This window comes from Phoenix dactylifera, chromosome 16 (assembly GCF_009389715.1).
Source record: "Phoenix dactylifera cultivar Barhee BC4 chromosome 16, palm_55x_up_171113_PBpolish2nd_filt_p, whole genome shotgun sequence".
Taxonomy (NCBI): Eukaryota; Viridiplantae; Streptophyta; class Magnoliopsida; order Arecales; family Arecaceae; genus Phoenix; species Phoenix dactylifera.
This window is the reverse complement of record NC_052407.1, coordinates 8623344-8762434: the sequence shown is the minus strand read 5'-3', so window position 1 is coordinate 8762434 and position 139091 is coordinate 8623344. Positions and strand designations below refer to the sequence as shown.

The 139091-nt window shown below is 41.1% G+C and overlaps 10 protein-coding genes, 2 long non-coding RNA genes and 1 pseudogene across 16 annotated transcripts; 6 read left to right on the top strand and 7 right to left on the bottom strand.

Moving 5' to 3' along the window:
* Positions 1-2893: 2893 nt before the first annotated feature.
* LOC103700914 (cytochrome P450 81Q32-like) lies at positions 2894-3742 on the bottom strand. The gene has a single exon (XM_039114638.1). It carries the CDS (start codon positions 3652-3654, stop codon positions 3088-3090), a length of 567 nt encoding a protein of 188 aa, XP_038970566.1. The 5' UTR covers positions 3655-3742; the 3' UTR covers positions 2894-3087.
* Positions 3743-14176: 10434 nt separating this feature from the next.
* Positions 14177-16111, top strand: LOC120104109. Its single transcript, XR_005506590.1, has 2 exons — positions 14177-14348; positions 15860-16111. It is a non-coding gene; the product is annotated as an uncharacterized LOC120104109 (long non-coding RNA).
* Positions 16112-25345: 9234 nt separating this feature from the next.
* Positions 25346-27544, bottom strand: LOC103700849 (cytochrome P450 81Q32-like). The gene is made up of 2 exons (XM_008782729.4): positions 26572-27544; positions 25346-26272 (listed from the first exon to the last, which is right to left on the bottom strand). The coding sequence occupies exons 1-2, from the start codon at positions 27472-27474 to the stop codon at positions 25658-25660; spliced, it is 1518 nt and encodes a 505-aa protein (XP_008780951.3). The 5' UTR covers positions 27475-27544; the 3' UTR covers positions 25346-25657.
* Positions 27545-33692: 6148 nt separating this feature from the next.
* LOC103700920 (isoflavone 3'-hydroxylase-like) lies at positions 33693-34478 on the bottom strand. Its single transcript, XM_039114672.1, has 2 exons — positions 34080-34478; positions 33693-33899 (listed from the first exon to the last, which is right to left on the bottom strand). Exons 1-2 carry the CDS (start codon positions 34476-34478, stop codon positions 33693-33695), a joined length of 606 nt encoding a protein of 201 aa, XP_038970600.1.
* Positions 34479-35668: 1190 nt separating this feature from the next.
* On the bottom strand, positions 35669-37682 carry LOC103700850 (cytochrome P450 81Q32-like). The gene is made up of 2 exons (XM_008782730.4): positions 36635-37682; positions 35669-36390 (listed from the first exon to the last, which is right to left on the bottom strand). Exons 1-2 carry the CDS (start codon positions 37550-37552, stop codon positions 35776-35778), a joined length of 1533 nt encoding a protein of 510 aa, XP_008780952.2. The 5' UTR covers positions 37553-37682; the 3' UTR covers positions 35669-35775.
* A 2456-nt stretch (positions 37683-40138) lies between these two features.
* Positions 40139-41737, top strand: LOC120104059. Its single transcript, XR_005506506.1, has 2 exons — positions 40139-40519; positions 41509-41737. It is a non-coding gene; the product is annotated as an uncharacterized LOC120104059 (long non-coding RNA).
* A 5444-nt stretch (positions 41738-47181) lies between these two features.
* Positions 47182-49187, bottom strand: LOC103699173 (transcription factor bHLH153-like). Of its 3 annotated transcripts, none has more exons than XM_017841036.2 (6): positions 48664-49187; positions 48441-48569; positions 48258-48323; positions 48011-48076; positions 47849-47899; positions 47182-47777 (listed from the first exon to the last, which is right to left on the bottom strand). In XM_017841036.2, exons 1-6 carry the CDS (start codon positions 48967-48969, stop codon positions 47619-47621), a joined length of 777 nt encoding a protein of 258 aa, XP_017696525.2. In that variant the 5' UTR covers positions 48970-49187; the 3' UTR covers positions 47182-47618. The 3 variants fall into 3 exon arrangements, with proteins under 3 accessions (XP_017696525.2, XP_017696524.2, XP_008779448.2); XM_017841035.2 differs by having other exon boundaries at positions 47182-47728; positions 48664-49186; XM_008781226.2 differs by having other exon boundaries at positions 47182-47731; positions 48664-49185.
* Positions 49188-59043: 9856 nt separating this feature from the next.
* Positions 59044-60603, top strand: LOC113462325. The gene is made up of 2 exons (XM_039114437.1): positions 59044-59635; positions 60271-60603. The coding sequence occupies exons 1-2, from the start codon at positions 59216-59218 to the stop codon at positions 60385-60387; spliced, it is 537 nt and encodes a 178-aa protein (XP_038970365.1). The 5' UTR covers positions 59044-59215; the 3' UTR covers positions 60388-60603.
* A 7551-nt stretch (positions 60604-68154) lies between these two features.
* LOC103700851 (CSC1-like protein HYP1) lies at positions 68155-95121 on the top strand. Of its 2 annotated transcripts, XM_008782731.4 has the most exons (10): positions 68155-68623; positions 69383-69538; positions 72217-72280; positions 72631-72840; positions 74595-74777; positions 79986-80284; positions 80447-80723; positions 82714-82986; positions 86243-86476; positions 94544-95121. In XM_008782731.4, exons 1-10 carry the CDS (start codon positions 68343-68345, stop codon positions 94706-94708), a joined length of 2142 nt encoding a protein of 713 aa, XP_008780953.1. In that variant the 5' UTR covers positions 68155-68342; the 3' UTR covers positions 94709-95121. The 2 variants fall into 2 exon arrangements, with proteins under 2 accessions (XP_008780953.1, XP_026657944.1); XM_026802143.2 differs by lacking the exon at positions 94544-95121 and having other exon boundaries at positions 86173-86284.
* Positions 95122-98714: 3593 nt separating this feature from the next.
* Positions 98715-100438, top strand: LOC103700921 (ethylene-responsive transcription factor ERN1-like). Its single transcript, XM_008782820.2, has one exon. It carries the CDS (start codon positions 98877-98879, stop codon positions 100119-100121), a length of 1245 nt encoding a protein of 414 aa, XP_008781042.2. The 5' UTR covers positions 98715-98876; the 3' UTR covers positions 100122-100438.
* Positions 100439-102889: 2451 nt separating this feature from the next.
* On the bottom strand, positions 102890-111307 carry LOC103700852 (T-complex protein 1 subunit eta). Of its 2 annotated transcripts, none has more exons than XM_039114436.1 (15): positions 111139-111307; positions 110773-111033; positions 109298-109423; positions 109010-109213; positions 107953-108122; positions 107744-107879; positions 107413-107529; positions 107104-107223; positions 106895-106993; positions 106729-106818; positions 105589-105670; positions 105424-105512; positions 105264-105338; positions 103438-103560; positions 102890-103264 (listed from the first exon to the last, which is right to left on the bottom strand). In XM_039114436.1, exons 1-14 carry the CDS (start codon positions 111151-111153, stop codon positions 103456-103458), a joined length of 1689 nt encoding a protein of 562 aa, XP_038970364.1. In that variant the 5' UTR covers positions 111154-111307; the 3' UTR covers positions 102890-103264; positions 103438-103455. The 2 variants fall into 2 exon arrangements, with proteins under 2 accessions (XP_038970364.1, XP_008780955.2); XM_008782733.3 differs by having other exon boundaries at positions 102906-103264; positions 103423-103560.
* A 1858-nt stretch (positions 111308-113165) lies between these two features.
* LOC103700853 lies at positions 113166-118471 on the bottom strand (annotated as a pseudogene).
* Positions 118472-126658: 8187 nt separating this feature from the next.
* Positions 126659-127609, top strand: LOC103700923. Its single transcript, XM_008782821.1, has one exon. It carries the CDS (start codon positions 126659-126661, stop codon positions 127607-127609), a length of 951 nt encoding a protein of 316 aa, XP_008781043.1.
* The last annotated feature ends 11482 nt before the right edge of the window (positions 127610-139091 follow it).

The following is a 139091-nucleotide window of genomic DNA, read 5'->3' as shown; positions in this document are numbered from 1 at the left end:
GGTCGTGGGGATTCGACCCTAGGTGGGGGCAGGCCCGGCTCAAGACTGCCAACAAGCTCCCAAAATTGTTCGAGAACGAGCAGAAGATCCTCGACGCTCTTTACGGCCTCGAGAAAAATATTCTTCTGAATGACCTCGTAAGCGAGGATGCTCTAGTCAACGTAGGCTTGAGCTCGGCGCGCCCTCAGGATAAGGGTGGTGGTTGTCTTGCTCTTCTTTTGTCTTTTTCTCTGACATTCTAACTTTTCCCTTTCTTGCCTTTACAGATGTTCTGAAGATGGTGACCGAGAACGCAGCCCTCTACGCTCGCTTTCGAAAAAGGGCGGCCGAGATTGGTGGAGCCCCGCCCGAGCCGAGGAAGAAAGCCAGGTCTTCATCTGGTGCGGGTGCTGGGGCGAGCGTAGCCCAAGGTGGGGCTTCCAGGTCTGCTCGGGAGGTCTCGAGCATCGACCGTAGGGGCTCGGGTTCGGCGGGAGCTTCTGCGATGCTGGCTTGCCCGGCTCCCCTTTCTCAGCGCCCAGATCGACGTCCTGTCGAGCAGCGTCGCTCGGATCCCGAGTAGCGGCGCTCGGATACCGAGCCAGGGAGTAGTCAGGGGGCTCCAAGGTCGCCCCCACCCCCACCGAGCACCGCGAGGCTCAGTCTCCCTAGTCCCCCGGAAGTCGATCCCCGACCAGAGAGGAGGCCTTACCTCCCCTCGTGGGAGGTTTTTGAGGGTGACTCGGCCCTCGACGATCCTGCAGTAGCGCGGCAGGTTTTCCGAGTCGCGCTGCTCCCGGCCGACCAGGTCAGGATCCGGTCCATGAGCTACAACAGCTTCTTGGACGGGATCTATTGCTCCGCGGTCCGGGTAAGTTTACCTTTAAACTCTCGTTTTCATCTTTTAATTTTTAGCCTTGACTCATTCTTCCATTCGTTGTTAACAGCATCTCCACGAGGTCGAGACTCTGATGCATATAGCGTCCGACTATCGGGAGCGGGCCCGAAGATGCCAGCGTGGGCAGGAGGAGGCCGAGAGGAAGCTCTGCCAGGCCGAGGTGAAGCTCGGCGAGGTCGAACTTCTGCTGAAGGAGCCGCTCGCAAAAGTAGAGGCCGGCAAAGGCGAGCTCTGGTCGCTGACCGCGGAGCTTGAGGAAGAGAAGGCCGCGCACGCTCTAGCCAGATCGGAGCTGCGCGGCGCCGAGGCTTGCCTGGCTGAGGCTCGATCTCTGGCCGTCGTCCTCCATAACGAGGCGAGAGCTGCTCAGCTCAAGGTCGAGCAGCTCGAGGCTCGGGAGAAGAAGGCCGAGGAACGAGCCGAACAGGCGGTACAACTCTTCCGGGAATCGGAAGAGTTCCGCGAGCTGATGGAGGAGGAAGCCGTGGACGGACTTATCCGCGGCTTTGAAGATTTCCGAAATCAGTTGAAGCGGCTCTGCCCCGAGTTCGATCTCAATCTGCTTCAGCCGGGAGCGGGGATTGAGGAGGGTGAAGATGGGTGCGAAGGCCTGACTGAGGCCGAGGTTGAAGTGGCCGGGGAGGCCACTTTGGAGACTTCCGCCCAGGGGGCTCCCGAAGGAGCTCCTGATGCCGCTCCTGAAGCTGTCGGCGACATCCCAGCTGATGCCTCCACGACCATGGCCGGGTCGGCAGAAGAACCTGGGGAGGCTCCAACTGAGAGCGCCGAGGCGGCCGTCACGGACGACCTCGGAGCCACGCCCGCTCCTTAGGGTTTTGTTTTGGCCTTTTTCTGTGTTTTGTTTTGTAGGCAAGGTCGGCCCCCAAAATTGTATGGTCGAACCTCAGTTGTACTCAGCCTTCGGGCTTTTATTAATAAAGAGTTTCTTTTTCCTAAATTTGCACTCGTCTCTTTCTTCTGCATGATAGATAAACTTTTTGATTGTTTAACTAAAATTTCCTTCGGCCTCGTTCGGCAAATTCCGCGAACTCGGCCTCGTTCGTAGATTCAGGGTCTGTAGACTTAGGTGCTGATCGTGTTCGCTAAGCTGTCAAGCTTAGGTCCGATAGGGTAGGTTCTGAGCTCGGACGTCAGAGAAATTCACCGAGTCCTTGAGCTCGGCTCTTGAGCCCTTCGAGCTTAGATTCGAATCTCGCCGAGCCCTTGAGCTTGGATTCGAATCGTCCAGTCGCCGCTGCAGGCCGGCACTTTGAATAACATCACGACTCCATGTGGTGTTTCGGATTATTTTTTCCAACCCGCCAAGATGGACAAAGCTACATAAGACAAGCTCCACTTGGAGGAAAAAAAAACTTAATTTGTCTTGTCATGACTTCATCGCCTACGTAATTAGATTTGTAGCTGTCACCATTGCAAACTTGGATAGAGATTAAATTGTCCCATTGCTTTAAATCTTTTCCTTGCTTATAGTCCTACATCACGAGCCATCTCCAAGGGCTATGGCTATGCCTCTTCTCGGAAGAAGGTAAATGATTTGAATACTAAACCTCCTCGATTCCACTCTGCCGTGATGCCCTTCACGGCTTCACCTTGCAAAGCCAACCTAGTTAATTCCTCAAAACTCCAATCTCCAAAGGATATCCTTCAATAACTTGATATTGATGTTTCTAGGAAGCGGTTTTTGATTGATTTTGTATTTGCTAAACCGGAAAGGTTATAGCAGTATCCCTCTAATCTATTTAAGTTTATTAATTAACCTTAAATAATTCAACTTTCAACGCACAAGACTCTTTCTCATTGAGAATTTAAAATTTTTAAGTTTCCATACGAGACATTAGTAAGCTTGGTGGTATGCTTTTTTTTATTATTATTTCTATAGTTCTTTGACATTTCAATTGGTTTTTGCTCAGTAGATTGACATCGGACAACTAGCTGCAACTTGTGCTGCTTGCTGAAGTCAACACACTATATTTCTTTCCAAAGGGAATAAGATTATCTGTCAATAGTAAATGATTCGCGTGATAGCCTACGGGGCTGACCATATATCCAAAGAAGAAATCTGACAAAGTAGATCTGCATGCGGCTAAACCGAACACTAGTTATTGAAGGAGCTACACACAGAGTCGAACTACTACTAAACGGATCTTACTAGATCCTCTTGGATTACGTACAAAGCGTGCAGAAACGACTCAGAGTTTCTCGAGAGTATCCAGCATGATTTGGCGTGGCCGATACATGGCCTCTAGAGGAATAGCCTTGGGCATAGATAGACCCGAGCCTTCTGCCATGTCCACCTCCTCCTTTCCAGTTCTTTCCCACTCAAAGCACTGGATCAAGGCTCCCAATGCTAGGCCAACCACCCTCATTGCAAGGCCTTCACCCGGGCACCTTCTCCTTCCCATCCCAAAGGGGATCATCAACTTCCCTTCCCCTTTCGCACCCTCAAATCTTTCCGGCATGAACCTTGCAGGCTCCTCCCATACCTTGGGGTCCCTGTTAACTGAGTATGCATTGACCAGCAGCATCGTTCCGCGTGAAATATGAAAACCTCCCACGTTGCACTCTTGGGATGATTCATGAGGCAGCATGAGTGGGACTACTGGGTACAACCGAAGAGTTTCGGTGATGACGTACTGGAGGTAAGGAAGATTGGAGAGATCTGATTCCTCCAGCAGGCGGACATGATTTGCTACTTGAGCGTCAATCTCGTCCCTCACCTTCTTCAACGCTTCTGGATTGTTGAGGAGGAGAGTCATCGCCCACTCATTTGTGTCAGTTGAAGTACCTGTGCCTGCTGCTAATAAACCCTGTTATAGAAAAAATGCTGCATGGATGAGCTTGAGTGATGCTTGGGAATCATGCTAGCTTGGCTTGCAGATTTTTTTTTTTTTTTTCTTTTTTGCATCATTGAATTGAATTTAGGTCTGCAAGTGGCTGCAACAGTAACTATCCACTGTGGTGCAGAGAAATCAGAAAAGCCCCAATGTGGATGTGAGAATTTCTCTCGTTGAAGTGAATGACATTAAACTCTAGGTGGATTACTTGTTTTTGGTGTGAGGGATGCTCTATTTTGGAGCTCATTTTTGGATGTTCAAGGCTAGCTCTTTGGTTAGGTATTGGAGCAACATTACCTATTGATAAATCCCTAATTGCTCATGATGCACGAAGTGGTACTAGAATGACACAGGATCTCAGTATAAAAAAAAAAGAGTCAAAACTAGTTGGTTTGTAGTTTTTTCATTTGAGAAATTTTTTTGGAATAGCTCACTGATAGCACATTTTGTCCCCCAGCAAAAAAATTCTGATCAGATAAAGTTGATATTTAACATTTTGATTGATTTATTCACTATTGAACTGTGTGGTTGATGTAAGATACAGCTGCAAGTTGACGAAGAACTGTTATATCGAGCAGGTTAACATTTTAGTGTGTGATTCATATGTAAAACTCCCATAAAAGAGATGAAGAGTTGATGCATAGCTGTCGTACTTTTTTTTCCTGCACATTAATTGTACAAAGTTTGACAAAGCCTAGACTAATATGATTTCCTTTTTAACGAGAAAAAAATATAAGAAGTTAAACATCACCCATTAACTTTGTTGAACATCATTGCTCATCTTTATGCTATTAGAAATTTCTTCAACAGATCTAGTTATTTTGGATTTTTGGAGTGAGGTTAGAGCATGAGACGAGGTGGACGCCATATCCCCTGTATCTTGAAGAACTATATTATTTCATTTTTTTTTTGGCTACAGTATAAGTTAGTGTGGAATAAAGGCTATAGAGAACCTTTTTTTATCTACTGTTTTGATCTACAAATATATGCTTTAGAGTTTGAACTAAACTGAATACATCAAGGACTTTTGTCATGTTTTTGGTACTTAGAGAAGATTTTTTTTTCTTTTTTTGGCTTGAGTCTTTCCCCTGCTTCAATCTTTTTTATTTTATGTGAGAAGGTAAGGACAAGCCATTTTACACATGGCAGTGTATGTGGATTTTGTTGGACAGTTGGACTAGTTACAGGCTCTTGTTTAAAATAAAAAAGGGAAAATAATTTTTTTTTTTTTAAAAAACTCATGCTACTAAGCACTGGAAACCATGACGATGGATGTTTGTATCGACGAAGTTTTGGGAACCCACGAGACTTACTGCAGTGACGCCTAACCGGAGGCGGTACATAAAACACAAATATAGAAAAGAGCAAAAAAATAATCGGCGGCGATTTTGAGGAGAGAGAGGGTTTAATAGCGTTATTTTGAATGGTTCGCTGCCGCAATTCCTGCGGCGATTTGGTGTAATCGGCGGCCGTGGGGCAGACGCAAAACAGCTGCAGGATGTTCGCAGCGCCTTTACGTCCGGAGAAGCTGGAGAGGCTGCGGCTACACCGCAGCGCCTTTACGTCCGGAGAAGCTGGAGAGGCTGCGGCTACACCGCAGCGCCTTTACGTCCGGAGAAGCTGGAGAGGCTGCGGCTACACCGCAGCGCCTTTACGTCCGGAGAAGCTGGAGGGGCTTTGGCCCCTTCCAAAAAGGGAATGGGGCTGAAGTCGGCCCCGTATCTCACAGCACCACCAAGCTTGCTCGAGCAAGGTCTAGATATATGCAAGGGCGTGCCACAGGCGTTAAACTAGTAAGAAAGATGTTGATCAAAAAAATATATAGAGTAGCATAGGTCCCAGTGACCTTCAATGACTTACACCATCGTCAAACCATTGTTTGAAGGAGATAAATTTGGATAGGGGTATAGCGCTAAACTATGGTAAAAGATTGTATCTCCGGGTTTAGAATTAAAATGCAGCACTAGACTACTATAAGGGTGTAGTTCTAGGCTACAGTAGAACATCTAAGTTATACCTACTTGTAGGATAAATTATAAAGATAAAAATAAAATATGAAGTAATACTATTGGATTGATTGTCGAGGGATTCACATATAATGTATAATTCTTCTATTTATACAAGTACATAATAATTGTTCCTAAAATAAAATAATTACCCACTCCGATGGTTGCTATCTATATTTGGCCTCCATCTTCGATGGTTCTGGAATCTAATGGTGGCTGTCTTTAACATTGCATGCCATTTGGGCTACTATTACCGAGAGCCGTAGGCAGCACAACCACTCCACTTATTTTCTCTATAGTGGTAAGATGAGTGCAATTAATTAGTTCTGCAGGGTAGCTAGTGTTATCCCTCCTCTTACATCATGGATGGTGAAAAGATGGGTACCATTAGTTATTACCACTACAGTAAAATTAGAAAAGGCCGACCCTTTTTTGCCAACGCTAGGAAAAAGCGTCGGCAAAATTTTCTGCCGTGCCAAATTTTGCCCACGCTTTTTAAGAGCGTCGGCGTTTTGAAGAATAAACGACCCTTAAAAGCGTCGTCATAGTCGTCTAGCGAAAGCGTTGCTGGGAAGCGTGGGAGCTGGACCTAGGACGACGCTTTTAAGCGTCATTATTGTCCCCGGCCTAAGACGACGCTTATAAGCGTCGAGTAAATACGACGCGTATAAGCGTCGATCAAAGACGACGCTTCTAAGCGTCGTCTAAGGCTAGAAACCCTTAAAACCCAGTGCCCGACTCCGATCGATCCCTCCCTCATTCTGCCCTATTTCTCCTCTCCGGCTTCCGTCTTCCTCCTCTCCGGCACTGCCCTAGCTTCCATCTTCCTCCTCTCTGGCGCTGCCTTTGCCACCCGTCTTCCTCCTCTCCGGTGCCGAGCGTTCGACTCCAACCTCCTCTCCTCCTTCCTCCTCTCCGGCGCCGACCGACCAACCCCGACCTCCACCTGAGGTATTTTTCTCCTCCTCCCTTTTCTCCCTCCTTCTCGTCTCGCTTGTTCTCCTCCTTCTCCGCCTCTTCTTGTTCGTGTGTTCGTGGGTGTTTTTTTTTTTTTTTACTGATACTCTAGCTTTGCCTCCGCCCGAGGATCTCCTCCTCCTCCCTTCTCTCCGGCGCCGTCCGAGCAGACCTCAAACCTCGATCGAGCGGCAACCCTGATAAGTATGATCGTTGATGCACATTGAACAATTATTATTTTTTATTATTTTGTTGCTATTTGGCTAAGTTAAAAAATTAAGTATCAAATCAGTTCTCCTAAGAGCCTATTTAGATAATCTATCAAGATTTGGACTGAATTTTCTACTGGATTTATAGGCTTGTAAGCCCATTTGAGTACCGTTTTTATCAACCCAACACTCTCCAGCCTGAATCATGTGGGACTTTTTTCCTCCTTGGAGATTAATAGGCCTAGGATCAGTTAACAAATCCAACCCCCCAGCTTCCCCAAGAACCTTTAATCAAAGGAAGGAAACATGAGTATTATGAACCATAGAAATCTTGATCAAGAAGCCCAGTCCCAATTCAGATTCACAGTCATTTGTGCAAATCACTAGATCATGATTCATATTGGAGGGAAAAGAGAAAAGCATAATTAGGGTTTAGATAATACTACCTTGAGATCCAACTGGTTCACCATTTGACCAAACGACCACAGCCACATAAAAACAACATAAATTTGTGTTAGTATGTCAATTAAGTGAGATTCATTTTTTGCAACTTCAGACCAAGCAATGAAGCACAATCCAATGCTTGTAAATTGGTTATGAAACTTTGCTAACACAAAAGGGGGAAGTGGTAACATTCATTTTTTGCAACTTCAGACCAAGCAATGAAGCACAATCCAATGCTTGTAAATTGGTTATGAAACTTTGCTTTTGGAAATGACATAGGTGATGATGATGAGTGGCTGCAATTTGAATTTTGTTATTTCTCTGATGGAGTTTTTTGTTGTATTTGATTGGTCGACAATGTTTGAAGTAGATAAATATGGCAATGCATTGTGTATTAGGATTATGTAATCGTAGTATCTACATTTATAATTTACAAGAAGTTGAAAGTGCACAAGAAAGGGAAACCCTTAACAACTAATGAACTAAACACAAGTGTTCCAATCACACTCATATTTTCAAAGGGAAAGGTGGCAATGCTTATCTCCATTCAGGAGTAGATAGAGGCAAGGAGTGAACTCAAATGGAAACAAAGGACTCTTTAAAATCCTTCATGAGCAATGTACTAAAAAGTGGATTGCAGGAACATAGTAGCCGGGGGGTTTCATGGCGAAGAGCAGATGGCAGGTGCTATAGTGGGCACCATGTACTCAAAATGGGTTGTTGAAACATATCAATATATTTTTATGAAGTATCAAAAATCATTATTTTATATCAACTTCATGCAACAAATAAGGAAAAAAGATCAAGGCCAAAGCAATGAAAATATCAACCACATGTAATGTCTACAATCACATAATATCTATATAATGGCCACTATAGCTGCTGTAGTAGCTGTTTTTAAAACAATGTTCATAAGAATTCCGCATGTAATGTTCATAAGAATTCCGCATGTCTACAATCACACATTGTAAGTTCTTGGACTAATGAGAAAAGATCACATTCAAACTCTTCTCCTAGTTCTCTGTCTTCTCAATATTTTACTGTATTAGAATAGTTTCAGTGCCGTGCCAGTAGATTCAAGGGATGTGCCAGCTACAGTAGATTCAACACATCTTCTTCAAACTTCTTCAATGAACAGGATAAATGAGGATATCAAATCTCTCACTTCGCTTCCGGACCTTGCAAGTAATTCTTTCCTCCTAACTATAATAGAACAGATTCTTTGAGCAGCATCTAAGCTATTATCTTGATGCTATCTTGAGCAGCATCTAAGCTATTATCTTGATGGCATTGATTCCTTTCTGACTTGTAGGAATTTGGAGGTAGTTATTATTACTCTAAGAACCTTCAGGGCATACACTAGTGTTTGCCCACCAACTTTGCTTTCATGGGTGGGAAAACACTTGTTGGAATCTTTTGTCATAGAACAATTTTCCTTCTCGACATTCAAATTCTGATGGGTTATAGAAAGTTGCCGCATACTACAGTGGATATGACTGTTTTGGTCTCAGGACTTCACATCATTACACACATGCCTACAAACTTTGGGCAGTTATCTGATAGGAACTTTCAGTCATGAACGTTTTGATGAGAACTGTTTAGGCAAAATAGATTTCTCACCCCTTATCTTTTTGTAGCTTTATTCATTAGCTTGCTGATTTTGGGGCTGGCCATGTCTCATTTAATTTCTGGTATTGGTGAGATTTTTCACATGCACTTGTATCTTTTATTGTACACTCTCAAATAAGGGAGAGAGGTTAATAATTAAATTGCCATAAGCATTGAGGACTTTGGAATAAAAAACTTTACTTTGTTATCATCAATTTCTTTTGGGAACAGAAAAATTGTTGAATCTGTGGGGTTTGGCATTTAGAATATACCTAAGGGCTCAGTAATTTGATTGTGCTAAAAGCATTGCTTCTATTCACAGTCCTTTCTCGCTGGCTATTTAGACCCAATTATTAGGAGGATCTTGAATGAGCTTTCTTCTTGTAAGTGGCTTTCTCTCTTCTTACTAGGGGAAAAGGGGGAAGTGGCTATCATAAATCAAATTCCCCACTTTTTTTCCAAGCCTTCTTAACATCCTTTTTCTAGATGCTAACACAAATTGGTAACATTCATTTTTTGCAACTTCAGACCAAGCAATGAAGCACAATCCAATGCTTGTAAATTGGTTATGAAACTTTGCTTTTGCAAGTGAGATACCTAATTATCGATTGCATTGCAGCATGCAGTATGGTGGGGAACTCACTAAACTAAAATAAGAGCAAAAGATGGTGGGGAACTCACTAAACTAAAATAAGAGCAAAAGATGGTGGGGAACTTTATTTAGTATAAATTTATCATTTAACCAAATATTGATTCTTTTTTATGCATACCAGGTAACAATATGCCCCGGGGGAGACGATTTAGAGATGTGGAGTTCCAGCATTCTCAGGTGGGATCTACTTCTGATCAGTCCCTACAGTCCCAGCAGCCATGTGAGCACCAGCAGCACGAGTCAGGATCTCAGCACGAGCCTCCTGCTGATTGCCCGGAGGATGAGCTCCGGATCCAGGGTAATTCGATTTAAAGTTCATATTTTATGTTCATATTTGTCTTCAACTTTTTAAGACATATTTTATTTAATTTTAATAGATGGACAAGGGACGGTGAGGACGAGACGGGGACCCACTCAAGCAAAGGATGTGTGGAAGCTTCCTCCGGGTGAGAAGATCATCATCCGATGCAACGAATTGGGGCAGCCCATCAATAGAGCTGGAAGTCTTCTATCAAGCTTTTTAGGATCGGTTGCACGCAAGGGTCAGCTGTGTCCGCTCAACTATACGAAGTGGAATGACATGCTTCCTTCGTATAAGGTTGAGCTTCTTAAACTTATAGAGGTAATGAATTGAATTTATTCTTTTTAATTCGACACCTTCTGTATGTTAATTTGCTTTGTACCATAATTTTATTTTAGAGGTTTAATATTATTATAACATTCTGTACCTTGTTGTAGGGTAAGTTTGTACTCCCTCCAGAGAGCCATGATTGGGTGCTAAAGTCCCTCAACCGCAAATGGAAAGAATATAAAGCAAAATTGAAGACGGACTTCAAGCGCGAGGGTATGACAGAGGAGGAGGTTGCTCGTATGACTCCTCCTGATGTATATCCTCAGTAGTGGAGGGAGCTTGTTCACTACTGGTTTTCTGAAAGAGGACAGGTCATGTATATTGTTTCAATATCTTCTATTATCTTTATTACTAATATAGATTGCAAATATATACATTGAATCATATTATACTGTGTGCTTTTATTTTGGCAGATATATTCTAATATTGGTAGAGCTGCACGAGCATCTCAAGCAGTTCCTCATACTTCAGGCTCGAAGAGTTATAGTCGAGCCATTCCTCCGCTCGCCGAGCTCCTCGCTATAAGGCGAATCGAATCCATTTATCACAATCATGCTCGTCAAACCTTATGTCGTTACAACTTCGTCCGGCGGAACCACTTGCGCTTATTGCGGGAGATCCAGGAAGCTACCTAAATGGAGAGCCCACGCCTGCAGGGTGGTTGGTTCGCCTCGTTAGGGAAGAAAGATGCGCATGAAGAAGCGGCTCTTTGATAAAGCAGATGCTTAGTCCTGACTTGCCCTTATTACGAAAGCGAAAGCCTACGCTAGCTTAAGATAGGTCTGCGCTTCTTGCTTTAGTGGATAGAGAAAGCGCTTCGCCATAAGGAAAGGAAAGAAATGGACTAATTATAGTAACGTTAGGAGAACACCCCTGCTCATCTAATTTTGCATTTCATTTTGTTAGTTATGGAAGGAAAGAGGGGAGTTGGCCAATACGTACAGGAAATCTTTTATTCAATCTTATTGCAAGGCGTAGAAATGAATTCGTAAGTTCTTTTGAAACTATTTGAAACTCTACTAACATATAGCACGTATCATGATATATAGTTTACCAATATACTTTCCGTATGTGTAGATAGTAGAGCATGGAAGAGAGCCTGGTGAGGTAGAGTTTTATAAGATGACCCACACTCATCGAGATGGCAGCTTTGTCCGGGACGAGTCGAGAGATATAGTTGTATGTATTCATTTTTTATTTGATCATAATTTTTTTATTAATTTTACTTCTTTTAAATTATTAATGTGACTGTTTATTTTTTTGAGAGAGATATAGAAAAGAGCTACAAATCTTATTTCAGAGCGCGTCGGAGAGTCATCATCATCCGACGCGGCCAGTCGCGTCGAGGCTCAGGTCTATGCCGAATTGATGGGCTCAGAACGTTATGGTCGCGTGAGGGGTTACGGTGTCGGAGTTACCCCCACTCAGCTGTCTGCAGTGAGCCGATATACCCAAGATGCCAGACAAGGTACTAGCACTGCAGAGGTTTGTAGTTTGAAGACAGAGATGGCACAGATAAAGCAGTCATATGAGACAAGGATAGAGGAGATGAGGCAGAGTCATATGACTGATATGGCGGAGTTGAAGCAGAGCTAAGAGTTGAAGATACAATCTTTGCAGGATCAGCTTGACCATATTTTATCCTTTTTGCAGAGATTTGCTCCTCCGGTACATAACTAAATATATTTGAATATTTTATATAATTATAATGTATTCTTGTATGAGCGTGATGACTTTCGTATTTTTAGTTTCTAAAGTATTTTTTTTCTTGTAGGTTGCTGATACTTCATCTATTCGTAGAGATGATGATGCCGTCGACTCTTGATACATCGTAGATTGTGTACTTAGGAATTTGAGATGGATGTTTTTAGAATATTTTTGAAGTATAATGTAATCAAATATAACAATATGAATATTTTGAATGAAAAGTTCTTGTTTGTGATGTGTATTTTATTATCTATGTGATTTAGTGTATGTGTTTTGTTAGGAATTAATGTATACAGAGTATTAAAAATTGCTTTTATAAAAAAAATTTTTAACAAAAATGCTATTGCCGACGCTATATAGCGTCGGAAATACCAAGCAATGTTGAACGCCTTTAACGACGCTTTATAGCGTCGGTCAGGGAGCATGAGCCGGCGCTTTTAAGCGTCGGCATAGTCCAATAGAAACATCCGTGTGAAGCGTCGGTCGAAGTACGCCGACGCTTTTAAGCGTCGGGTATCTCGAAACGGAACGACGCTTAAAAGCGTCGGCATAGAGCGACGACGGTTTTTTGACGCGTCGGCCTAAACCGGACCCACGCTCACCTGCCCGACGTCGGACCCACGCTTTGGGGAGCGTGGGTGGGAAATTCTCCGACGCTTAAAAGCGTCGGTATAGACGAAACATAGCGCCGGGAGATATCAATTCTTTTGTAGTGTACGGATGCTTGTCCGTGCTACATAGGCTAGTAATTGCCATGCAAGACAGATAGTTCGACCACTTCTTCCTTGCATGGTAGTGGTACCTAATAGCCAACCACCATCCTTAGACATCGTTCTCCTAAGGCCTCGTCCTAGGCCAACAACTCTCCCTTTTCAGTTTATGTCACACGGCTTGCATCCTTGGTATTTTTGTCAGCACTTCTAGTGATTTGGCCAGAATTCTTGGCATTTCAGCATGCACTCTCCTTGGTATTTCAGTCAGAATCCTTGGTGTTTCAATCAAAAATATTGATATTTCAACTACAAACCATAATATTTAGCAAGAAACCATATTGTTTTAGCCAGTTTACTTGGTATTTCGGCTTGAAGCTTGGTATTTTACCCAAAAACCTTGATATGTCGGTCTGCAACCTTCTTGGTGTATCGGTCAAAATTCTCGGTATGTATATCTCGGTGTTTTGACCTGATTCATTGGAGTTTTGGCCTGAAAACTTGGTATTTCATCTAGAAATATTGATGTTTCGGCATGAAACCTACTTGGTATATCGCTCAAAAACCTTGGTATTATGGCTAGAAATTATAGTGTTTGGGCCTGAAACTTTGGAATTTCGACATGAAACCTTAGTGTTTCGACCTAGTTTGATACTTGGTAGGAAGCAACTTGACTTGGTGGCCAAGAACTTCAACTAATTAGCCAAGTGCTTCGTCCCATAATGTTCAGTTTGCACCTGGGTACTTGAAAGTTGATATCTTTTTAAAATCTTCGATTCGGTTTGCCCAAATTTTTCTTTCACATACTTGCTAGTGCTTGATACATACTGAATGACCTTTTTAGATCTACTGTGGACTGGTCCTTAAGTCATAGATATTAGTTTGGATGTGGTGTAAATAGCCACGAAACATCCCAAAAGTAGCCAAGAAGAAATCTTATTAGGATAAGTTTGAAAAATGGACTTACTCTGATACTTCTTATGAGGGCCAACTTTTTAACCTGGCCCTATTGCCAAGCAAGGCCTAAAGGCCTGCTTTACCTTTCCAAATAGGGTAGAGGCCACCAAGGTGGTAGCCTAGTAGTACTGGGCGGGGATTCTAACCTCATGGTCCCAAGTTCGAGTCGCTGCGGCGACGATTAAAATGTGGCTTCGGCCACTGCTTGGACATGAGATATAGGCCGCTCTTGGATCGCTAGTAGCCGGGGTGGTGCCAGGTGTAACGTACTCACACTTGGGACTCGAGCTAGAGCCCAGAGGGGTCGCTGAGCCGGGTTCATGGGTGGGGAAGACATGAGTAAAACCGGTCGGGGTGCCTAAAGCACGGCCATTTCTGCCCGCATCGAATATTCTCCTGACGGGGCGGGGGCCCAGTGGGGGCTGCTACGCGGGGGTGGGCTTGTCCCTTCCTCCCCTCTACCCCTTTTCTTTAGCAAAAAAAAATAAAAATAAAAATAAAAATAGGGTAGAGCCTTACTGAAACACAGATGAAGGAGGAAGAATCCTCCACCTCCTTAGACTTTACCAGAGGTGAGGAAACCCTAGCCTCCACTCAATTTATGAGACCCCAAACCCAGTTCTTCCCCATCACCGAACCACCACCAGAAATCATTCCTAATATCCCCCTTCTCCTCTCAAAATCCATTTATTGTGCTAGTCGAAGATCACAGTCGTGCCCTCGCCGGAACATTAGGTAAGTCCTCCTAACCTCTTTTCCTTTTTTATTCTTGTATAAAGCCCTCATCGTCGACTGAGATTTCACCAGAATAATCTTAATACAAACATCCCCATTTTAACCCCGCTTTCAGGTTTGATTATCAGGCTATTCTTTCTTTTTTTGGCCATCCCTATTGCTGGCTATTGTCAGTGGAGTTCTCAGCCGGTTGCCTATGTCAATGCAGGGTTATCGTTGGAGCCCCAGCCACATGCGAGTGGGCTGGAGCTTGAAATCAACCTCTCCTATTTTACCAACCTCTTTTGTGCTTTCTTCATTGTTTCCTGCCCGATCGTCGGCCGCCATCATGTTGGCCCGCTATCGTCCATCCTCCTGTTGTTGATGATCACCATCCTAGCCAGCATGTTGCGGTTCTTCTTCTTCTTTCTTCTTTTCACCTCTTCTTCTCCTTTCTTTTTCTTTCGTTCTCTCTCCCTTTCTCTCTTGCAACTCATATTGTCCTCGGTAAATGGGTCATGACCCTTGGCCGCCGGCAATGTGCCGGCCTCCATCCTAGTTCTTGATGGATACATTTAGATTTGGTTATCCTCGATCTCTATTGAGCTACTTGTGCCCAGCCTAGTGTTTGAACATATGACATTACCCTGATCGTCGGCTATCAGGCTTCGCCACTTTGCTAGACTATCCTTGATCTACCCATATTTGAGCCTGAATCCACATGCTTGTTGTACCCCGAGTTAGGTTATTTCGCCTAATCTTGCCCTAGTTGGGCTCTTTGGAATTTTCTATTTTGTTGGATTTTTAAGATGTTAATAATAAAATTAATTAAATTTGAATAGTTGAAGCTGGCTCTTCTAACTGACGTAGGGTCTTGAAACAAGAGGAGGTAATCAACTTAATACTTCATAGCATATTTTCTAAGGGTTTTTAGAAAATTATAGTTTATATTATTTGGTAAAATATTTTTTGACCTTTTGTTTTGCTCTTGGATATTAAATGGTCAAGCATTTTATATTTTGTATTTCAAATAAAAATAAGAATAATATATACATTTTTATGTTCTTGAAAAGGAATTATTTTGATCACACTGCTTATTCCAAAAATTTGTTGGGCAACTTGTGAAAATATTTTTATATTCATATTTTCAGCATAGCTATCTGTGCCAATGGAAATTATACATTAGTTCTCTCAACTTGTAAACTAAGAAACTAGTTTGGACGTTGCACCACTGGTAATTAGAATAGGAGTTATTAGGCATCTGTTATCTGTTAACTGTTATCTATTATCCATTGTTCGATCAATGCTATTGGGTTACGTAGCGATAGCCAAATATTGGATTTAGTGTGAGTTTGTGTAAAGTATACTTTTGAAAAGAAAAAAAATATTATTTCTAAAATTAAATAAAAAATAAAATTTTACTTGGTTAATGATAAGTTATAAATTGTATTTGATTTAGAATTTGTTGACGTGCTTTGACCCACTCTGAAGTGTTTTGTTTCTTCCTGGCATTCTTTTCTTCCTATTTTCAGATTCTGTTCTATGGTTGGTTGTGGGACTTGAAGGACCGCTCTAGGTTGCTTGGAGTATTTAGTAGATCTTAGCTATCTTGGTCATTTGTGTTATTTGGTTTTCTTATTTATTTTGCTTTGATTTAGAGTCTTTCATCTAGAATAAATATTAGTAATATTTTGGAACTTTGGGACTCATACTATCTTGGGTTATTTGTTGATGATGATGACTTATGGAATTTTTATGATGTTAATTTTTGAGGATTGAGCTTATCTTGTTATTGATTTAAAATTTATTATAAAATAATTAAATTTGTTGTTTAGATAGTCTTGCATGTCTGTGTTGTTCATCTTGTAGGCATGTGGCGTCTGTTACACCCTTGGTTTGGTCCATGAGACTTTTGTTGTACCAAATTGATTGAATAGAATAATCCCACAAAAGGAAAAAATTATTCACTCCAACTATGATTCGGCCCCCTCCACTCTCTAATAAGCACATCAAGAATTGGCAAGGCAATTTTATTCTTCACATAAAGTCCAAATCATCCCAAAAACCGATGCCATGGATTAGACCCTCCAAAAGTTAACCCCTCTACCTCAAACAATCCAAAAGTTTAGAAGGATATTCTCGTGCTAGTTCCGTTTGGCCATTGATGTTGTGAATCCTCAAAGTAGACCATTCACCCTCCTATGGCCCGAGGATGAGTGACCACCATAAGTGCATCATCTTTCACTTGCACCTTAAAAATATTAGTTGAAAGAATTTTGTTCATGTTTTTATCCATTTTAACCTGATAAAGCCATTGGATCCTGTTGCTGGAAATTGGACCCGGGGGCGATCTTCGGTCGGAGAGAGGGAGCGGGAGGTCCTCGCAAGGGAGCGGCGATCCGTCGGCGGGCGGCGTCCTCCGTCTGGGTGCCTGCACACGAACCGGTGGCCGGGTTTTCCGGCGCCGGCCCTCCGACGCTCAAGTCAGAAGGGGGGCAAAGTGTGTAAAGAGGAGATAAATAGTGTTTGTAGAGCACGGAATTTCCCCACCAAAAAACCCCCTTCCTGAGAAGCCAAGGTTCCCTTTTATAGGTGGGGGTCGGTTTACCTGTGATGTAACGGGGCGAGGCCATAGTACGGCTCGGCATGTGGTTCAGGTCGGCGCACGATCAGGCGAATCGTTGCGCTGATGTCGGCGGTGAGGGCGTCGTACGACCCGAACTAGCACGCTACCAGGCGAATTATTGCACTGGTGTCGGAGGTAAGGCCGAGATCAGAGACTTATCATGGTCGATTGGACTCTACTGGGCTAACTTGCCGTGGAGAGCTGAGAGTCCGTAGATGACAGGAGCCACGCGCATTAATTGTGGAGTAAGCCGGAGATCCTCATTAATTGTGGAGTGAACCGGAGATCCTCATTAATTGTTGAGTGAACTGGAGGTTTACAGTGGCCATGCGCAATAAATGCCGGGGGAGCGGCAGAGTATGGTCCTCGGCCGGACCTCAGAGGGGTATGGCCGTAGTAGGTGGCTGACAAGGGTAGACCTTGAGCGTCAGGGTTTCCCCAGGTCGGAGGTTCCGAGGTCGGATGTCTTGAGGTTGGACGTTCCGAGGTCGGATGTCTTGAGGTCGGACGTTCCGAGGTCGGCGATTGTGCGACTTCTTAGGGGCATTTGTGTCACTGGGGGAAAAATCTTATTCCCCCAACACTACCCCCGACTTCCGAGTTCGAGCGGTCTGCAGGCTCGGACGTGGGAAGTAAAAACTATCGTTAAAGTTGGGGGAGAATCTCGTCCGCGCCCTTGCGCTTCTCGGCGCCTTTATGACGGGACCCGCGCCCTTGGGCGCTTCGAGGTTGCTTTATTCAGCGAACTAATGATGGGGCTTGTATCCTTACGTTTTCCGAAGCAGCTGTAGCGGGGGTGGCGCCTCTCGGATCTCCGAGATCACTTCGTGCGGCGGACCCATGATGAGGGTCCTCGAGCTCGACGAGGCGGCGCCTCGATCTTGTGGTCGAGGCTCCCCGCTCATTAATGAGCATGCCGTTTCGCGCTTCAAAACGGACACGCGGCATGACCTGAGGTCGGACGTTTCCGGTCTCGTGTTAGTGGATCATAGATCTAGTGAGGTGGAGGCTATATCGGGGCTCCACGTGTCCCAGAGCCTTATTAAATGAGGGGAGCGAGGGTGATGTCCGCTCGTTCTCCGAGGCGATTTGATCCTGCGGACCCATGATGAGGCCCCGAGATCCGATGGGACGGCGTTTCGATTTCGTACCCGATTTATTGATCCGGAGTGAATGCGGTGCCTCGGCCTCCGAGGTCGACACGTGGCGCAATCCAGTCGGGGGATGGAAACCGACCCTGTCGATCGGGGCCGTCAGGGGGGTCTATATAAACCCCACGAGTCTGCCCTAAGAGTTCCATTTGGTTGCTTTGCATTTTCCATTTTCGCCGTCTCCCACCTTGCTCTACCCCCTGACCAAATCTTGCCGTCGGTGCCCGGAGCGATTTCCGGCGATGTCCCGTAGGTTCCTACCCTGTAACTGCTAGGGTTCCTCTTCCTTTTCCCTCCTCAGTTTTCAATCTAGTTTCATTCTTCTGTAAAATGGGTCTCGGTCCTGAGGAGGTGGGATCAAGTCTGTCGGGGGAGGAGTTGGAGTTAATCCGCTCCCGGTTTTTCTTCCAGCCCGGGTTTCGCCTCGAAACTGCGGGGCCGGAAGATAGGGTGACGCGGCCGCCCCCAAGTCGGATTGCGGTTCACCGCGAGACCCTCTGGGCTGGCCTTCGGTTCCCTGTTCACGAGTTCGTGAACAACTTGCTGGCCGAGTACCAACTCGTCCCAGCACAGCTTGCTCCGAACTCGTGGAGAACTATCGTCGGGTTCCTCTCCCTGTGTCTCGGGCATGGGATCTCGACCACCGTGAGCGTCTTCCGTCGGTGTTTCTTATTAAAGAAGAACCCGGCGGACGCAGAGTGGCTATACTTCGCCTTTCGGGGCGGTATGTCACTCTTTCATGGGGCCCCTTCCTCTATTCATGAGTGGAAGGGAAAGTTTTTCTTCCTCGCGTCCGAGGCGCCGTGGGGGTTCAACCCGAGGTGGGGTCACCCTCGGTTGAAGACCCTCAACAAGCTATCCGAGCCCTCGGGGAGGGAGCTGAGGGTCCTAGACTCTCTGCGGGCTCTCGGAAAGAGGTACGACCTGACCGAGCTCCTACGGGAGGACGCCCTGGTGAGCGTGGGTCTGAGCTCGGCGCGCCCCGAGGGTAAGAGCAGTTGCATTACCTTCTTGTCTGCCTTTTCTTTTCGCTTACATTGGTCTAACACTTGGAAAATTTTTGATTTCAGATATCCCTCATATGCCGACCAGCAACGTGTCCCTCTTCTCCCGCCTGAAGAGGCGAGAGGCCGAGGCCGGGGGAGCTATTCCCCAGCCTCGGAAGAAGGCAAGGTCGGCCGGTGCTTCCACATCGGCCGGGACGAGTGGCCCCGAGGCGGGAGCCTCCACAGCCGACCCGAGGCGGACGCGGGCCGCCAGCGACGCGGGCCCAGCGGCCCCCCTTTGTCCTGCTCCCATCGCCCAGCGGGAGGGGCCGTCCGTGGTCCAGCTACGGCGCCCGGGGCCCGAGCCGACCCGAGGCCCTGAAGCGAGTGGTTCCGGGACCTCGGGCTCGGGTGTGCCGGGCTTTTCCTGGGCCTTCCGAGAGGAGTCGGCCGAGCCGGACTCCCCTATTCTCGAGGGGAGCTCAGCCATCCATGACGCCGAGGTCGCACGCGCTGTATTTCGGCGTGCGATGCTTCCTGCAGACCGGGCCGAGTTCCGGAACCTGCCATTGGAGGAAGTTGTTGACGGTACTTACCGCAACACCGCCCGGGTAAGTTCTCTTCTTAATTTCCTTAAAGTTATTAGTGAACTTACGTGCTTTTCAACTCACGACCATCTTTGTTACTTTCTTTGCAGCATATCCATGAACTTGACACCTTGGTGTTTATCGCCCAAGGGTGTCAAGAGGAGGCCCGACGGCTCGGCCGGCAGTTGGAGCCGGCCAAGAAAAGAATCGCCGAGCTGGAGGCAGCGTTGGCCGAGGCCGAGGCTCGGAGGGAGGCCACCGAGGCCGGGCGCCTCGCTATGGCGGAGGTGCTCGAGGAGGAAAAGGCCGCCCATGCCTTGACCAAGTCGGCTCTGCGCGCTTCAGAGGCGCGCCTGGGGGAGGCCCAATCCGAGGTCGCGGGCCTCAAGTACGAGGGCGGGGTCCTCCGCCTCAAGATCGAGCAGCTCGAGACCCGGGAAAAAAGGGCGCTCGAGCGAGCCGAGCATGCCGTGGAACTCTTCGAGGAGTCGGAAGAGTTCCGCGACATGTTAGAGGAGGAGACGGTGGACGGGTTTCTCCGGGGTTTTGACAACTTCCGGAAGCAGATGGCTCGGATCTGTCCCCAATTCGATCTTTCCACAGTTCGTCCGAGGATGAACCTGGGCTACGGGTCAGATACGGACGACATCCCCGCCATCTTGACGTCCGAGGCGGGGTTGTATGAATGTGCCCCCGCCGAGCCTGCGACGGGGGTGGCCGAGACGGACGACGTCCCGGAGGCAACACCCGAGGCCCCCGCCACCGACCCCGAGCCCGTGCCGGCTGAGGGCCCCCAGGTCATCACCGTGGACGACCCTGAGGGTGACGCGGATGTTGCTGCCGCCCCTTAAGACTTGGCGTATTTTTTCTTTTTTATTGTATCCGAGGTCGGCTTTTGAATGGCTGACCTCCAATTTTGTAATTGGCCTTCCGGCCCTTTATCAATGAAAGGTCCCTTTTATTACTTCGTTCTTCTTCCTTTTCTCTTGTCGTGAATGAGGCCGGGGCCTTAATCTATCGTTCCTCCGACTTCTAACTTTGTATCTTAGTTTTCGAGCTGCTTAACGAAGTCACCCTTTTTCCTGGGCTATATCTTGGCCTTCTCGGATTCCAGTCATTCCGACCAAAGGGAGCTCCGAGCTTAGGTTTTTAGAAAATTTCTCTAAGTCCTATAACTCGGATCTTAGAATCGCAGAAGTTGCCATGCCTGGCCTTTAGGTTCCTAAGGCATCAGGGTCGGGCCTTAGCCCTTCAAGTAAGACCGGGCTAGGTCTGTACGTGCCGCTATTCGGGGAGTCTAGTCGGGTTTCCGAACTCGACTCCCGGATCCTTCGTAGGGAGCGCGGGCTAATAGTCGAATTATCGCCGAAGGTTTTCATAGTTATCGTTCTCGGACTCTGCCGAGATTTCGGTGAGCAGGGCCGGAACTTTCAAAGATTGCCTCGGCATCTTTGTGTTCGACTGGTACGCCCGCGGTCGGGATCATTTTCTCAGTTAGACATCGGAGTCTACGTATGGGGGCCGAGTTGGGCCCTAATTTATGAAGACTTGTACGAGTTGTGGAGATTTGACAAGCGGAGCATGCATAATGTTGTTAGGAGATCGGTCTTAAGCCGACTCATTGGAGTAGCCCAACTTTGGGCGAAATAAGGCTCCAATTTTGACTGAGATTCCGCCAGCAGAACGTAGATAAAACTTGACAAGGAGGGCGTCGAGTTAAATGTACCTTTTGTATTCCCAGAATTGTGTTCCACACGGCAGAGTGGATTGTTCCCCTTGTCGACTTTCGGGGTCGCTTTGACTTGTTAGGGGGGCTCGAGCCTCTTATGGACCCGATGACGCCCGCCGAAGTCGAGAGGATCGGGGAAGGCTTTACTGATCTGTAGCTTTTTCCGAGGCCGAGGGAGTTTGAGACCCTACAGTCGGACCTCGGGGTGCCTCGACCTTGGTCGAGGAGTCTTGTGTCAGGTCGGCGGGTCTGAGGATGCTTTGCTGACCTGCAGTGCATCCCGAGGTCGAGGGAGTTTGGGACTCTACGGTCGACCCTCGGGGCATCCCGACCTTAGTCGAGGGATCGTTCGTCAGGTCGATGGGTCTGGGCACGCTCTATCGACCTGCGACGCTTCCCGAGGTCAAGGGAGTTTGGGACTCTACGGTCGACCCTCGGGGCATCCCGACCTTAGTCGAGGGATCGTTCGTCAGGTCGATGGGTCTGGGCACGCTCTATCGACCTGCGACGCTTCCCGAGGTCGAGGGAGTTTGGAACTCTACGGTCGACCCTCGGGGCATCCCGACCTTAGTCGAGGGATCGTTCGTCAGGTCGATGGGTCTGGGCACGCTCTATCGACCTGCGACGCTTTCCGAGGTCGAGGGAGTTTGGGACTCTACGGTCGACCCTCGGGGCATCCCGACCTTAGTCGAGGGATCGTTCGTCAGGTCGATGGGTCTGGGCACGCTCTATCGACCTGCGACGCTTTCCGAGGTCGAGGGAGTTTGGGACTCTACGGTCGACCCTCGGGGCATCCCGACCTTAGTCGAGGGATCGTTCGTCAGGTCGATGGGTCTGGGCACGCTCTATCGACCTGCGACGCTTCCCGAGGTCGAGGGAGTTTGGGACTCTACGGTCGACCCTCGGGGCATCCCGACCTTAGTCGAGGGATCGTTCGTCAGGTTGATGGGTCTGGGCACGCTCTATCGACCTGCGACGCTTCCCGAGGTCGAGGGAGTTTGGGACTCTACGGTCGAACCTCGAGGCATCCCGACCTTAGTCGAGGGATCGTTCGTCAGGTTGATGGGTCTGGGCACGCTCTATCGACCTGCGACGCTTTCCGAGGTCGAGAAAGTTTGGGACTCTACGGTCGAACCTCGAGGCATCCCAATTTTAGTCGGGGAATCTGAGGATCACAGACGACCCAACATTAGAAGAGAATTATAATCATTAAGACGGGAGAAGTATTTGCAGAAAAGAGGTTGAGTCCATTGTGCTGATTGTCTCGAACCCCTAGGAGTTTCATTGGTAGTACATCCGTAGATTCTCGGAGTTCCAGCTTCGCGGAATTAGGGTCCCCTCTAGGGACTTCAATTTGTATGCTCCGGGTCGCTGTACTCGGGCGATTTGATACGGCCCTTCCCATGTGGCGGCAGTAAAGCGATCCAGGTACTCCTTGAGGGATTCCCCCTCCTTCTGTTTGATGTCTAAGAGGGAATCTGACGTCCGTCGTTGGCGTCAGCTAGCAGCAAAATTGGTGGCGAACTGCCTGCCGAGTTGCTCGAAGGAGGATACCGTGTTCGGCTTCAGCCCAGAGAACAAAAGTCGAGCGGTCCCTCGGAGGGTTGCTGGGAAGGCCTTGCAAAGTATGGCCTCCGAGGACCCTTGTAGGGCCTTGAGGGCCCGATAACTCTCTAAGTGGTCGAGGGGGTCGGTGATTCCACTGTAGGGTTCCACCTGAGGCATTTTGAACCTTGTGGGAACCGGCTCATCCTCGATCTGGCAAGAAAAGGGGGACTTGGTAATAAACTCAAAGTCTCCCTCTTGTCTTGCCTTCTTGCTGTGGAGCGCTGCAACTTGACGCTCCAGATGCTCGAGTTTCCTGTCGAGCTCCCCCGCCCGTGGGATTGTCGCCGTGGTCTGCGCCGGCTCACGGCGGTCTGGGGCTGACTCGGCCTCAGAAGGCTGGGATCTTCTGCTGAAATCTTCCCCCGGTAGCTCTCTCCAGGGGGAAGTCCGCTCTTCATTGTTGGCTCTGGAGGAGCCATGCAAATTCTGGCCGGGGAGAACCGGGCCGTTGGGAGGAAATTTCGGCAGGACCTGGGCCTGCGGGGGAAGCGTCGGTAAAGCCTCCTAGCGCCGCAGGCCTTGGACGGCGGCGGTCAGGGCCTGGACTTGTTGCACCAAGGCATTAAACTGTTCCGGCTGGACCTGAGGAATCGGGTCAGCCGGAGTAGGCGGATTCTGGATGGAATGTCCAGGACTCTGTGGGGGACGCCGGGAGATGTTGGAGGCTCCCTTGCTTCTCAACTTCATGATCGCTACTCGGACCCTTCCTCTAGCGCCAACTGTTGCTGGAAATTGGACCCGGGGGCGATCTTCGGTCGGAGAGAGGGAGCGGGAGGTCCTCGCAGGGGAGCGGCAATCCGTCGGCGGGCGGCGTCCTCCGTCTGGGTGCCTGCACACGAACCGGTGGCCGGGTTTTCCGGCGCCGGCCCTCCGACGCTCAAGTCAGAAGGGGGGCAAAGTGTGTAAAGAGGAGATAAATAGTGTTTGTAGAGCACGGAATTTCCCCACCAAAAAACTCCCTTCCTGAGAAGCCAAGGTTCCCTTTTATAGGCGGGGGTCAGTTTACCTGTGATGTAACGGGGCGAGGCCATAGTACGGCTCGGCATGTGGTTCAGGTCGGCGCACGATCAAGCGAATCGTTGCGCTGATGTCGGCGGTGAGGGCGTCGTACGACCCGAACTAGCACGCTACCAGGCGAATTATTGCACTGGTGTCGGAGGTAAGGCCGAGATCAGAGACTTATCATGGTCGATTGGACTCTACTGGGCTAACTTGCCGTGGAGAGCTGAGAGTCCGTAGATGACAGGAGCCACGCGCATTAATTATGGAGTAAGCCGGAGATCCTCATTAATTGTGGAGTGAACCGGAGATCCTCATTAATTGTTGAGTGAACTGGAGGTTTACAGTGGCCATGCGCAATAAATGCCGGGGGAGCGGCAGAGTATGGTCCTCGGCCGGACCTCAGAGGGGTATGGCCGTAGTAGGTGGCTGACAAGGATAGACCTTGAGCGTCAGGGTTTCCCCAGGTCGGAGATTCCGAGGTCGGATGTCTTGAGGTTGGACGTTCCGAGGTCGGACGTTCCGAGGTCGGCGATTGTGCGACTTCTTAGGGGCATTTGTGCCACTGGGGGAAAAATCTTATTCCCCCAACAGATCCATTTATGGCCACCAAATAGTTTCAATGCCGCCAAAAAGAAATAAATACCAAAAAAAAGTGGCTTTCAACTTCTTTCAAGTTCCAAATATTTCTCTCCGCAATATCATATGTCAAAAAAAGTTGTTTGACTGAATATGACTGAATAATAAACTTCAAATTTATTCACCAACCGAAAGGAACCTTACTTTCATTTATCAGCTCAATCGTACATGTGATTGAAGCTTGTGGAAAGATAATTCATGGTGGTCTGGGATCTCATCTATAATACTGTTCATCATTATAAGAACTGTCGTGTGAAAGAACATGCCAATTTTATTTATCAGAAAAATGAAGAATTTTTAATTTTTATTTATTGTTCTTCCTCTTTTGCGGGATCAGAAGAGGGAGTCATTAAAATCTATAAGGACCCATGCGGGCATGTGTTTAGTCCCACATCGGTTATTTGCTGGATAGATCTTGAGTACTTATACATGATCAAGGAACCCAAATAATACCTTCCGGCTAGCCATTTTGGATGGATTCCTAGGTTGTTACAAATGGTATCAGAGCGGACCTGTCCCATAACCTATGTGGACTAGGAGACACTGCTGCACGGATCAATTGGGACGGATCACAGACCGATCGTGGTGTTTATGATTAGATTTGAATGAATTTAAACCCTTAGCCTGACAAAAACGTCGGACTTGAACGGGAGAGTATGTAAGGACCCGTGCGGGCGCGTATTTAGTCCCACATCGGTTATTTACTGAGTAAATATTGGGTACTTATACATGATTAAAAAACTCAAATAATACTTTCCGACTACCTATTTTGGGTGAAGTCTTGAGTTGTTATAAAATCTTACAGAAAATAACGGTGCTCCGGATACTTTTAATATTTCCCTCGACCATATAGCTTGGAATTAAGCACAACCCAGAGGGAGTGGTACCATCAAACATAAAATAGATCTACTACGCAAGACCATATACGTATCACTTGGCTACAAATTGAAAATCCCGTCCACTTGGCTACTGATTCAATGCCGCATAGATGCATATCCCAGCGACTCAAAGTCCTGAAAGAGCACGAACCATGGCACGGCGTGGACGATACATTCCTTCCAGTGGAACAGCCTTGGGCATGGTCAGCCCGGAGCCTTCAGTCATGTCCACCTGTTCTTCTCCCACCCTCTTCCAGTCAAAGCATTGGATCAAGGTCCCAAGTGTTAGGCCGACCTCTTTCATGGCCAGGCCTTCCCCTGGGCACCTCCTCCTTCCCATCCCAAATGGGATCATCAGCTTCCCTTCATCTTTCCCATCCTCAAATCTCTCAGGCTTGAACTTTGTAGGTTCCTCCCATATCTTAGGGTCCCTGTGAATGTAGTGAGCATTAACCAGTAGCATGGTTCCGCGTGGAACATTGAAGCCCCCCACGATGCACTCATTTGTGGATTCATGAGGCACGAGGAGTGGGACACCGGGGCATATTCGAAGTGTTTCCCTGATGATACACTGGAGGTATGGAAGATTAGGAAGATCCGATTCTTGCAGCAGGCGCTCGTTTCCGACACGCGCATCAATCTCAGCCTGAGCCTTCTTCAATGTCTCTGGATTGTTGAGTAGGAGTGACATTGCCCATTCAGTAGTGTTTGATGATGTATCCGTTCCCGCTTGTAATAAACTCTGGAGGCAGAAATGCAATAAGTCGCCACAACAGTTTTATAAACTATTATAAAGCAAACTCAGAAAGCGAACCCTCACTTCCTATGGATAGATATACCCTTCATTAGGTGTCCCCTTTAGAGAGCTTTCTTGTAAAGATGGATTTGCAAATTTATTTAAAACAATTATAAATTTCATTTTGTCTTTCCTCCTGGATTAATAATACCTACGCGAGATGGTCTTGATCACCATCCACAAACAGACAGACGCAAAGGCACGCACACAGAGGAAGAGAGATTTATTTTCTTATGCGTTCTTACCGTGATAAGCCCTTTGATTGCCTGGTCGGTATAGTTCTCGGGATCCGTCTTTTGCAACGATAACAGATGAGCAATCATAGTTGTCTTTTTCTGTGTTTCTCCTCCTTCCTCCTCGCACTCCTTTCTTTCCCCATCCATCAGTCTCTGCATGAACTCACTCCTCGCCCTCTCCAACCTCACCAACTTCTTCTTCATTTGGTAATCGAACCACCTTAACACGAACAAGAAATCCCGTAATTTCGTTGCACCATCAAGCATTAAGGTTTCCTCCACCGTCTCCCTAAACTGCCTCGCCTCCTGCGAGACCTCCCCCTCCTCAACGTAGTACCTCTTCCCAGCAATCATCATCATCATCACGTTCAGCGCCAACTCGAAAAGCCTCGACTTCAACTCCACCTTCGCAAACCCCTCCGCTCCGGCCTCACACTTTCGGAAGAGTTGGCGGGCCAGGAGTCGCACCTCCGCAGCCCTTACATCGGAGGAGGAGAGAAGGCGGTGGTTGGAGAGGACGTCGACGGTGGCGATGCGGCGGAGATTGCGCCAATAGGGCCCGTAGCCAGAAGAACCAAGAGTAGTGTTGCTATTGTTGATGTGCTTTGACGAGGGGAGGTGGGGGCGGTTCGCAAAAGTGATGTCGTTGGTCTTGAAGCACTCCTGGGCGACGGAGGGCGAGGAGACGACGAGGACCGGGCGGGAGCCAAAATGGAGGAGGACGACGGAGCCATAACGATCGGCAACGCGAGCGAGGGCGCGATGGAGGGGATTCTTGAATAGATAAAGGTGACCTATGAAGGGGAGCGATGGAGGGCTTGGAGGGAAGTTTTTCCTATTCCTGGGGAACAATAAAAGTTTGATGAAGAGGAGGAGAGCAAGGGTGAGGGAGATGTAGGACAGCGTTTCCATGGCCACGACCCACGATTAAGCGGGACCAGAAGAGTAAATGATTTTCTCGAACGAAAACGAAAGGAATTGTATTGGGATGATTTGAGTGGCGTGTGCGCCTGATGATCATATGATCCCATATATATAGCGGTATGCTTGTGAGAAAATTCGTAGGGGCCGGTCCTGTGACGTTGCGAAAATTGCGTCACTCTACATAACGTCAGCACGTACGCAGCCCTGCAGTAACCAGCGTGATTCAAGTGGACGCAATAGAGTTTGGAGGGTCTTTTTCTTCATTCTACTCATCCACGCCAAGAGTACCGTAAGCAACCATTGCACTAATAAAAAGAAGAAAATAGAGTTTGCAGGGATGCGCTCACAAGGGAGCAGTTGCCGGGTCCAAATGCTATTTTCCCTGTGCAAACGTCAGCAGGTACGTATACTTTTCTTTCATATACTTTCTCTCTCGAAACGGAAGTACTGGATATAACTAAAAAAATCAAAAAGCAAAATATTCCGAAGCGCGCTAGACAACTCCGGCTCTCCCACTCATAGATGGTCTCCTGAATAGTTGGCAACAAAAAAGCCACCCAATCCGCAGCTCCATTGGTCTCTCTGAACATATGCTTCGTCTGGATGACCAACCCATCACGGCCCATGGCCCTAATATCCCTCAACAAAGGGTGGTAATCGTCGATCCCTCCTGAAGCCTGCAGGATCAACTCAATAACCTTCGCAGAGTCATTCTCCAGAAGGACCTCACTTCCCTGCAAGGAAGAAGCGAAGTGGATTCTCCTGATTGATAATTTTGAGAAGGTAGATAAATTGGAGCTTGTTGTGCAAGACATTGAAGGACAGTGTAACTCAGAATGCAGGACTATTGAGCTTGCTTATCAAGAGGTAAAAACTTGCATTTGTTATGACCAGTGATTGAAATTATTATTCTGTGGAATTCCAGGTAAAAAGTGTGTATGTTTACCCTTTTTTATCTTTATGCACTATATCTCTAGTGCCAGAGTTACTTTGAAGAAGTAATTGCATATAAAGTAAACTTCACGTTCCAGTTTTTGTGTAAATTCTTCCGTATTATGGAAAGAAACGACATATCAGATGGATGAGGACTGGTACGTGTACTTTTCGTGGACATGCCAATGTGCTTAATTCGGACTGACGAGATTGGCTTTATGTGACGCAATCTCTTATGCATGCAGCTGGATCTAGGCCAGAGTTTACCTTGGCTGCCTGTCGGCCAGAAAAACATCTAATGATAGAATTGAACCTGGGCTTTAAACCACAAACACCAATTTAGAAGTACCATTCCAAGCTTGACCCAGGTCTGGAGAGGACAAAGAGTTTTTCTCTTTGACAAGCTATAACGCTCGAGGATCTTAAGATCAGTGCATGAGGATGGTTGTTAAGTAGATGAAGTATCTCTTCCAGCATGCAATAAACTACGTAACAAAAAAAGCAAAAAAAAAACTCGAGAACTTACAAATAAAAAACTTAAAAACAAATGGAATGATTAATTGTTAACTGAGGATGCGATTTTGTGTTGTTCTAAGTGCGAGGCAACTATCAGCACTTACCTATCAAATATGTTACGGAATTATATAAATGTAAATCAAACTCCTAACACTTCCCACCTACAGTAGGCGTGTAAAAGTGGCCCCTTGGTCAGGCATTTTTGCGGATATATTTTTTATAATTGAATTTGCTTCATTTTTGTATATTTATTTAGGAAAGAAAGAAAAGTAATTGTAACAATATAAAGTGGGAATGCAACTATTTCCAACGTATCTTCTATGAATTTAAAATTTAATAGCAAAAATTAGCAGTTACGCGTTCTACTAAAACGTAAGCAATGACGCATAGTCGCATGCCGAGAACGGATGATGGAAGGAGATCAAGACGGCAAGAGCCGTCCAGGACTAGGAATGGGTCGCCTTCAGTGCCATTGTGCGAGATATCAGCGGCTGTGTTGATGGGCCTCGGTTGCTCTCTAAGCCATTACTGAACCCACGGGTTAAACCTCCAACATGAATCAGACCGCTTGTTAGATATTGCCGTGAGGCGCCAGTCTTGAGTCCTTATCACTAGCCGAAAATTATTTTTGAGTTTCTTAGTTCTATATAAGTACCTAAGATCTTCTCGGTGAATAATCGATGTAGGACTGAGCACACGTCCGCACGAATCCTCACATGCTCTTCCTGTTTAAGCACTGACGTACTCGTCGGGCTAAAGGTTAAAATCCATTCAAATCTAATCACAAGCACTATGATCGGCCCGTAGTCATCTTTCATGAAATCGTGCTGTAGTGTCCCCTAGTCTACATAAGCTATGGGCTTAGTTCGCTCTGATATTTTTTATCATAATTCAGGAAATTATCTAAAATAGCTAGTCAGAATGTATTATTTTTGAGTTTCTTAGTCCTATATAAATACTCAAGATATTCTCGGCGAATAACCGATGTGGAACTAAACGCATGCCTATAGGGGTCCTCATAGTTCTCTTCTTGGAATTCTCAAGGCGAATGCACAAGGTTCCTCTTTTTTAGTAGGAGATGATTGAAAGATTTTTAAGATCCATGTATGATAGATTATCACTCCTGCATGAATCCCTTCCAAGCAGCTTGCTTGCATCATTTAGGGATTCTGTTTGTTTGTTGGCCCATTTAAAGCTCAAATATGAAACGGAGAATGCATAGTTAGACATAGCAGCGTTAGCATGCAAAACATAAGGATTTTTCTAGCAGGTAGTAGAAACTTGTTGATCTAACTTAGCAAATCTTGCCGATAATAATAGTTGGATTCCAAATTAAATAATTGTTGCATCACCAACTTCTGAGCCAACAATCTTGCTAGCAAACTCATTTATCTAAAGCTCAAATTTAGCCATTATCCCCTTCCCCATGCTCCTGCAAAAAAAAAGAAGAAAGAAAGTGCCTGAACTTATGCATGCTATTGATTGAACTGATGATCAAACTCCGCTATGTATCCCCTAAAATTGTGTTTTATATTTGTATTACTTGCATATTATATGATTTTATGTTATAATAGTATTATTAATTTCTTTGTGTATACAAATTTTGTTACTCAATATTGATGTTTAGTCATATTGTGCCTAAGTCTGACATTTTCTATTAGTTATACCTTTATCGAAAATGCCTTCTTTTATTGCTGACAAGGGGCTAATTGGGTCTTGTTCCAATAGTCATATCCCTTTGTTTAGCAATAAGAGGTTATTAATTTGAGTCTTAGATGATACATTCTCAAGTATTTGGATCTAGATGTTACTGCAGATCAGTCTCCTTTTTCTTCTTAAAAATAAAAGAAAAAAAATGCTGCCAAGAGTAATTTTTTTTGGAGGTTAGGATATGTTGTCCGTATTGTCGCTCTCAATTCACCATGTTCTGATGGAGAGAGCGACCACCATGCATGAGCCCAAGACATTGTGGACCAATAATATATTTTATTAACGGATATGCAAGGATAAAAACAAAACAAGTAGTACATCTCGGGGAACGCGATATCGCATCCTTTGAGGTGCTAATTGTCCTCCTTTGATATCTATGCTTGCAGGCCCACTTTGAAAATCTATTTTCTGGATGTATTTACCAGCAACAAAACTCAGAATCCCACAAATATATTTGTCATGCTCCAAACCCAGGCCAACATCCAGATCCGGTGCACGAGACGGCCTTAGACTCCCTGGGACTAGAAAATATGCAATGCCTAAAAATATATTATAACCTTAGTATCATTGAATAATAATGATCTTAATTCATATCAAACAACAAAGTTAGTCCAATTACAAAATTTGATCATCCAACCAGTATCAGTGATGCTCTATCTAATCATTCCCTTCACTTGTGATCTCATAACTCTACAGATAATCAATTAATCCAAATAATAAATCCATCATATCCAAATAATTAATTGGTTCGGTTACAAAATCTTCAGAGATTCATTGGTATCAAAGACAAATAAACTAACGAACTAGTTGATAACCCTGATACCCATTGGAAACCATGCATCCTGCGGCTATGAAAAAAAAGAGGAAGGGGTTGTAAGTTTTACAACCCAATAAGAATTCCCACACATCCATACAAACACAATAATATAATTTCAAAAATAACAAGAAATCGTCCCACATATCATAAAATCATAAACCGACTATCAATAATACTCAAATAAATAATATACAAATGTACATTAAATATCAATAGGAATCTAGCCACTCAAGAGTGATATTTCATACGATATTTCATAAATCTTTATTAGTATTTTTAATACTTTTCATTTCGTTCCTTTTTAACTTGATCTGAATTATTTATCTTTCTGATTGTAATTTAAGACTATCCTCGAGTTCCTTTAACCAAAATTTTCTCGGATCAACCTAGAGAGAGAAAGTACTAAGAAAAAAAAAGTAAGAGAGAGAAACTAAAGTATAAGACCTCGTTGGGCTTCTTCTTGCCCGAATAACTGTAGCCTCATACAAAATTAGGGCTGATTGTAAAAATATATTCATATAGAAAGATATACAAGGCCAGCTAGATAACAACGTTCGATTGTTTAAATCAATTAGCACAATATAATCCAATTCATCTGGTCAAGAACCATATATCAAATCAAAAAAATAGATCAAAGTTTATCAATTATGGGTCCAATAGTGGCTGACAATAGTCGGGTGCAGAACGAACAAGGTTGACTAGGTAGCACTGTCCGATAATTCGAGGCGATCCACTTTGGCTAGTCCAACCAATCAAATCATTAAAAAAGAATCAGACTACGGTATAAGTAACATAATAGAGATTCATGATAATAAAGTCTGCTGGTACTCAGCGATGGTCGGGATAAGGCTAACGCAACGGGTGGCTGGTCCATAGCCCTCTATTGGGATCAACCTGAGTCAACAATGAGAACACTGGGATCCTCTTGCTAGGTCCATAGAACCATGCAAAAAGAGAAAAACCAGAGAGAGTAAGGAGAGAGGAGAGTAGAGAGAGGAGAGTAGAGCCTCCTTCCTCTTCTCAAAATAGGGGAGACTCTCTCTCTCTCCCTCTCCTTCTCAAATCGAGCCATGGAAGAGCTGATGGACGGCGGCCTACTGCAGCCTCCAGCAATGGCAACAGCGATGGCCCGAGAAAGATGCCACTACCGGTGGTGGCTGACAAACCAAGGAAGAAGAAAAGCGGAAGAAAGCCAAGTGCAAGGGATGATCAATCTCGGCCTAATTATGGCTATTTTCCTAACCCACCACTATATGATCTCAGGGGTCCTAGGGGCGTCAAGGCTCAGCCATTTTTCGACCGCCGGTGGCGATGAGCATGGGAGGAAATGACGTCGAAACAAGGCACCCTTATTTGAGATGGATTTCGGCGACTTGCCTGCTTAATTCAAAGAAAAACACGGCTAGATGATCAGAAGAAGAAGAGAGGAGTAGCTTGGGTCTAACCTTAGTCCGGCAAGGTTTCCGACGAAGAATTAAAGAGGAGACTCGAAAAGAAAGACTTGGAATTGGCGGTCATTATTCTTGGGTCTTCATCGATGTAGTTAGGAGGAGGAGGAAGGTGCCTTACTCGAAACTTGTCGGAGTCGGAAGAGGAAAAACACTCCCAATCGAAGTTTTTTCCTCCATCGCGTGCAACAGGCACGCCTTTAGGCTAATCGGCCATGGCCTCTTCGGGCCAGCCCATAGGCCCACAAGCTGGGCTGGGCACGTGGGATTGGACTGGCCCTGGCCACTCTGGGCCTGCCTACGCGACTCAAAATTTTTTGGGTTATTACAATATTGCAGAAATTTTCAACTCTAAAAAGAAAGTATGATTACGAATTTTGTGGAAAATGTGTTCTCCCCTCCTCCTCGTAGCTATCAATCCGAAGTCACGAAAGTTCGCATCCTGATGATTCAAAGTCCTGAGAGGACACCAGTAGTCGTGGCCCGGCGAGGACGGTACATGGGCTCCAGAGGAACGGCCCTCGCCAACCTTCGGTCATGTCTGCCTCTTCCTCCCCAACCCTCTCCCACTCAAAAGCATTGGATCAAGGTCCCAAGTGTGAGCCCATCCTCTCTCATTGCAAGGCCCTCACCTGGGCGTTTCCTCCTTCCCACCCCGAAAGGAATCATAAACTTCCCTTTCTCTCTCCCATCCTCGAATCTCTTGGGCTTGAACTTCTAGGCTCCTCCCACAACGCACTCATTTGCTGATTCATGAGGCACAAGGAGCGGGCCAACAGGAGTCAGCCGAAGAGTTTCTTTGATGACGCACTGGTGGTATACTGGTATAGAACAACAGAAAGATCTTTTTCACCTAGCAATCGCCCATTTCCCACGCGCTCATCAATCTCAGCCTGGGCTTTCTTCAATGATTCTGGATTATTTAGTAGGCGTGACATTGCCCACACGATAGCACCTGATGAAGGATCTGTTCCTGGAATTAGTAAGCTCTTCAACAAGAAAAGCAACCAGTCATGACAAGTATTACGTATAGGGAGGCTATACAAATTAATTAGATCGGCAGGACGTCAAACTTAGCATGTTGATCATTTGCTGCAACATAATAATGCTCGTATATTCATGAATTAAGAAACTAAAAGAATTGAAATCTACATTCGACATTAGCTTACCTGGCAAAGTGCTTTTATCATCTGGTCGTCGTAATATTTTGAATCCGTCTTCTGCAGTGATTGCAAATCACCAATCATAGTCTTCTTCTCCTCCTCCTCTTTAATCTCATTGTTCTTCCTCCTGTGCTCATCTATCAGTCTCTGCAAGAACTTCTCCCTCCTATTCTGCAAGCTTATGGACCTCCTTGTAACTCCCTGGAAATCGACCCATCTCAGCAGGGGCAAGAAATCCCAAGCTTGGTCGCTCCATCCAAAGAGAGGCCCTCCTTTGATATATATCTCCCTAAACCGCCTCGCCTCCTCCGAGACCCCCGATTCTTCTCCATAGTATCTCTTCCTGGCAATCATCCTCGTTATGATGTTCAATGCCAGCTCGAACAACGCCGGCTTCAACTCCATCTTCACTAGCTGGACTTGGTGTGTATTTGGTTCGACGTCGGTTATTTATATAGGAGATATTAGATACTTGTATAAGACTAAAAAATTCTAAAAAAATATCATTCGATTAGTCTTTTTAGATGAAATTCTAGATTGTTACAAATGGTATCATAGTGGATCCAGAAAATCGGCCGTATGGACAATAGAACACTAGGCTAATCGTGGTACTTGTGATCAAATTTGAATGGATTTGGATCTTTAGAATGTCAGGGCTTAAATGTTTTTGGAGAAGAGGGGATTGATGACGGGGAGAAGAGGAAGGGTACGGGAGACATAAGAGAGTGTTTCGTAAAGGCATGGATAAATGGCTTATAGCTAGTGAGATGGAAGTAATAGACCACAATCCTTTGTTGCTTGGGCTTTATAACTTTTCTAATTAATTGTTTAGAGTAGGAGATTCATTAAAAGCTAAATCTATGGTGGAAAAAAGATTTTTTCATTTTTCTTGTAACATGAACATATCGACAAATGTGGGAGTAATCTTCCATACATCCGATATTAGAAAAACTGATGGAAAAAATTTCGTTCGGGGGTGATTAGGTGTTTGGAGGTTATAACTAATTATAGCCTCTAATAAGGCGTCATATAATTGAGTTTGCGACGTATTGTTGATACAAATAACCAGGATTCAACTCTCATCTTTACTAAATTTATAATCTTAATAGATTATAAACAGTATAGCATTTTTTTTGAAAAATTTTATATTCTTTTTACTTCTAATTAGAAAAAAGAAATGCAATAGTCTCTCCCTTATCAGATTTTGATGGGCTGACCTACTTGCACTGACGTGGCACTATGAATAGTATTGTACAACTAAAAACTAATTCACATTACATAGAAAAATCTGACATCCAACTAACATGATGCTTGAAATATCCTTTCAAAAATACTTTCGCATTTATGTCATTTTTTTTTTCTTTTTATGTGGTTAGGAGAGCCCAAGCCCCATTTTTTCTATCCTACATTCATCTCAATCATTGAGGGTTGTCTTTAAAACTGCACATCTTGGACATAGTAGTGGGCCTACTCCACTTAACCATTGTCCTCACTTTCTTCAGGCCCACCAAAATGTCATCATTAAAATTTACAACCTCCAAAACAGAGACACTATCCTACCAAAACCTATATTTTGCAGCTTGACACGCAACCAGCCCAAAGATTAATCTTGTATGCTTGTAATATAAACATAAGTACATATAAATATATAAAAAGTAAAAGTACATAATATGAAAATTATAAACATATTATATAAAGCGATTCAAAGTCCTGCAAGAATGTTGATCATAGCTTGGCGTGGAGAATACATGGCCTCTAAGGGAACGGCCTTAGGTAAGGTCAATCCGGGGCCTTCACTCATGTCCACCTCTTCTTCGCCAACTCTCTTCCACTCAAAGCATTGGATCAATGTCCCAAGTGCTAGCCCAACCTCTCTCATTGCAAGCCCTTCCCCTGGGCACCTCCTCCTCCCCATTCCAAATGGGATCATCCACTTCCCTTCCCCTTTTCCATTCTCAAATCTTTCTGGCTTGAATTTTGCAGGCTCCTCCCACGTCTTGGCGTCTCTATGGATGTAGTACGCGTTCACCAGCAACATTGTTCCTTGTGGAATACTGTAACCTTCCACAGCACATTCGCTGGTTGATTTATGGGGCAAAAGAAGCGGGCCGGCAGGGTACAAACGAAGTGTTTCAGCGATGACACACTGCAAGTATGGAAGATTAGAAAGATCTGCTTCCTCCACCAAGCGCTCGTTACCCACACGCGCATCGATCTCTTCCCTGACCTTCGTCAATGCCTCTCCATTGTTAAGAAGAAGGGACATAGCCCACTCAATCGTATTAGATGAAGTATCTGTTCCAGCTTGTAATAAACTCTGCAGGAGAGAAGAAATCAACTACAGAAGTTTATCTCATGTACAAATGTTCGAGTGTACGTACTACCATACCATACCACAAGTCAGGTGATCAAGGCAAGAGTTAATATGGTTGCAGAAAGGGCATAAAGTTGGACGCCCCTATCCACAGCGTAGGTGGGCTATTTCTCGGTTGGTTGCACGTCAACCATCGGCGACCTAATCTGCATCTACCTACAGAAGAAAGAAACGGACAATAACTTACGAAGCAAAGAGCTTTGATGGTCTGGTCGGTGTAGTACTCCGGATCAGTCTTCTGCAGCAATAACAAATCACCAATCATATTCTTCTTCTTCTTCTTCTCCGCCTCCTCCTCTTGTTTTATCTCCAAACTAGCGTTCCTGTATTCATCTATCAGTCGCTGCATGAACTCATCCCTTCTCTTCTGCAGACTCACCAACCTCTTCCTGACTCCCTGGAAATCCACCCACCTTAGCATCGGCAAGAAGTCTCCGAGGTTCGATGTCCCACCCAATGAGAAGGCGGCCTCCACTATCTCCCTAAATTGTCTCGCCTCCTCGGACACCCCAGCGTCGTTGCCGTAGTACCTCTTCCCTGCAATCATCCGCATCATAATGTTAAGCGCCAACTCGAACAACCACGACTTGAGCTCCACCTTGACGAAGCCCTCGGACGTCCCTCCCTTCGAATTGAGGAAGAGACGGCGGGCCAGCTCATGAACCTCTTCGGCTCGGACGTCGGTGGAGGAGAGGAGGCGGGGGGAGGAGAGGAGCTCGATGGTGGCGATGCGGCGGAGGTTGCGCCAGTGGGGCCCGTAGTTGGAGGTGCCGAGGGTGGTGTAGTTGTTCGACAAGTGCTTCCCGGAAGGAAGGTTGGGGCGGTTGGCGAAGGTGACGTCATTTGTCGTGAAGCACTCCTCGGCGGCGGAAGAGGAGGAGACGACGAGGACGGGGACGGAGCCAAAACGGAGGAGGAGGACCGGGCCATGGCGGTCGGCAAGGCGGACGAGTGCGTGGTGGAGTGGCTTCTTGAATAGATAGAGATGGCCGATGAAAGGAAGGGCAGGAGGGCATGGTGGGAGCCTCCTCTTCTTGGATGAGAGGAGGAATCTGATGAAGAGGAGGAGAGCGAGGGCGAAGGAGATCGATGATAATGAAACCATCGGGGAGAAGGCTAACTCAAAAACTAATGGATGGAGTGCGCTACGGTGACGAGCAGTTATGAATCCTATGGTGCCGACAAGGTCAACATAGACGACAAAAGTCTCGGCACCATCCTCATCTCAATCTTGTGGCCTGCAATTAGCCATGGTTAAGATGAAAGGACGCCGCCAACAAGATTTTCTTAAAATTTTTAGCAGGATCTAAGTCCACCGCTGCACCAATCCAAACATGAACCAAGTCCACTGCTGAATATATATATATATATATATATATATATATATATATATATATTATTTTTAAAAAAATAATATTCAATATGGCGTGGCTTATATGGTTGTACATACGGTGATATAGTGCATGCGGTATAGAATATAATTTTTTATTTATTATCCATCTTTATATGTATTGGCTCATCGTTGGATTGATTGAGTCCGTGGATTTGATCCTGCTAAAAATTTTTCTACGGATTTCCACATTTTTTTCTTCCCACGTGCCGTGCGAGCAAGGCATTCGAGTACACGAGAGGAGCTGGTAAACGCTCTCATCTTCGAATTGCTAGAATACTTTGTTGAACTGGAACATGGGGAGTGAATGATGCTTCAGTAACGTACAACTAAGAAGTCAGTCAGCTGCCCTACGTGTCTTATTTCGATTGCTCTTTTTTTTTTTTTTTTATGAAAACAGCAATTCATATAGCTCTAACTTGAGTACATCCAGCATATCAAAATAAAGTAAAGAGTGCAAGGTGGGAGGAATATCTCCTAATGATGTCCAAATGACCTTTCCGGAGTGCCGAGCGGCAAATGAGGCGACCCAGTCTGCTGCACTGTTCGCCTCCCGAAAAACATGTGAAGCCTGGAAAACGCTCGGCTCCTGAGCCAATCTCCGAATCTCACGGATGAGAAGATGATCGTCTCTATATCTATCCACTCCCCGAATCCACTCTATCACCACAGAGGAGTCTCCCTCAAGGCATATGTGCTCAGCACGGAGTACCCGCCTCGCATAGGATATCCCCTCCCAGACTGCCCGCAGCTCCGCACCGACTACAGTAAATCCCGGCGCACGGCAACCACCGGCTGCTATCAAACTGCCGAGATGGTCCCTGATAATAAAGCCAACTCCTCCTGACACCCCGTCCGCCGACATACTACCATCAAAGTTCACTTTGAGATGACCAAGGGGTGGAGGTACCCAAGAGACTAGGGCAAACCTGGGCGCTGTGACAGCAGAAAGAGTACCCCAGGTGTCCCTGGCCATCTCATAAGAGAAAGTAATGGCAGTAGTAGAAACCACCCTGGCAAGATGCATGGCTCTGTCCACCACCATCCGCGGGGGTAACCGCCTGCCCTCAAATATACCCGCATTCCTGTCCAGCCAGATAGAATGAGCCAAATATGCCCACCGAATCCCGGCCTCGACAGTGCTAGGCCGCCGCATGGCCACTCTCAACCAATGAATCAAATCCTGTGTCAACTCAACTGAATGGGGCAGCAATGTGGACGATCGGCTCCAAATGCCCCTAGCTCTGGGGCACTGCAGAAGAACATGATCTATCGTCTCCTCAATCTCCGTACACTCATCACAACACTGAGTGATCCTCACCCCTCACCGTGCTAGTAAGCTCCTTGTTAGTAGGCAACCCCACGCTACCTTCCAGATGAAGAGCGCCACACGCAGGTGAATCCGTATCCTCCAAATCCATCCTCCCTCTATCTGTCGGGCTGGCTCTCGGCTCAACAACAAGTGAATGTCCCTGGCTCGCACCTACGATCGCCATGTCGGCATCCAGACTAATCTATCCGCCCCTCCCTAGGCAAAAACAGGTAGGGTCAGGATCCTCTCCACCAACTGCTCCCCGAAAGCCTCCCTAATCAGCTTTCGGATGGACATCCTGGGCTGCTTCACATAAACACGAGAACATCAATAATTAATTTGGCCGGGAGATCACGACGACGACAGCCTGGGAAGAAAGCAACTACTCTATTAGAGACGTGTTAAATACGTTTCTCATTTAATATTATTTTTTATTTTCAGTAAAAAATATAATATTTTTTATTAAAAATTAGGGATGTCAATTTAAGTTCTGATCCGTAAATTCAAATTGTGGACAAAGTAAATTTGGATATGATATAAATAAATTTAAATTATAAATAAGTCAAGCCGTTTAAACTTATTTATTAAATAAGTCGAATTCAATTTTAAATTTTTGACCTGTTAAATTCATTGATCCTTTTAATAATTGAGTCGGGTTATGATCCAATTGGTTTAATCTGTTTAATTTGTTTGAAACTTGCATAATCTGTTTCTAACCTATTTAACCCAACCCGCTTAACTTACTTAAATCTATTTAACTCATTAAAAATCTGTCTAATCCATTTAACTTATTTAATAAATAGATTATGTGGGTCAGATCAGATTGCTTGTTTAATAAACAAATCAGATTAAGATTTGAAACTTTGAATGTTTAATAAGCAGGTTGGATTTGGGTTAATAAATTTTTTACCCGGCCTGCATCTTATCCAACTAACATCTGATCCAACCTGACCCGATTGCTATCCCTACATGCAGGCCGTCCAGGTCAAACCAAATCATCCGATTCATGCCGAGCCAAGATGGGATCCGTCTGGATTTACTGGTGATTGAAACAAATCGCACCAAAAGGAAGCGAGCCGCTGCAGAATCCAGCAGTTCATGTCGAACCGTGGGTAGATCCATTAAAACTAGTTGGTTTGAACCGTGTGGAGGAGTTCGAGAGACGGATCAAGCAACTGCAGCTTCACTGGGCAAAAGTAGACGGCGAGGTAGAGAAAGATTGCAGCGGAAATTGAAAAGGTGCAGGTGCTCGGCGTCGGAGATCGAGGGTGAGAGAGAAACGATTTTGATCCAATTGATCCCATGAGAATACATCATGGAGGTGAGAAGAGGATATCATGATCAATTTCTAGTGGAAAATCTTGATTAAGGTACCCCACTCATAACTTTTGATTCTGATTAAATAAAGCAAGTTTTAGTGCATGTCCTGATACTTGAGAGTGAAGAGACGATTTACTGCACTCTGAGAATCTATAACAAAGTTATTATCTTTTAGAAAATGAAACTATAAAAGTATATTTTCTAGAATGGTTGCTTGCAGACACTGCATTATTTTAGGAATTTCAAAGTAAATTATGTTTTAAATGTCTGTAAATTAATTTTCTGATCGCATCCACACTCAGGTTTCAATTTTCTGATTATTGTATTTATGATATTATATGTTTATAACTGACTTTCTGCAAAACAGAAACTTCTGCGCTCTAGCATTATAGAAATAAATTTCTAAATATCAAATTATATATGCTATATTCTGCTATCCAAATTCTTCAGATTAAAATTATAGGAGCATGTTTTCACTTATCGTCCTTGTTAATCTCTTATGTGTGTATGAAAAGTTTGGTAAATTCTTGAATTAACTCATTGCTATTTGAAGTATGCTTTTAGAGAATGGAGGACTTTTGGATATTTAATGAATTATCTATAAATTTCTTATGCATACACATAAATTGGATCCAGCATGAAAAATAAATGAATCTAAAAACTCTAAAATATATTTTGGAGAAAAGAGAGATTTGTAAGGATTTTGTGAAAGGAAATATATTTGCATGTCTGACCTATAATTTACAGTGGGGATTTAACTTGATTAAAGACCCCAAAGTTGTGGCTTGCATCCAGTTTTGAAGCTACGTGCAACACTATTATCTAATCTGAGAGTTATTCGAAAAGGAATTTAAGACAGGCCATTCGAGTTGCATAAGTCGATGCCTCTTATTTCAGGAAAAACTAGGTATATATGACATGGTTCAAGTCTAACAACAGTACTATAAGCTTGGTCATCTATCACTGAAACAAAGATTCATTCTTCTTGAGTTGTTTCTCATGAGTATGCTCATAAATTATATATTTGATAAGATATCAGGTGGCCATGGTCCTAAAATGTGGGAAGTAGTCTGGATATCAGAACTTGCAAAATGAGAGCTAGAAGGCAAAATGTGGATACAAGATCTGATGTACTTTGAATTTCCCAGGATATTAAGATGCCATGTTACCACACAGTTGAGTTGCAGAACCGGTGCTTTCTTTGACAAAGTTTTAGTTGACCTACGCTATACTTAAAATGTTTGATGAATCCAACAAATTTCATGTTATTTTGAGTTTTTCTTTTGGAACAAGTGGTTTAAGCTGAAACACATTTACTAACCTAATTGCATTTAATTTGTACGACAATTTTCAAACATCTTATATACTATATATTGTCGCTGAATTCCGAACCGAGGATGGAGCACTGCTTGGCTTACTTTGAGGTCAGTAAGAACCAAACTGAATAAGACGACCGAGGTGTAAAAGAACTGATCTCCTCCGGAGTTGATCTAAAAGAAATCCGCTTGCTGGAAAGATTTCGGCAGGAGACGCTCCGATGCCTAAGTCAGAATGTAAGGCAACATGGTAGAAGAAAAAAATTTTATAGAGTAAAATCTCTGAATGAGCTTACATGAGGAACTCCGAGCCACTCCTTTATTTAGGATAGTATACCAATTCGTTACCTAATTTGGCATCTCGTGCATTAATTGCAAAGTAATGGTTAGCTGCATATTTACAATATAAAACCGTCCCATGTGAGCAGCACACGGCGATAATTATGCAATCGTGCATTGACTATGGTGTTGCCGTAACTACTGACCTTAGCACATGCAGAGTGGCTCTTTAGTTTTTAGTGAAGTTGTTCATCTCGATGGCCAAAAAAAAAAAAAAAAGTCTGATTGAAATATCCAATATCTTTTTTATTATTAAAAATTAAAGAATTTATAGTAATTTTTTATTTTAAGATTAAAAGCCAGTTCTCGAGCTCCTCGCCAAAAGAAAAAACTTTTCCTTTTGATTTCTTTGTATTAATTAATGTGTCAATGCCTCCGAGGGTTATAACTATTGGCATTGAAGCTTGCATTTGTTATCTATGAGTTCATGAAAGGGATAGATGTTTTCGGTTAAGATTGATGTGATGCCTGTCAGGTAAACTTATGCTGACAAAAGGTAGGCGCCTCAATATAAAAGTTTGGGACGAGGCGGCAACTTATGGTACTCATTTAATCTCAAAGAAGGAAAGAAAAAAAAAAACATATTTAGTTAATTATGAAAAAGTTGGACATTTCAAAGTCACTAATGCTTAATTGTGTATCTAATTTTCTTACGATATAAATTTATTATTTTTGGTACATCGGCAACACACACCGAGTGTGAGTGTAGCCAATGAAGTCAGAAAAAAGTAAAAAGTGCAAACGAGACAGAATAGAATCGTATCTATCACAAATAATACCTTTAGAATAATAAGCCATATAGGAAGCCATCCAGTCCACAGCACAGTTGGCCTCCTTGTACACAGGAGACGAGCATGATCCTAGATGCTACAAGAGCAGAGTGAGAGCCCCAAATTTTCTTAGCCAACCCAAGGGATGACAACGCAATGATGTCAAGGACCTCCACCGCATAAAATAAGACCCTATCTATTACCACTCTCGGGTGCACACCTCTATCCTCAAAGACTTGGTCGTTCTTATCCAGCCAGCAGTGGTAAGCCAGATAAGCCGCCCTAATCCCCTCCTCCAACCAGTCGGACCGCCAAAAGGACTCCGCTAGGAAGACCAAAAAAATTTTGATCGACGCCCACCCCCGGCACAAATCAGAAGAATATGAGGGGCACTCCTAAATCAGAGCAGCTCGCTGGCACCCGAACAGAACATGGAAGATAGACTCCTCCGCCTCCTGACAAACTCTGCAACCTGGGGCGAGACTCATACCCCTCCGAGCCAGCACTTCCCTGGCGGGCAGACAACCCCAGGCCACCTTCAAAACAAACAAAGCTACTCAAGAGTGTATACACAGCCGCCAGATCCACCCCCCCCCCCTCCCTCAATCTATCGTGCCGCAGACTTTCTGACCAGCCCAAGAAGATCTCGGATCCGCACCACTGACCTGCTAGTTTGGCCCCACAACCGCCGATCCTCCATCGCACCTGTCGGGAGCGACACTGCGAACACCGACTCAGCCAACTACTAGACAAACACCCGTCGCACAAGGTCCATATCCCATCCTCACTCACTTGGGACCAGTAGATCACAGACCATGTGCCCCCTCCAACCCTCCAAGGTTGAAGTAGGTGGGCCACCTGCTCAACGGTACGCCAGCCAGCCAGCAATCCCACAAAACATCCACTACACGCCCATCGTCAATCTCCAACTGAATCTCCAGTATCACCAAAGGAGCGCGGGAGCATATATCTCGCCATAAAAAGGAGCTGCATCGACCCACGTAGAAGACAGATGGATTCGTTGGGTCACCATAGTTGGCCCTCATCAAGGAGCTCCAAGGGCTCGCGGGCTCCAGAATAAACCGAGCTGCCAATTTGGTCGCAAAGACCTCCCACCGCTCAATCAAGGAGTAGATCCTCAATCCCCTGTATCTGGTCGGCTGGCAGATCGTGTCCCATGCAAGTAAATGGACGCTACTGCTGCCCCTGCCTCCACTAAATGAAGTTCCTAAATCGACGCTCTAGACATCATAGTGTTGCAATGGGCACTAAGATGTTGGATAAAAGATAGATAGGGATCGAGCTAAGAACTAACCATACCAGCATGATCCTGCCCATCATAGACATAATGCCCGCCTGCCAGCCCTCAAGCCTCCTCCTGATGCTTTGCTTCAAGGAAGTGCACTCTCCCTTGCGTAAGCGTCGGCCCGTGATCGGGACCTCCAAATAGCTCAAGGTGCCCTCCTGCTTCCCAATCTCCAAGATCCCCATATGGCCACCTTCACTCCAGCCTAGGTCTTCGGACTGAAATATATAGCGGATTTGGCCAAGTTGACCCGATTTGAAGAATTTGGGGATTGTGATCATAAGTTGATGAGATCCTCAATTTTTTCAAACTCCCCAACTCATTTCTTTCGTCCAACATGGTGTAACCAAATAGTCTTGTTTACAAGGTTTTTTGGATCTAAATTTTTCATCATACTTTCTCATGCCTCCGGTAATCATTCCAAAGTGCCGAGCCTGTTCACTAAATTAACCATTTAGAAACAAAAATTAAGAGCCTATTTGGATGATTGAGCTGAAAATTCTATTGAATTCAAGGTAAATCCTTTTTTTCCCTCTTTATGAGATTCGGCCGACCCACCCTATAGCTATACTAGGTATTTATGAATATAGGCCTATCCCAGGTTGTAATCCTAATGAATTTTGCTGGTCGTACTAGTCTAATTCACGAATCGAGTAGAATTTTCAGTCCAATCAATCAAATAAGCCCTAATTGTTGCCATGGAACCTAACCTTACAACTACCACAGGGCGGATGTGCCGAGAAAAAAAAAAAAAAAAAAATATATATATATATATATATATATATATATATATATATATATAGAGAGAGAGAGAGAGAGAGAGAGAGAGAGAGAGAGAGAGAGAGAGAGAGAGAGAGCGGGGGGGATAGTGAAGAGTGGAGGATAGCTGAGAAGGATCTTTCGTCATCCACAAGCCCTTCAAATATGATATCCAGCACACATTGCTTAGCAAAAGGTTAATTTATTTATTAGTGGTATTCTTAATTCAGGGCCTAAATGAGTCACTTATTTGATACAATGAAAATTTCCAGTTTTCCTTCCTGTATAAAGTTTTTCAGTTCTAGTTTAGTTTTGTGCTTTGGTTGTTTTATATTGTGTTAGTTGTACAAAACCATTATAAAGGCTCAACTTGGGTTCAAAGCGAAGTTGCTTTCTAACAAGTAACCTGTCCTCAGGTCAATTTTTAAATTCCAATTATGCTGGCATTGCAATTGGATCAAGATTTGATTTCTGTGGTTATGGTTACCACAATTCTACAATCGGGGTTGCTTCAAATGCCTTGTGTACATACATACGTACATGCGCGCATGAAAAAAAACAGAGATAGATGCCGTATAGAAGCATAAACACTTACTTTTAAAACTGTGATGGTTCTATTATGAATGTTTTGGTATTAAACATTGAAATCAGGATGTACCAACGTAGATAGTTCAATTATCGTTTTGTTGTGTCAAATATTGAAATCAGAATATGTCGAAATAGGGGTCCAATTGTTACTAAAGGCTACTAATGTGTTCAAAAACTTTTTGTGTGCTAAAACAACAATCTGTTCTTTAGGTGACAAGAATTTTTTGAGTTGCTTCTACAGAGAACATCACCTTGCATGATTTACCAGACTGTGTAGATTGATGTTTTATTTGTGCTCAAGAGTATTGCAAAGTGAAATATGGACCACCAGCCTAATCCTTCTTCAATTTAGGCAAAACCTATGGACATTCTTTGATTGCATGCTAATTAGTTACATATACCATCTTTTCTAGCAAGACAACATGTACATATCATAAGTGTTTATTTTATCTGCTATCTTAATGCGTGACAAGTCTTGAAGGCCGTTGATGTCTTTATTAAGTGTTTATATTAATATTATTGACCCATGTTGACGTGTGTCCGGGATCCACAAGCAGTCACCCTCTCCTTTTCTTATTCGTTGGGAGAGTCGGCTTTGTTTGGTGGGATGTCTCCTCTAAGGAGCAGCGTCCCCGAACTCCTCAGACGTCCATGCCATTTCCCCTGCTTCTGAAAGCGAGGCAAGGCAATGTTTCATGGACCCAGTCCCCTTTGGGGTGCATGCATGGATTGCCCCATAGAATTCTGTATCAAACTTCATGGCCTTTATCAGAAAGATGGACCGCAAGTGATGACAGCCATCGAGTACGATACAGTACACTGCAGCTCATTGCATGCACCATAGAGAATCCATGCTCTTTTTCATGAGAAGGATTGTGTTCGATCCCACTATACCATTAGGTACTCTGTTGATGTTATGGAAGACTCGTTTACGCCTGGTGAAGATCCAAATCAAGAAGCCCATTAATATCCATTGTAAACTCTCTGATGATCATGCAGATTCACTAGCTATGATTTTTTTTCTCTTTGGCGGAACAAGGAAGGGGTTTTCACAAAGGTGTAGGTGGTCCTGCAGGGCTGATAGCTTCAAGCTGTGTCCAAAAATGGAGACAGTCCGTATATCAAATCCCGCATGGCATCCCTCAAAACTCCCCTCCGTGCGACAACACATGGAACACAATCCAACGACATAATCTAGCTACATGACCCTGGCCAAATTTTTGCCTTCAAAGCCTCGCTAAGTTTTGGAAGACCGAGATTCCAACTCACTGTTAGTATTGCTGTAACTTATAGCTCAAACTTCTTGGTTGATGCAACCACTCATTTGTGTTCATCAAATGCGGACGAAGGCAATCTTATTTACTTTCATTAGCACTATACTCAGCCCCTGGTTAATTGATGATAAAAATATTCCCCAAGTCTCCTCATAATGCAAGGATTTTATCCAGGACAAGGGTGCATCCAAGAGTCTCCGAGTCATACAACCTTCCATGGTACGGCGCCTTTATTCATCAACCAGGAGTCAAACACCATAAGTTGATAAGCTTAAGGGAGTTTCTTTCTTTAACTTTGATAACGAGTGACAAACCAATGCATGTGGCTGTCGTAATCCAAATCCATGTAACTCCTAAGCATTCATTAAATATATATATATATATATCCCATAGCAGAGGAAATCCCACAAAAACAACAATGCTTCACTTCTTCCTAGCGTTAATATGTTCTATGCTACAGAGGCATAATATATATATATATATATTGTTAAAGGATTGTCCTTTCCTTTCAACCTTTTCTTCTGAAGTTCCAGCCCCACCCCTATTTTTTCCCCTCTATTCCTCTGTAAACTTTCTTTTCTTCTGTGACTGTTCCCTTAACCCAAAAAAAACGAGGAAGCAGTAGCAGCCCAAGGCCCGGGGTTGAACCCAAAAGGGCAACATAAAAAGCAAAAGAAAAAACACAAGCAACGAGACGCCGAACCCAAGAAGAAACGCTTGGAAGAGAGGAAAGGATGGCCTAGTGCTTCGTCGAGGAAGAGGAAGAGTTGGTGCTTCCCATCGCTGGGGACCAGAGATCAGCACCGTTGCTGCTTGCCACGTGTTCTGTGCAGGACACTGGGACGAGGCACAGCCCTCGGCTCCTTAGATCGTTCGTTCTCGTCTCCAGCTCTCTCCCCTCCTCCTCCTCCTCCATTGGAATTAAGTTCGAAAAAGAAAAGAAGATAATATAGAGACTGTTGATCAGTGAAAAAAAGAAAATAGACTAAGAGAGAGAGGGGGGAGAGAGAGAGGGACTTGGCCTTACATGCAGGTGACCAGAGGATGGCAGGCGTTGCAGGTACGGAGAGCTCAGAACCTGAGACAAAAGAACAGAAGGAAGAAAGAGAAGCATGTGAGAGGAATGGTAATTGATTGAGAGAGAGAAAGAGAGAGAGAGAGAGAGAGGGTGTGATGAACACATACGCACCTGGACTTGGTCGTGGAGGAACCGGATGTAACCAAGGGCTTCGTGAAGAACCGAGGCCGTATCCGACTGCGTTCCCAACGGTCAAAGTCAATCAGACCAGAAAATTTTGTACCAACTAGTTCTCACCTAGCTAGCTACCACCAGTATTCTAGTTATAATAAGAAATTACCATCTCTTGCATTCAATTTGAACTAAGAGGAAGAGAGAGGGATTCTACTAAGGATAATAGATTGACGATAGCATTCACCTTGCCAAATGGTGAAACCAATTGCTGCAATGCTATAATTCTCTCTCCTAGCTTCTCCTTCCTTACCTGATCACCTCTCACCACCATGAACATTTTATTAGTTAAAACAGATTTCACTATAGAATGAAACCCAAAAATCGTTAACAAAAAAAATCCACAGATAAAAAAAATTAAAGAGCAGACCTTGATCGAACCATGGCTAGAGGAACCCTCGGTCTTAGGCTTCTTACTCGTAACAGAAGCGTGGGTAGTAGTGTTATTAGCTGTGGTTGTCCTCCTTCCCGCTCCACCTCTACCAGCCTCAACTTTTTTCTGACAGATAAAGAGTTATTTGCCCACCATCAGCTATTCTTCACACTTCCAAAGCTAAAAAAACTAACAACCAAGGCAAAGAAGCAAAGCATACCTTTGATGACTTGGAGCTGGTGACGGTACCAGTGGTAGTGGTAGAAGGAGGAGAAGAGGAGAGCGAGGACAAAGAGGAATCACTCGATTTCTGGGCAATCCTATGAAGGGGAACGGCTTCCTCCTCATGCCCACCAAAATAGAGCATATAGGCCGTCGTAGAAGAAGAATAACAAGAAGAAGAAGACGATAGAGAAGAGGGTGGACCAAAAAGGTATCCCTCTTCCTCTCCTGAGCCCAACATCTCAATCAAGCTCCCCTCCTCCATCTCCTCCCCCCCGATCTCTTCCCCCTTGATCTCTTCCATCAACTCTAGAAGAAAAAAGACCTCTAAAATATAAAAACAAAGGAACCGTATGTTCTTTTAGCTCCCCCTCTCTCTCTCTCTCTCTCACACACACACACACACACACACACACAAACACACGCACAGAGAGACTTTTGCAGCACTGTGGACTCTGGAACAAACCGCTTTGGCCCCGGAAAGGGGGTGGGAGTTGGAAAGAGGAAAGGGAGGTGAGCTTTTTCCTTATCAATTCCTTCTTAATGCTTTGCTTGGCTCGTTGCTAGACTTCTTGGTCCTCGCATCGCCGCAGGTGGACGAAATGGACGGTGGGGATACGTTGCATGGCAATGGGCGGTTTGGAAGTTTTGTTGGCTAGTTGGTGAATTTATTATATAACAAAGCTTTGGGACCCAACTCGAGTACCAAAACGACTGGTCGCTCAAACGCTCCCTTTTGTTGAACCAATGGCATGGAGCTCTTCTTTGGGCCCCATAGTAATGCTTGGTTTTACTCCGGGTTTAGCTTTGGATGCTTCAGGAGTGGCGTTGGGGTTGGTGTTCCTCCTTCCCCCAAGTCAAAACCGCCACCCCAGTCCTATAGAATTAGAAACCGTGCCCCAGTGTCTCATCTAACTACATGCTCATAGATTTATTTCTTATTTATTTCCAACCTTGTCTCGTTGTGGGTGGGGAAGCAGGAGACTGGTCTTTGTCACCGTGGGTGAGTGATTCAGCTCCATCACCTCCTTAATCAAATCATTCCTTCCCGGCCCGGGATTTGACGATAGGGGGCTAATGACCCATTAATTCACCGGATTATCAGCAACCATGATGATTAAGCATCATAATTGTAGGCCCCGATATCTGATTTAGTACTTGTATATTATTCGATCCTCATCCATTCCATGGTCTTTTAAAAACCTAATGTGGACGAGACATAATTGGATTAGTCTCCAAATAGCATATATTATACTCTAATAGATTTGATCAGATATGGTTATCTCCAATTAATTATAGTTATCCCGTGACTTCCTACACAAATCACGGAGTTGCTTGTCCCAATCTTAGTGTTGCTTATCACAACCATTAATTCATTTATTTGTAGTTTTAAAAATAAATATTACAAGAGAATATATTGTGAGATGCATACTCTTAGTATGTTTCCAGTCATCCGCTTCATTAATATACATTCCTGGGTGTATTGATGAATGTCAATTTGTAATGCTAATAAAATATGATAAATGCGCCTCTTGGAACCAATGCATTATCTTGTTTTCTTATTGGAGATGTTGAATGATAGAAGTTTATTTATTTAAACAAGTGTTTATATATAAAATTGTGGGTAGCAAATATTATAGGGCACATGAGAAGTGTGTAACATGCAGAAGCTTCAAATCCAACAAGCAAAATTACTGATAAAATGCAATTAGATGGTGCCGTAGAATTGGTGCACATATTAGTTGTATTCCACTAGGATGGGGTGCATGCATAATAAATGAATAAAAATCGATGTAGGCTTGAGAGAAGATACACACCCTATATAATTGTATTTATTTTTAATTTTTAAGTACTTGTTTGGTTCATAGAAAGAATTTTTTCTTAACGAAATATTTTTTTCTAAAAAAATAATTTCTGAAAATATGATACCTGAAAAAATAGTTTTGGTATATTTAGTCGATCATGAGAAAGTGGCATATTTTAGAGTGACTTATATTTTATTAAACATTTACTTTCTACAAAAATAAGTACCTATTATAAATAAAAAAATCTTACCAATAGATTTTAATGGCTTAAAGTGCTTTTGGAAAAAAAAAGAGACCCTAATTTCTAACCGGAAGGAAAGTGGTTTTCCAATGTCCTTCATAAGTTTTTCTTTCTCATGAGACATAGGATTTTTATTCTCAGAATGCTATTTTTTCATCTTTCGCGTGAGACATAGGATTTTCATCTTTATTTTTTTGTTGATCACAGTTACTTAGATTTTTTTGCGCAAACCAAATAGAGTTCTAAGTTTTTTTTTTTTTTGAAAATTCAGAGGGACTAATCCTCACATTCTATCATCTACCCTATTTGTCCCTCAAGAGATGATATCGGCAAAAATCGAACCCTTACCTCTATATCCAGGTGGTAAGGGATGGTGCCATCATGCAAGCACTAGTGGTAATTTTTAAATATATGATTATTTATATATAAAAAATACTAAAGGCTGCAAAAGGCAATAAAGTACTCGACTTCTAGGTTTTACTGTCATATATAATGGCAAGTAATCTTTAGCATATGCATCACATGCTAGATAGATTTTAATTGATAAAATTGAGCTATTGGGGATAGATAAATAGTGATTTTTAATCTTTTTTAAGGCACAAAGCGGGACATTGCCATTGCCAGAGCTAGCTTATAAAATATTAAACACCATTCTAAAGTTTTTGTGATATATACTTCGAATTATTGACCTATCTTCAGAATGATTTGAAATCCCTCTAATTCATGACGCCTTATAGCTTTACATTTTTTTTGGTAAATACATATGGCATGAAGTGATTCATTCACCATCATATTTGAGTGAAATAGGAGGCTAGTCTATTATGTATACTTAATTTGTATTAATGTATCTAATGAATGGTTTTCTCCTATTAATGAAAAACAATACTCATTACCACTATATTACAAGAAGTTATTGACCCTCTTGTAATCATATGTAGAGGGACAGCCGAGTCATAAACAAATAGAAATTTAATAACAAATAATATTGAGTAATTAATTCCAACTACTCTTCACTAAAGTTGAGTAATTAATTAATCAATAATTATATATTTGGAATTTGGTTTGAGAATATTCACACGGCAGGCATTTACGATCGTGCGGCAACTTCGGCACGTGTGAGTGGGTGGATAGTTGGATACTCTGTGAATAACTTTCTCCTGATACCGCGGCCATGACAACTGGCATTTATTGTTGGAAAGCGGATGTCCAATCACGTAGTGCCGCGTGGAATGCCATCAAAGGAAATAGTCTCGCGTCTTCATTAAGGCTACGAACGCTGGAAAGGCCTTGGCCTGCTCAAATTCTTCGCTTTCTCGGCAATCGCGAGCGGTAGCGGACAAAGGGAATTTATTCTTCCTTCGGCTCGGCATAAGACCGAGAAGAAAGGAAGGAGGGAACGGTCGAAGCGGACCCACGTGCCCCGGTCGCGGTGAAAACGACGGCGGGCAGCTCCGGCGCTGCCCGGCACCGGAACCCGTTCCGCCCCCGGGGAAAAAAGTGCTCTAAACGAAAGAAGAAAAAAAAAGAAGGGAAAGTCGCCGATTCCTCGTGTGGCAGTGCGTGTCGCGGCCGCATGCGGGCGGTGCTGCGTCGCCGAACGCTCCGTTTCGACACTTGTGTCAGGCCCTGTCCCTCTCGTGCGGCCCAAGGAGCCTCTGGGAGTGGGCCCCAGTTTGAATCTCAACTATGGTGTATGGGGCCCACGTTTTCTGGCCATTAGTGGAGACTGGGGACTGTACCCTGTTTGAGATGTGATAGCTGAGGAGGAACGCGTGGTGCGACCACCCTGCGTACCTCCACCGTCACGGGAGGGGGGTTAGGTGGTTCGTACGCGTCTGCATTCTTTCTCCTCTTCGCCCTTCAAGAAAATAAGGGCAGCGTGGGCACAGTTTGCATGCTGCCGGCATGGCACCGAGAGATGCTGTTATCCCACGATTAGGTGTGCCACTACTGGCTAGCATTTATTTTGGTTAGATCGTAAGTTGTTAGAAACTTTAGAGCGAATTTGAGACGTTACAGCGCGAATTTATTTATATCGATTGATGGGAGGCAAAATGGATCGTCCTGCCTGGAGCCACCTAATTTCTACGAGCAGATCTAGGGCCGAACAACCTCCGGGCAAGTAATGACGTCCGAAGCCGGGCTCGAGACGCCCTACAGGATCGACCAAATATCTAAGAGGCTTCGTCGATCGTAGGTATCCATAATAACGCCCCGGCCCAAGCTTGGGGCGCCCTATCGAGCTGATCTTCGAATCGAGGAGGCTGGGCTAACCTCAGAGTCCGCCAAGCCGACCTCACCGAATATATGTCGCGGCCTCTAAGTCGGCCCGACCTCAGTGCTCACCAAGCTAACTTCGCCAAGTAAATGCTGCGACCTCCAAGCGAGCCCGACCTCGCCCACGGCCACTTCCACGCGCGCGCCTACGCCCGCAACGTAGCCGTATATTACGACATCACCGCGTCATGCTTTACTTGTTAGCCACTCAACAACATGTCAACCAGGGGCCATACCCTGCCAACGTCATGCCGTTCACAAGAACGGCCTACACCGTGTGCCTCAAGCAAGCCCTGAATGCATACCACCTGGCCAAATGCTATCTTCTCTCATAATAAGGACGGGCCATACCTCCACCATCTGGGTATTTCTGCAGGGACTATAAATAGCCTACATCAAATAACGCTTGGAGACTTTTGGACCAACTAAAATCCACTCTAACTTAATTATCGGAGGGTCCTCACCGGAACCACCGGTGAGGCCTTGTGCTGAGTCCCCAGAGCGCAGGAGGTGCCATCCTTTCTCCGTCCTGGCCGGCGGCTCTCCCGACTTCTCCGGCATGGTCACCCTCAAGCCAGATTTCAACCACAGCATCGATCATAAGTTAACCATGATATTTATAATTATATTTAAATAAATTTGGATAGGAAATGAAAAAAAAAAATAAATAAAGATTCGTATAGATAAGTGTTGCGTCATATAGATTATTCACCAAAAAAATTGAGTACTTACATAAAATTAAAAAATTTAAATAATACTTTTTCTAGCTGGCCATAGCCATTTTGGATAAGGTTCGAAATTGTTGTAGGTAACTAGCACTTGCAGCCATGGCGAAGAATGAAATAACTCTCTAGTTTCATTCGAAACTTGCAATGCATTTGAAGAAACGTGGAGATGATTGTAGTAATATGCAACGAGGCATTCTTGTTTGACAACTATAATCCAACTTTTGAATTGGTGTGCTTCTATTGTTCTGAATCTTTAGCAAAAAATTTGAACTATATTTGAATTAATAAATAAATCTAGCATTCATGGACAGACAAAAGGAATATTTGGATCTTATATAGATGACGGCTTGATACATTTCAAGATAAGGTATCTACTATGCCCTTGACCATGTAGATCAATATGCCTTTTGCTTCCCATCACAGTGAGCTTCAATGTAGTACAATGATGGCTTGATATTGCTGAAAATGTTCTTTCTAGGTGTGTTAGGTATACTTCTTAGGACCCGGTTGCTTAAATAAATTATAAAGTGGTAGGTTTAAGTGTATTTCTCTGTTTCTTTTTCTTTATTATATTACCTTGGCTCCTATCGATTAGTTTTTGTTATCCTAATGTTTGTTTTCGAGGTAATGGCTATTAAATTAACAACAAAGGAAATTATGCAGCGTCAAGTGTGATATGTTTTACTTCACAATTCACAATGCTAAGTTAATCCCAATCAATTAGATTTGTTGATTCATTTGAAATTTGGGTTATGTAATAAATATTGTGTGTCTTCTGATGCTGAAATATCAATCACTGGCTGATTTGCCAAAGTACCATTACTTGCTCTTTCATTTTTTTTTTGAAGTATGCTCAACAAGAAGGGCAGTCAATATAATTGGCACCACTTATCATTCACTGCTACATCGAAACACAGTAGTTTGTAAATCCTGTCTTTGCTAATATCAATATGTTGTTCTCCATTCTGGTTATCAAATTGCTTCTTTCCAAAGAAATGCAATTATTGTGCAAGCAAATTATGAATTTATCTTATCCTGGGGGAAATTATTGTACTTCAGTGGGCGAAATAGATAATTAGGAACTAATCTATCCTTTCTATCCTGATCACAGATTTTTCTGAAGGTGTAAACAAATGGAGTAACAACTAGAGAAGTAGGGATGAAGAGGAAATTATGGGCACTTTGTCAAACATGCACTTCAGCATCCTTTCTTTGACCCATCAACCTAGACCTGATGATTCTCTTCATTGGCCCCACTGGAGCCTACAGTCAATTTCCAACCCAGCATTTTCATCCGTAGAATGTTCATGTTATGTTCACAGAACCACTTTTTTGACCAAGGCTTTCATTTATATAAATTTTCTGGACTGGGGCTCCTATTGCAACACTATATTGTAAGTTCTGAGAAGACAAGAACCATTGCAACACTATATTCTGCAGAGATCTAGCAGAAAAGTAAATTTTTCAGCATGAGTCTAGCTATCTTGGAGCTCAAATCTTGCAGGCATTTTTGTTATTGTGTGCCAGATTGCCATCAAACAGTAAAATGATTATTTACAAATGCACACTAAGCAGATTGTCTATAATGATCATTTAATTTTAAAAGGAAAAGATTTTTAACTTAAAAACTGTTGAGTTTGTGACCTAATACACAGTGGGTTGTCTTTTCTATTGCTTATATGCAAGAAACTGATGATTGGTATTATCACTCCTTTTATCCACCTCTTGATGTTCCAGAAACTAAACTTGTCTATTTAAATACAAACTTTTAGCAAGCACATGCCATATGATGTGTTGCTTCACCAAAATTTCTAGAGGGATAAGGCCTGAACCTTGAAATGGCATGAAGAAAATGTCTGAAGACTATATTCATTTTATCCTTTCAAGATTGAAAGACCAAAATTTGTTCTATTCTTTTCTCAAAGTAATTTAAAGGGAACTTGAAAAAATTTGGAAGAATTATCTGTATATTTACCATCTTTTTTAAATGTGTTAGATCAAATCCAAAGTTCTTAAAGTTCTACTTCTATATGTTGTTGAATATAATGATCATTGTAGAATGCAGATAGTTCTAACAGCATTAATTTTGATATTTATATTAATATGATTCTAGGCTGCTCTTTGGAGCCAATCTCTTATTTATCTGCTACATCCATTTAAGAGGTTTATCTTCAACGATGTTTGGGCTTCATTAAGCTACAATTTTTCCCGATGTTTTTTCACTTGAGAGTAGATTGGATTGTGAATCAATATGACCTCATTAAGCTACGTGTTTGGCATAGATTGGAATTGGAATGAAAATTAGGATGGAGTTTGACTATTAGAAAAGAGTTGGGATGATGTTTTGGAGGATTGGGGTATTTCAATTCCTTCCTATAATTGGAATGAAAATGTGACTCCTCTCAACCAAATAGTTGGAATGAAAATTACTCATTCCTGTTTTTATTGCAAAATCCAAGTCTCTTCAACCAAACATGCATTTATTTGTTTGTATATGATCAAACCGATGTTGATCAATGTCTCTTCGGATAAAAGATTGCACAAAGAGGGAATCTTGTATTTGAGGAGAGTCTCCAAGGACTCTTGATCATCATCGGATAACATCGGAGGTTGGTTCAAAGACCTCTGAAGTGTTCTCCATAGGTTTTCATACTACCATGACTGCTCGAACAAGAAAAAAAAAGATTCTTCCCTTCCATTCATGAATAGAAGAGAGAGTATCTCGGATCAATTGGCAGCCTTTTTGAAGAGAAAAGTACCACCATTTTTTTTTCGAGAATGCCTCTTTAAAGTGAAGCATCTTTGAAAAAGAGAAACCAAAGCTCGGAGGTTGTGAAGGAGGCAAAGAACAAAAAAACCTATAATGACCCATTGGGACTTTGGAAGTAGATGGGTCAGGATAAGGTTGTAAACCCTTATCAGCTAGACTATGAAGGAATGAAGAGAAAATCTCAGCCCATCGAGAGTCTCATTATATTGGCCGAGCCGAGAAGGAGGATTCATAATCAGTCATCAGGTCTGGCCAGCTCTAGATGGAACTCCAGAGTAACAAAGTATTAAGCTCGGATCGCATCCAAATCTACTTGGATAAGGACAAATTTTTCATTCTCCAGGCCAAAGTAAACTTCAACCCAGCCTCACTTGGAGAGGGAAAACATCAAGCTCGAGGAGTCTAGTCGGTCGACAAGCTCCCAACCGAGACCTCGACCTCAGTTCTACTCATGATGGAAAACGATGAAAAAGGGCAAAAAGGCAAGAGAGAAAAGTTCCTAAATTTGAAGGAAAAGGGAAAAAGAAATTGAGCAGCCGCAGGCAGAGAACCAACTAGAGAACATCGCTGGAGAAGATACTAAAGGCAACGCCTTGACCACCATTGGTGAAGGAGCCGAAAGGACTTCCGGAGAGGGGGGCTGCGCCAGAGAAGATGACAGACTCCAAGAACGCTCTGATCACTGCTAGAGAAGTGTTGGAAGAAGAACTTTGGTCGCCAGAGAGATTTGTGAAAGAGTTTCAGAAGCAAGAAGTAAGAAAGAAAGGGGGCAACCTTATATAAGTACATGGACAACTCTAATTGGGGTGACGGTTCAGTTGCCTAAAATGATTCAGCCATGTGGCGGTTCAAGATACAGCATGAGCAGCTCATCCAAATCGCCACATTAAAGGGCCTCGAAACAACCCCAAAGCAGTGACGCTTCGAGAAAACCAATTGATGCATTAATACCTCCTTTAGATGTTTTGTCCTTGGTCAAGATGATGATACAACTTCCATCGCTTGAGTTAAACTTAAGTTCAAACTTGGAAGTGAGAGGCGAATGATGAGGAAAATATTGATCATCCTGACCTCGGGTAGAGCTGACCTCCTTGACCTCGATATTGATCGAGGTGAATAACTTCGGTATATACAGATATAGTGTTCTGGTCAGTACAATATCGAAGTAACACCAGGAACTGATGGTTACACTTGTACGATAGTAAATGCATGATCGACGCTAATATCGCTGCATACTAATCGTGTAGGGTCTTTACCATGCTGTTAATGCACAATAAATCGTTATCGTGCAGTCATGGCATGTTCCGATTAATCAAGTAACGGACACTAATATTATCCCATATAAAGGATGACTGGAAGACCCTCAAGGGGATTCTAAAGTTCTCATTCTCTCTCTTTCTCATTGTTGCTCTAGATTTTCACTAACTTAACCATCGGAGGATCTTCCGCCGAAAATCCTCTAGCAAATAGACTTTCTTGCAGGTCACGCTGCCGTGCCAAGCCTCCAGAGTCCTATTAGCGGACATTCCTCACTTCGGCTCCCTCCAACTTCGGCGCACCTCCGGTGGCAATCGATCTCAGGTCTTACCTTGGTTCCCCCCAACCTCCGTGCACCTTGAGCTACCGCCTCCCAGATTCTAGCAGCAGCAAGAACTATACACAATCATAGTCATGGAGCCAACGAATGAAAAACACAGATGGTGACCTTAAATAATAATTGCTGCGTTTTTCTGCCCATTTTTTATACATGTTCCCATTATCTATAGCATAATAAGGAGCACATGTAATTGTTACCACGGCCTTATATTAAAGTGTGAGCAACAGTAAGGAGGATAATGCCAAGGGTTGTCACACCGGGGGAGGGGAGAGAGAGAGAGAGAGCGAGCGAGAAATGGGATTGGTCCCCATGTCCTGTTTACATCAAGAAAGAGTAGGTTGGGTGGCCAATCCCTTTCTATATTAATGGCTTGAGTGAAGAATCTTTCATTTTTCCCCAAAGTGGTTGGATAAATTGAGCTAGAATCCGAGCCTACAAGCTCAGGCCGGTTTCATATATATATGGGCTCGTTTGGTTCGCGGAAAGCATTTTCCTTCCTAGGAATATGATTCCTGGGAAACAAATTCCTAGGAAGAGGATGCCTAGGAAAGTATTTTTGGCATGTTTGGTTGACCATGGGAAAGTGACAAATTTCCAAGGTGCTTATGTTTGGTTGGCCATCCACTTTCCTAGGAAAATTATATATAATTCCTATTATGCCCTTAATAAAAATTAGGTTTTTAATGCCTCTTTAATGCTTCTTTAATGCTGAAGGGACTTTTTGGAAAAAAGTAAAAATGGAGTGATTCCCGCCTCATGGGAAAGTAACTTTCCCATGTTTCTCATGGGAAAGACTTTCCCATGAAATGTGGGAATCACATTCCCATGGGAATACAACTTTCCCTTCTCTCTTCTTTGAAAACTCCAACCAAACAAGAGGCATCTCATTACTTTCCCGTTGACCACACTTTCCCCCCTTCTTTTCCCGCGAACCAAACGAGCCCTATATGTTACCCTTTGTGGATCAAAATAGCAAGGAGAGAGAGAGAGAGAATCAAAATCCTCCCTGAGTTGTTGGAGGCAGCAAGGTCAGGGGACGCTTGCTCGCCTTCAACGAATAGCTGGGGGGAACAAAACCTTCCTCATCGCTGTCACGGCGGAGGGGAACGCTGTGCTCCACATAGCAGCCAAGATGGGACATGCGGAGCTCGCAAAGGCCATCTGCAGCCTGGTGCCCATGCTGTTAACCAGACAGAACTCCAAAGGAGACACTCCGCGGCCAGGGCCGGCCGGGTATCATGACATCGTCACCTCCTTCGTCTCCACTCGAATAGCTGATGAGGAACTTGGAGAGGATCATGGCCGCCTTCGTAAGGCGAGGAATCGCGTCGGAAACACGGCACCTTCACGAGGCGGCCCAGAACGGCCACCTGGAGGAGGCCAAAGCGATCATGTCCATGGATCCAGACTTGGCGCCTCCGGTGAACCCGGCCGGCGTGTCTCCGCTCGACATGGCCGCGGAAAGGTGGTCATCGAAACTCGTGCAGTTGTTGCAGCGGTCCCCAGCTTTCTCCTACCAGCGAACTGCATGCGGCTGTGCTCGGGACCCACGGTACGCTGCTCTAAAACTAGGTTTTAAATAATAATATTATAATAAGTATTAATTCATGTAGTTGGTAAAGTTGTTGGATATACTAATTATTATCTTGCCTCATTTTTTTCCCCCGAAAAAAGTCATCCCTCTAATGCTAAAATGTTATGATAGGTTATTTTGCTGTTCGAACGGTTTCAACCACGGCTGGAAAAAGTAATAGTCGTTATTTATAACAGTTTTGGCCAGCTCCTGATAAAGCGACAATAACGGATGGAAAAGATAATGATCATAATAGTGATATAATAATTAATGATCATAATGCATGAACAACACTGCCAAAAATATCATTAATTGCTTTCAGGAAAATTAGAAACATCAATCTTGCACTTGATGTGTCTTCTTTTTGCGAAAACATCATCCTTCTTGCAAATATTTGCTATGAAAAGCTTGAAGATGAAGCTAATTAACTACTAATTAACTTCGAAAGGGATGATGGATGTGCAATACTGCAAGGTATTGCAGTAACATCACATGCATGCATAAATTTGTGCACAACAATATTTACCTCCGAGATTCTCCTCTTTATTCGGAAAAAAACACTAAATCAAATATTAATATGCAACAAAATTCTCTTGATGGTGCACTTGGAATAGGATGTAAATTGCATTAAAGAGGGCAGAGGCAGTGGCCTGCAGTGCAGCATTTGGAGTGATGAGCAACTTCAAGTTCATTGGTATATCCGGTTGGCTGTGGCCTCCCAGCCATATTAGAAGAGCACCTGAATATTTTGCCACATGAAGATATGGGCAATGAATGAATAAGTGGAAGTTCTAGTATTTTTAGGAGAAACCAAGAAGGTGATGAAGAGCAATGGTTTAGTGCTTACCATGAATGTAATACCTGAGGGAAATCCAGCAATAACCAAGTCGACTTTATTGAAGATATATAATCGCAACATTATGACTCCATGATCACTATTTCAAAAACTAGCTCAAAAATTTAGTACTAACATCACCTAGACCAGCTTTCAAGACTGTCCAGGGCTAGTCATTTTTCCTTTTGGTGTCCTTGAAATGATTGGTTTAACATGATTAGAAGGCTTGTTGATGTGAATGGCAACTAAAACTTGAAAGGATTCAAGTGGCTAACTTGCATTAATACCATATCTACACACAAAAGAACACAAAAAGAATTGCAGAAGGCTTCAATAGTAGTATAAGCCAAGATGCAAAATGTCAAGGAAACTTTGCAGAAATAGCCCATTTTATTTTTATTTTTCTTGTAGAAGTGGTACAACTGTGATTATTTTTTTTTTGACGTTTTCCCCCTTAGACCCAAAGATAGAATACATGCTTGCAAAACTCAACAAATATGTCCATTTATCTTAAAAATATGTTCATTTGTATAAAAGGTGATTAGACTTAGCCTCCTCTTCACTTTAAAGAAAAAAATTCAATTACCATTTAAAGCAAATCTAGCTAAATTTGTGCCTAAAATGTAAAGTGACAATCCATGTCTTATATGTACGTGAGTCATGCATTAGAATTGTATCCAAAGATTCAAAGATAAATATTGTGGCAAGATCCATTAGAAACTGCCATGTAGATCCCTCGTGATGTTTCAAGCAATTGTCATTGATACCTTTAATCAACTTTAGTAAATCTTGATATTATCACATACTTAAATTAATTAAAAGAAAAGAACTCAGAAGAAAGTGACAAGTTTTGATAAAGACTTGTCATCGAGCAGATTGATATGAACTACAAAAAAAACTTAGTTGCACTTATGCTTCAAGTCGGGGTGGCAACGTATGAAAGTGAAATATATTCAAATTAAAGAAATAATAAATGCGATTGACCAAAATAAATATAATCTATTGATGGTTATGATTCTTCAACCCATACTTGTGAATCGCATGAATTAATTTGACTTTGCATAGTTATAATGTAAATATAATCCACATGACCCAATCAATTCAACCTATCAGATCTTACATAGCTTTTACACATTTGATGCAATCACACATTATCAACAGAAATGCTAGGTCTCTATCTACACATGATGCATGCCAGGTGCTAGCAATTTGTAATTAGCTCAAAAATTCTTAGTTTGACATCATTAACTGTTTTGAGACTAACTATTATTCTTTAAAAATAGAGACTAAGCATTCTTACAAGTATTAAGCATGTATTTTTAAATTAAACTAAACATGCATATATTTTTGAAATTATAATAAACCCACATTTATTGATAACACAACCCACCCTAGCTTTGACTATTTTTGTAAGTTGAAACTTGATTTGGATCTTTTTATCTGTAGCCTTCAATTGTTAGACACCAATAATATGGTTGCCCCTTAATCCTTTTAAGATAATGCTTTGCAAAAAAATATTTATACAAGCCAACAACTCTTAAAATGGAATTTATGATTTTTATTTTTTAAAATATTTTGCTCATCACTATAAACATTTCCATTAAGTTTTTCAAATATGTATATATTTACCAAATTTATAAAGCCAAATCACCTTTTGTATTACATCTTTCATAACTATGGTAAAGACCATAAAAGGGGTTCAGTAGTTAGAGTTCTTGAATTATAATTAAGTTAGATTGGTACGTATTCTGGGCAATATTGAATGCATCAGATTGAATCCTTATATTAGTAAGATCTAAAGTTTGATTTTTGCCATGATTTTTTTATATATTTGATCAAGATATAGAGTCATTAATCTAGAAAGTACAAAGATTTAATTATCTTTAAGGGATTATTTATATTTATTTGGTGTAGCTTTAGAATACCTAAAGGAAGAAAGATGAATCAGGGAACTTATTTTACCCAAATAAAATATAAAATTTTGAACCCAGTTTTGTATTGATTAAAGTATATAAATGTTTCATATATATATATATATATATATATATATATATATATATATATATATATATATATATATATATATATTTGTACATATTTATAACCTTTTACAAATTTACCGAGTCCTTTTCCTTGTGACATCCCCGGATATGATTAATGCATGGAAACTAATTAAGCTTCTTCGGCCCAAGGTGCAATCATTTGGACTTCATCCGAATATGGGAGTTTTACTTTTATACGGCTTGGCTCTGAAAAATTTTCTTAGGCAAAAAAATATAAATAAAAAAGAAAAAAGCTTCTTGTTTTCAAGTGGAACTCGAATCAAAAAAAGAACTAATATTAATTTGCTTCTCAGTAAGTTGTAACTTTTTATTAGCCATTGCATATCCAGTTTTTTGTAGACTACGAAAATATGGGATCGTGGATTTCTCATTGATGGTGATGAAAAAAGAAAGCAGCAAAATATTTTTAGTCAACTAATGAATAGAAAAATAATACTCTTTGGCACGACATTATAAAATGCAAAAAGAATTCATTTGGTAATATTTATTTACTACATCAATTTCCACCAATATCTTGATTTTATTTTTAATATTACATGCAAATTATTTTGAAAATAAATAAATCTTGTTGAGAAACATCTTTAGAATTATTATTTATAGGATGAAAACTTTATTAGAAGAATCAACCTTCACAAATTTTACGCTTTAAGTTCTTGTCATGTAGGTAATGATCTATATTTCACACATAATTTACTACTTTTCAAAGATTCACACAAACTTCATGTTTTATTTGTATCAGTTTTGGGCTATCATATTTTATTCATTGTCATTGTTATATTTAATTCAACCCAAATTAGCTTAACTTTATGATTTAAGATATTTTGAGCCAATCTAACTTAACATCAAGCCAAATAGTTACATAGGTTGACAAACCTTTTGACTGGGTTCCACTCATACTTTAGACCAACTCAAGCTCAACTAACTATATCCAATCTAGTGATAAATATCATGTGAACGTCACCACAAAGCACTCACTGGAATGATGTCGCCCATTTGGCCATTTGCCAAGGGTGGAGAGGATTTGATTCCGATTGGAGTCAGGCCTTAAGAGTTAAGAGTGGGGTGGGTAGAAAAGGTAGGGATTAGTGTATCCCAATCTAAAAAAAAAAAAAGCTAGAGATCTAAGAAGTTGATTCAATTGATTTAACAACTCGCATTCATTTTGTGGAATAATGCATGAACACATGATCCACGAAAACTATATAGGCAATAAATTAGCTTAGGCCTTGCCATCATATTTTTTAGGTCTTTCATGCTTGATATTTGCAATTCATCCAAAAAAATAGCCACTCAACAAATCAGGACCATTTATTTCCCATCTTAATATATACTAGTTGCTCATAGATGGTTTTTTCAAACAATACTACTTAGAAGACTTCTAATTGCACAACTAGTTATAATTTAATTGATTCAACTTGCGATCAACATGTGTCGAGATGGACTATTTTGCAAGCAAAAGCTCTCGACAATGCTCCGATCTTTGCTTGTAGTAATAGAGTAGATTGAAATAAATGTTGAAAGAAATATATAATATTTCTAAATAATATTTCTTATCCCCATGAGCATCTAAACACAAGATGAGCATACCTAAACCATTGCTTGCCATAAGTCCATAACACCATGTCTTCCATAGTATACCATAAGGTTGTACCATCCCAGGTATAAATTAATGTTTCTACCTATAAAACTGGTATAAATTAGAACCTCTAGTCTAACTTTTTATTCTTATCCCTGAAGAACCCATACCCGATCCAAAAAAACCCTTAAGCTCGAGACAGAGAAGCTTTTTTTCCATGTGAAAGTTGATTTGGATGGGTGGCAACTAGAGTTGATCATGGGCTTGATCTTAGCCCTAAACTCGATTCATTTTTATTTAGGCATCGGACTGGGCCTATATAAAATTTGTATTTTCTGTGCCCAAGCCCGACCCATGACTAGTTCTAGCAGCAACCCAATGGCTTGAAACCAAACTACTTGTGGGAGTCATTTAGGCCACGATGCATCCATCATAATGTGTCTCAAATTGGTAATATTCTTCAAAATTATTTCAATATATATGATATATTAAATTTGTATATAATAGCAAATATGAATATTCTCCAAATAGACCTTAAGTGAAATGCTTCCCGTCTTTTGTCTCATGTTATCCTACCTTCTTCCCGGCATTGCGAATCTAAAAATTGTAATAACTATCGAGAAGGACCAAACTGCTTCCCTGGAGAAATGCAGAACTTTAAGAAGTTTAGTTTGTGGAAAGAATTTTTTTTTACTGAAGTATTTTTTAGATGTTTGGTTGACTATGTAGATTCTGCTTTTTTTTGGCCCGCGTATGCTTCTTTTGACGCTCCTGTTATCTTTTTTGGGTGGCCCACAAACCTATATAAAAAACTCTACGAATCATTTCAAATATACGAAAAATTCCTCTTCTACCTCCTATTCTTATTCACTTCTCCTCATAATTTTAATTATTTTTCTGAGTTTCTTTTGAGCTATCTCCAATCGTGAACGTGCTCTTCTTTCTTCCCTGAAAGTGCACTGATGGGGAAGACGTGATTCTGTATTAGATCGTCGTATCTTTAGGAGATCTGTACCAACAGACCCGTACGTGAGTGGCATAAACTTTTCTAGGACAATGCGTTAGCGTGCTTCGATCCACATACCATCTTCTTTCATTTTTTTATTTTATTATTTTATTGTCAAGTAAATAATTTGCTAGTTTATTCTTCTTATTTACTATTTATAAATATTAAATTATTAATTTATTAATTATATTTGTGTATCTATGCTAACAACAAGATCTATGGCTCTGCACTAACTTGTCTCAACCTCAATGTTTAAACAATTCAATCAGCTAAAACTTCTCTCTGCAAGTACTGATATCCTCAAGTATTTGGATACGCCGGATTCTATCCCTGAATTACATTTCATGGCAGACACGTGTGAACACCTTGCGGCATTGGAAGAAAAGATATCAACGGCTAGCTCACAGCATAGAAGATCGGACAACAAGGCCCCCCCACGTCCACCAATAGGACAACGCCAAACTTTATAATAGCAGGCACCACGGAAAGGTCAGACCCCTTATCTTTAGACCGTTTGACTCCATCCAGCCACCCGTAAGTCTTCTCCATCGAAATCCGACACGTATGAGCCCATGCATGATGACGTGTCATGTGCCTATTTGTCCAATCAGCTTATGTGTGTTCTATACAAAACAGAGATAATACCAAGTTCTTGTCCCACAACCTCATTATAAACTCTTGGAGGAACAAAATTCTTACGGGCATGCACTACAGTACATTGCACAAGATGAGACTTTCTTTTTTTTTTTTTTTTTCATATTTTCGCTTACAATTTGAGCGAAAACTCAAAAGTTAAATAAGAATAAAATTTTTTCTACTAACAAAATTCATTAATTTTATAACTTAAAAAAAAGTGTTAATAAAAACCATACACAAAAAAAAGATCGTTATATTCTCTTTTTTCCTCACCAAGTGATACACATTTATCGACTTTCTGATACATATTGTAAACTTTTTTGATATACACCTAGTAGCAACCCAATACATACTTTCAGATAAATCGATATACAGTTTTCAGAATATAATGCTTACTAGTATATAGTATATGACTAGTTGATATACACTTAGCAATATCGTTATCCAATATCTCAAATGATGATTCACTAGTCACACTACATAATCAAGTAATACTTCATCGTCGGTTTTTTGATACATACTGTAAACTTTTCTGACATACTTTTAGCAGCAACTCAATACATACCTTCATATAAATCGGTGCATAGCTTCTAGAATATAGTATTCATTAGTATATACTATACGGTGAGATGACATACACCTAGCAAAAAAGTCATATAATATTCCAATACATATCTTTAGATAAATCGATGCACAATTTTTAAAAAAAATTGGAGAGGAGAAGAAAGATCTTAGAGATGGAAGAGACAACTAGATGAGGAAGAGGATAGAAGGAGGGGTTTGACGAAGAAGAAAAAGGATGCGGATGGTCTTTCTTCATACATAATCTCTTTTCGCATGTGCAATTTTCTTTTCCTTTTATTTTTTTAAGTTAGAAAATTGATAGATTCCATTAGTAGAAATTTTCTTATCTCCATTTGATTTTTAGATTTTCTTTTTAAGATAAATATAAGAGAGAATATGTCAAAAAAAAAAAGAGAAGAAGAGTTTGGTGACTTTGGTCTCATATTTTCTTCTATGGTGCTCAGCCCATATTAATTTTGTTCCCCATGGAGCTCCCTTCGAGCGATTTTCCTCTTCCCACCATCAATCGCCTGAGTTAATGCATCTTGAAGTGGGTTAACAAGGTCGGAGGTCCTCTCACTGTGCTTGGCGCTCAAATACCCATCGCCAGGATTTCTTCTACGGAGCAGCAACTGATTTGAGTACCCGAAGGCCTTGTTTCAACTGTCTTGAACCCATGCTGCCCTGCGAGGCCGAATGCAGGGTTTCACACGCTGCCATCCTTTTCCTCTCACAGATATCTGTTTTCATAATATCTTTCAGGATACCTACATAAAGCCTTGGTCGAGGATTCCGGCGAAAGTCCTCCGATGACTAAGTTAGCCAGACCTTTTGAGAGGAGAGCTTTTTAAGTGTCTTTGATGGCCTTTTGTAGCTCAAAATAGGTTGTAATAGCTTGTAGAAGCTTATAATAGTTTGTACAAGTTTACCAATAGCCTTTTCCTACCCTTTTTATAGCGTGAGAGTTTCAGCCGTTACTTGAAATTTCGGTTCGATTCGTGATCAGCTGGCCATCAATTGGAGGCGGCGGATAGCACGGAGATCAATCCTGCGAGCGGAGAATTCGAGAGATATCTTTCCGGATTTGTTCTGAGGATTCGCCACGTCATTCCAAACGGAAGTGGTCGAGGGAGCTCTTTAATGCGTTGTGTACGCACTTACTCCGAGGCATTACCTGGTGGTATGCGAGGGGTCAATCATTAATGCCTCGCCCCCGAGGCAGCCATTATGATGACCGGCCTTTAACACCGTGATGTAGGAAGATCTGCCGAGGGAGCTTCTGGGTCTGCCACGTGGCACGATCTGGCCGCTACGCCGCCTAGGCATGAGATTCGCGGGATCTTCAACGGGATCAAGGTTGATAGGGCCGAAGTCGGCTCGGCCTTCAGCAGGCTGAGGTCGGCTTGGCCTGTGGTTGAGATCGGCTCGGCCATCGGCAGGGCCGAGGTCTGCTTGGCTTTTGACGGGATTAAGGTCTGTCTAATTCTTGGCAAGGCCGAAATTGGATGACTCCATATCGGAACATGACGATGCATTTTGCCTCCCATCAATTGGCATCCAAGACTACATCACACGTGCCACTACAACATCACCGCGGCATCCAAGATCAGGTATCATACGCCGTAGGGAGAGCAAAATTCGTCCCCTTTTCCCAATCCCTCTTTCCCCTGCTTTCCATCGCGCTCATGTGCCACGCCATCACCCACGTGGCTTTCTTCGGAAGCGATTGAATTGTAAACGGGCCCCACAGGTCCCACCTATCTCGGATCCCGTACCCCACAGCAGCAGGCATCCTTTTCCTTCCTTTTTTTTTTTTGTTTTTTGTACCACCCTAAACCGACTCGCCCTCGCTTCCCCTTCTTGCTCCCTCTCCACCCAAGCGATCCCTTAACCCGTTATTCTCACTATTCTCTTCAGGATATTCTAGCTGTCTCCAGTTCCCAACCCCAAACCCTCCTTCTATTCCTTGCGGAATAAAGGGATTCGTCCCGTTCTTTCTTGGAGTGATGATCGTCTCGGCTCTGCTGACCTCGGTGGGGATAAACCTCGGCCTCTGCGTGCTATTCTTCGTCCTTTACTCCATCCTCCGGAAGCAGCCGGGGAACATCAAGTTCTACGCCCCGCGCCTCGTCGCCGAGGGGCGAGCCCGCCAGCGGAGCGAATTCAACATCGAGAGCCTCCTGCCCTCGCCCGGATGGGTCCGCAAGGCACTGGAGCCCTCCGAGGAGGACCTCCTCGCTTCTTGCGGCCTCGATGCCGTCGTCTTCATGAGAATCTTAATTTTCAGGTACATCTATGGTTTTTTTTTTCTCACGATTTTTTCTCCTTAAAAGGGCCTTTCTGGGAGTTCCTTGTTTCAACAATCGAAGCTTTGCCTTGATGTTGGTTCTTTTCTTAATTCTGGTTTTTGGAAACTAAGGGATATAATTTTATTTTTCCAGAACTAATGTTTTAACTAATCATACTGCACTGCACATCTTTTTCTGATTAACGGATGCTTCTTGGAGCTAATTCGATGAAAAATGTTGAAACGTTATTTCGATGCTGGATTCCTTTCTTGATACTGATTTCAAGAAATCGTGGAAAAGTTTTTCTTTTAATTTTTTTTGAGCCCTAAATTTTCTTAAGCGCACTATGCTTCTGTTATTCTATCAGATATTTGTTGAGTGTTATTCTTTTCTAAATTAAATCTCTTTGTTATGCATGATTTAAGAATATTCTTTTGCTCCTTGTAAAATTGATTTTCCCCGTCTTCTTGTCTGCTCTCTTATTGTTGATGATTATCAGGAAAACATGGAAAAGGAAATTTTGCACCTCATGTTTGCTAAAAATTAGCCTAAACTCTGCCTCTGCTATGCATTATATGCGATCTTGTTTCTCATGTATCCAGTCTTTATCTCTGGATTTTGCACTCATGTTTAGAATTGGAAGATTTATTTATTTATTTATTGCATTATGCAGTCTTTATCTCTGGATTGATATCTTGTTTGCCTTTTTTTAAGGAGATTTATTCTTGCTGAGCTTTCGTTCTTAATCTTCGATGCAGTTTGAGAGTGTTTTCCGTTGCTGCGGTTGTAGGGATATGTATTCTTCTTCCCGTAAATTATTTGGGGGATCAGCTTCGTGATATTGACTTTTCGGATCTTCCAAACAAGTCCTTGGATTTATTCAGCATTTCGAATGTAAAGGATGGCTCGAATAGGTATCCTGCTTGTATAGTTTTTACGGCTATTTCTTACTCAATGGACTAATAAAGCATATTATTGGAAAATTTATAAGATGAGCCATTCTTTTTAGCCTAATAAAGAACTGGCTAAGGTATCAATTGGATGTAGAACTGACCATGACCCTTAAATTCATACACGACTTATATTAATGTTTCTAAATACAACATGTTGCAGTCTTGGGCCTGAACTCAGAACTTGAGATATTTTTACCACTATAATTTTCATTTGATACATGCAAATCTAAAAGCATGCTGCTAATGGTAATCTGTCTATATGCATATAAAGTATAGACTTTAGAATTATGTCAAAATTGAGAAATCAAAAGCAAGAGCACGTTACTTTCTTGACTGATGGAGGACAGCTTAAAGTGAATGGAGATTTGAAAGAAAGTAATTTGTACTATTGCATAATTTTACAAAATTCACTGGATTATTGAAGTATTCCTTATACTGCAAATTTTAATCGTGATAATTGTTGAAAAGGACAAAAAAGGAAATAAGGTTACCTAAGAGAGCAACTGCAGAAGATTGTTGATCTCTTCTGATCATACACCTTGTAATTATATTACGATGTATCAAATTTGGACAAGTGCTTGACAAAGTTGCTCATATGCAACATAGATATCTGATGTTAATAAAACATGGTACCCTAATTTCAAATTTTAGGATCCATGGAAATTAATGGAAATTCAAATTGGAAATATGATTAGAAATAATAATGAAAAAGAGGAAAACTAAGAGATTATAAGTAGGTAAGAACAAAAGGAAAAAATATTTATTGCTTAGTTTAAAGTTTTGGCTGAAACGAAAGAACATTTTATTTTTCAGACAATTAAGTGGGTATGTACCCATTTCATCTCGCTTCTAAGGAAGTCTCTTTGATTCACCTGAAACATAAAAAAAGGTAATGAAGTCAAGAAGTTCTTTTTTAGTTATTTTTCATAATTCCTTGTCTTTTCATATTTAAAGCATCCAAGTTATAAAACTTCATAAATATGACCTAACAGTCATTCTCAATTACTTAAAATAATTCTGTATCTATATACTTATAGTAACAAAATTTTGGTATCAATTTGACAAGCGATGCATGAATTTTCAACAATTTTACTTATATCCTTCATTTATATTGATAATACCAATTGATATAGTAAATAAATTGATATAGTAAATATCATAACTTTGATGGTTAACACGTCAATGATGCCTCATTCTAACATCACTTCATTAACTTTGCCATAATTGTGATGCTTGATTTCATGATTTTCTTTTTTAATTTATTAAACCTTGAGTTATTATTTTTCATGTTTTTTCATCCTTTGGTCCTAAATAATTTGAAGCAAAATAAAATGCTGAGGTGAGATTGGGACTTTGATTAGTGGATTATCTAGGTTGTGCAAATTAGGCTAAACTTTAATTCGAGGTTGAGCCTGGCTTTGTTCGAGCTTAAATGAGGGCATGTTTGGTATTGCGTATGCTTCGTGAGAAAGGAGAAGTCAAAAGCTACGTTTTCTAGCTTCTCCAAAATGCGCTTTTCTGACTTTTCTTCTTGTAGAAGCACTTTTTAGACAATATTACCAGATACTTGTTTTAAGTGTTTCTTGCTTTAAAAGTTACTAAAGAAGTTTTTTTTTTATTTTTTGAAAGTAGTGCCAAATACACCTTGAGCTTGGATGAACATTGATATAAGCTTAATTGATTTTGACTTAATTTTAAGGTTATGAAGCTGATTGAATAGGCTTGTGGTTGGCTTTATTTGAAATTATGCTTGATCAAGCTCAACAAATAACAAATGAACCAAGCTTGATCAAATCCAGGCTTGATCATGCTCAGCACAATTACAACCCTTGAAGCAACCCTGATGTACCTCATTCAGTTTAGAGAACCTTGAGAACAGTTTTTGCCTTACATTTTTCATTTGTTGTTGATCGAAAGTTACACCTAAAGTTTCCTTTCCTATCTTAATGCCATATTTGGTTAGAGCAAGATAAAAAACCATGTACTCTGAGTAACTTATTATGCAACCAAACACAGCCTACTTTATCCTCTAAAATATTGTCCTGCATACACATCTAACTGAAGTTTTGACCCTAACAACTTCAAGATTTGAAGTGCCACTGTGTGCAGGGATGTGCCCTCATCGGGCAAGCATGTGTGCTGCAGTGCCCTACATTTTGTAGGGTATCAACTTGTGTTGGCTCATATCAACCTGTGGCCAGTTCAACATGGATTGCTATGGCTCAAGAACACTTGTCTTTTTTTTTTTTGTGGTGCGGTGTCAGCATATGTTGTGCCATGCTGTGACAGCCATTGTCTGGCAGGTCCCATGTCTGCGGTGCCTAAATCCTTGGATGACAACAGAAAAACTACCTCTTATTTTAATGGCAGAATGAGCACTATGTTAGCCTTTAGCTAATGTTGGGGAGAATACTCAATAGCTTCTATCTTTAGGTTTTATTGGAAATATTCACCTATCAATAAAGTGCTGTTTGATATGGTTTACTTGCATATTGTCTCAGATAAGTTTGTGATAAATTGCATTTTTTTTTAATTGTCGTAGTTGATATTAACTCATTTGTTAACATGTTGATGTATTTATAACAGCTGATCTAGAGGAAACTGTAGTCATAATTAAAAAATTAATCATTTATTGACAGGTTGTGGTTTCACTTTTCTGCTGCATATCTCATCACTGGAGTTGTATGCTTCCTGCTATATTTTGTAAGTTGATTTTGCTTTTTGTTGTTCATTGTTCCTTCATTTTGATTTTATAGTAGTTGAGCTAGCTGCGTCATCAGCAATGGGATTTGCTTTCTGGTACTTACACATCAAGCTTTATTAGGTGCCTTTTATCAGCACTTTCTACCAAGTTTGATCACCATTTCCTGAGGTTGGCTGTAACATGGATATTCTTTGATCATAGTCCATATGACATGCTTGTGTTGGTTGATCCGTATTTGAACTTATACTGTTTTGACAATGAACATTGGTTCTTATTTTGTCTACGTAATATTTAGCCATTTATTAGCAAAAAAGGGAAAAAGATGAATGCTTATTGTTTCTTTTTGCAGGAGTATAAAAATATCTCTGAGAAGAGGCTAGCCTACTTTAATGCATCCAAACCACAAGCACATCACTTTACTGTTCTTGTTCGCGATATCCCTAAACATGAAGGGGGTTCCCTCAGTGATACTGTTGAGAGATTTTTCATGGAGTATTATCCATCAACCTACTTGTCTCATGTTGTGGTTCATCGAACAAACAAGCTACGAGGTCTTATTGTAAGAATAATTTGTAATTTTACTGCATTTATTTGTTCTGCACAAGTTAACCTATTATTGTACTTTTTTGAACTAAATACTACCGAATTCAAGCATAGTCATTCGTGTGAGGATGGGTATGGTCATGTAACACAATTTAATAGATATTCTTATTTTTTTAGCATTAAATAGGAAACCTCAGAACAATTTCTGCGTATAGTATGGAACCAGATCTTTTATTCCCTTGTATGAGGATCATCTGTTTTATTGACAGGAAATCAAAAGATAAAGAGGTAAAAATAATTACAGGAGTATTCAGAGTTTTAGACTATTGCTTTTGGGTGTAAACTTTAATCCAATCAAATTGATGGTCACTCTTTTTCCTAATTAGGCATTAATATTATAAGTGGAGGATAAATATTTTAGATATAGATATAGAAGAGAATAAGTATATCCAAAAGGAGGAAGGTGGTAAGCAAGGTTGGCTGTACTAGTACTGAACTTATATTGGTTGGCCGGTGGTACGGTACAATATAGTACCGTGCCGTGCCGTTGTGGCGTGTATTGACAAAGAAAAATCAAAGAGGGATGGGGAGAGGGAGAAGGAGAGAGAGGGAGAGGGAGGGAGGAAGAGAGAGGGAGAAGGTGGGTGGGTGGGGGGGAGGCTGAGAGAGGTGGAGGGAAGGTCAGAAGCCCTTGGTTCCCTTGTTTCAAATGAAACAAGGTTCGGGGCCCCTTTTTTTAGTTTGCCGATTCAAAATGAAGTATAAAAAAGGGGCCTCCGGCAAATCGGCAAAATATGAAAAAGGGGCCTTGACCCCTGTTTTGTTCAAAATAGGGGAACGGAGGGCTTCCAGCCCTTCCTCCACCCCTCTCAGCCTCTCTCTCCCTCACTTCCTCACTCTCCCTTTCTCTCCTTCCCCCCTCCCCCTCTCTCTCTCTTCATCTCTCTCCCCTTCTCCCTCTCCCCTTCCCTCACTGGATTTTTTGAATTGAGGGGCGGAATCGTGGCGGTCCATCCTCGGTATGGTTTAGCATACCCGGAGTCGGGCGATTCGAGATGGTACTGCCTTTCTCGGTGGTAAGCTTTGTGGAATTTATAGGCTCTTTGGTCTTGCTTGTTGATGCTTGTGCAAGTTCCAGTGTGGTTGTTTATGCCTCCCCTCCTATAAAGAATGAAGGGCCTAATTAGTTTGTGGCCTCATGAAACAAAGTATAGAGGGGGATGTAGTAAGGGTAACAACCCATGCTTGTGTAGAATGGTGAGGAAAAAGGAGAAAATTTAGGAAAGTTGGATAAAGATTTTGAAAAAAGTCTTAGAAAACCTTGTATTGGGGGTTGTGGGTTATGTTGGCTATTTGCTTGGGAATTTTTTAGAGTCTGCTAGATGGCAACAATACCTTTTTTTTTGCTTGGGAATTTTTTAGAGTCTGCTAGATGGCAACAGTACCTTTTTTTAAGACTCTTGTTTATTGTATTATTTGGGAGTCATACAATAGATGCATCAAAATGGTTAGACATTAGCATCTTAAGAATTCTTTTCAATATTTAACCAAGTTACCAATCACGAGCATGCCTCTGTACCTTTATGAGTTGCAACATGTGAGGAATTCGCTATATGTGATATGTCATGAAAGACATATTAATGATTTTCTTCTTTTTTTTTCCTCCATATGTGCATGATGTACGATATTTTCATCTCATTCATTTAGATATACTATTTGTCCTTACTTTCAACATATAAAATAATGACAGTTTTTTAAATTCCTGTCCAGACTGATGCCGAGAATCTGTATAGGAGACTCGCCCACCTAAAGTCAAGACCAGCTACTTCACAAAATAATTGTTGTGGTAGCTTCCTAGGATTGTTTCAGAAAAAAGTTGATCTTGCAGGTCATTATGCAAAGAAATTGGAGGATCTAGAAGAGAATGTGAGAACAGAGCAGTTGGCAAGAGAGGTACATGCCTTTTTCTTCCCATTACAGTGAGCTTTAATGTAGTACAATGATGGCTTGATATTGCTGAAAATGTTCTTTCTAGGTGCGCTAGGTATACTTCTTAGGACCCTGTTGCTTAAATAAATTATAGAGGGGTAGGTTTAAGTGTATTTCTCTGTTTCTTTTCTTTATTATATTACCTTGTCTCCTATCGGTTAGTTTTTGTTATCCTAATGTTTGTTTTCAAGGTAATGGCTATTAAATTAACAATAAAGGAATTTATGCAGTGTCAAGTGTGATATGTTTTACTTGACAAAACTAAGTTAATTCCAATCAATCAGAGTTATTGATTCATTTGATATTTGGATTATGTAATAAATATTGTGTGTCTTCTGATGCTGAAATATCAATCACTGGCTGATTTGTCAAAGTATTATTGCTTGTTCTTTCATTTTTTTTAGACTAAGATCAAGTGCTCAACAAGAAGGGCAGTCAATGTAAATTGCACCACTTATCATTCACTGCTATATTGAACCTCTATTTAGTGTTAGGCCGGACACAGTAGTTTGTAAATCCTATCTTATCTTTACTAATATCATCAAATTGCATTTCCTGGCTATATGCTGCTCTCCATTCTGTTTGTCAAATTGCTTCTTTGTAAAGAAATGCAATTATTGAGGAAGCAAATTATGAATTTATCTTATCCTAGGGAAAATTATTGTACTTCTGTGAGCGAAATAGATAATTAAGAACTAATCTATCCTTTCTATACTGATCAGAGATTTTTCTGAAGGAGTGTAAAGCAATGGAGTAACAACTAGAGATGAAGAAATTATGATCACTTTGTCGACAAACATGCACTTCAGCATCCTTTCTTTGACCCATCAATCTAGACCTGATGATGCTTCTTATTGGCCCATTGGAGCCTACAGTAAATAGATCCAAACCATCTTTAAATGTTTTTTGCTCACTGCCCTTTATCAGTGCTACTGTCATCTCAAAAACTCAGCTGCATGTCCAGCTCAGCATTTTCATCTGTAGAATGTTCATGTTATCTTCACAGGACCTCTTGTTTTGACCAAGACTTGAATTTATATAATAAAGAGGATCTTATTAAATTGTCTGGTCTTACCATGGACGGTGGCATATTATTCTGGAGGTGCATCTGCATTTTACAATACCTAATTTTTTATCCTACCATGGACATTAATTTCCTTTTTAATTATTTTGTGTAAATAGCACTGATCTATACTCCTGCAGAAGTTGCAGCTTTGCACTCTGGGTTTTTGGCAAAAACATTCTTGTACTAATCCACCTCCTGCTATTTTTTCTAATTCATTGTAAACTACACAGAAAAATTCAAGATTCTGTGCGTTTTATAAAAATGTTAATCACATAGTAATGGATTGGGGCTCCTATTGGAAACACTCTGCAAATTTTGTATACCTTAATGTGAGATAGAACTTTGATATTTCTAGAAATGTGTTGTCATTATGGAAATCTTGTCCTCTATTTAGTTTGTCGACGAACATTTCGCAATAATGGCTCACAATTTTGTCCAGAAATTCCAGAACCAAAACATTGCATCTAGAGCCAACCTGAAAATGGGGTAAGTTTTAGATTTTGTCCAAAACTGACCTGTGGAACTAAATTTGTTCTACATATGACTGCTTATGCTATTTTTTGCTATTTCCTCAGACATTTAAATTTCGAGATGCATTTCCACTAGATTAAACCTAGATGTTGTAAGTTTTGAGAGGACAAGAACCATTGCAACACTGTATTCTGCAGAAATCTAGAAGAAAAGTAAATTTTTCAGCATATGTCTAGCTGTCTTGGAGCTCAAATCTTGTGGACATATTTGTTATTGTATGCCAGATTGCCATCTAACAGTAAAATGATTATTTACAAACGCACACTAAGCATGATATTCGAACACTTTATTTTTTGTTAAAAAACAGTTTAAGTGCAAAACCATTGAAGCAATACATCCAAAGTACCTAAGAAACATTTTATTACTTTTAGATAATGTCTGATTAATTTTTTTTGACTTATTTGATTTTTCTTTATTGCCTCATTTTACCTAATTTTTGTTGATGGGTTTTGGATTTCTTTGTAATTTTCAATCAGAGTTGCTGAAGCTAGAGTTGGAACTACGGAAGTTGCAGAAATCATCAAAACCAAAATTTGTTAGGACCAGACAAAACCTAGATTGAGTTTTCCAGCATCTAGGTTTGCATGAAATGCTGGGATCAAGTCCAACTTATACATTTATTTTTTCTTCTTTTTTTTTAAAAAAAGAAGTTTAAACTCTTTATCTGAAACAAAAGAAAGCACAATCTTCATTATGAACATTAGAGGTGAAACCACCATCAAATACATTCTCACTATGGGTTTTCTAAAGCAATTTAATTTTAAATGGAACACATTTTTGAATTTTGTGACCTAATACAGAGTCTATTGTCTTTTCTATTGCTTATGTGCAAGAAATTGAACATTGGTATTATCACTCCTTTTATCCATTTCTTGGTGTTCCAAAAACTAAACTTATCTATTCAAATACAAACTTTTAGCAAGCATATGCCATATGATGGATGGCTTCACCAAATTTTCTAGAGTGACAAGGCCTCAACCTTGAAATGACATGAAGACTATGTTTATTTTATCCTTTCAAGATTGAAAGACCAAAATTTGTTCTTTTCTTTTTTCCAAGTAATTTAAAGGAAACCTGAAAAAATTTGAAACAATTATCTGTATATTTAATATCTTCTTTAAATATGTTAGATCAAATCCAAAGTTCTTAAAGTTCCACTCCTACATGTTATTGAATATAACAATCATTGTAGAATGTGGATAGTTCTAGATAGCATTTTGATATTTATATTAATATGATTCTAGGCTGTTCTTAGGATCCAATTTCCTATTTATCTGCTACTATCCATTTAAAAGGTTTATCTTCAAAGATGTTTGAGCTTCATTAAGCTATTATTTTCCCTATGTTTGTCTCTCGAGAGAAGTATGTTTTTCACTAGTGGCTAGTGGCTACTTTGCCTTCAACTTCTATCATGTAGGACTGCTTTTTGTTGCATTTTGCTTCTTCATTTGCAAAGACAGTGATATCTCGTAAGTTTGACCAGATATTTGCTGCCTACTTTTTTTTCTTTGGAAAAAAAGGCGAAGCTTTTAGTTGACATAAACTACTAATCTTCTTAAGATTTGTGTGCAAAACCAGCACCGAAACTTTTTGCTTTTACTAGAAATTAATTGATTTGGAATATAGGTTATTTGATAGCAATGTTTTAAGCCTCAATATCAGGCCCCTATCGGTACGTTTCTAGTATGGTATTGCATGGTGCTTTATGCCCTTCTACTGACACATGGTACATTATTGGAGTCGGCAACAAATCGATACATGTGTTTTTTATGCGGAGCCTTGGTATCAATATCGATACTGCATTGATTGCGTAGTGCCTGTACAGTTCAGTATTTTATTAGAAATTGACCAGTAGGGCAATGTTACATGTATAAATAGGCATCTTTTGTTTTTATTAGGTTGTTTATTTGTACATTTTAAATTTGAAAGTCACAAGAGAGATTTTCCCCAAACTTTGTGAGACTTAGGAGGAAAAGGAGCAGGAATTTTTGCAGTAACCTGGGCCTCCTGAAAAATGTATCTAAGACATCTTGATTTGTGAGATTTGTTTGGAATCTTCTCAAAAGGGTCCAAAATCCAAGACATTCTAGGTTTGTTTCCTCTCCACCAGGATATTCCGAACCGGTACCGGGAGGCGTACCGGTGGTCTATCGGACCGGTTCATTGTTCTCGGTACCGTTTCAGTACCGCGCCCGTACCGAGAGCCGGAGCCGAAGAAGACGAGGTAAAAGAGAGTGAGCGGGGAGAGGCCTCTGCTGCCGGCGGAGGCCGTGCAGTGGGGGGGGTGGCAGAGGCCGAGACCGCTGCCGCGTCTCCTGTTTCTTTCGAAACAGGGGACACGGCTGTGGAAAAAAAAATTGGAATTTTTTAAGTGAAGTTGGTGGCTTGCTTGTCGACTTCACTTAAAAAATCTCCAAATTAAAAAAAAACAGGGGACGCGACCGCGACCTCGGCCTCCACCGGCCCCTCGAGGCTCTTTGATGGCGGTAGAGGCCTCTCCTTCTCCCTTCCTTCCCCGCTTGCTCTCTCCTCTTCTTCTTCTCCGGCTCCGGCTGGGTTCTGTCAATACGAGCTGCATACCGTTTTCCACGGCTGAACCGTACCGGTCAGGGCTTGGACCGGTACGGTACGTGCTGAACTTGCCGGTATGGGCCAGTTCAGCATATCTTGCTCTCCACTAGATTATGGAAATCAATCATCCCTTGGTTTTAATCTGGTGGATATGCCTTTTGAAACTTTAAAATTCTAAGAGAAAGCCCTGCTATATTTATTGATTTCATTAATTTTTGTTGTTTGTTTATACTATCATGTTTCATAAAAGAATTGAGTGCTAAATTACACTTAAAATGATTTGCAGCTTATGTTTTACTTTTTTTTATTTTAATTTATTGATAGTCTCATCCTGCAACAATGACTGTAACACCCGCACATCCCAAATAACACAATATGTTAAAAGTGAAGTCAATTATATTTTTCTGAATTGTTTACTTTTGCAACCAATATAATATTTTATTTTTATATTTTGATTTTTTGTACACTTTTTTTTGGTTTTGTTCAAAGCAAAACTGCCAAAACTACTAAAAACAAAAATCAGTTGTCCTAATTAAAATCGAAATGAAAACTGAGTTTTGGAACCTTGGGGTTGCTTCAATGGCTTGCATAGAAGATTCTAACTGAAAAGTCATTAGTCTTCACATTCAGGTCATCGGATCTGGATAGTTGTTTGTAGTTTGAATATACTATCGAACAAACATTTGTACTTTTTGTTTACTTTGATGTAGTATTTCGTTCATTCCTCCTACTGCCAGTTTCATTAAGGAGAGAATAATATGTCTGGCACGCACTATATGCTTATGAATTTGCATGGTGTTAGATTTTTCTACCAGTACTTGTTACCTGCTAGCAGAGGCCTTTCCTGGGGCCTTTTTTCCTTTGTGTCCTCCTAATTTTCATTTGCCATGGCTTCACTCTTTTCCTCCTAATTCAGTAGTTGCTTGCTCGTGAGATGTTTTTTTGAAATTGTGCTTAATGCATGGCATTTTCATTCTAAGATCTTTTTGTTGTCAATACTTTAGGAAGTCCCTGCTGCTTTTGTATGCTTCAAATCTCGGTATGGTGCTGCAACAGCTCTCCACATCCGACAATCACTCAAACCTACAGAGTGGGTAACAGAGGAAGCTCCTGAACCTCAAGATGTATACTGGCCTTTCTTCTCTACATCATTCATGCAGAGATGGATGTCTAAGGTGGTGGTCCTTGTAGCATCTGTTCTCCTGATAGTTGTCTTCCTCATTATCGTTGCTTTTGTTCAAGGATTGACATATTTGGATCAGTTAGAGATATGGTTGCCTTTCCTGAAGAAAGTACTGACAATGTAAGTAGTTGAAGGTTGAAGCAAGCAATTATGTTCTCAAGATGATTCTGTTATTTTTCTATCTTACAAGGTTCACTTGGTTGGCCTAGTCTAGTTTATGTGTTGTTTCTGTGTTTTTGCTGCATCAAATCAGTCATCCATGTGAATTACTTGCATTTGCAGAACTGTCGTAAGCCAAGTAATTACTGGATATCTTCCCAGTCTTATTCTTCATTTTGTTTCATCTTATGTGCCTTCCATCATGAAGCTTTTCTCCACCATGCAAGGATACATTGCCCACAGTGAGATTGAGAAAAGTGCATGTTATAAAATGCTTTTGTTTACCATATGGATCCTCTTCTTTGCAAATGTGCTTACTGGTTCAGTTACAAGTCAACTCCAGATAATACTTGATCCAAAGAATATTCCTTCGAGGCTAGCTGTCGTTGTACCAGCTCAGGCAAGTTTGTATGTCTCTTTTATTTTCTGATTGAGAGGTGTTTATTATTCTATACTATAGTTGTGTCTTTGGGAATGAGGGTGAGCCTTGGTGCAATGCTAAGGTTGCTCCATCATGATGTGGAGATCACGGGTCTGAAACATAGAAACAGCCTTTCTGCATATGTGGTTAAGGCTGCATTAATTTAACCCTCCCTAGACCTCGCAATGGTGAGAGCCTCGTGCATTAGGCTGCCTTTAGTTGTGTCCTTGGGAAGGCATATTCTTTTTTGATGTGTGCGGATTGCATGTGTATTATGTATAAGTACATATGCAGTAGGCTGCCCTTAGTTATGTATAATTACATGTCCCTAGCTACTACATGGTTCTGATGTTTTGTGCAATTGATTACAAAGAGTGGTGCATGTATATGCATATTTACTTATTGTGAGTTCTAAAAGATTGGAGGCATAGCAGCACAGACAGGGATCCGCCTAATACCTAGGTGCTAGGCACGTTCCAATAGGTCAAGGTACCCCGCTCCCCCCCCCCCCCCCCCCCCCAAAAAAAAAAAGATTTGAAAAATTTAAAAACATAAGAAGAAACTTTAAGAAAATCTATAATTAACTTTTTTTTAAAAAAGAAATGTAACATCCAAGTAAGATATACTCGTAACTGGGCAAAATATTAAAATATTAAAGTGGGGATGTAGGTGGCTCTTTCATGGTATCGCAATTTACTGGTTATAATGGGTTTCCTATAATGTTTGCGACTATCTTACTGATTCTGTATTACAAATGCTGATAGACACAGACTCTATTGAAGACATGCAATATTGTGTTACTATGGTATTCAAATTTATATCTTAGAATCAAGTATAGTTGCAAGAAATTTAGTTCTTGCACTTAAAATTAGGCAACTTAAAACAAACCCTAAATTCCAGCCCAAGAACAATATTACTAAAAAGAAGATGCAATAATAATCTGTTAGTCAAACTCTGACTCAAGTGCAGAAAGTTTCTGAGAAGTTATACAGGAAAATACCTGGGGCTGGCGGGCTTAGATTTAACAACTAAGTGACATGTGCACAGTAGAAACTTGGCACATCATGATTGCAAATAGGGCATGGTGGGGATAGATGAGCTCAAAAAGGGAGACCCAAAGTTGCGAGGCAAAGGCGACGAAGGAGAGGAAGGAGCAGGGTTGGGAGGTAGTATGGAATAAAAAGGGCCTTGGTTTCTCCCTTGCTATATTGAAGATTAAGCGGCTTAACCACATTAGCAATTCCATACACAGCCATCCAACTAAATTGCTGAAAGCACACCTGCAGTTTTCTTTTCTTTTTTTTTTTAATGGATCTTTGGAAGTGTGATGGAAGGGTGCCCATTTCTGCAGAAATTTAACAAGAAAATATGAAGGGGGCTGGCAAGCTTGAGGGAGAACGGAGAAGTGTGTGCAACAGCAGGAAATCAATACTTCATGATTGGAAATGAGGCAAAGCAGAGATGGGTGGGAATGAAAAATGGAGATCCAAGCCTATTTACCAAGAGAGACTGGAGAGGAAGGAGGGGTATTGATTTAATATATATGCATATTATAATTTTGAAATTATTTTAATTAAAAAAGTTTGATATGCTAAAATAGAAATAAAAGACCAGGCCAATCAGTCATCTCATGGTATTTTATATGAATTCATATGCATTATATAGCAGTCGGATGCTAATTAAGTCCTGTTGTCAGTAATGATACCCTTGACGAGCTAAAGTCTAATTTGAGACCTTTGGTTATATTTTTTGTTGTGACAGTTAGATATATGTGTCTAGGGTATTATGACTTCTTGTTACATTTTCAAATCAGTACTTTTAACACCACATATAAGTTATTGCCTTTGAGTATCATTTGTTTGTGCAGTCATCAAGCTTGGTTACTTCTATTTTGTAACCTTTATATGAGAGATAATTTGCCCATAAGAATTTGTTTTTACATGTTGCTAAATATCATTTTGCTTTTCAGGCCTCTTTCTTCATTGCCTATGTGGTGACATCATGGACTAGTCTATCATCAGAACTCACTCGCATGATCCCTCTAATTGTTGATTTGATAACCAGGAATTGTTCAAGATGCAAGTCTGATGAATTGCAGATACCATCTATCCGATACCATAGTGAAATACCTAGACTTCTCGCATTTGGGCTTCTTGGACTAGTGTATTTTATATTAGCACCATTAATTCTACTATTCTTATTGGTTTTCTTCTGCATTGGATACATAATCTATCGTAATCAGGTGAATTGGCACTACTTAAATTTGTTTTATGTTACTTGAATGTGTTTTATCATATTATTGTAAAAAATAAGTTGGCTTCAGTATTGTAGTTTTCCTTGAAATTTTTGTTTCTTGTTATATTTACGGGAAAGAAAGATGCTCTTTTTTTGAATAATATGCAGTAATATGTACATTTAGGTTGTGTGTTGAACTTTTTTTATGTTTGAGTTGGCCTTCCTATTAACTCAAAAGTTGTAGTTCTAGGCCGATGAGTTCAACGGATTTATATATCTGTACTTGTGTAAATTAACCTAGAACTTTGTTTAATTCTTAACATAGATGATGGAGCAACAGTTGCTTGTGTTTGGGAAAAGCACCTATTGGTACTATGTACCTCAACTTTCAATTTACCAGCCCGTCCCTTGGGAGAGCACCCACAGTGGCAGAGCTAGTGGTGCATGGTGAGAGGGTGGGTGCCCTTGACACATGTATAAAAATGATGGACAAGCTATTTGTCACGTAAGATCCATATTGAAGTATTCTTTTTTTTTTGGAGATGTTAGTACTGGTGATAAACAATATAGTGCCAAAAACTGGAGAAACACATTACTTTATAAAAAAACAAACAGTGATGTAACATTCAAGTTATATGGTGAGAAATATGTGGTGCGGAAAAGAGGGAGAAGAAGAGAAAAGGAGAGAAAAACAGGAAGATAATGAGGATAACTCAGACTGTCTCAGATCTTTACTAAACTCCAGCTCACTGAAGCACTTTCAACTTATATACAGCAGAAGACTCAATATGAAACTATTTATTGAGAAAACAAGAAAAAATTTACATGTGGAAGCAAATATTGACTTCTTAATATCCTTCCATTATTCTATTATTGCTGGCCTTTGCTAAGTGTACACATTATAATACTAAATAATGTAATGGCCATCAGGCTATGGTACCAAATGACATAAGAGAAGTGTATGCTGTGAAGAGGGAGGTTGGGGGGGAGAAAGCAAGAGGTAAGTAAAAAGATAAGAATATGAAAAACTCCACTCCCAAAAGTTTCCATGCTTACAATTGTTTCTACCATGAGAAAGTAAACAGAAATCTACTATAGAGAAATAAGCAACATCCATATAACCAAAAACCAATCCTATCTGTGGATAATTAAGGGCTTATGGAAACCACAAATCAAAATTAGCCCTAAACCATGTCCATGAACTCCAGAGACCAGGCATGACTCAAAATTTACCAAAGCAAGCGAAAACTGACTTGATGCTCAGATATCCGTGAAACTTTAATTTTTACTCAATCTAATCTAAGATATGTGTAATTTTTTAGCTGGCAAAACTAACCCAATCCTGAATCTGATAGTGCTGGTATATGCTTCAGACTCCTCACAGCTTACCTTCACAAAAATTTTCTTTCACATGCTATGACATCTAAGGACAAAATGCTTCGTGGTTGTCCCTGGCGACATTTTCCCTTGTAGCAAGACATTGCACCAAATGCTTTTAAATCATATACTTCCCCAGTGCTCCTTTGTAACAAGACATTGCCTCAAATGTTTTTAAATCATATACTTCCCCAATGCAAAAGCTTGTAGCCAACTTACTCTAGATTCAAAACCCTAGACTTAAACTAGGGACCCAGTACAAAAGATTGCATGACTTTCATAACAAATAAAATTCCCTGTGCCATGAATGAGTAAGGAAAGTCCGTACATTTCTAGCACACTATTTCTTTGATTGCCATGTGTGAAAAACATCCTGATGGTGAAGCTAGTGGTCCATGATTTTTGGCATTCAATTTTCTTCCGGAACTAATTTGCACCCAATAGCTTTACATCAAAGTATCCATGATACAATAATTAACAACTACCTTGTCTAGGTTTTGTTATAATTTGAGATATAAGAGAAGTGTAGACATTTTCTTCCAAAATAGAGGAGTATTTGAAGTCCTTAAGGACTACTGACTGGCTAGATAGTTTCTTTACTAATCAATTGTCTCAACTTTCATCCTAGACTCTTATGTATTTATATATTGTTTTATACATATAGGCCACAGTGAATGTGTTTTGTTATTTTATGCTGTATTCTTCACAACTTAGCATGAAGTATGCTGTAATTCTATATCTGGAAATAGTTTGGTGTTTTTGTAGAGGCACCAGCTTAAAACTTCCATAAGCAGATATAAGAAACTTTTCAGTTGACTGTTGAGGCAATGTTTGGGGCAAAAGCCCGAGTTATATAGGAAGAAAAAACAATACACAACTCTTCTTTTCCTTTTCTGTGCCGGGGGTGGTGGTAGGGTTGAAGGATGCAAAACAATAATTCATCATTTCTTCTGGTGGATATCGCAAAAACTCAGGTTTAAATGAATTAACTCCATTGAATTCTTTTAAATAATATAAATGACATGATATGTTCTTTGATCCAATGTATACACATATGTATACCTTTTTTCTTGGCTACATCAGAGTGGATCTCCACTTAGATTTGGTCAGATCTATATTAAATAATGGGTGTCTCACATCAATGATATGAGGCATCGCATATAATCTACTACCTCTAAATTGCTTGCACACAAAAAATCATATGATTGGAGATCCCTAGCCTATGCATCAAGTAGTCAGAAAAAAATGTACTGCTTCATGTTATTTAAACTGTCCAATTTTTTGATCACTTGATATATAGGTTGGGAGTCTTTAAATCATATTTTTGGTGTGTAAGACATTTAGAGGTAGTAGATCATATTTAACAACTTGGATCATCAATGTGGGACCCCATCATCCTATCTCAACCTGATTGGATTGGAATGGAGATCCACTCGAGTATAGCCAAGTCTCTCTCTCTCTCTCTCTCTCTCTCTCTCTCTCTATATATATATATATATATATATATATATATATTATATATATATATATATATTATATATATATATATATATTATATTGCTATACTCTCATATCTCATATGCAGATCCAATCCTTTTATTATACTCTACCGACCTGCTTTTGCTTGTTCTCACCCTGTTGTTTTTTTTTTATTGCACTTGTGCAAAGATAGAAATCTGAAGCCTTGCTAGCTGCAAAAGTCAAAAGGGATTCCAAATTAAGAATTGGATTTTTTTTTAAAAAAAATGATATGAAAACTGTTCCTTCCCCACTAGTTAGCAAGTTTGGATCATTTTGGCTTGGTTTATCTTTGCAGCAAATATAGAAGGTATATACAGATTGCAGTTGGAAACTTGGGATTTATAATTTGTGATCATCTTATGCAGCTATTAAATGTTTACTTGCCTAAGTATGAAACTGGGGGAAGGTTTTGGCCTATTGTGCACAATTCAACAATATTCTCTCTCATACTTATGCACATAATTGCCATTGGAATCTTTGGACTTAAGCAGCTTCCTCTTGCGTCGAGCTTAATTCTGCCACTTCCTGTGCTTACACTTTTGTTCAATGACTATTGTCGGAAACGCTTTCTACCCATTTTCCAAGCTTATTCTGCTGAGGTATCTATCTATATCAAGTTATAGCTAGTTAGTTATCTCACTCTATGTTTGTATTAACTGTATCTGTAGCTGTTGAGATAAATGCTTACACTTAATATTTAACAAATTTTGCCAAAATGCGTTCTATCCATCTTCTATGATATTCTGCTGAGTTTTTTGTCAACTGATAGTTATTTCCTTTTCTCACATTTGCATTCCTATTTCCCCATGAATGTATGCTCCAAAGCTTTTGTGAATAATGTGATATATTTAAACAAGTTCATGATGTATTTCAAATAAGTGGGAAACTTTACATCTATGAAGAACTGAATATATGTGAATGCTTAAACTTACTATGTGATGAATTTTTCCAAAAATGCACTCCATGATTACTCTGCTGAGATACTTGCCAGCTGATAGTTATTTTCTTTTTCTTACTCATTTTGCATTCCCATGAATATTTGCTAAAAGCCTTTGTTGAATAATATGATATTTCTAAAAAAGTGCATAATGCATTCTAAATAAATGAGAATCTTTGCATCTGTGAACAACTGAATATATTGATTTTTTTTTTGCTTTATTTGATTTACCATTGATATTTGTCTTATTTGTAAAGAGCATAGGGAATCCATGCAACATCGGTTTGTTAAGTTGGTCCAAAAATAGTGATAGGAATAATAGGACCAAACTTTTCCATTTATGATGGAAGAGGATGACACTCTAGCATTATAGAAGCATTAGCTTTAAAAAATGCTGATAATGTGCATTGACTTATAATTCCGCAGTCATGCATGTTCTCACACACATGCATACTTTTGAGTTGGGACAATTAGTTAATTTGTTGTTTTGTTGGTGCTGAGCATTTATTGGAGAGATGGATATATATATATATATATATATATATATATATATATATATATATATATATATCAATATATCAATCGGTAGAACCGTCCCGAACCGGACGGTTTCGGCCGTTCCGCATTATACCGGTGGTTCACCGGTACGGTTCCAGCAACGGAAACGAAATCTGTTGTCGGAGGCGGAGAAGGAGAAGGAAAAGAGAAAGAGAGAGCAGGAGAGAGAGGGAGGGTGGCGGAGGGTGGCGGAGGCGCGACGGAGGCTAGTGGAAGCCGACGCCGAGCCCTTTCGCGATTTATGCGGCCATTCTCCTGTTTCGTTCGAAACAGGGGTCGGCTGCTTTTTAATTTCTTGATTCTTAAGTGAAGTCGACAAATCACTTGCACGCTTCACTTAAGAATCGCGAAATTAAAAAGCGGCCGGCCCCTATTTCGAACGAAATAGAGGAACGGCTGTGTAAATCGCGAAAGATCCCAACGCCGACCTCCGCCGACCTCCCTCCCTCCCCCGCTTTCTCTCTCTTTTCCTCTCTCGTTCTCCCTCTCCCCCGTTTGTTCAACTGTGTCGGTACAAGCCCAGCTCGGCACGGCACAGCATGACGCAGATCCGTACCGACTCGTCCCGCCAGAAAACCACATACATACATATATTCGACATCTAGATTTGGAAATACGATTACCAAAGTTCAATTTGTCAGAACTCTGTGTTTATATAAAAGATTAATACCAGATTGTACTTTGGCACTACTAAATGGTGATGGTTATTTTGAATTGGCATTCCCTTTCTTCATTACCATCTTATTTTATGGATAGAGAATAAAAATGTTCAAGGAGATTGAATGATTTGTAGAGGTGGCAGATGATTGATTTGACTATCAAATTTGTTGATTTAAAGCAAGTATTTAAATATCAAGCTATGAAACTATGGTGATCATGGGTTGGTAAGGTATAGTATGTGATATGAGGGAGCTACAAGGCTGATATGCCTTGATATGGCATAATATGCGGCAATACAGGCCATGTTTCCTAAAATTAGGGCAGGTTTGGGGTTCCTTCTACTGGTCCTTGGCTAGTATATTATGGTACAGCTGGTTTGGGATTGGTGAACTTGATTTTTACATCCTTGATTCTAAATCTAGGATTTTGCATCCAACGAAGCTTAGGAGATTATCATTTGCTGGCTAACATGGTGCATCTGACCAAATCATCATAGCTCTTGAGATGCCTTGAAGATTGTCTTTAAAGCATCAAAGATAAACTTTGAGGGGTGCGAATGAGTCGAGCTCGAGCTCGCAAGCTGCTCAAGCTCGACTCGGGTCCAAGCTTGACTCGACTCAGCTACTATTGAGCTTGAGTAGTTTTTCGAGCCGAGCTCGAGTAGCAAGATATTTGGCTCGAAGGCTCACAAGCCTATTCGAGTTTATATATATTTTTAATAATATAATATATATATATATTATATGAGTAGGCCAAGGCTCAAATTTGAGCTCAAACTTGAGCTCGAGTATGACTTGGTTGTCAGTTGATCTCGAGTATTTGTCTTTTATTCTCATTGAGTCGAGCTCGAGCTTAGAATATTAAGGTTCAATTGATCTTGAGTCGAGTTTCGAGCTGAGTATTTTGAATTGAGTCGAGTTCGAGCCTTTAGCTACTCGACTTAGCTCTGCTCGATTGCCCTCCTATTAAAAAGAAGGTTATGCCGTTGGAGTGGTGTAATGTGTCACATGTACCAGCAATTTATGGGCATTATTCCGGGTCATTGTGCCCAATAAAGTTGGAAAATAAGATTTGCTTTACCGATCGGTACCAGTACATACTGATTGTACCGGTATCGAATTAGTATGCGGCATGGAAGGCGAACCGGCTCCTGTACCGGCCATATCGGCATTGTAATATGATGGTACCAGTATGGGGTCTGGTATGGAGACGACGAACCTTGCTGGAAACTATGTCAGTACCATGGTTGACAGAAGCAATTTATAAAGAAACATCTTGATATTGAGCTGATCTTCAAACCCTTCAATTAAGCTATCTACAGAGATTGGTTAAGTTTGGCCATGAAATGGTCTATGGACCAACCCTTCCACTTGCTTGACTATAATCAGATCTCATAGTTGGTTGCCTTGAAGGAAGTAAAGAGCTTCAAGGTTAAGAAATCATGTGTTCATTATCTTGTTATGATAGTCTTCCTGAGAAGATCAAGCTGTGCATGGTATTTGGTTATCTGGATGGAGTGCCAAGAGGCATCTGAGTCAAATGGAAAAAATGGGCTCCTTTTCTTTCAAATTCAAAAAGACAGACAATCAAGAACGATTTAATTTGTACATATGCATGAATTTTATCTTGCTTGAAGTCTTGTTGCCACAAAAACGTTCCAGTTAAAAATGTCAAGGAAAGGTTAACATAATTTAGGGAAGCAGATTTTTATCTTTCTTGAAGTACTATTGGCACAAAAACATAACCATTTATAAGTATCAAGGTTAACATAATTTAGGGAAGAGGACAATAGAGGATACTTAATTGTTTTCTTCTTCCTCTTCTTATTTGTGTTAGACACTGAGGAAAACCAAGCATGTTTTTTTTCCACCGGACCCTACAATAACCATCAGCAATACAGATCTAAAGGAACCCTTCTAAGGTAACATTTTCTTTCCACAAAAAAGAAAAAGTTTCAGTTTGGTACCTGCACACAAGCATACCAAGTGTTGGCTACTGTACCAACCCAGCTCCCAGCTGGTACTGGTAATTAAAACATTACGTTCAACTGCTTGGTTATAGTCCGCTTTGCTATTTATTATTGATGACTATCTTGCTTGGGATGAGATAACAAAATCCATAATTGTTCAATGTACTACTTGAGCATTGGAGGTAACACTGCTTGATTAAGCAATTCCTGTAACTAGTTTCTGTGAAACTTCACCATCTATGCACAAAACAAATAAATTGTCATGAGCTGGAAAATCAACCTAACAATAGAAGAGTTTACTACCGAAACTAATCACCTCTCTTAAGTTAATACCAGCAGTAGTATCAGGTGGTAGCCTTTGAGGAAATTTTCCAATGCATGCTAAATCACACTAATTCAGATTTCAGACATGGAAATAGGTCCATTTTACAGGTGTTTTTGCTAAAATATAGCACAAGAGATTGACACAGAGTTATCGTGCATCAGATATAAGTAGGGTTTCTTTAAGGCGTCTACCCGACATTGATTAATTGAGTCAAAATGAGCCCTATTTGTTTTTGAACCGCTGCTGGGAATAGGGTTGTTTGGGTTTCTCGGTCCATGCATAATGTTAATTAACTAGCCTTATTCCATTTATAAAGAGCCGAGTTTATAAATTGACTATTGTTCTATCACAATTTAATAATGTGCTAGACCTGGCTTTCCAACCTGACGACAAGCCTCTAACTATTGGTTCTAGGTTTTTGGGTAAAACAACTCTATGTAGGAGAAGGGCTTCGCATGAAATCTGGCCATCTGGAAGATAGGTAACCTATCTTGTGGTCCCACAATTTGGTTACCAGAAGCCCAATGAGCAATCCTTTTAAATTCTCCTTGAAGGGGAAGTGATCTAGGTGATGAGGGATAAAATTTAGGTTTGGTATAGGGAATTGCATTCATCCAAGTTAAACCTTATAAAGCACCACATTAAAAAAGAATCTCTGCAAATTTTCATCTTGAGAGGCTGAATTGTCAACATTGGAAATTGTTTGTTATGGTCAAAGTCATTATAGCGTATTATAAGAAGTGAGATCATCCCCATTTAGTAATGGATGGTTTATCGATTAACTTATATAGTGGACTTCCTTGAGGTAGAGTCTTCAGAAGTCAGAATCCTTTATCAAAACACATACCGGCAAGCCTGGGTTGACTGCTGAACCTTATCTTATTAATTTTTGTGTAGAAATCCTCAAATCACATGTCAATGTTGTAATGTTGTACTCATCAGGACTCTCGAGCTTTATACTAGTTGAAGCACAAATTTATTTTTTCAATAATTTAGCTCTAATAGTTCTTCCACAAGATCAATTTTAAGTGAAAAATGCGTACATGATTCCAGAGAAAACAGGTATTAAAATTGAAGATTTGGACGCATTGAAGTGTATATAGTCATGCTTGAAACTTCCTTCTAGAGCTTTTTGGTAACCTAATCATATGGAAGTCTTAAGTTTCAACTATAGTTTTTTTTTTCCTTGAATATTCAAGGATGTAATTCATGATGCATCAATCTATAGCCAGTGGTGAAAAATCAAGTATCCGTGCTAAGTAGGATGGCATGAAATTGGATGACTTCACCCAGCTAGATCAAATCCATATATCTTGGTGAGATTTTGATTCGTGACTCCAGAGGGGTAGCGGTTGACAGCTAAATGAGGTTGTTAATTGCACCCAAAGGCCTGCAGTGGTCCAATTATTGCCACAAGTGCCATGGGCCCTGTGGTTGGGTCCAGGGATCCAACATGCGGCCACCAAGTTGGGATGTTTTGACCCCAACTATGCTAGTGTCTGATCCTCTCTTCAGCAGTATGTCAGTAGGCAAGTTCAAATGAAGGGAGCAGCTGAAGCTGGCTGCCAATCCAACCTCGAAATATCCAATCATATCTGATGCCCAACTCTTAGGCATCCTGATGGATGATCTATGTCCATATCTACTAATTGATTTCTCAAATTGAGTCTGCTTTGCTTCTGTAATTTTTTGTATTTAAGTCAGGTTCTGAGGGCAACTATGCAAGGGGTCCTAAAACTTATGTATTCAATTATTCCTTAAGGAATCGAGTAATATTTGGCTGAGTGCACGTGTGTTTTTCTTGTGGAGGGATTCATGACCCTTGGTTGATTTTTGGGGACCTTAAATAGAAGTTGGTGGATTCCACAGAACCAATGAATAACCTTGAAAGTCCTTGGTGAATTCTAGGCTTGGTGAAGGCTTTCGTAGTGCTAACTTGCTGCTTGGCCTCGAAACTCTCAAATCCTTATTGTAAGTATTACTTTTTTAATTTGCAATTTGCTTTCTTGTGGGAGCTACTTTGTCATTTTCCAGGGCAAGATTTTTTTCCGCAGAATGGGATGCCCTGCTCTCCCGCCCTGTCCTAGTGGCCGTCCCAGTAGGTTCTCTCTCCTCTTCTTCTTTCCCTTCCTTCTTTCTTTCCTCTTTGTTTGTATTTTCCTTTCCTTCTTTCTTTTTTCTTCTTCCTTCTTTTCTTTCCTTTTTCTTATTCTTTCTTTTCCTACTTATATCCTTTGGTTTTCCTCTCCCTTCCTTTCTTTTCCTACTTATATCCTTTGGTTTTCCTTCTCTTCTTTCCTTCCTCTCTTTCTTCCTCTTTCTTTTGCTTTCCCCTCGTGGATGGGTTTCAGAAACCACCCCGGTCCCGGTTCCCACTCTCACAGGAACGGGACAGGATGGCCAGAACAGCCCCATCCCGCCAAGATTTAAAATGTTGCTCCAGGATAGGAGATGGTTTTAGGATCTTGTCACTTTTTTAGGCACCCCAAAACCATGCACCTGCATTCCTTAAGCAGAATTGGTTCCACAGCAACACTTGATCTTGCATAATGCAATCAAGCCAAGGCAATGTCATAATAGTGTTTGTTGGTATTAGAATCACACTTCTTAAGGAATTTCCATAGTACTGCAGAAGTCACAATTCAAACGTGAGACTCATGCCATCTGAAACTTCAAATGCCTATGTAGCTACATTCAGTTCAAACCAGAAAGCTGGTTTCGGTCAGACTCAACTTCCTGGTCAGGGAAAAGTCAGGCAGCAGTCTGGAACAGACTTCAGTGTGGAACACACTTGGACATAGGCTTCGGAGCTTCCAACACCAACACTTAGCTCTTTGCGTCTGAACACTTCTGGTGGTGTATTTTTTTTCGATACTAGTTGGATATCAGGTCAATCATATGTCTCCTCTTTGGAATCTGATCGAATTGATGCCCATACTGGCAGTAATGAGTCCTGCAGAATGTTTAGCGGTCATCTCATGCTTCTTTGAAGCAGAGACCTCCAGATTTGTGTTACGGCCATGAGTGAGATGATAGTACCGATTTCCACATTGATAGATGAAGGTAAGCATCGAACCTTGCAGGCCATAGTCCAGGAGCTGATGGCCCAATCACTTCAGAGCACCATCGCTCTGGTGCCTCAATTATCTGGATCTGGGTCAAGAAAGCTGTAAGATTTAACTAATGATCCAAGATAGTGCATGTCACTATGGCCTATCTCAGATGACATGTATATCCAAATAATAATGATTTAGTTATGAAAATTTGCTGCTCGTTTTTATTTAATTTTCATCTTTTGTACTTCCATTTTTTCCTGTGAACTACTTTCTCCTTTCTCTAAAATTTCAATGGCCCACCAAACAACTTACAAGCTGATACTCAAACCAAACAACTTGCAAGCAGACACTGATTTCAGTTTCTTCTCTATCTTTCTAAAATTAGAGATTACTCGGTTGGTGACATCTCTTTAACACCATATACACATGGGAAAGCCAACTAGATATTGCTTAAACTTGCTATATAGGGTGTTGGAAGATGGGATCGAGGTATAACTCTACAACACCTACATCTATTAGGGTCTGTTTGAACAGTCTATACTGTAATAGTTTCTTCCATGCAATGGCACCAATTTTCAAGATGTTGAAGAACCCAATTACCCCTTAAAAACTAGTTTTAAAGATAAAATGGTATAATCGTAGCCCAATAGAAGTAGCCTAAATTAGCCAAAAATAATGAGTGCAGAACATTGTATAAAATTCTAAATTAGTTAAATTAACCCTGAGGATGCTACAGTCCTTTCTCTTGCTAGTCTACAGTGATACTTTTTTAGTTAAATAACTAATGTGCCAATGCAGCAGATCCATCAAGCTATATGCTAGCTTATCTGGATATCTTATTATAACACATACTAAATTTTTCTGCTGCAAAACATCTTACGCGATAGGACTGGAGCTCTAATCTTATCAATGACAAACACATAAGCTTTGCGCATTTTTCTCCTAAATATCTGAATGCATTAAACTGATCCCTGATGCTCTTGAAAACTTATTAAAATTGAGGCAACACCTGTTATCCTGTTTTGGTGGTTGGATATTCTGATGTGCAGGAATAAAGCTAGAGTTTGTATGCCATGTCAAGATACATTTGCAGCATTTTTTATTAAATGGATTTCCTGCTTAAAACTTGACCGACTTTTGTGCCGTTTGTTTTGTTTATAGACTTTGATAAGGAAAGACCGAGAAGATCAGAATGATCCAGCAAAAATGGCTGAGTTCTTTGACAAACTGGTTACTGCATATCGTGACCCTTCTCTTATGCCAATCAATCACTTTCTGAACTCAAATGAGCGCACCTCTCCCCTTCTTTTCTCTGCTGATGGTTGACATTGGGACGATTTTCTGCTAACAAATGATATTATCTCTGCTGGGATCGAAATGGTGCTGAAGCATAAAAGAGGTGAAATCAAACTATGAGGGAATGTAATCTTCTGAATACATTTTACATCCATTGCAGCTTTATATAGATATGGATCCCTGGACATAAGTTACTTGATTGCCTCAGGGAGCAAGCATTTCATCTGCAAGCCTTTTGTGAAATGTTGTAGTTGTATGGAGATGATTGTAGTGTCTCTCTCATGCAAACGTTTAATGTACATATGTGCCTTGCTGTATATTCAGTCTCAAGATGCAACTTTGTCATTCAATTCGTTTCAGACACGACTGCGCTGTTGGTTTGATCAGTGGAGCTCCATACTGTGCGATGTACTAATAATGGCTATCTGCTATTATTTTCCTTCTGGCATGCTTTGTGATTATGGATCTTGAAGATGTTTCATCTGTAGGGCCCACTCTGGTGGATCTGAAGTGGCCTAGTATTTACTAAATTCTGTTTGTGCCTGAGCTTGTGTTTCGAAACAAGCTCTTGGAAGGATGAAAAAAATTGTATTGTCTAAGAGACATGGTTGGTGCGGTGCAAGTTGAAACATCTTGGAAGGCACTGAAGGAAAATTCAGTAAGCTGCTTCTTTTATTCTGTAATGCTTCCATACAAACATCATAAAGGGGTGAACCTATTGGGTTGGTTCATGTAAGTTGCATGTGCTAGGTTAAAGAACATATCACTGGTTAGATCGGTGCAAGTATTTATGACTATAAGATATGCCTGCTGCTGCTGAAGGTAATTAAGTGAGATGAGAACAGATCAGAAGGATGCAATTGATTAATTATAATAGTATTTCAGAAACGTCAAGCATTATTATTGGCAGGTGAATTGGTTTCATGGCCGAATGCTGGGAGTGCAGTGTTTAGGAAAGCAATCACATATTAGCAGCCTCTTCCAGATGGAAGCAAGTCAAGAGCAAAAGCTACTCATTTCACTATTTCCAACGATTTGGTTCAAACCCCATAGAATTTTACACACCATGACATCACTTTCATGCAATTGCTCAGCCACTTGTCTTCTTTTACTCCTCAGGTGATAGTCTTGTATGGGAAGGGATGCATCCCACTCATTTAAGGGAGCAGTTGGGGTATGACGTCTCTGGGGCTTACACCTGGAGATAGTTCTGTAACCCTCTTGAAGCCCCTTTCTAAATGCCTTCCAAACTTAACACGTTGTTCGGGGAGTCTCCATGTGGCACGAAGCGTATTGTCCCGAGCCTTCATCATCCTGGCCATTGACTTATGGCTACCAATTGGAGGAGTTGAGGGAGAGTACTCGGATAATTTCATTTATTGTGATGAAGACAAAAGCGATACCAGCGGTCGCAAGGGACATCTCCAGTTCTTTGTCAGAAAAGATTGGCATCGGTGAATCTTTCGCTCTGGCCTCGCCATGCGTCTTTCTCGCGTTCGGCTGTGTGGCGATGTTCCCACTGCAGAGTGGTGGAAATCTCGAGGAGTTGAAATACTAAAAAAACAGCTGGAGGGTAGATTTCTTTTTTTTTTTTTAGGCACTTGCACTGTTCTGTCTCTTCTTTTGGCGCGAGACTTGTTTCTTATGCCGTACTTGGATGATTCCTGTCGCGATGTCTAGTAGTCATGCTGCAAATCCCACTTGTAATGCATACAATTTCTTCTTAGTAATCTACAGACCAGCAAAGGCCGCCAGTAGTTGTGCGGTCATTGGTCTGACAATTTAGACCAAATGTAGACCTCTTAATCCATGAATTTGGCAATTAAGGCAGCAAATGGGTTGAGCAAACCCATTACAAGATCAAAGATAACAACTCAGTAAAATGTGACCTGTTTCCCATTACTCCAATTGTTGTGAAGAAAATGTAGACAAGTCTGTAATTCTTATCAACCCAGGCTAACATAGCCAACCTAGTCGAATGCATCCATTTTAGTACACTTTTCACCTTGATTCCAATATGTGAGGTCTGTAGACAACTATGAGTTACATAGCAAGAGTTGTTCACTAAATATATACCAACCCTAGTATAGACAAGAACTCAAATTTTTGTGAAATGCATTAAAAAAAAAAAAAAACTTAGGCAATGTTTGGTACTGTTTTTATTTTCTTTTTATTAAAAAATTATAAATATGAAATTTGATGAAAAAATATGTTTGATTATTCTATTTTTGTTTCTGTTTTTTTCACTTTCACTTTTTTTTTTTAAAAAAAAAGTGGATTTTACCTTTCTCCTTATGACCTTTCTTCTTCCATCTGATCTCGTCCTTTGCCCCATTGCCCCCCTACCATGCTGGCTTCCTAGGCCTCGCTAACCATCTCTCCGTCCAGTGCTGAGCTATTCTTTGTTCCTGACTGTATTGTTGGCCCCATTCATTTTGCATCTTCCTCAACTACCTCTCCATCGGCCTTTATTGTTTAAAAAAAAAAAAAACCAAATATATTTTTTATTATCAAAAATCTAAAAAATAGAAATTGAATTTTTATTTTTTATTTTTTTTAGAAAAAACAAAAAGACAATCATGCCGAACGCAGACTTAATTAGCTCACACTTACAATTTTATTGTACAAACGTCAGTACTAGCTTGGCCAGGTCCTACTAAAATCTCGAGGGCTAGACGTGCCTTTTAGCATACAACTCAGACAGGTGGCCTGGGTACAGGCGGCTTTTCGACTAAGGAAGCCGGTAGAGTCTAAATAGACCAGTTCTGTGGGTAGAGTCAACTCACAAGTTGACTGGATCCACGACCAGACCCAATCTATCCTTTGTAGCCCACAGTCAAGCCGTAGCGGCAGGGTAAACCGCGTCCCATTTTCTAACAATACGCGGCCAACGTAGAAAACAGGGCACCCATTTGTCTTTAGCTCCACGAAAATGAGCTGAAGCTTAGCTACAGTAGCCGGTTCTTGGAAGCAAACTGGTGGAATAATTTCTCACGGCCAGGTGCTAATTGATGTATGGCTTCCATGCCTCTCTCTCTATAGGAGATACTGATGGTGATGGACGTTGATAGGCCTTGGAGAGACCGTTACCTCCTATATAGTTCATCAGCCATGACAAAAGCAAGCGATAGGAGGAATTCTTGACCCATCTAATATAATATGATGGCATGGTTAAGCTATCAAGGTTGCCTTGTCGATCCTTCCGTCTCGCATCGCATGGTGGAGAAAGCTTCGATCATGATACCGAGAATTTCGAGCCATGCAAAATGGCGCATACATGCGAAATTCCTATTCTTCCATGAGTTATTAGATTGGACACAAATCAAATAGGAGATGCTTGTTTTTTTTAAGGTGGCAACTAACCACTTGTGGATTATCATGAATGGTAATGAGGAGTTGTTCCTATTTTTTCCCCATGCTTGTTACATTCTATGCATAAAATAGGCCAACCATTTTCAGCTTTTATTCTTAAAATGTACTGATTATTTTCATTATTATTTTTTTTTTGTAATTTTTTGGAAGAAAGTCTTTGCCGATTGTTAAACTCCCCCAGTATTCCAGTAGCTTCAAACTTTCCGCCCAGCCAAATTGTTAGCAAACCTGTGACTACTTATGTTGTTTCAACTGATCCCAAGGGTAAGGAAGTCTTACCATGTACAAGAACAAGCTTTTTGTGTGAACAAAGTCGCAAACTATTAGCTCTGGGACGTGGGGAAACAGGAACAAGGTTTCCGAGACAAATAAAGAAATGGAGAAGTTCTTAGAGTGGACTGATTCAAGCCTCTACAACTTAAATTTAATTTACTAAAAGCCCTGTGAACAAATGGGGATATTAATATAATGTGGAGAAGGTGGAAGGCCAGGTCAAGGCAAGATACACTGAATAGTCCATGCCAAATTATTTTATAGGGATGGATTATTATTATATACGCCACCCTCCTCTCGCTCTCGCAGTCACAGGAGAAGCCTCCATATGTTATGATAAGAAGCCGAAATTTAAGGAAAACAATGAGATGGGACCAAGCAACAAATCCAGCATCCCTCTTCCCTCTCTTTTTGTCTCCACATTTCTCCCCTCCCTTATAAATACTCATCTCCTCCGATCCATCATTGAGTGCAGTAACAAGTGCAAACACTTTGAGATAGAATTAGCAGCAGCATTGGAGACTCGATCAGATCGGAGAAGATCGAGAAGGAGATGGTGAGGAAGAGGAAATGTGCCGATGGGACCGGAGATGGTGAACCTCCGAGCAGCAGCTGGGACGAGGCGGCAGCAGCGGCCGCACTTGGAGGCGCCCGGCGTGCCCGGAGGCGCTTTGTAGGGGTGCGGCAGCGGCCTTCGGGACGGTGGGTGGCGGAGATCAAGGACACCATACAGAAGATAAGGGTGTGGCTTGGCACGTTCGACACGGCGGAGGATGCTGCTCGGGCCTACGACGAGGCCGCCTGCCTCCTCCGCGGTGCCAACACCCGCACCAACTTCTGGCCCTGCTCCCCCTCGCAGCCTGCCGGCCCACCGGCACTCCCTTCGAAGATCGCCAACCTCCTGCTAACGAGGCTAAAGGCCAGAAACAACTCCGGCTTGGCTGAGAGCCAGCAGCAGGCAGTGCAGCAGCTGCAGCCGGCACAGCAGCAGCTACTGTATGGAACTGAAGAAAATGAAGGCGAAGATGACATACAATTCACAGACTTTATACATGACCCGACGGAATCCATGTCAAATCTTACTAATTGTGGTGAAGGTGGTGGAGATCTAATGTGCGATTACAATGGCTTGCATGCAGATTGCAGCGAGGAAGGAGGCGGAGGTGAAGGAGAGGTGGAGTTGGGCTACAACTTGGAGGAGGTGGGTCACTTTGGTGAGTGTGGGGAGGGAGTGCAAGAGGAAGAGGGAGATGGCGGCATGGGAGTGATGGATTTCCAGTTCATGGATGCTGTGGAGGGATCGTCGTCAAGTTTGTTTTCGCCGTTCGAGATGATGGAGGAAATGGAGGAGCCAATAGAGCAGGAGAGCGGCGAAGATGAGCCATCGATGATTAGAGCTGCTATGAAGAGGATGAAGTATGAGAGGAAGGTGTCGGCTTCTCTGTACGCTCTCAACGGCATATCGGAGTGCCTGAGGCTGAAGCTTGGAGGTAGGAATGGTGGAGGGTTGATGGCTAATCACCTCTCCAGCCTCAGAAATGCATGTAGGAGACAGCAAGAGGACGAGTTGAAAGTGGTGGAAAGTGGAGCTCAAGTGCCAGTCGAAAATCCGCATATCCAATCCCAATCAGAATCTACTTCTTCTCTTCCATGCTCTTCTTCATCTGCCGCCTCATCACCACCACCACCACCACCACCACCACCACCACCTTCTTCTTCGGCTTCAACTTTGAGCACTGATGGTGAGTTGTCTCTCTGGAGCTCTCTTGACCTTCCTCCCATCTGCTTCGTAGCATAGTCTGAAGTGCTACTCTGATCGACAGCAACTAGTGTTCTAATTTCGTTCTGGTGGTTTAAAATCTTATCAACGAATGCATCAATACTCTCGGAACCTTACCAATAATTAGAGTACTTGGTTTAGTCTGCAGAGAAGGTATACAACATTCCCCAGATGGAGTTTCCGATATGCATGTCATGAGAAGATAGGTGGAGAAACTTGGCTGCTGCTTCTTTTTTTTCAGGGTGTCTATTGGTAATGGTTGTTTAATTTTGATCTAGTAACTCTCCCGCAACAGAAGTAATCAAGGAAAGCAAAATGATGCTGATTTTATTTTTTACATTTTTTTTCATCATTTGTTCCCTTCTAAAGAAGGTGGTTCCTTGATTCATATATGAGCTCACATAACAAATGGATCACCGTAAAGAAACTCCATGATCTCCTGTCGGTAGTTCATTATTATTAAGAGAGAAATCGAATGTGTAGGTCAAGCATTCATCTGATTATTTGCATCTCTCCCTCAATGAATAAAGCAAATACCAGCAAGCATCAATGCGAGAGTATGCTCGTGGCCTCAAGGGAGGACGACAGACTTCATCTAATTTTTAATTTCTGGGCATGACTCGCTCATTCTTTTCCAGCATTATGAGTGTGTATATTGTTTTATGAGATGCTTGTTCTAAATGAAGACCTGACAGTATGATAAGTTGGTGTAAAAAGGAAAAGCCAACCATATGGATAGGTGCTGAACAGTGGGGTTGAGCCGACTAAAGCACTGAAGTCTTTGAACCTAGAGTTTCAACTTTAAGTTCAAATTAATATACAACATGATATGAAGTTGGCATGAATAAATGCTTTTCGGGTATTCAGGTCAAGTAACTTAAGATGCAGCAGTCTTGGATCTTCCGGAACTAGGGTGACTTCTTTGCTTTTTCCTGGTTAGAAGGTTAAGGATCCTCTCCAGTTCGGCAGGGAACCGGAGAGGTCCGTTCGCAGCACTACTGAGGGTGTGATACGTAAACCACCCCGATCCCAAAATCCTAGCCGCGATCTTTTTCTTGTTTTTTTTTGGAGCGGGCCGAACCCCGGCCGCATAGGAACGAAGGCTAATCCGCAACCTAATAAAAATCGAAACTTTGACCGTGAAAATGATGAGATAGAAGCATCAGAGAAGAGAATAAGAACTCACAAGGAACTAATTACGGAACTTAAATCTCTTAATTAGCTCATTTGCTATTACTCAACTTTTAGACACTTCGGACCAAAACTGGGCACCGTACTGATTCTTCAGCGGGATGATTCGGTATAGGCTCGCGCCATGAAGTAGGGGAGAGGGAGAACGAAATAGGAAGAGAGAGAGAGAGAGAGAGCGGGGGAGGGAGGGAGGAAGGCCGGCACCAACGCAGCAAGGAAAAGCCGCGACTGGACCCCTATTTTGTTCCCTGTTTTGAACGAAACAGAAGAACGGCCGCTACTTCCCTTTGCTGCCTCTCCGCCGGACACTGCCGGCCTCCCTCCCTCTTCCTCCCTCCCATGCTTGCTCTCTCTTTTCCTCTCTTTCCTTCTTCTTCGCTTCTGGCAATGGTTTTCATTTTTATTACTGGAACCGTACCGGTGGACCTCCGATATGGCTCAGAATAATTGGAATCGTCCGGTTTGGAATAGTTCTGCCGACGCTGCTTAGAACCACCCCCGATTATTCTTTATCTCATTCATAATGAATAAATTTAATCCTGAAGCCATTTATTTTTTGGTACTCATGAATGGCCTACTTTCGCCTATCACTTTCTCACCAACGGTTTAAAGAGGTAGCGATTCTGGAATCAGAAAAAACAACGTTCAAGTCCACCATAGGTAGATTTAGGTGACTTGTCAATGAAACTAGAATGAGTCACAAGTATGGTTATGCATCCAGTGTACCAGAGGTCTTATTTGGAGCTAATAACGTAGTGCCTAAGGGCCTTCACAATTAAGAAAACAAGTAATTTATGATCATAATTGTTTATAGATCAATACAAATTTTCACTTGGGCAGCTTCCATGAATTCATATTTCTAGAACTGATGAATTAGTTTTCAGCTCATATTAAGAAAAGATCTGGCACGAGAACCGAGAAAATAGACCTGAGGTTCCCAGGGTCGTAGCTGCAGATAACTACAATCTTCTGACAGCATTCATCTTAAAACTGGCTGAATTTGATCAAATGATTGTTTTTACCCATCGCTGTTTTTTTTCCCGATGAATCCATTGTCAGCACTGACAATACCATATGAACTTAATCAAGCAATAAATAGATAGCGATCTGTATTCCTCCAGTGACATCTTTAGGATCACATAGTGAATAGTTGATATCATGTTTTCCACCTCAAGAAATGTAATCTCATCATCTGTTAATCTCTCTAATAATTGAATTCATGCCCCTGCAAAAGTGGCATCTGTATTTGTAACGAGCTAAGCATATCTCACACACTATTTGATATATGGGATCTTTGGATTTCAGTTGAAAAACATACGAAATCTATAAGCAGCACGACCATTTATTTGGTCAAGGCTTACACCCATATATAGGAGCACCACCACAAATTTCTTTGTTCAAGGGACCACCAGAAAACCCAAAAACAAAAAAGAAATACAAAGCCTTAAGACCTTTGTCATTTCTCAACTTGGTACAGGCATTACCACTGTAGGAAGAAAAAAAAAAGAAAGGAAAAAAGGCTAAAAGTCTTTTTACAAGAATTCACATCCTTATAAAATTTAAACTGCTTCATTAAGATACTAGAAGCCCACAACTCCCTGAAATAGAGGATTTCTTGTGCTATAGTACTATATGGCTTATAATGCAAGCAGACTGAGTCCTTTCATTGTATCACTGATGATGACAACAAACAACAAGAACCCTTAAAACAAAGACCCCAAATTCTGGAAGCACCAAAAAGAAATTCTCCCAGCAAGACAACAGAATTTGAGACATACGATAACTCACTCCAATCAAGTGCATATTTAAACAAAGTAATAACAAGACATCTCCAAGGGTCAATCACAAAGCAATAAACCAAGTAGTCTTGTTTCTCTTTTACCTTCTAATGCAATCTAAAATACACAATCGGACTTTTAAACAAAACAATCGAACAGCTGTGTTGACTGCAAAAAAGCCCCATGTTGGTCCTGCATTTGAACAAAAGATGAGCTGAGACAACATTTTCTTGCTAGCAGGTCTGGCACATGCCTCAACTCCCACCAATTAAAAATCCAAGAGGACTTGGAAACCAAAATCTGAGAGAAGCTCTCAAGAAACACAACTATTGTTCCAAAAACTTTATTACCTAAAATGGACGTACAGATTTAGTACTGGGAGATCAACGCCTCCGCATGCCTCTTCCACCACGACCACGGAAGGCTGCTCCACCACGGCCCCGACCAGCCATTGCGTTGGCAGCAGCTTCACCTTGTGCACTCTCCGACTGGTATTATTGTAATCAAAAAATATTGTTAACAGATAATCCTTTCAAATGAAGCTACTATATGAGATTTTTATCAAAAAATACAGCCATACTTATCAATGCACTACTGAATAAAGTTTCATATTAAACAGCCATACTTAACAATGCACTACTATATGAGAGCAAGTGACTTATTTTTCAAAGAATCACTTCAAAGAGGCATTTTTATGTACAGTAAGTGAACATCTGATTGACCCTCTGGCTCCTGGGCTACATTAGCCAAATCAATCCACAGTATTCTATTTAACTATAATTATATATGCATGCATAGTGAAAAATCTGAGTTTTTTTTCTTTTAGGAAAAAAATTAGAAGTATCCTAACAGCATTGTAGCAATAATGACCAGAAATATATTGGAGGAAGTGACCAAAGGCAAAACACACCTGATCAGGGTACTAATTATATCAACTTCAACAGATATCGTAAAGCCATACTTGATTTGGATGAATGAAATATTAACCAATAAGAAATACATCATCAGATGTTGGTTGTGGCCTTTCAGAGCCTCCTAAGTCATTTACATGAAGCTTCTCAAGTCTCAATCAATAACTTTTAGAGTGAAGCCTCAGTCTCAGAGCCTGAGCAGGCTTACTATTGCAAACTCTTGAAAAGAAAATGTTTGATAAAATGAAACACTTGTTGATATCTTGCAAAACGCCATATAGTTTCTCCTTTCCTGCATGGCAAACCTGCTATGACTTGAACAAACCAACAACTGGTCTGTCCAGTCTTTTCCCAATTATTTAGAGTTGGCTTTATGAATCCTCATTTGCCAATATACAAAATTAGAATCCATTTCATAATTTTTGACATAGTTTCATGATCAGCTGAAAACCTGACATTAACCCTACACATTTATCATTTGGTCTTGGGAAATGACCGATCACCATTGAGAAAAAATTATTATTCTAAACCACTTTGGGTCAGCGGGGCCTTCAAGAAACTGAAATGCGGCAGGGTTGTAAATGACATAGCATTCCTGATAGAAAATGATGACTCCTCCAAAAAAACAAAGTTATTCAAGTTATTTTTACCAAAGAGGTCCCACTCTGATGGTCCGACGAGTCCTCTACTAAAAAGGACCCTCCCCGCTGTGCGCCTCTCCTTGAATTATTTGGTCATGCAATACTTATTGAATACAGAAAAAAATGCATTTCGACCTTATGGTAAATCATGACACAACAATAATCCTTATAGTAAATACAAAAAACTCAACTTGATATCAGCTACCCCTTACAAAGAGTCGAAGAATGAAAGATCAAGAAAGAAAAACTAGGGATAATATTAAAATCCCAAAAGGAGTTTGAGGAAAACAATGAGCTACAAATGTTAAACATTAGTTATTTCAATTCATGGTTTCTAACCATACATCACTCGATACAATCTTCCATTCTTTTTTTTTTTTAATTGATATGATAATGTTGTAGAAATAATGATAAGAAGAGTCACAAACATAGATTAATATGCATAAGATTGAAGGTCACGAACAAAGGACAAGATTGTTAACCGCTATTGTGCAAAGGGAGCCTGTGCACATAGTATCCACCATTGTAACTTCCTATCAATAATGTCACAGGATAGCAGACAAGTTTGCAAATGTTTGTTGCTCATAACTAACTATAAGTACTCATCAGATACTCTTCCCTTTTACAAAAGCAAATTACCTTCGGATTTTTAACTGTCTCGTCCACACTCAGTATAAGACAGGCAGCTTCTGTTGCAGCATTCATAGCATTTATCTGCAATGTATAGTCACTACCAACATTACACAATGATATAACAAGGGTACTAGGAAGCAAGGTAGATATTACACATAATTTTTACCTTAACTACCGCAGGTTCCCATACAAAATTAGCAAAGGAATCTGCAATTCCTCCAGTGTTGATATCTACACCATAGTTCGCACCTTCACCTGTTATAAGAATGAAAGTGCATATTAGTATACAAGAACGACTTATTACTCTATGAAGAAAAAGGACGAAGCTAACCAGAAGCATGCTTCTGTCTGAGTTTATTTAATACATCAGTTGCATCAAATCCAGCATTATCACAAAGTTGTCGTGGAATAACCTGTGCAGCAAGACAATTGCTCAGAAGTCAGAACTAAGAAAATCAGAAATAGCATGCCTTTTTCCTCCACTACTAACATAACATCACAAAAAAGAAAAAATAAATAAATAAATAAAAGGAGGGTCAGGGGGGAAGAAATGTTTGAGTTGTGACTTGGCAATGCCTTGACTCTCCACTAACATAACATTAAAATGTTGAAAAAATAAATAAATAAATAAAAGGAGGACGCATGGGGAAGGGATGTTTGAGTTGTGACATGGCAAAGTATAATACTTGACTGATGAAAGAGTACAATTTCTATTGATTTGTCATTTAGATTCTTTTCCTTCCATAAATATAGTGTCAGGAGTGCAGAGTTTCTATATAGGCATAGAAAGCATTTTTGCCACTCACAATACATTCCTAGCCAATGCAATTGTATGGTACAATCTTTCACACTTACACTTCTACATGGATATGTATTGAGTTCCAGCTCAGATTAGAGTATAACAAATATTAGCTAGTAATATAAGTTAGCTGAATTGCTCCAGAGTTTGTGCATATCAACTATATACTCAGCATTACAAGAAACAATTTTTGAGCCTGATAATTCTCAAGAAGTTCTATCAAAAGTTATGTCAAACAGGGAAGAAGAACAAATGCAAGCTATATGCAAATGTGAGTCTACCGCCATGATGAAAAACAAATAATGCTGCTCAACAAATAGTCCCTCCATGAATATCAGCTGTGTTAGATTAGGGATAAGAACTAAGAAGGAAATGCATTGGCTTGTTTGGCATTGGGTTGCAAGGGTTAGCTATATCATGATGGAGTTATAAAGGAGTTTGTTCCTAAAAAAGAGGTGTCCCAGTGCACAAGGCTTTCGCCATTGTTGGGTATGGGAGGGCTAGACATATGCAGACTTATCCCTACATGCGGAGAGGCTATTTCCATGTTTCAAATCCATGACACTCAGGTCACAATGGAACAACCTTACCATCATGCCAAGACCAGTGACATCGTAAAGGAGTTTGTCGTCGAGTTGCAAAATTACCAAGAGATTGTCATGATATGCCTACCTCAAGAGCTTTGGCATATGAGTTAATAAACAACTGTGACTTCCCAGCTATTGTCCGTGCATGTTGTCTCAAATATCGGCTTATCTCCATCTGCATTACTAATAAGAAGATTACCCTTCCCAAAGATAACACATCAAACCATATCAAGTGGCCAGAAGTAGCTTACATCTATAGCACCACCGCCAGCCACAACAGTGGAGTTCTTTAAAGCCCTCCTGACAATCATTATGGCATCATGCAGGCTCCTTTCAGCTTCCTCAATGAACTGAGACAGATTGATAATAAAGGAAACAAGTAAATGAGCTAGACTGTAAGATCAAGCATACAGACCAGAGAGCAAACATTTTTAGCAGAAAAAAAAAAAGAAAAAGAAACCTGATCTGCGCCACCACGGAGAACAATGGTTGCTGTCTGACCAGAAGGGCAGCCACTGAAAATGTTAAACCGTTCATTGCCTACTTGTCTTTCCTCAAACACCTCACAGGATCCAAGAACCTATGACACACCAAAATATAAGAAAGTGCATGAAAAAATTAAGTTATAATAAACTCAAAAAGTTCTAATCATAGAAATATGCTAAAATAATGTTGCTGATGCCATAGATTAGCCTACCCAGTATCACCAAGGAAGCCACCTAATAAAAAAGCAAAAATAAACAAAGATATTGAAGAAGCACGAGAAAACCTCATCGATAATATTGTTGACAGAAGTCTGCACAGTTCCACCTGTTGCTGCGGCAACACGTTGCAGGTCCTCTTCTGTTACACGACCGGCACAGAAAATATCCCTATCTGCAAAATACTGCATATATGCCAAATTGTTATGGTCTCGGACATGTTACATAAAGAAGCAATAAACCTGATATAAGCCAAAAGGCCATAAAATGTATGCCTATCTTGGCAAAGCTTGACACTTTTAGTCAATTTTTCTTTCATTCTATTAAGAAACTCGACCCATTTAACTCATCAAAATAGAACAGGGGCAAAGGGCAGAAGTAACAATTGAAGAAAGATACCTGTGTTGCAAGGTCACCAATTGCCAATCGTGAAAGAACAATTTTTGCTCCACTTTTAACGCACTTATCTAACTTGTCATAGATGATATTCCATTCGGCATCAACAATTGACTGATATTGCATAGGGTCTGATAATCTGTAGAAGAACCCATAAAAGAAAAGGAATAAGCAAGAAACAGTGTAGCAAATAATAAGGCCAAGAAGCATACCTGATTTCTGCATTTTCTTTCTCTGACTTTAACTCTAATTCAATGTTTAACAAAAGGATCTTTGGATTAAGAAACTTCTTTGGTTGCTGCTCAAAACCAGCATAGGAAAATGTCTTCTTGAAAGCAACACCACTGACAAGAAATGAATCTCTCATGTTACCCCCAGGCACCTACAGAAAACAAGCCAACAGAATTTAGAGTTTGATATGTCACTTTCTGGCTAGATCTTCATTATCCATATATGATTTATAAACATCACACTATGATCTATTTTATCCTATTCATTTGCAGAACAAAAAAAAGCATTTAAATATAAAATATCCCACGTTCAAGCCAATAATTTATAATGAAACAGAAGGGACAACCATGATGGATGCAACTCATGGATCCCAATGTACAGGCCCCTCCTTCCCCCTTCTTTTCCCCCCATTACCCCCATTTTTAGACAAAGTTTAACCCAAACAGCTATTATTGTGTCCTTTTGGTAGAAATGTTATCATCTTATTTAAATAGATAAATAAACTAGTAAAAGAGCAAAAGGTTGCCTGAGAAGAGAAACTGCATGCCTAGGTTGGATTGATGAAGATGCAAGGGAAGATTTGGGATGCACTGAAGTGTTCTTACTGGCAGAGAGAAAATATGATGGAATATGAAGATTTACAGGAAGGTTTATTCTTTAGAGAGATACATCCGCAAGACTTCCTGTCTTTGTCAACTATACTACCTCATTCCAAATCATTGGACATAGGACATATATATTCTTTTGGTGGTGTGCAGCCTAACTTCAACAAGTGTATGAGAAAATGGTACAAGTTAATGACAAGTCTATTGGTTTCTGAATATATGTCTTTCTCAAAAATAAAGAAAAAAGGAATTTAACTTGGTGAAACTAACGTACTAGGTTATTACAACATACAGACAAATAAAAGGATGTTTGGAAACTCTTGTTATGACTAAAAATAATCACAAAATGTAGCAGTAACATGCATAACAATAAAATGAAAATAAGCTAAAAGATTATTGAACCAGAAGAAAATTCCAATAAGATGAAAATAACCTTTTTAATCCCAATTAAATTTAACCTATCATCATCGCCAATAGCCATGACTGCATCAACGACCATGGAAGCAAAAAACTCCTTCTCACCACCAATAAGCTTTGAAGAGAGTGTTGTAGCAGCACATTTTGCCAATAAGGTTTTCTTTTCTTCAAGGCTTTTCCCTTCAATGCTGAAGGCAAGCTCTTTAATTTTGTCAATTGCCTGCGATGCATATTATCCAGTTCTTAAGATCACAAAATAACAGATTGCAATCATACACAAAGAAAAGAACACTGAGATACTGACCAAATAGGATGCAGTCCGATAACTTCGGATGAGATTTTGGGGGTGGACTCCATCCTCAATGTAGGGTTTCGCCTCCTTTAAGAACTCACCAGCAAGAAGCACTACAGTGGTGGTTCCGTCACCAACCTACACCAGATTGTATTGTGAAACTTCAATATAAGTCCCTAGTGTTACTTCAACATAGTTGGGAACAAAAGCTTTATAGAGACAGAACAGTTTGTAGATCAAGATAATAAAATTAGTTAACTAAACGGAAATACAATCAAATTTGCAAAGTTTAATAATTTAAAATAAATGATAAAAAAATGCATTATCAAAAGGTTCATTCACTTATTTTATCAAAACAGCAGAGCCAAAAGGTGCATTTATACCTTGACTACATCCCAAAAATTCTATGATCTAATATCTTGGAATGTAACTATAAACATCGCAGAAATCATAGTTAATAACAGTGTATAGTTTCAACTTTCAAGCACAATAACAGCAATATACAGGTAAACATCATTGATGAAACAAGAAATAAAATCAAATGTTCTCTGGGGTAAACAGAAACCAATACTGCATCAACACATTACACAAGTAGATGAGGTAAAGGGGCAATCAAATGACCAACGAACATGCACAAGAAAAAAGCTCCATGGCCTTAGAGACAAAAACAGTCAACACCAACCAGCACTCAAAGCATGACTGAACCCATGAGTAGCACATGAATCCTCACCTTTCATATAAAATGAGAAGATAGCGACGGAAAGTAAAAGGTTAAAATGCATTGCATACTTCTTATAACTGCAGCTTGAAGTGCGGAAAAAGAAAATCGGTACTCAACAAAAACCAAGAAATCTGAATCTCTGATAGGAAACCAAAATGAACCGGAACAACCTAATAGGAATGAGCTAAAAAACATGCAAAAAAAAAGATCAATGTTACCAGGAAGGTTGTTATTAAATCATAAACCAAGAAAATCTGCATCCATATAGCATACCAACTTTACTGAATTCATTTTGAAAACATGCTTTCTCTTTCAAATCCTCCCATAAACAAGAAAAAGCATGTCTTTGGATTCAAGTAAGTGGAAACATAATAAAGAACAAGAAGAAAATGTCATATAAATCCAATTAGGATTCATTCCCGAAAACATGTATGCAGCCATAATCGTGAAAACAATGTTTCCTAACTTAACTGATTGATATTATCCAATATTTGTCAGGTAATTTCTTGCGCATTCACTCAATGCTTATACCATGTAACAAGTGCTTCTTTCACATGGCAAAAGCACTCGTTAAATCAGAACCAAAATCCCAGAGTTCCGAAGACACATAAAGTTCCAATCTTTCCTTTCAAAACCCTAGAGTTCGAAACTTTTCCTTTCTGTTCATTCAGGGGCATCCGTTCATTAGGACATTTTGGGAAAACTCCCTTTCCTGCTTTTTTTTAATTAACAACTGGCACCAAATCATGGAAAGTTTCTGAGTTACCTCGGAGTCCTGGGACTTGGCGATGTCGACGAGGATCTTGGCGGCAGGGTGGACGATGTCGAGGAGCTTCATGATGGTGGCGCCGTCATTGGAGATGGTGGTGTTGCCCTTGTCATCGTGGATGAGCTTGTCCATCCCGCGGGGCCCCAGCGTGGTGCGGACGCAGTCGGCCACCGCGGTACAGGCGTTGATGTTGCTTACCACCTGCGCCTTCCCCTGGGAGCTGTCCGTCCCCTCCTTGAGCAGTATGATCTGGGGTTGCTGCAACCATCAAACCAAATCCAGATCGTTATCAAAATTTCCTCCTCTTTCTTCTTTCCTGTATACCAAGAAGAGAGAGAGAGAGATAGAGAGAGAGAGAGGTACCAGCATCGCCGCCATTGGAGCAGAGGAAGCGGAAAGCGAGTGAGGGAGAGAGAAGAGAGCGAAGGAGAGGAGGGCGCGATAGAAGGTTCGAGCGAGAGGGCTTCAGGAGAGAGGAGGAAAGAAATACGGCGCCACTGGGGTTTGCTTCAAGTAATGGACGCCCCGGTTCGTCTCCCTTGAGCTCCCTTCGCCTCACTTAGGCCTTGCTTTAAGATTTGTGACAATAATTATCTCATGTTTATTCCGTGTGAATAAGTTTTATTTCCCGGGAAGGACAAATCTCTATCTTTTACCCTTGTTCAGGGCTGCAGGTCTAGTTGGACTTAGGAGCATACTTCACACGTTCTAATTTAATTTTATATTTTGTACTCGAACTCAATCCATTAGCTAATTAGATCGTGGCTGCAGTCAAGTATAACTTAGACCCAACTCAAAATGTTCAAGTTTGGATCGAATTTGCAACTTAAAGCAAATATCCGGCTATTCTTCTATAAATAAAATATAATAATTAATAATTGAATATAAATTTATTATAAAAATATAAATGAAATTAAAAAGAGATGGCTTAAACTTTAATTTTTATTTTAAAGTTTTTAATTTCATCTAAGTAATTTATCACTTTTAAGTTTACAAACTATACTTTTTAAAGAAATTTAAATTAATATACTTGATTCATTATACACAAGAATTCAAAAAAAATCAACTATAAATATGTCAATATAATAAAGTGAAAAATAGATGAGAGGAGATGTAGTTTTCGAGATGAAAGAGAGAAGGAGAAGGAGGTTTAGGTGGATATGAATATTTCAACGAAATTGAGAAAAAGATACTTAGAGCAAAAAAGGAGGAGGTTTATATGATTTAGGTTTGTAGGCTAGGCTAGATAAGATTCTGGTCAAATCAGATGAATTTTTTGTTGATCCAAATTAGACATGGATAATATACGAGCTGGGTTAGATTTGGGACCCGAAAAAATACAAAATTCCGACCTAAATGAATTTAGATCATGTTCAAGATTTGAAATTGACCTATCTATGGGTCTTTTAATACGGATTAGGTTGGGTCTAATCAAGTCGAGATTGAGCTAGGTCACAAATCGACCTCACCTATTTGTAGCTCTCTTCGCACCCTATCCCATGAGGGTAACACCAGTGGAATAGTATTCTCAACCTCCTGGTAGGAGGAGCTGGTACTATTCCAACTAGAGTTCAATGATTCTCTTTAAATAGATTTTGGAGGGAAGTCTATACCCAGAATGTCTGCTATAATAAAAATCCTAAAATAAATAGGAAGAAATTTATTTTATGAAAAATGCTAGAAGTCATAGTTGTTAGAAGTTATTGATGGAAAAGGGAAAGGAAAAGTGAGAGAAGAAGAAAGTCAAGACACGAAGCAAGAGGAAGAAGAAGATAGTGGAGATATCTTAATTCAGACATCTGAAGAACATCTTCAATTGTTCATCAATGGAAGAAAGAAAACATATAAGAATTAAAAGAAAAATAAAAGAAGAAAGAAGAAGAACTAATGAAAGGCAAAACTGAAGACAAGCCAAATGGCTCAAAACCACAGTTTTCTACTGAAAATTTGGAACGACCGCTTCAAAAGCAACTTTTTGATCCCGTAGTTGAATTTTTCTTGCTATACTTATTTAGATTTTTCGTAAAGGTAGCTATGAAAAGTAGTTTTTGATTTGAGCCTTCCTTTTCAGATTTTTTGGGACTCTAGGCCATTAGATGTCTTGATGTCAGTTGGAGTCTTTCCCCATTACATAGCTTTTATTAAATTGCTTTCTGAAAGATTTAGAGATTAGTATTAAACAAATTTTATTTACTTCTTTTCTTTCTTTGTGCTTTTCATTAATTCAGTGAAGTCTTAGGTGCTGTAAGGTTATCTGAATCGATTAACATCCAGTCATCTCACAACTAATCAACCTACGTAATTGAGTCTTCAAGTGTAGCCTTACTATATATGAACTGGCAACTCATTTCTTGCATGGCTAGTAGAGCTTCCATGGTCAAGAACATTCAGAAAACACAATATAGTTCCATTTTGGACTGATAATGAGCGAGTCAAGGTAACAATGATGTATAATGCATAGATATTTTCTTATCCCTTACATGAATAGATGTATCAAAAAATTTGTTGCAAGAAGATTCAAGAGGAGCTGCACACTCTCTGCATGCTTCTTTCCATGCCTCGGTTGGAAGTATGGATGAAAATAGTCCACATATGAGCAGTGCCAAGCAGTTACATTGTGCCTGTGCTCGGAAAGCCATTTGCACCAATACCTCTCAGGAAAAAGGAACAGATGATAAGTGATCAACTCCATCATGTCACAAAGGAGCACTGGACCCACAGATGATTGGGCAAATTGCAGTCTTAAAATCTTCATAGAATTTTTGCTCCGAAAACCTCTGAGCATGCTTTCTTGCCGCTGCTGCGATTGCAAGCCTCTCAGTCTGGCATTTTTAAGATCTTGAGGATAGCATCTGCGTACTCTTCTGTCTGAAGCTAGAAAGCCTGTTTGATGTCCATCTTCTTCCAGAACAATATCCATTTTTGGCCAAGCTGAATTATGGGCTGACATGAAAATAGGGTCATCAGGCATCGCAAAGAATTTAGTGTTTCTATGAAATGGTCAAATGGTTGTCTCAAATGACTACATCGTCGCACACTCACCAATTGGAACAGCACCGGCAGCCATGTACTCCACTACACTTATGCCAAAATGTTCATCTATCAAAGCATGAAGCCCTGCTACAGCACCTCCCAGAAGCTGTACCAACTCCCTGTTTAAGCATACAGGCATAAGAACCGGAAATATTACAAGTGATAGGACTTGTTTCTTTCAGCAACCCAATGTTCCAGAGAACCTATAACAGTTTTTTCAAAAAAGAATTGTGGTGGAAATATTACCACCTGATTTGAACCCAAGAACAGTTTTATCATTAATATTTATCTTTTTTAAAAGATGTAGAAGAAGGGAAAGTTGTATGTGCCCTTTTCATATATATCAATGGTGAAAATTAATGGAACATAAAGACGTGCTGATATTGACCTTCCTAACCCAAGAACAGTTTTATCATTAATATTTATCTTTTTTAAAAGATGTAGAAGAAGGGAAAGTTGTATGTGCCCTTTTCATATATATCAATGGTGAAAATTAATGGAACATAAAGACGTGCTGATATTGACCTTCCTAAAAGACAATACTAACTTCTCTGATGAATCATTTCTTCGAGAATTGGTGTGATCAAACATCTGTATAGTGTAATCTTATTAAACGTGTGGCATATAGGGGAGGGGGGGTCAAAAGAGGTGGGCAGCCAGCGATATGAATAACTCATTTTGGGATAATCGGTCAAAGGCTTTGTTATCAAAAAGGTAATGGTAGTCGGTTCCATGCAATTCGAGGATCTGAGCGCATTGGCTATTTCCGACGCTTCACTCGCCATTTCAACACCATTTGTGGGTAATTTTTTCATGTCTTTACCGGACAATCTTATAGCGGTGGACATATAATTAATAGGTTCCCTCGTTTATAAAAGGGTACGATGATCGAATAGCATGCTTTGCTTGTCAAACCCAAACAACAACACAAGAGAGCACATCCTGGTACAAAATACATTTCAAGAATTCAAGACAGAAAGAAAGAAAAGGAGGAGAAAATGTTGGAAGCAACAATACAGAACATCTCAAGTATTCCTTCAAAAAATTTGCAAGGAAATGGGAGGAGAAGATTTATCACAGCCTAATAAAGACAAGGGTAAGCCCACACCAACAGCATGATCAACCAAAAAACTTCTTCCTGTCAATTGTATGCTTAATAACACCACTAAAACAAATGAATTGATAAAAGTTGTCCGAAAAAATAATGTGAAATTCAAATAATATAACCAGATAAAACAATTACCATTCTGATTTGCAAATCATTCATTACAAATTTTTTGCTTTAGTGAAGGGATTTCCACACGATATTGATTTACGAAACATGGACTGAGTTATTAAAAAGGATATGAGCAGCTTGAAATAACAACAAAGATAGACCTAAATACAAATTCATGGCGAATGAGGACTAGTAAACCTGCCCAAATAGTTGGGATCAATCTGGATAGTTATGATTATGATAATTAATTTGAGCAGGTTCAAATCTTTGATTGATTGTGGGCAAACGTATGAATAAAAACTGAAAAATAAATAAATAAAAACATATCATCAACACACTACCAAGAATACTTTAAATTTCAAAACCCAAGTAGATTCAAGAGGACTCTCCTATTTCCTTTCAACCTCATCACGGTGAAAGACGATATCATGCCTGCACAAGCAATAGAAAACAGAACCATCCAACGAAAATCACTAAACTGAAATGCAGCAACTTCTCCCAAAAATTAACATGTCCATCCTTGAGCTAAACATTGAACTTCTAAAGATCTGAAAAATATTCACAACTTTTTCCTTCTGTTCAGTTGTGATACCATTCTAGTTTTTCCTAAAGTTGACAAGTTTATCTGCCCCTTCCAAGATACAACAAATCACTCTCGCTCATCAAGTCATGTCACAGTACATGAAAATTTTGGATGCTTTCATCATTTAAGCACAGAAAATACATTTCCTGTCATCTGTTAATTCCACATCCTAGAAAGTAAGGAAATTCTCCAAACATTCCCATCAATAGAAGCTTTGGACTTTCCAAGTTCCTTTCAGGTTTCCAGTTCAAAATCCCATGTTGTTTCTCTCTGAGTCTCTGACAATGAGGAAACCATAATCGACATATTAAGAAAAGCTAGTCAGACTCCCATCTCCAACATCTCTTGTTTTCACCAGAAATGACAGTGATCTGAAGTGGATAGGGTTTCGCAAGGCACCTAGCTTCTAATCTGTAAAAATGAGTAGTGTTTATCCCAAGGATCAGGCACCATACCATCCTATCAACTCTCTACTCATAAAAATCATGAATAAAAGCCTCTCTTGCCAACATGATGAAGAGTTTGCAACAAGTGTTCTACATGAGAAAAGAAGCAAACTAGAAACCCATGTAACCATACTGATGTTAAGTACTGTAATTATATCTTGCTTTCTTGATGGAGAACTGTCTAATAAAAGAATCCAAGCACACTTCTGTAAAGAGCAAATACAGAAAATAGAATATTTTATTTTATTTGGGAATTAAAGAATTTTATTTTTATGTGGAGTCTAGGACTAGAATTTTATGAGGAATCCAGTATTTTATTTTAAGCATACTCTTATTAGGGTTTTGAGTTGTCTATATAAACTCATTGCTATGTTAATTAAGAATACAGCTTACATTATTGAGATTTCAAAATATAGAATATTGAGTTGCCCTCTCCCTTTGTCTCCTTCTCCTCCTTCTTTTGCCTCCTCTTCTTCTTCTCTTCTCTCCTCCTTCTTCTTTCCTGTGTCAATTTGGTATCAAAGCTTGTTCTATCCTGCATCACATGATGTAAAATGTTGAGACACGTATCTAGGCAACCCTACCTAAGTAGGCTGTCTAGGCAGCAATGTGGCCATCTTTGAGAACATTGCATGAGAGTTTCCTTCCTATTGTCCTACAAAACTAGGGCTCATAATAGACAAAAACTGATCTCATTAGAATACCATGCATTTAGTTAGAGGAGTCTTCTGTCAGACTTGTCAAAGCTCTCTTCTGCTTAAATCATTACAAACTCAGCAGGCTTCAATTATGATTTATGCAAGAACTCTCCATATGTTACCTATTGTTATCAATTTCTGGGATGACTGATTCCCCTTCCTTGCACTTAAATCCACTGTAGTTCTCATATTTGTTTGATGCACTAAAATAGTTATTATGCTCATAGTCTTGCTTTTGCAACTTGGCTCCTTAGATTTAATAGAAATGATAGGTAGTGCTTTCAAATGCAAAGCACATATTTGTCACATGTGTACTAATAAAGTTGCAGACAAACTGTTAAGATGTTCCGGGAGTTAGAAAAAAGTCCAACAGTACATAACTTCAAGATCAAAATAACTAATTTCAGCAGCAAGTCAATATATTTCGCATTTGTAAGGCATACCTTTTGGCAATCAGAACATCATTATTGTACATTGAACTATGTTGGCGAACATGAGAAACCATGTCTGAGCTTATAGTTGGATAATGAGTATAGCAAATAACTTTGCACCCAAATACCCGAGCAAGTGGGTAAGTAAAAGCATAACTACTTGTGTCAAAATAATAATGTGGTGTAAATTTAAATAGAGCCTCTCATGAAAGATAAGCCGAACCAAGACTCTATCCAATCATAGTGAAGTGTGGATAGGTCCATTGACCAATCCACTTCCTTCTAGACAAGTGAACAAACTAGGAATGACAGTAAGCATAAGAACCATTCAGATGCTTGAAACAAACCAAGAACTACAAACTCAACAAGCATGTGTGTTGTCTCTTCATCAAAGTTCCAATCTTGAAGTTTTCCCTAGAGCAGTACAATGGTGGTATGAATACATATTCTTTGCTTGCATCAAAAAATTGCAACACTCATCGCCATGTTCATCAAGTAGAATGCAGGTAATCCAGACTAGCTGAAATAGATGCAGCCATTGAAAGTAGTATAATCAAACTAAAACAAGTAATTTGTTCTTCCCAACTTGGCCATATTAAAAACTCTCTAAAACCTTTAATCTATGAAGACTCGAATATCAGACCCAACTTTCAAAATACCACACCTGAATGTATAACTTCTTGATCTAAAGCAAATTGCGAAAACTTATAGACTGACTATCGAAGAAAACACAAATCCCATCAAAATTAAGTCACTAGAAATCAAAACGAAAGCGAACAAGATTCAATTTTTAAGCCAAAGAAGCGATCTTTGGACAGGTACCAGAGGTGGGCGAAGGAGCTTGACACCGAAGCGATCGAGGGCCCGGGCGGCGAGGCATCGTCGCCAGTGTACACGGCGCAGTCGAGATCGGGATTGACCTCGTGGACGGCCCGCACGGCGCACCAGAGCACCCGCTCCCCGCCGCCGCCGTCGTTGGTGTAAGGATGGAATAACCCCACCGCCCTTCGCCTCCGCCGCCGCCCCGAGACCACCGCCGAGGAGAGGGATGCGAGTTTTAGTGCAAGCAGAGTCGAGGACAAGGTTAACAACACGACCCAGATCACCATCGCTCCTCACCTCTTCCCTCGTTCTCGTCTCGACGGCGACGCAGCATAAACAGCAACGATATGTGGGTAATGCTAAGCGGCGCCCGTAGCAAGACGGGACGAGAGGCGACCCGCGTGTCTTCCATCGCGGACCAGAGGAACTTCTCGTGCAATTGGCCGGCACTCCGTAGCACCAGTAGCTACCGGACCCAACTCGATAACCCGCAATGCTTTACCCATTTAACTTATAAGTTGAATTGAGTTATCCGTTTAATAAAATAATCAGATCTAGATATAGATTTTTAGTGGGAGAACATTCAGCCCAGAAGGCGAACATGCTGGGCTTCATCTTCGCGCATCTGGTGACATCTTTCAAAGCATTTTTACACGTAGTGCAAATGGGTTAGATCAGGTCGGGTCATAAGTGAACCCGCCCTAATCCATTTTTTTTGTTCGAATTCTAATTTTGGACCCAAATCCAATCCAATAGAAGATCGGCTAAGATCTATCCCTACAATTTTTGACCCATAGGGTTATTTGAATCGGATCGGGTTCATGTATAATTTGGATCCAACCCAAAAAAATTAGGTTTAATTCGGGTTCAAGTCAAGTTCGATTCGGATCAACCCATCTATAGCTTCAGAACTTATTTGCGCCTTGCGGGCCTAAATAATTTTACATATTTGAGTCGGATCGGGTCGGGGCGAGTCACAAGATTGAAAACTCAAAATTATCGGGTCGGATCGAGACTAAATTCAATAAATCCAGATCCGATTCGAAAAATGGAATGAGTCCAATTTTAGGACCCAACCCGGCCCATGAATCATTCAAAATGGATCTGGTTAGATCTAAGCAGGTCAGGTCGGGTCTTGGGTCAACCCGACCCATTTGCAGCCTTTATGTAAACTAAAGTTAATAAATAGCTTATATTTTAATTAATAAATTTTTGACCCAGCACATATCCAATTACCGATCAGGCTTTTAGTTAATTAGTTCTACAGTAGGCAGCAAGGGTCTGAATGTGAGATAATGGGGAGGAGAAATTGAGAAAACCGCTATTTCATTCTTCTAGAATTTGAAGTTGGGATTAACAAGCCTTCTGCTTGTTAATTGTTATGATCTAAATTGTTTTTAGACAAATTTTCAAATGTGACTTTTTTTATTATGAACAAAAGTGGGTTTGTTTAAAAAAAAAAATCCATGTCATGATTGATTTTGCAAGAAAAGGTAGTTTTTTTTTTTTGTTTTGTTTTTTTGCAGTGCATCCATATTTAGCTTCTCCGAGACTATATTACCCCACCACATATCTGACAAGATATTTCTTTAATATGATGGCCAAAATATTTACAGTGCTAAAAATCGAGGTCAGCTTGATGATATATGGAAGGCCATGAGGGGAAGGAGAGGCGGCAGCAGTTTGAAGTTGAGATAGGCCTTAAGAGAAGGACGACATCTTAGATTTCAGTAAAAAAACAAGGGAGGTGAGGTTAGAAATTAGGCGAGTTTGGTGGGAGGGTCACGGGAAGGATGAAGATGCTTGGGAAGGCACCAAAATGGTGGAAAACGGGGCCAAGGAGGTAGCTATCATTATTATGGTCGGAAGGAAAGCTAATCTAAGCAAAAGGGGAAGGAGGGGGAGGAGGTGTACGAGGGGCGCTTGTGCGCCCACACGGACAGACACTGCACGCGCGCCCACACGGACAAACAGCGCGTGTGCCCACATGTGTATATGTATATATGTATGTATATATGTATGTGTATATGTGTGTATATATATATGCGTATATGTATATGTGTATATGTATATGTATATGTATATATGCATATGTATATATGTGTATATATGGATATGTATATGTGTATATACATATGTGCATATATCTAATGTATATGTGTGTATATATATATGTATATATATATATATATGTGTGTGTGTGGGTGTATATATATATGTATATGTATATATGTGTGTGCGCGCACTTTTTTAAGGAGGTTTGATTTCTTTGGTAACACTAAAACTTATGCGAACCCATATGTCTAGTGGAATCTAAAAGTTGCTTTTACTATATTGAAAATCATGCTTAGCTTGGAAGTTAGCACATTCTTAGTATGTGCTGAGCACTTCTCATGAGCTTTCATTTTTATGATGGCAGCAATGATGATGTGGTGGTGTAGCAGAGACTGTAGTGGCAATGGCAGTGTAGCGGAGGTGGTGACAATGGCGATAGCAATGGTTGTGGTGGCAGCTACGGCAGTTGCATTAGTGATAGTGAAGACAATAGCTTTGGCAACGATAGTAGTGATAGAAATGACAACAGCAATAGTAGTAGCAATAATAGTGGTGGTGGAGATGCTGGCAACAGATGGTAGTGGTGAAGATGAAGGCAACAATATAGGTGTTGCTAGTGATGATGGTAAAATAATGAGTTTCTTTTTGTTGAAAGTAGTAAAAAATAAGAGTTTTTTACTTTTATTTTTCTATAAAGAAGAGAAATAACTTTCAAAAATAAAATAAAAATCTTAGCACCAATCATATTTTTTATCCTAGTTTTTGTGATTTTATTTTTAACATAAAAAATAATAAAAGAATGCTAAATAGATCCCTAGTCTCTTTTGGAAAGAGGCCCATCTTGCAGTTTGCAGACAAAGGGAGAAAATACTCTGCTAGTCTTGACACTCTTTCATGCCCTATTGTTTTTTTTTTGGGGGTAAAACATCCTCTATTGAACTTTGGTAGAGCTCGAACCAATGTAAAAGAAGAGTGAATACTTGCTTAATCTGCCATGTATTCTTGTCTTGTGCAAGCTGCGAATGCAATGAGAGTTTAACAAATAAAGGAACAGGGTTTCATTTAATAATCTTAATGATAGGGGTTAGGCCTCACCCCACTCTCTCTCTCTCTCTCTCTCTCTCTCTAACACACAGACACACACACAAACACACACAAGAAAAAAAGAAAACAAAAAAGGAAATTAAAAAGGATGATAGACTCTAGGACAGTTAAGATTATTGTTCAACCCATATAGCCAGTGGTTTAATTAAGTTTCTTACCAAAATCAAGATTCTGGTCTAAATTGTGAATGTTCTGAATAAATTTGTCACCTTTTCAGATTACTCATATGACAAATATATGTTTCTAACCACTTTGCTTAAAAAGGACTGATAATTAGGTTTTCAAAATGCTAATATGATCAACTTGAAATAATCATATCACCTGATAAAACAGATCTGAAGTCAAAGGCATTCAAAGGAAACAAAATTTCTTTCTTTCTTTTTTTAGCACGGTAGATATCCAAATTCTTAGGATTTAAAAAGTTATCACCTATTGGTTAACAATGAAGTCAGCATATATGACCTGTTAATGGATGATCCACCAAATCTTTTGGTTATAAAACAGTCAAAGTTAATGGAAAAACAATAAATCATTTAAGTATGTTAAAATTGAGTGACATATATATTTGGCTGGAACCATACACCTACTATAAACAATAGAAAACAAAAAATTCAGCATATGAAAATTGAATTTTCTGAAGTTATAAATTAACCAAAACCTGGTAGCTAGCCTTCGCCATAGTTCATTCTCTTACTTGAAGGAGGAACTTTTGGATAGAATTGAAAATTTTCTGGAACTCCTGTCTGCCTGCTCTTCTGATTGAGTAATTTGGAACCATAAATGATCTAAAAACTGATCATTGTCCACTTGTCTTGCAGCAGTAAATCCACAAAATCTCATGCACTGTCTGAGTAAAAGCCCTCTATAAGCCTTCCTTCTGGTTCACGGCACCAACTTTGTGTTCATTGGCCTATGAAAAGGACCAAGAGAAAAAAAAAAAGCTAAGAAAAAGTACGAACAATGTAAATTAGAGGAGATAAATTCTCAAATGTAGATTTTACTCATATTTATTTCTTTCTTTTTTGGAATTGATGATGCACCTGTATTTAATCAAGTCTGTCAAGATAAAAGATGTAAACCAAGTGTTTAGCCTTTGAAGACTAGCCTTGACAAATGAAATAGGAGCTTGATAACAGGAAAAGATTGGAAAATTTGTCCAATTTGAAATCCTTTACATCCAAGGCATACAAAACGAAGGTAACAGAATTGTTCAGGTGATGACATTTATACTTCCACTTCAAAAGTGATTGATCCATTACTTGCTTGCTAACAATCAGGCAATGGTAAAAGTAGTATGTAAGTGCTCCTTTCGGGCCACCATGTTTATCGGAAGGCGAACAGTACGGCTGATTGGATGGCCTTTTTTACGGTATATTATCTTGGAGGGTTCCATTTGGAGAACTAAACGGACGTTCTTTACTCTCTTCACCAGCTTCTTCTTTTTGATTTTGTTGGCTGTGCTCATGCTCGTGTTGTGTGAGGCGCCGTTGTATCAAAAAAAATAAAGTCTGCAAGCAGGAAAGTAAATAATGCATGGCGAGACAGTTCATTGCAACTTGACCTCTAGAATGAACTTCAACTGTACGAGTCTCTTACTTATGATAATTTTAGGGATGAAACCATTCCCTTCTAACTTTCTTGCAATAATTCACTCTCTTTTTTCATTAGTTTTTGTTTTTTCCCAAAATACTATTCCATGGACAGTGTTGTCATGGAAATCATTTGTTATGTCGAATGATTCTATTATAATAACATGCGCAAGGATCTTAAATTCTCGATAATCATAAAATTCAGAAAACAGATTTTTATGTAATGTTCTTTGTTTAGAGCAGTTACGATCAATTTCCCCCGTCCTCTAGTTTGTTTTCTTCAAGTGCTAGGGTGAACATTTGAAGGTATGCCCATGGCTAAGATCTTTACCTTAGCAGGAACAACAAGCATGGACTCTTCCATTAAAAGTTGTGAAGATCATAGTGCATCAATTTTGTGAGGAGATGCACCCCAAAAATGCTTATCGTTTTTGTGATGTCATTGTCATCTCTTTAATCATTCTTTTAGAGTCTATAGATCCTGTGGACTATTTTTTTCGCTTATATGGATAGTGCTTTCTTTCTTTCTCTCTCTCTTTTTTTTTTGTTAGCTTGGAAACTTTCTTCGGTAAGACTCTCCAGAACTGCAACGGGGAGCAATTTTAATAGATCCCCTTGAAGCTTACGTATCCGTTTCTGTTTCTGGCCTACTGTGATGACAATCTTCAGGGGTAGAAACTGTGCCCTTATGCGATTCGTACAGCAGAATATATCTTACAAGTATTGGTGATTTGTCTCTATTCTATAAACAGTTTGAGAGAATCTTTTTGTCCCCTCCAATCCATTAATACACTATATGTTGGATCTGTAATATGTTCTGATAAATGTTAAGGAGGTGTAAGCCGGGCCACCCATATCTACGTGACATCACTTTGTTCTGATATCAGGTAAAGGCATTTCAAACAAAAAAAAAAGAGAGAAGAAAAGAAAATCTCAGCTAAAAGTATGGACAATTAAAGCTTGGTGGCTTAAATTTAGTTTGAAGCCACAGTGAAGGCCTGAAAGGTAGATCACTGAACTTCAGAAAATTAAAAGACTTGAGAAATTTGGAACATTGTCAAAATACTGCCTCGCCTGCTTAAATTATAACAACTAGATCCCAGAAGCTTAACTTGATAAAATGGACTTGATCCAGAGGATTCTTCCAAACTTGCTTGTGCATGATAGGTTCCATAATATGAGACGTCGAATCCTAAGCTTCTTTTATGAGCATGCTATACTCTGTGTTTGAAATTTTGGAAAAATTCAATCATGCTAGGCACCATGGATTAGATTAAAAAGCAAAAAAAAAAAAAAAAGAATTTCTCCAAAGTTCACGAGAAAAAAATGAAAAATTGATGTGCATTAAGAATATGTTAAAGATGTATTTTTGACATATCATCATACTAGTGTAAACTTATGGAACTTTTTTTTTTTCCATTAAGAGTTGATGAAGAATACATGATCCATGAAAATTGTCAAAGTTGAGCAGTTTTGAGGATTAATTTGCCCAGTTATCCAACTAATAAAAGATAACTGATGGATAAGCTTATTGAACAATTTTGTGGTGACTGCAACCACCAATGCTGGGCCCAAGCGCAAACGAGAAAGGTGCATGGTTGATGCTATGTGACACCCAATTGAGGAGAATATTTCAAAAAAAATATAGAATGAATTCGAAGATTTTGTGGAGACTAATGTGACTATAGTCTATTATAATTTCTAGCTTCTTGTTCTACTTCTTGTTCTTTGTTTCTCTGGGTTGCATGGGAAGGCAGAGTGGAAGGACAATCATGAGAAAGACAGTGCCGGTGCCAGTCTTGCTAAATTAGACATGGCCATAAGGAGCCAAACTTTAGAAACCTTAAGATACCAATTTCCATACCAAACGATGTGACCTCTTACCAAAGGCTCTCCACATTGCTTTCTTAACACCATAGCTTCCAATTATCAGGAGGAGACAAAAAAGAAAAAAGAAAGAGTGGTGTATGAGCTGAATTCATACCATGGCCATAATTGTATTCTCCTATAAGAAGTAGCCCATATGAGAGCTTTGCTACACTGAATTCTTCTTCAGATCTTCAGTGAACCGAGATATCATCTTATGTGGACCAATAAGCATCTCGAGATCAATCGTTGATGAGTGATGAGAGCCAAAAACCTTTTTTGTTTTTTTTGTTGGATAAAACAGTTGTATGTTTAATAATACACTGTTCTTGTCAGTGCTCTGAGAATGAAAATGGGCCCCATCAGTCAACTTTGCTTGCAATGTAAACAATAATAATGATAGATTCATGGATTATTATTCCAAAGGTAGTCATCCTTGTCACCCTAACCTAGTTGGTGGATCTGGCTGAAGAAAACCCAATTGTAAGAAATCCTTTTCCTCACAGTACAAAATAATAATTTCACAAAATTATTCCTGTCCTTTAGGGTTTAACGATTAAAATTATTTATTAAAATTTTTAAAAATATTTATCTATTAATTTTTTTAAAAAATTATTTAATAGATATCCGATGATTGAGGAATTATAAAGCTGACCCTAATAGTTGGAATAAAGCGGGATGGTAGTGGTTATGGTAACATGAGAAATTCTTGGAATAAAATAATATGAACTACATTATAAAAATAAAAATAATACAAAGGTTATATTATTCATAAATATCATAAGTTAATGTTGGAAAAACATATTTCAACATGGAATCTCATACGATAGAAGATGATTTAATGAGGACAGAGAATTCAGTCAATAAAATTTATACAAGGGCCTTATATTTCCAAAATTCAGAGCAAGTTCTACCTCAAATTAGGTGCCCCAACCCCACGATGTCTCCATCATTTCTACCCTCCTATCCCTTTTCCTATAATTCAATTCCAGTTTGGCATGTCTCGCTCTACGGCAACATGTGGAATAATAATTTTGGTCTTAAGAGACTACTTGCATATTGGAACCAATTATCTATCAACAAATAGATCTTTATGATAAGCCAGTGCTACCTTACCATCAAAGTTGACAAAATCATATGACATGAACAATAGGTTGTTGATATCGGTTGCAGTATTACGACGACATACCTAACGTAACCCAACTGCAAATTTTCTTACCCATCAAAAGCTTTCGTGCATGCGACGCATCAGCAACTGGTGGAAATGCTCCATACACCACCTTTGACCTATTCATCTTATTCATGCTTCTCTGATATTTTGAAAACATAATTTCAATATGGCTGAAGAAAATTAACCAGGAATGGGAGTTGAGAACTTTTTCGATAACTATGGTCTTAAACTTGAAGTAATTTAAAGCCAACAGGTTTTTTTTGGTAAGTAAAGCCAACAACCACCCTCAATTTATTAGTAGGTATAACTAACCTTGAAACATATCCACTTGAGATATAATGCACCGCTAGGGGGCCAAACCCATTTATTTGGTTAAATTTCCTGCCATGTAACCTTCTGCAGCTATGGCTGATGTCCTGTTTCACAGCTTCAATGTTCAACCATTAGAAGGGACTTCACTTTGGGTCCACTGCCAATCACAGGGTAGTTAAAATAATAATAATAGCAATAACAACAGTAGTACCAATCTCATAGGTTGCAGATCAAGGACAACCACCAGTGTCTCATCACCATAGGTTGCTTTGGGACAAGCAAATATATTGGAGGGAGGTCAAACAAGTGAGGGTGTGTTCTAAAACATTTGGTGGTAAAGACCATGCCTAATTCACCCAGCTATGGAGCTGTTAGTTTAGTAGGTGGTCCTTCATTCTTCTAAAACACCAACCCTGGACCTAAGGTGGTGGTCCAACCTTTGTCCAAAATTAAAGAACCAAAAGAGTGGGGAAAGATCAAAGCCTTTCGTCCCATTCTTATACCACCCCACTTCCATTCCCCTCGCCATTTCCAAAGACAATCCCACCACCATGGGCATGGCCACACATATCATAAGAAGATCCATTCATGCCTTCTTCCAGAGCTACCACTCCTTCGCCTCCATCGCCACCCTTTTCGTCTTCCCGGTCTCGGCTTCCCTTCTTCTCTCCCAAGCACTCGTCACCTCTTCCTCTGTCATCCTGCCGAGCATCTCTTCTCGCCTCGAATCATTGTTCCAAGCTGCGGGCTTTCCTGCAACCCAATTCTTTTCTCTTGTCCGACTCAAGATCTCTCAAACTATCTTCTCCTTCACCCTCACACTCCCCTTCACCGTCACCTTCCTACTCCTAGCCAAAGCATCCATCATTGAAGTCATTCGTGAATTCCCCAGCCGCAGTCATGCTCCTCCTCCATTCTCTTCTTTCCTCCACCTCTATCGCTCGCTCCTACCGACTCATCTCTTCAACTCTCTTGTCATCCTCTCAGCCAATGCCACCATATTTTCCCTCTTATTCCTTGTCTTCAATGCTGTGGATGTCATTGGCTTCTCCTCGAGCAATTCCCTCCTCTTCCTCTCTGCAGCTGCTGCTGTTCTCTATTCGGTGATCGTCGCCAATGCAACAGTAATCTGCAACCTGGCAATTATAGTGTCGGCAATGGAGAATAGCAGCGGCTGCCTCCCAGTCCTCAAGGCATGCATGCTCATCAGAGGCAGGGTCATGACTGCATTAACCCTGGCCTTGCCTCCCAATCTGGGGATGGCTGCTATCGAAGCTTTGTTTCACTACAGGGTTGTGAGGCCATACCATCTGTCAAAATTCAGCCTGTCGGTTATCTGGGAGGCCTTCTCAATCACTTACATGCATTCCCTCGTCATCATTCTTGAGATCATCATGAGCTGCGCATTCTTCAGGAGCTGCAAGTTGGAGTGCCACACAAATCTGGAGAATAAAAGTTATTACAAAACAGAATTGGAACCAGAAGAGAAAGGTGCTCCACAAGTCTGAGAATTCATCCCCTGTCTCTCAGTTTATTTATGATCCTGCTTCCAAATTGTTCATGAACTTCAGAGGCCACATCCGAGCTACAACAGAATCTCATATTCATCACATTGAACACTAATCTACAGACACTGCTCTGCTGTAGCAAAATAGTCTCGCAATCCAGGAGAAGAGTACAGCATTTTTTTTATAGCAAGCTTTATATGGTGTCACAGATCGCAGAAGCAATGTGAACAAGAAAACCTGTTTTTCTCATCATCCCATTTTCCTTGTAAACCTTTTTCCTGTTGCCTGATTATGAAAGCATACTGAATAACATTCTACGTATGCGCAGCAAAGTAAAAGCTGAAAATTTTGCTAATCTGCACCAAATGGTGGCGTGCTGCAAAACAAAAGGGGCACCTCTTAGAGAAATCTCTGCAAACACCCATAGCATGAGTTCTACTACAATAGAACTCTGTTGTAGGAGAAACTGATGCAACAGTAATAGCTGCAGACATAACTGAAAGCGTGAATAATGCCAAAGAAATTGGGAGCAAATTTTTCATGTTCAGCCTTGAAGCCTGACAAACTTGATGCCAAAGCTACCTGGCATGGATCTAGCTTGGAATGCCAACCAAAAATTTCTATGAATTCATATCCTTTTATGACAGAAAGCAACAGATGATGCAATAATTTCTTGGGGTACATTAGGAAACAAGGCGTAAAACAGAGCTAACTGCTAATTTCAAGATTGAACATAGCAAACCATCTGTCAGTCTTGACCACAACTTCTGAGCTAGATAACTCGACGTATGACTGAAGTAATTACCTCTAAAGAGAACAATTCTTTTCAGAATCTCAGGACAGTATGGCGATCAAATCACCAACCAAATTGATTGCTTTCAGGCAGAATAGAACACTGACTTGAAAGCAACGCCATGATCTTCACTCCTAATGCAATGAAAACATACAAACCTCAGCCAAAATATTTGATCAAAGTGTTCCTTTTCAGATTGCAGGCCTGACAAGGATGGTACTTTTAATTCATCTACAATGTCACCCTGACCTGAGTTGAAGATCAGGTTACTCAAATTGACAGATCTATGTACAATTCTGGATGGAATCTGATCAGTCTTCACCACCTAATGCTTCATACCAATCACTTGGTAGTTGATATTGAGACCTGAATTCCCTTTTGGATAGCAGCAAATGTGGAGAAGGATTTCGGGCCCTGTGCATCTTTGGCTCCAGAGGAAGAGACGTGGAATGGATGGAGTTGGGTGAGCCCAAACTGCTATCTGGAGAAGATGCAACCATCCTAGTAGACAACATGGCTTGGCTTGTCTGGAAAGCATTCCTGGCCGGATGTCTCTGGAGCCAGGTTACTGCAGTCACTCTTAGTAGCACTGGAAGTTATTTTTGCAAGGGGTTCTACAGGGATGTCAATGGGCATCCTCCCTCTCTTGTTAGCCCTTCTACGGTTGTCAGTCCTCAAAACCATCCATTCGCTGCTACTGACAAAGCTACTATCGTTTTCTTGCCCCAGTGGTACCTCTTGTCTTCCAATGGGCTGCAGGATTTTAGACTTCTTCCTTGCCCCTGCAGCTGCTTTTGAAACCTCTTCTGCATTCAGTCTTGCCAATATCCATGGACTGATTTTCACAGTTGCAGCATTCCTTTTCCTTGTTGACTCTTCTGTTGCCATCCTCATTCTGGCAAGACTTGTGGACATGCCAATTTCTAGAGGAACAACATCAAAATTGTTAAGTCCCTATTACAGAACCACTGGAAAGAGGCAGCAACAAGTCAAGCACAAGTTCATATAAGCAAAATTTTTGATTGCAAGGCAGGTATTATACATAATGGGAATAGAAAGTTTAAAAAAGAAATAACAAATTTCAGATCCTACAACATGCTGACCTGCAGTGTGGCTCATTCACGTTTTTGAAACATTGGTTTTATATACCATCAATTCATTGACTCAACAAAGTTGTTGTGCTTAAAAAACTTGCCTAGCTCACTTTTCCTATGCATAACTTGTAATAACCCAGGGCTCATGGGCCAGCCCGGAGTGGCCAGGGCCAGCCCGAACATGGCTAGCCCAGCTCGTGGGCTTGTGGGCCAGCCCAACACCTCACATACGCTGCATGTGAGGGAAGTGGGGAGGAAGACTCCAGCTTGGAGTCTTCTTCCTTCTTGATCTTGATCGCAATCAAGCTAGAAAACCAGGAATTTCAAGGCAATTTGAAGACCGGATCTCGCCTATTTAAGATCTCATCCTCCTCCTTTGAGATCCATCAAAGATTAGGAGAAAAATCATTATAATTTCGAGCTCTTTTCCGTATTTCTTTGCCTTGGATCCTCGTCGGAGAAGCTGTTGGATCGCCTCGCTGGACCAAGGTCAGAGTTCTTCGCCTTTGTCTCTTTCTTTCTCGAACTTCTAGCCGTTGTTCATGGTCTTTTGGGCTAGCAAATTGCCGAAAATTCGACCGAAACTGGGGTGCCCTATTTTAGTCTCCTCCATGATTAGCGCCGCCACGGGCCGCCGAATAAGCCGAGCTTCGATTCAGTTTGGTCACCTATGTCCGTGCAGGTATTGGCCGAGATGATCAGAGAGAAATCATCCACTATCTTGGACGAGATTAGGAGGATTTCTTTTTCAATTTTTTCAATTTTTTCTCTCTTTTTCTTGCTTTTGCCGGCCACCACCGCCAGCAAGGATCATCATTGTAGGGTTGCCGTCACCGCTGGGAGGAGGGGCTACAGTGGTTGCCATCCATGGAGTTCTCCTGGAGCGGTTGAGAGGGAGGGGGAGAGGAATGTGTCTCCCCTATTTCAGGAAGAAGAGAAGAGGAGAAGAAGAGAGTTTTCTCTCTCTTCTCTCTAGTTTCTCTCTTCCTTCTTTTTTCTCTCTTAGTGTCTCTCTCTAGTTTACCCGAGTAGGTGGTAACAGGGACTCGGAGAACCTGGTGATAGACCTCTAGTGGACGCCGATAGACGGTCTAGGTTACTAGTCCACCGTTTGACTCTTTTTCTTAATATTCGAGTTTGATTTTGTAAAATAAGAGTCATTTGCTCAAGAAGGTTCTAATCGGGGTACTCTGCACCCTAGCTGGTAAACCCTGAAGCGGATCAGTGATCATTATGTTAATCAGTCTTCAGTAGAGGTAAAAATTTCTGTACTTGAATCACCATATATATATATATGTGTGTGTTTATTAGTTTGTATCGCTGGTTTGCATCGTAAGATTTGTATCGGTTTGGCATGTGACGATATACTGTTATATAATTTTCAATACAAATATATTTATGTGGTTATTATACATATCAGATATTGAGAACATGATTATATGAACAAAAATACTTTAAAGTTGAGAGAAATTTATTGTATATGTGATAATTGATTTGACAAGAGTATCAGGTAAATCAGACAGATAAGATATAGTTTAGACTTTAGACTAACCTCGTCATAGCGCTCATAGGTTGACACATGGAAAACCTCCACAAGCTTATGCATGAAAATTTCCACGGGCTGTAATGTGGGCCGGAGAGCCCCTATGGGCTATAATGTGGACCGGAGAGCCCCATGAGCTATAACATAGGTTGGATAGCCACCACAGACTATAATGTGATATAGTATCAGTCTTGGACTGAGTCATAATTTTGGTTTATCCCAAGCTAGAAGTTAATTAATGAGAAACTTGAAAATCAAGTTAATGAAAAACGAATGACATGACATAAGAAACTGTTGTTAAACAACCGATTACCTTTGAAATATATATATATATATATATATATATATATATATATATATATATATATATATATATATGTTTCTTTGAAAAGATGATAATGAGAACTTTTGTGCATGTTATTTATGAGCTTTTCGAATATTGATACGATATTCATTTATCTGGTATTGTTAAGCAATTATTTTTTTATGGGGAACAGTGGTGAGGAATATGGGGATCTTCCCTCCTCTCTTTCCATCCTTCTCAAATACCTGCCAGGTGTGCATGAGATTAATTAATACATAACTAGAATTACTTCCTTCCTTTTTCCTTTTTCAACATTAAAGTCACCAAAAGGCCCTTCAATCTCTCTCTCTCTCTCTCTCTCTCTCTCTCTCTCTCTCTCACACACACACACACACACACACACACACACACACACACACACACACACACAGAGGCTTTTTGTTGGCTTTTTAACTTATTTAAAATCTATTTAACTTATTTAAATTTTGTTTAACCTAATCAATTTAACTCCAGCCACTTAATCTGTCTAATCTGTTCAAATTCATTTAATTTATTAAAAATCTTTTTAATCTATTTAATAAATGAGTTATATGAAGCAAATCGAATTACGTAGGTCAGATTTATATTTAAACTTTTAATCTATTTAATAAATAAATTAAATTTAGATAAATAAATTTTTAGCCCAACCTACATCAAACCCTACACACAATCATAATCTTATGGAAAGTCGATTAGGCGCATGCCTTTAATTATCAAGGCATGGTGTATAGCATAAAGTTTTAAACACCCACTAAGAGGGTGTATTACATCTTCTCACTTGTGCACTATTTTGATGATACATGTGAATAAGGATAATGCTCTAGATGCGAGAAGTTGTGAGGATGTATGTTTAGTCTCACATTTGTTATGAAATAGTATTTTTGATTGAATTTGTAGTATTTATGATTGAATTTAAATAAAATGTATATTTAGATTTAGATATTTATATAGACTTAAGAAATTCAATTAATACCTTTGATTTTTTTTTTTTTTAAGGTGAAGTCATGGACCATTAGACTGAGGCACTTATAAAATCCTGTGAAATGCTGACAACTTGGCCTAGTAGCTCATCACTCCACCACCTCGTGTATCGCATGCAAATTACACTAATTCTCCGGTGCGGAATAGCAAGAAGTTTTTAATCTGCGAAAGAAGCTAACGATCCACGGCCTTGTGCTGTGCACTGCGGGTGCGAGCAACGTAAACCATGACCAATTCTTGGGGCTCCGTGAATCTTGCAAGTCAGGAGGTAAATAGATTTTCTGGGAGCCTTCTTCTCCTCTCCAGTTCACACTTCTACTACTCAAGCTAGATTTACGCAAATACACTCCCTGGAAAGGTTTCTCGGCCCTTGGCTTTGCATTGGTTATCCGAAACCAAGACAGGGTTGGGCTGGGTGGACTTCCACAGTCTTCTGCCCTTGTAGATAGGGAAAGGAGCTAGCTGTTCTTTTGGCCATTTCTAGTCATTGATTGAGCCTGCTCAAAACAATGACTATGATTCTTTATAAAAAATTTAGACAATCCCAGCTAAAGTTCTAAACATAACCCAAGAACTAAACTTGCTTCGTTCTTAATATGGCCAAGGACCCTCCATGAGTTTGACTGATAGGTGTAATACCAATCGCCAACAAGTAGAATGAGTGCCGACTTTGTTAATACTTAATAGATAGTGGTAGTAGATACATTCTTATATTAGAACACATTGAGGACAGTGTGCCTTGTTATTGTATAACATTAGAATGACCTTATCATTATGAAGTAGGTATTATAGTAGCTGTTGATGCATAGTTATTGTCTGGTTTTTAATCACTATGGCATCATTTCTTTCACGAGCACACGATAATGCTGGTTGTCATCAATTTTTTTAAAGTGTTAAACAATCCCAGCAAAAGTTTTAAAAAGAATCCAAAGAATTATGACTTGCCTCATTCTTAATATGACCAAGGGACCCCCCACAAGTGTTGTCTAAATGGTGTAGTACAAACTTTGCCAACAACATGTAGTTGACCTTGATATATACCAATTAAGTCAGCGCATGCTAGTCTTCCAAATAACTAGTGCTGATTAAGTTAACACTTAATACATAATGGTAGATTCATTCTTATGTTAGAATTCACTAGGGACAAGGTACCTTGTTATTGCATAATTTTAGACCTGATGAAGTAGGTACGATAGCAACGGCTAACGAATAGTTCTAGTCCTATTTTTAATGACTATGGCATTATTTTTTTTTGGTACAACAGCGGCTCACACCGGACGGGTATAAGTGTGGCCAATAAAATATGTAAAAAGAAAACTACACAAGGGCTGGGGCACGGACGCATAGTTATCCCAGATGAAGCCTTTGGAGTGATGCGCCGTAAATGAGGCAACCCAGTCAGTAGCACCATTTGCCTTCCTGTAAACATGTGTGCCTGATAAGAGCAACACTCTCCTAAGAGTCTGCAAATATTGTGGAACAGTGGCCTTCCACCAGCAGCGCACCTTCGACCCCGAACCCACTCGATCACCGTGGCCTCGTCCTCCTTGAGGAGAATGCGATCCGCACCCAACATATGCCTCGCATAGGTGATGCCTTTGCATGCAGCTCTGAGCTCGGCACTGTCGATGGACGCGTTGAAAACCCGATATTCTTTTGTCGCCACCAGTTTGGCGTCGTGGTCTCTAATGACAAATCCTACACCTCTACTACTCCCTCATTCGCCAACACTACCGTCAAAGTTTACTTTAAGAACGTCAGGGGATGGGGGTACCAAGAAATAAGCATCGTCCTGGTTGCTACGAGAGCAGAATAGGTACCCCAGATTATCCTAGCCATCCCAAGCGACAAGACCTTAGGAATGCCGATAACCTCCATCACATGCAGTAGAGTTTTGTCCGCCACCATCCTCGGGTACGCACTACAGCCTTAAAGATTTGGGCATTCCTATTTAGTCAACAATGATAGATCAGGTAGGCAGCACTAATCCCCCGCTTCACAAGGCCGGGCCCCCGTGAGGAAGCCTTCAGGAAACATAGAAAATCCTCGATCGACATCCATCTCCGCCGCGAGGCGCACCCCCAGATCTGTGTGGCACGCGGACACTCAACGAGAACATAGAGAATATACTCCTCCATCTTTGGGCAAACCTACAAACTGAGGGAATCCTCACCCCCTGTTGAGCCCGTACACCTCTGGTAGGTAGGCATCCCCATGCCACCATCCAAATAAACAGTGCCACATGGGGATGAATGCGCAACCTCTAGATCCATCTCCCATCAATCTACCGAGCTGAAGTCCTTCCGACCACCCTAGATAGATCTCGACCTCTCACCCCCGATCTCCCCATCGTGCTCCAGACTCTCCTATCCACCATCTCTCCTGCAGGAATCAACCGTGACATGACCTGCTTAGCTAGCTACTCCCTAAACATCTGACAAGGTCCTCATCCCACATCCGCTCCCCTGGTATGAGCAGATCGCAGACTCTGCATCCCTCCAGCCAACCATGGTCAACTAGGGTGGGCTAGCCATGTAGCAGCACCTCAAAAAGCCATCTGTCCACTCCTCCAAGACATCGATAGCCCATCTGTCCCCGATCTTCCACCTGATCGCCGGGATCACCACCAGAGCGCCGCAAATCTCTCTCCAAATGAAGGAGCATCCTTGACCAATGTGGAAAACTATCGGGTTGGTCAGATCCCCATAGTTAGCCCTCAGCAGAGAGCCCCAAAGACTCTCCTACTCCAGAAGGAATCTAGCAGTCAGCTTGGTTACATGGATCTCCCGACGCTCGATCAGAAAGTGGACTCCCAACCTACCACTGCTAGTCGGCTGACATATAGTCTCCCAGGCTAGTAGGTACACACCGCTACTATCCCCATGCTGCCTCTAGATGAAGCTTCTGAACAACCGCTCCATGCACCACAGCACTATGAGGGGTGCCAAAGTGTTTGATAACAAATAAATAGGGATCAAGCTTAAAACTAACCGTACCAGAGTAACTCTATCCATCATGGATAGAGCACCCGCCTGCCAACCCTCTAGTTTGCGTCTGATGCCTAGCTCCATAGAAGAGCACTCCCCATACGGAGATAGCAGCCTATGATCGAGATCCCAAGATATACTAGGGATCTCTTTTGCTCCTCAATCTCAAGGATTCTTGATATAGATGCCTTCACACCCGGGTTGATCTTTAGGCTAAAGCAAATAGCTGACTTTGCAAAATTGATTTGCTATCCTGATGCCACACAATACACCCCCCAAAATCCTCGTGATTGCTAGGGTCGATCGCCTCGTCACATGGGCCAGTAACAAACAGTCATTAACAAATAGCAGATGCGAGATCTGAATCGAATCCGCCACCGATGAATAGGCCTCCACCTCCTGCATCGTTGAGGCAAGCCAAAGTGCTCTAGATAGGAATTCTATGCAAATGATGAACATAAACGGTGATAGGAGCATCCCTGCCTTGACCTGATCAATGACTCGAAGAACTGCGAGGGGGAGCTATTCACCACTATGGCAAAAGATGGGGACTGAATATACCCTTGGACCCATCTGATCCAAAGCAGGTGAAAGCCAAAACCCTCCAAGGAATGAGTAACGAAACCCCACCTCATTCTGTCGTAGGCCCTTTCCATATCCAGCTTGATACCCATCAGACTCCTACGTCCCGGTGCCCTCTGTAGATCAGACATGAACTCGTGAGCAATGAGCATGTTCTCGAAGATGGATCGCCCCCCAATAAAGGCCCCTTGAGATGAGTCTGGATAGGATGCCTCTCATCCTCTAAACAAGAATCTTCGCCACTACCTTGTACAAAGTGGTACATAAGCTGATCAGTCGAAAGTGGCTCGACTCTACTAGATCCTGCCTCTTCGGTATTAGGATGATGAAGATCCATTTTCATTCATCAGGTATCGTCGTTGACACGAAGAACTATTGGACAACTGTCATCACCTCCTGCCTGATGATGTGCCGGTATCTCTTGAAGAACACTAGGAGAAAACCATTCGAACTCGGGGTCTTATCCTCGCCCAAGGACCAAAGGGCTTTCCAAACTTCTGCATCTAACACCGCACTTACCAAAGCTGCATTCTCATCGCCGAAGACCCTCATCACTGGGTCTGGCCCACAGACCACACTATCAGCACCCACTGAGTCGGCCTACCTGGCCCAGAAGAACTGCTCCAGGATCCGCCTGATGGTGTCAGAATTCTCTATCGCCTATTCACCACAGTCCCTGATCTTGCAAACTAGGTTCTTCTGCCTCCGGATAATAGTTGACTGATGGAAAAATCTCGTGTTCTGGTCACTCTCCCTGATCCACTAAATCCGAGACTTCTACCTCCAAAAAACCTCCTTTTGCTTGAGAAAAGAGTGATGCTTGGCCAGTAGACTCATGAGCTCCTCCTAATCCTCATCTGAAAGGCCATGCCCACTTTCCTCTAGAGACTCGATCCTGGCAATGGAAGCTTTAGTTTCCTCCACCCTCCTAAAAATGTCCCCCACCTTTTTCGATTCCAACTGATCAACCTTCGCCTGATCAGCTCCAACTTTCGGGTCACTCTGTATATCATGTCCCCCCACACTGGCATCCGCCAAGCCTCCCGCACCACATCCCACGATCGTGGATAGGAGAGACACACCTTCTCAAAACAAAAAGGACTACGAATCAGAATAGTGTGTGAGGTACTTACCAGAATAGAGCAGTGATCTAAAGCAATATGAGGTAGGTAAAACGTCCCAAAGTTTGGGAACCTCTGGATCTAGCCAGCCGTCGAAAAAGCTCTATCGATCCTCTCCCAAACCTGTGTCCGTCCTAGCTTGTTGTTGTACCAGGTGATCACGGTCTAGTGAACCCAAGATCAGCAAGCCCATTGGACAAGATAAAGTTCTGGAACTCTCTAACCTCAATCTTGTTGGTGAAGGCCTCCCCCTCCCCCTTGCTTCTTCTCTAGGTCGTCGATACAGTTGAAGTCCCCCACCATCATCACCAAGTATCCCTGCTGAATGAGACTGGTAGCCTCGCCCCATAGTAGTCTTCTCTCCCTATAGTCTGTGCTTGTATAGGCAGCCAATAGGACCCGGGGGGCCCATTCTCCTCTGAAATCACCATGATTACTTGCTGATTGCACTTGTGGAATATGTCAAGGTTGCAACCCCCAGTCGTCATATCACAATGATTCCCCCCAATAGTCTCTGTGACTCCACCACGTAGCTCCCCCAGGACCTCGAAATGGACCGTATAACCCGCTGCAAGCTGGCTCCCGACAAGCGAGTCTCAAATAGAATGCAAAGTTCAAGATCATGCAAATGCACCAAAAGCTGGACTGAAAGATAGTTTCTTGCTTCTCGACAATTCCACAAGAGGATCTTCATTTTACACTTGGGAGATGGGGAACCGAGCTGCTTCCTCCAGCCCTGGCTCCCCCCCCCCCCCGCCTTAGCACTCGACCCAGCCTCCTCCCGTCGGGGACTTGCCAAGGCCCATTGCAGCTGCTGAGCGACTTCCTCATGTGACAACCCAAGTGAGGGCCCACTGCAACCCAAATCTCGCCCGAGTACCCCTATGCTTTCCTTCCGAAACATCCTTCTGGCCCTAAGTGTACCGGGCTCCAGCTTCCGACTAAGGGTGTGCTCATCCCTGCACACCCCCACCTTGCCCGGATCCAGCTCCCCCTCCGCCGTCAGGGCTCCGCCGGACCGTCCCCCTTCTGGGAAGGAGGTCGTTGCACGATACTCTCCCCACAACCAGTGTCCCGCTCTCGAGAAGGGGAGGCCACAGATCTCCGGTGTTGACATACGACGCCTCCCACCGCGCCGATGCTGGTCACCCGGAGTCCACCTGGCTCGCTTTACTGAGCCTGGCCCACATCCGGCGCTCGCCAGGCTAGGGCCAGCCCTGCTTCCTTGGGCCAGGCCCAATACCCCCGCCCTTTCAAGTCGGCCCGTCGTGCAGCTTCCTTCCTCGCCTTGCTCCTGGCGCCTCCGACCCGCTGCTGGCGGACCCGGCTGGTGGCCATCCACAGACCGAACACCAGCCGGCCACTCTGCTCCGCTCCTTCGTTGACAACTCCCCCTGTTGTACCTCCGAGGTATGTGCCGCTGCCGGAGCCTCTCCAAGTTGACAGCACTCACTCGCCTGGTCCCTCTCCCAGTACTCGAGTGGAAGATATGGCATCCGGAGCCAGAGCATCATCCGGACGCCAGGGATGAAGTCGGGCTTCTACTCTTCCATGGCCACCAGCTGGCCCGCCACCAGCCACGGCCCGTTTGCTAGTGCTGCCGGCCGGTCTTCGCCTAACTTAAACCGAAACGTCATCAGGTCCTCTGCCATTGAAAACGCCTCAACATCATACTGAAGCTTCCCCCGGCTCCGAAGATCTCGTGCCACCCATTCCGCCGGGAAGCGCCGCCCCAGGCTCCGGGTGACCACCGCCGTCGTCACCCAAGCACTCCGCGCCTTCGCCACCCGATCAGCCGGCAACTCCACCACTTTGGTGAAATGCCGTTGGAGCTCATCCAGTTCCGCCGCTAAGATGCGGTGGCTGGACCACACCAGCTGTCAGGGAGCCCCCTGCGCCACTGTCGACCACGAGATAGCAAGTCCGACCACCCCCAGAGGAGGTCCGGTCTCGCCCCCACTGGTCGAGCTCGCTTGTCGTCCCACGCTGGTCTCTGGATCTCCCATCACATTGGTGCTGCGAGCTGCCATCAATGCAG

Coding starts and splice junctions, on each gene's coding strand:
- LOC103700914 (XM_039114638.1), bottom strand. CDS start 3,654: ATGACTCTCCTCCTCAACAATCCAGAAGCGTTGAAGAAGGTGAGGGAC.
- LOC103700850 (XM_008782730.4), bottom strand. CDS start 37,552: ATGGTTTCATTATCATCGATCTCCTTCGCCCTCGCTCTCCTCCTCTTC. Junction 36,391..36,634: donor CCATCAAAGCTCTTTGCTTC/GTAAGTTATTGT, acceptor TCTCTCCTGCAG/AGTTTATTACAAGCTGGAAC.
- LOC103700852 (XM_039114436.1), bottom strand. Junction 107,530..107,743: donor TTGGTGACCTTGCAACACAG/GTATCTTTCTTC, acceptor GCATATATGCAG/TATTTTGCAGATAGGGATAT. Junction 105,513..105,588: donor CAGACAGAAGCATGCTTCTG/GTTAGCTTCGTC, acceptor TTCTTATAACAG/GTGAAGGTGCGAACTATGGT.
- LOC103700921 (XM_008782820.2), top strand. CDS start 98,877: ATGGTGAGGAAGAGGAAATGTGCCGATGGGACCGGAGATGGTGAACCT.
- LOC103700849 (XM_008782729.4), bottom strand. CDS start 27,474: ATGGAAACGCTGTCCTACATCTCCCTCACCCTTGCTCTCCTCCTCTTC. Junction 26,273..26,571: donor CAATCAAAGGGCTTATCACG/GTAAGAACGCAT, acceptor TTCTGCCTCCAG/AGTTTATTACAAGCGGGAAC.
- LOC103699173 (XM_008781226.2), bottom strand. CDS start 48,969: ATGGAAGAGATCAAGGGGGAAGAGATCGGGGGGGAGGAGATGGAGGAG. Junction 48,570..48,663: donor CCAGCTCCAAGTCATCAAAG/GTATGCTTTGCT, acceptor TTTATCTGTCAG/AAAAAAGTTGAGGCTGGTAG. Junction 47,900..48,010: donor TCCTCCACGACCAAGTCCAG/GTGCGTATGTGT, acceptor CTTTTGTCTCAG/GTTCTGAGCTCTCCGTACCT.
- LOC103700920 (XM_039114672.1), bottom strand. CDS start 34,478: ATGGAGTTGAAGCCGGCGTTGTTCGAGCTGGCATTGAACATCATAACG. Junction 33,900..34,079: donor TGATAAAAGCACTTTGCCAG/GTAAGCTAATGT, acceptor TTCTTGTTGAAG/AGCTTACTAATTCCAGGAAC.
- LOC103700923 (XM_008782821.1), top strand. CDS start 126,659: ATGGCCACACATATCATAAGAAGATCCATTCATGCCTTCTTCCAGAGC.
- LOC103700851 (XM_008782731.4), top strand. CDS start 68,343: ATGATCGTCTCGGCTCTGCTGACCTCGGTGGGGATAAACCTCGGCCTC. Junction 74,778..79,985: donor CAGAGCAGTTGGCAAGAGAG/GTACATGCCTTT, acceptor TCAATACTTTAG/GAAGTCCCTGCTGCTTTTGT. Junction 80,285..80,446: donor CTGAAGAAAGTACTGACAAT/GTAAGTAGTTGA, acceptor TTGCATTTGCAG/AACTGTCGTAAGCCAAGTAA.
- LOC113462325 (XM_039114437.1), top strand. CDS start 59,216: ATGGGACATGCGGAGCTCGCAAAGGCCATCTGCAGCCTGGTGCCCATG. Junction 59,636..60,270: donor GGCTGTGCTCGGGACCCACG/GTACGCTGCTCT, acceptor CACTTGGAATAG/GATGTAAATTGCATTAAAGA.